The 116,557-nt window shown below is 41.0% G+C and overlaps 1 protein-coding gene and 2 long non-coding RNA genes across 4 annotated transcripts in view; 1 reads left to right on the forward strand and 2 right to left on the reverse strand.

The window, feature by feature from the left end:
- LOC148901453 (uncharacterized) overlaps nucleotides 1–5,013 on the reverse strand; it is a 5,450-nt gene extending 437 nt beyond the window's left edge. The window contains exons 1-4 of one of the 2 annotated variants that reach the window (XR_016113522.1): nucleotides 4,490–5,013; nucleotides 1,799–4,415; nucleotides 1,601–1,722; nucleotides 1–1,428 (exon numbers count right to left, since the gene is read on the reverse strand). The exon at nucleotides 1–1,428 is cut by the window's left edge and continues 158 nt beyond it. This is a non-coding gene — a long non-coding RNA (uncharacterized LOC148901453). The remainder of the gene's footprint in view (nucleotides 1,429–1,600; nucleotides 1,723–1,798; nucleotides 4,416–4,489) is intronic. The other variant, XR_016113524.1, reaches the window with a different exon arrangement.
- Nucleotides 5,014–11,332: 6,319 nt separating this feature from the next.
- Nucleotides 11,333–112,553, reverse strand: diaph1 (diaphanous related formin 1). Its single transcript, XM_089023804.1, has 27 exons — nucleotides 111,813–112,553; nucleotides 101,912–101,938; nucleotides 101,181–101,345; nucleotides 100,717–100,818; nucleotides 95,697–95,827; nucleotides 95,490–95,573; nucleotides 95,353–95,416; nucleotides 94,668–94,807; nucleotides 94,419–94,524; nucleotides 94,191–94,301; nucleotides 93,941–94,059; nucleotides 91,639–91,755; nucleotides 89,616–89,731; nucleotides 86,223–86,287; nucleotides 84,447–84,626; nucleotides 78,356–78,976; nucleotides 75,282–75,396; nucleotides 33,558–33,656; nucleotides 33,327–33,421; nucleotides 32,209–32,310; nucleotides 31,814–32,053; nucleotides 30,747–30,876; nucleotides 30,496–30,621; nucleotides 30,221–30,384; nucleotides 29,656–29,788; nucleotides 25,173–25,262; nucleotides 11,333–13,849 (listed from the first exon to the last, which is right to left on the reverse strand). The coding sequence occupies exons 1-27, from the start codon at nucleotides 111,897–111,899 to the stop codon at nucleotides 13,665–13,667; spliced, it is 3,714 nt and encodes a 1,237-aa protein (XP_088879930.1). The 5' UTR covers nucleotides 111,900–112,553; the 3' UTR covers nucleotides 11,333–13,664.
- LOC148901455 (uncharacterized) lies at nucleotides 13,862–25,150 on the forward strand. The gene is made up of 3 exons (XR_016118667.1): nucleotides 13,862–14,967; nucleotides 15,778–16,984; nucleotides 20,851–25,150. It is a non-coding gene; the product is annotated as an uncharacterized LOC148901455 (long non-coding RNA).
- Nucleotides 112,554–116,557: the final 4,004 nt, after the last annotated feature.

The following is a 116,557-nucleotide window of genomic DNA, read 5'->3' on the forward strand; positions in this document are numbered from 1 at the left end:
TGGGGAATTTGTCTCCTTTACGGAAGTACAGTGTTTGAAATAACGTCTGCCCGGAAGCCCGGGGCGTCCAACTTTTACGTTGGGCGTACAACGTTCAAAACGTTTCGGCCTGGGTGGCCAACAACTTCTTCAAATGTTTGTTTCATTCAATAAAGCAAAAGCTACAAGCAAACCGCTACAAGCCACATGGACCACAAATTTGCATACTCGGCAACCGCAAATTGCCGGCAGCCAATCAGAAGCCTGTTTCGTGCTTCGGACTATACCGTGACTGAAAAGTGTACTTGACAGTTTTGAAAGCTGCTTAGAAAGTCCACGTGGCTTTGAGCAGACAATGCAACGCAAACATTGCATAATGCACCATGACTACAAACAACAACTGGAGCAGAATCTTCAGCAAGGGATATTTACCTTTTACCTTTTAATTAAGCAAGGGAGCATCCTTAATTAAAAAAATCATTTATATTTCACAACAACGTTTTTTTTTTGCGATTAGTAATCTGATTGTGTTTCAAGTTGTGAAAAAAGAGGCAGGCAACTTCATGGCCAGGCAGGCAACTTTTCAGAGTTGTCTGCCCGGGTGGCCGCTAACTTTTTGCCATGAGTTTCAGACACTGGCCTCCATCGTAAAATTTTTGCCAAAACAAATATGCGAAGAAGAATCTCCTTGGACGATGATCTTTGCAAATGGCATTGGGATCAGTAGTGAGACCAGGGAACAGGTGGGGGAGAAACTAGAGAGGTGGAGGTATGCCCTGGAAAGGAGAGGAATGAAGATCAGTCGCAGAAAGACGGCATATATGTTGTGTGAATGAGAAGGACCCAAGTACAAGAGTGATGCTACAGGGAGAAGAGATAAAGAATGTGGAGGATCTTAAGTACTTGGGGTCAACTGTCCAGAGCAATGGAGAGTGTGGAAAAGAGGTGAACAAGTGTGTCCAGGCAGGCTGAACCAGCTGGAGAAAAATGTCAGGTGTGATGTGTGATGGAAGGGTTTCAGCTAGGATGAAAGGAAAGGTGTATAAAATGGTTGTGAAACCTGCCATGATGTTTGGACTGGAGACAGTGCCACTGAAGAAAAGACAGGAGCAGAGCTGGAGGTAGCAGAGGTGAAGATGTTGAGGTTTTCTTCGGGAGTGACCAGGTTGGATAGGATCAGGAATGAAAATATCAGAGGGACAACTCATATTAGAGGCTTTGGAGAGAATGTCAGAGATGGTTTGGACATGTCCAGAGGAGAAAGAGTGACTACATCGGAACAAGGATGCTGAGCCTTGAACTGCCAGGCAGGAGAGAGGAAGACCAAGGAGGAGGTTTATGGATGTTGTCAAAGAAGACATGACGGTCGCTGGTGTGAGAGAAGAGGATGCACAAAACCGGGTTAGATGGAGGACACTGATTCGCTGTGGTGACCCCTGACGGGAAAAGCTGAAAGGAAAAGAAGAAGACGATAGGCTACACTGGTATTGACATAAGAAGTAACTACAAAAAGTCATTGAGTGTGCCTATTTTTTATTATTATTATTATTATTATTATTATTATTATATCTGGGGTTATTAAACCACCCAAAATGATGAGGGTTTACTCTGGATGCTTTACCTGGATGGAGTTTGTTTACTTGCTCAGCAAGCATTTGTAGTGCTTGTATCTACCCCGGTCAAGGCTGACGCTTCGTACTGATGTCACAACGTTTATTGTGAAACACTTGAACACCGTGAAAACTATAAAGAACATTGAAAAACAACATTACAATAAGTTCGACAAAACATTCAGTCAATAAGGAAATTAATAACGTACCGTGTGCACCTTATTAACCGAAAGTAGATAAACGACGTAGACTTGAAACTTTCGTTGCTCTGCTTGTCTCTCTCTCTCGAGACTTTCGTTACTCTGCTTGTCTCCTTCTCGAGACTTTCGTTACTCTGCTTGAGTCTCTCTCTTGAGACTCGTTCTCTATCTAGCGGTCGCTCTCCTTGTGTCTCTCTCTCGAGACTTTCGTTCCTCCTGTCTCGCCGTACTCACTTTTATCTACAACACCTGACACGGAAGCGGAAGTGACAATGACAAACATTATAAATAAAGTATCAAAGACGATTTTTTTTAGAAAAACACACATAACGTTTCACATATAGACATTAAACACTTTTACAGAACAACAAGTATACATAAACCATATTTTTGTTGTCGTGGCAACCAATAACCAGATACCCGCCAGTTACACTCCCACCAAATTACTGTTTAAATAACATTCCTAAACAAAATGACTTGTGCATTTCAAATAATCAACAGTAATTTCACCATAGTGATGTATGGATCTTTAAACGATGGAAGGCTTAAGGTGCCCTCCCTTTCTTCCTAACTTTGATTTTCTTATCTAAACGGTTAGCAAGAAAAACGTGGAATCGTTTTGCTTCATTGTTAATGTTTCCTAGAACCACTCGAGAGTTAGGCCAGAAGTATTCGTCATCTATTTTGACTCCTAACTCCTCCCTTAACATTTTGCTCACGGTTGCTGGGGACACTGCAGAACTTAGCTCTAGTGTTGGTATGGTGAGTATTTTTGTTGGAGACACTTTACCTGATGTAACTACACTGACCATACCCTTGGCTGCAAGCGTCAGAAAAGTGGTGAAGCTCAACTCTCTGTACCTTGCCAAACCCGTTTGGTATAAAACGTGTTGCAATCTCAATTTGATCAAGGTTCTTTAAATCCTCTCTGCACAACTCCCACCTTGACTTCAAGTCCAAAGGTAGTGGATCATCCCATCTTGTACCTCTCTGACACATTTCTTGTTGTTTCTTATTTCCTTCAAGGATGAATGGGGCTAGGAATCCGAGAGGGTCGTATAAAAAGGTTACAATGGAGAAAATCCATCTTCGTGTTGTGGGTCTTTTATCTAGTGACACCGTGAAGGGGAAACTGTCACTTTCAACCTTCCATCTAATCCCAAGCGCTCTTTGCACTGGTAAATCGTTAGGCCCAAAATCGCCATTATTCACGTTCACAGCACATTCTGCTACCTTGATTGAATCTAGCACTTCTCTGTTATGGGAAAGGAATTTGTGGAGGTGCAGGTTTCCTCCTCCATTAGGCAGGTCAGGTGCTGTCACTCGATGGTCATTTCTGTCCTTGTGATCTCTGTTCAACTTCCTAATAAGTTGGTTGGGTCTTGCTAAAGCAGGCACCTTATTAACCGGGAGGTGAGGTCGCGCTTAGGAAGGCAGTGGCATTTCGAGGTGGTCGTACTCGTTTCTTTGGAGGCCTCCTTTTAATATTTGCAGTTCCTTCATTTCTTCTTCCTCAAACACACCTAACTTTGCCTTCACTACTTTGTCAAACTTGTGTAACTTCGCTTTCATTACTTCTTCCTCATAAACACGTAACTTTGCCGTCATCACTTTGATGTCTCTTAGATTTTCAAGTTTTTTCAACTGCTGACGTTGAGCTTCTATAGCCTCTTCCATATCAATCTCAGCTTCCTTTGCAGCCAGTAGAGCCGCCATTTCTGCCCTCTTAACTGAAATGCGAGACATTTTAATATTTCAGAATCCCAAGTTACTTTATGGATTTCTATAAAAAAAATAATTTCAGTTGCAGCCTAATCAAATCAATAACGTTCAATACTGATAAATTGCAATTTTGATCCTAATCAAATATTCAAGAGGAACCTTCACACATTCAAAAACCCACATTCACCATTTTCTCTGTTATTGTGGCGAATTTGTATGTTCTATCCATCCACTTTTTGAGCTACTGGACACGTCCATCAAACCTCGAGCTGCTGCAGGATGAGAAGCAACGTCGCGCGTTGCAACCTTTCTCTCTCTTATGAAGGTTGATCGCGACGATGCACGCTGAGGCCTGTAGCTTGAAGCAACGTCGCGCGTTGCAACCTTTCTCTCTCTTATGAAGGCTGATCGCGACGATGCACGCTGAGCCCTGTAGCTTGAAGCAACGTCGCGCGTTGCAACCTTTCTCTCTCTTATGAAGGCTGATCGCGACGATGCACGCTGAGGCCTGTAGCTTGAAGCAACGTCGCACGTTGCAACCTTACTCTCTCTTATGAAGGCTGACTGCGACAATGCACGCTGAGGCCTGTAGCTTGCTGCGGTTTGAGTGCGACGATGTCCCAAGTAGCTCGTGGCTAGCTCCGATACACGTGGTTGAGTGCGACGACGCTCGATGTAGCTTGTACCTTGCTACGCGAGTCGCGAGTGCGCCGAAGCCGATAACTTGCCTTTGGGGAGGGAAGCACCTGCGCGCCGGAGGCTCCAGGGTGGATGAGGACGTTTCACTTGTGTGAGCACGTTTTCACTGTTGTGAACACGTTTTCACTGTAATTACCCCGGTCAAGGCTGACGCTTCGTACTGATGTCACAACGTTTATTGTGAAACACTTGAACACCGTGAAAACTATAAAGAACATTGAAACAACATTACAATAAGTTCGACAAAACATTCAGTCAATAAGGAAATTAATAACGTACCGTGTGCACCTTATTAACCGAAAGTAGATAAACGACGTAGACTTGAAACTTTCGTTGCTCTGCTTGTCTCTCTCTCTCGACACTTTCGTTACTCTGCTTGAGTCTCTCTCTTGAGACTCGTTCTCTATCTAGCGGTCGCTCTCCTTGTGTGTCTCTCTCTCGAGACTTTCGTTCCGCATGTCTCGCCGTACTCGCTTTTATCTACAACACCTGACACGGAAGCGGAAGTGACAATGACAAACATTATAAATAAAGTATCAAAGACGATTTTTTAGAAAAACACACATAACGTTTCACATATAGACATTAAATACTTTTACAGAACAACAAGTATACATAAACCATATTTTTGTTGTCGTGGCAACCAATAACCAGATACCCGCCAGTTACAGTGCTGTATTAGCGTTAGCTTGCGGTGGGTTGCAAACACCAGTGAATATGAAGTCATGTGGCTAATAGATTGGATTTCAGTTTACAAACAGCCACAAACACAGACATGGTAATTGAACGTGTACTTGGAAATAATGACGATCTTGGTCAGAATGATATGAGCATATTTGTGACCTAAACGGATCATACAGAAAAGGACCCGGTGAAAATATGGTGTGGGGGGTGCGCATTGGACGGAGTGACAGATGTTCTTCTCGCACCAGCGGCACACCTGTTTTGGCCATCAAAATTGGAGACAAGTCGACCGATTGAGAAAACCGACTGCAGAAAAGTTTATCAGCCTATCCATTTCGTAAATTATATCACATCGTTAAAAAACTCAGCCGCTCATTTGAAAAAAAAAAGGCATGTGTGAGTCTGACGATCAATTACAAGAGTTTGAGGAATATCCTGAGAAGTAAAGAAAGGTAAAACAATCAGATGTTTAGCTTTCCATGATAAATTTTTCCCTCCCTGAGGTCTCTGCTCACGACTCCACAATTCTGTACTCACATTCTAATATGCTGAAGTTTTCCCACCCTGATTCTTTCCACCTGAGCTCGTTTCTTGTTGTACAACCCAGATAATAAAGAAAATAAATAAATGGAGGTTTGAAAGTCATTTTTGAGAGTCCTCCTTTGATCATCGTCTTGCCTTTTTCATCAAGTGCTTCACTATGCAGATGCAGGAAAAGGTCTGCCTGCATGTTACGTGTGTCACGGTGTCCGTTTCAGTGAATGGCAAATATTGAAGCGGCTCTTCAAAACCCCATAACAAGAGATGATGTCTCCACCGGGCCACGGCAGACTGCCGGTTTCCATGGAAACCACTGCCACCCGCATACCCTCCCCTCCACGACTCAGTTTGGTGGCAGCAGAACCTCTTGAAGGATGTGCATGAAACACATCAGTATCGGATTGTGAAGCAAGAGGACATATACGTCATAAAATTAAAAAAAACAAAAGAAACTAATAAACGCAGAGCCAATGTGCCATAAATAGTGAACTAATGGAAGCTAAATTCTATAAGCAGACATACCCCTTCCAGTCTGTTTGTCTAAGTACCCCACATAGCCACCATAAGCTGCTTACTCTAATACTGCTGCACACTATCCTCTGCCACACGGGCAAACCCCCATCCACCAGGCATGTTTCAGCACTGTTTCTTTGTACCTTTACATCTGTGACCTGGAAGACGTCACACTTACGTCACTTACTGCAAATACCCCCTTTGTGTCAAAAACACTCACTGGAAACAACATTGGATTAAAAACATCCAAAAGCTTGTGTGACTGTTGTCTTTGTGAAAAATTTGCGTTTGTCTCCTATCACACGTGGTTGTACCTAATGGTGTGTCTTGTTAATAACAAGGAGGCTTCGCTGTACAGCTGTGCCTTTTCTCTCAGCGCAGCCTTTGTTTCGAAAGCCCCACCTATTGTTCTCATCACATTTGCCACTCGGCATGCCAAAGCGTAAACAAATCATGACTGCAAAGAGCATCTGAAAGACGGGCCTTAACGTAACCCAAAAACAAATAGAAGATCTAGAAAAGATGTTGTAAATATTTCATTCTCTCCAGCTGGATGTTGGTGTAACCATGGTAACCATGCAAAGGGATGATGTCACTGCCTCTGTCTTTACACTCAGGATATTCCCTCTCAACAGGAAGAAAATGGCAACTCTCTTGGCACAGATTATGTGTCTGGTGGAGAGATGGGATTTTGATGGGGGGTGTTTTAGACACACAGGGGTGGGGGGTGTTTTACACACAAACAAATGTCACTTCATGATTCTGTCATTGAGAAATTCAGCTACACCAAATAATGTTTACAATTATTATTCCTTAACTTATTCACTTCCATTACCAAATGTATTTAGGATTTGAAAAGCATGACATAGAGCACCATTCCCAAATTTGTTCGGGTTTTGTTTTTTCTTGCATTGCATTGCAAATTTCCCCATTGTGGGACGAATAAAGGTTTTCTGATTCTGATTCTGATTCATTGAGGGCTCAATAAAGCGTTGGCCAGAGCTCTGGCAATATTTTTCCCACCCACAAGGGGGCAGCATTTGCCTTTTGTACAGCCACCCCCAATTTCAATGTGGATAGAATGTGGTACAATGTGGTACAACCAAGTAAACTCAAAATAACCTTTTTTTCAAATGAAAGAAGAATGTCTAATGTTTCTTACGCTGCATTGAATGTGTATGCAGTCCTAATACTCAATATTTTGTGGGTCCTGCAATTTGAATGAAAATGACAAAAACCCTGGCACTGCAGTGGACACATTTTTGCACATCGTACGGCAGTGAATGAGTTAAAACCGTTTTTATACTGTATCTGACAGCGTCGCATTCCTTATTCATCCCAGATTAAATCAATCACAGAACTCCTTGTTGTCATGGAGTGTGCACCATACAACAATTAAACTCAATCTATTCAAGCAGAAGCACTTTATGAGCTTTAAAAGTCTGCTAGGAGCAAATTCAATTTCCAAATGTTACTGTGATGCAGCATCTAGCAGAACTCCCCTTCCCCACATGGGATTGTGAAGACAGGGGGAGAGTGCTCCCAGTGCAAATCAGATTGCCGCAGGCCTATTGTGATATAGGTCAATTGACGGTTTACTGCACCGTGAGGCCATCAGTCTGAGAAAACGGACAGATAAGGGGCAGCAGGGAGGGCCCAGACACACAATCAAACTTCAAAACAAGACCTAAAAATTGAAAAAATAGAAACGATTGTGGTTTTTATTAACGTCAATGTCATGAAGTAAATCAGGGTCTGAGACCCTTGCGATCAGTGCCAGACAGCTATAACTGCCTGAGGAGTGAATGGAGGTACCTCCAAGAAAAAAGCCCAACTCTTTTTTTTTATGTGTGTGTGTGTGTGTGTTCTGGATCTGAAATCAGCAAAGCAACAGTGTGGGGATCCAGAAAACTATACACAGAGTGGCTCCAACAACTCTAAATACAACCCCGAATGAAATTCAAACACTAATGGCAAGGCTAACCCAAAAGTGAGACTGTTCTTTCTCGTCTAAGGATTCAGTTTCAACTTGACGACAAGCCACAAGCTATAATGCTGCTACCATTATGCAACGGTGTAGGTGGTGTTCTTTTGCTGATGATATTTGTGTGATCATCCTGAAAGGGCATTTCTCCATTTGTTGTTACTTCTCAAAGTTTCCTCTTTTTTTCTTGCAAGAATGGGGCGCTCAAAGCCAGATTGGTGTCAAGTGCAGGTTTGTGCCATTACTAATATAGTTGGAGGTGTAAACACGGTTTCGGTTAGCATGGTGATGGCAACATTGCTTAACAGAGTGATGCACGGCCAATCAGTTGACACCTCGGTGGCCTGTGTTAATTGTTTCCTAACAGGGTGTCACACGCAGGTTGTCATACAAGCAGCCGTGTCATTTGATCAAGGGCACAAGATGAAGATATGATGACCAGGGGGCAGGTGTGTGACTGCAGTCACCATCTTGGAAGCAAATGAAGTCGTTTAGTCACATGTTATATCATTAACAAAATGCTGGCAGTATCCAGACCTGTTTTGTCAAGAATTGTGTTCTTCCCTGGGCCGGCTTGAAAGTTGAAAAGTGGCCAATGTGAACAAATGAGGGCAGGCTGGCATCCAAACTTGTCTGAATGAGAAGGCGAGGGAAAGCAGTCCAAGCACATCCATCCAAGTTCCAGTTAAAATGAAGCCTTTTATTTCAGAGCACTGCTGGAAGCCCCAATAAAATAAAGATGTGTACACAAATATTAGTTTAAAACAAACAGAGGGCTAAAACATCCATCTTGTGTGTGGATATAACATTTTCATTTATCTCCAGCTGAGGACGACTCTACTCTTCCACCCTCCCTTCATCCTTTTCTCTTTGCTACCTGGAGACCGACAGCCTAGCCAGGCCAGCCAATCTGAGGCTGAGAAAAACAACATTCTGCCTCTCCATTGGTTGGCATCCTTCACTATCAATTGCCTGTCATTGTGTAGTCGGGGACATAATGCTGCCCTCTTTCTTTGTTCAGGCCTCCCTTCCAGACTACAAGGTCAGACACACACATGCATACAAATTCACAGACACACAAATGCACACACACATTTCCTCACAATACAGCACAATCTATTCACAAATTTTCATGACAATAACAAAATGTAATGACATTATAAAGTACAGTGTGCTTCCAAATGTTTTGGAAATACAATGTCAAGGCTTTTTTTGTATACTGAATACATTTGGGTTTCAGACCAAAGGATGAATGTACAGCAAAAATTATTTTTTCCATTTTTACTTCATTGTATTTACACCATATATGTGTTGCACAAGTTTGGACAGAGCTCTCTTTGCTAGAAGCCACAAGCAATGCGACATGTGACTGATGGGTCATTTTTCAGGTGTTTTCTTTTCCAACATTACATAGTGCTTAGTTTTGCCTGTGGGTTTCATTTGTAAAAACGGTATTTATTGTGAAGCAAACATGAAGACCAGTTAGCTTAATCTGAAAGAAAAACAAGCCATTTTGAAGCTAGGAGTAAAGGCAACAAGAATTTCAGCTATTGGGCAGTGCTAAGACGGGAATGAAGGGTATCAAGGGGTATGAATATAATTTTCAAGCCACTGTATTAACAGCAAAATACTGAGAGATCAGAATCACAAAACCTTTATTCGTCCCACAATGGGGAAATTTGCAGTCCACAGCATTAATTTGAAGGGGAATGTGAAGAATACTTCCTATACTTTTGGAGGGGACTGTATCTCTACCAGGAAAACACAAGTGCCAAAATATAAGCACTATCACCCTCGGTCTGAAAAAAGGGGTATCAGTATTTTTTTAAGCTTGAACAGGGGTCACACAAAATGTCAGCACCTACCTTTTGTCAAATTGGAGAAACTGAACTTTATTTTAAGGTCCAACTGAAACTTAAAAAAAAAAAAAAAAACACGCAAACATACATGGACTAGTTTTCCTATGCAAGTACAGTACAAAGTTAGAGAGGAATTCTTACCTCAATTGATATTGAGGTTAGGAAAAGCCTTTCCTGGCATTTTCGTGCGGTGCTCAATGACACAACATGGAATTTCTGACATATTCCCAGACAGGGAGAAGACTGGCGGGGTCCTTGGAGATGACTGGCTGACTTGTGAGTCATACCACATCTGTACTTTTGACATATCAGGACTAGAATATGGGGGCACCTGGCAACCACAGCAATATCTAAACAATGTAAAAATAAATAGGAGGCAACCACTACGAGTAACATCCATTCATTTTATAACTTGTTACGATCCCAGCTGTCTTCAGGCAGTAGGTGGTTCACCCTGAATTGCTTTGCAGCCAATTGCAGGGTACATATATACGAAGAAACATCCACGCTCACCAAAAACTTGGACAGTTCCATTTTTTGCCAATCGTGTTTTTTTTTTAAAAATGGGATGAAATCAGAGTACCTGGAGAAAACCCACACAGGCACAGGGTGAATGGGCAAACTCCACACAGGAATCGAACCATGTACCTCTTCACTTTCAGGCCACCGTGCCAACCTGTTGGCCACCGGGCCACTCAAGAGTAACATTATATGAAGGGATACGTCTGTGTAAGCTCTCAGACGTACAGGAGTAGTTCATCGATGAAAAGGTTTCTTCAACCATCATCTGTACTTCTTTGAAGGTGTCGGACGTTTCACTTCTTATCCGAGATGCTTCGTCAGCGAACTAAAGTCTTACTGGTAGTTTCGGCCCTATATATATCCCTACTGTCCAGACGTGGCTGTGCCGGACTCTGCTATGATTGCTCCCTGTTCTCAGGTTGGGGGGAGCAGAGGACTACTCCCTGCACCTCCACTGATCACTTCTATTGTCCTGACTGATTACACCTCTTGTCCTGCCTGAGTATGAGGTCTACGACTGGCCTGATTGCTCCATTTGCCTAAGCAGTCTGTTGTACGAGAGCAGGGACCAATCATAGCAGAGTCCGGCACCGCCACGTCTGGGCAGTAGGGATATATACAGGGCCAAAACTACCAGTAAGACTTTAGTTTGCTGACCAAGCATCTTGGATAAGAAGCAAAACGTCCGACACCTTCAAAGAAGTACAGATGACCGTTGAAGAAACCTTTTCGATTATGAAGGGATATGTAAACTATAAGCACAAAAGGCAAGTAAATGGCAAAAAATGAAGGAATCTTAGAATGAAGGGGATAAAATATTCACATATCATGTTACGTGTCACTGAAAGAGTGAGTGAGAATTCATGCTGTGAAAAAAAAAAAAAAACTTTGAATCTTTGGAGCTGCAGCAAGTCCTGGAATGCATCTGTTAAAGTAAGTAGTTTCCACTGTTTATACATTCCTCTGCTGTATTCTGGCTTCACAGAGTCCAATAACCTTCTGCCATTTTTACTCAAAAGTGTTTAAATGGGAGGCCAAGGGGAGATGGAGCAAAATAAAAATGTAAAGAAAATACAACAGAGTAAGTAATTTATTTGGAATAGGCTTTCAGTTCTAATGTCCACAATCGGACATATGTAACGGAGTTGTGCGCTTAGATTATTAAATTATGAAGGAAGTGACGCAACGGCGCACAGTGTGGCACTATGTCCCGCCCATAGTTTCCAGAACAATCTCGAGGAGATTCAGGGTGAGTCGCAATTTTCTGTTGGTCTTGATTAACGCGCATTTTCATGACAATATCTTATTTTGTTTCCCCTTTTTTACTGTCTAGTGTTATCTAATTAGTTCCCTTATTCATTCGAGTCCAGATTACTTTTTGTGTCATTATTTACTTCACGTTTTGTCGAGTGGAACTTAGCTTCATAGTGCTTTTCTATTGCGCAGTTAATCAAGACCAACAGAAAATTGCGACTCACCCTGAATCTCCTCGAGATTGTTCTGGAAACTATGGGCGGGACATAGTGCCACACTGTGCGCCGTTGCGTCACTTCCTTCATAATTTAATAATCTAAGCGCACAACTCCGTTACACATATTCACATCAGCAAAGAATGACAAAAAAAATAAAAAAATACTCAGACATCTTAACTGCTCGGCATCGCAAACAGAAATATTAAACAAGTGCAGTTTTGAATACAATCCCTGGAAAAAGACGAGCAAAGCACATGGTTTTCATAAGATTAAAAAAATACATCAACAGCAAAAATCAACATTGAAAATATCCGATAAAGAAAAAAAAGACATTAACAAAACAAAATATATATTCCAGTGATGCTTTCCTTTTTATTTTGTATCTCCCTCTCAATTATGAAAAAAGCCACATTCCAGTATATATTGTGCACACACCCCCACCCCTCCCTCACACACGTAACAAATTTGGCTGAACAATAGTTACAGCAGGTTTTTATGTTTCAACAAGATTCAGCGTGCGGTTATCATGAAAAGTGTGCAAATAACAAACCCCTGCAGGTGACCGCAAGGATTTCCTCCCCGAACGACACCTTTTTCAGTCCCATTCTGCCAAGTCACTACTTGAAAACAAGGTGTCACTTGTGAGTGATTGATATGTTGAATCAACAAGTTGATCTTACCCTGCTTAGTAAATTTACGTTTTAGCAGACGATGGCCAAAAGACACATTTATTTGTATCCGAAGAGGACAGACATTACATAGTTGCTGATGGCTTAAAGTACTGTAAGTGGGTCGGTGCTGGGTTAGGAGTCCGTCCATCAGTTCCATTTTGACCCGACAAAGTAAGTCAAACCCCACATGTATGAAGGACCCCTTACTTTCAAATGTGCACATACACGTGCACATTTTTGCCCAGCTCTTTTGGGGCGCAACCGCCGAAGGTACCACAAAGTTGCTTATAAAACCTAGAATTTATGAGAGTGGTGGATACCATAATTAGAGAAAACGCACCCACACAGACATGCACATAAGCAGGACCTAAAGATTGATGACTCACATGACACAATCATAAAAGCACACAGGCATATGTAAACTCTTTTTGCAAAGGGTGTTTGCAAACAAATGTCGCTGAGGCAAAGACTTTTGGGGTCTGCTTACTCTGTGAAATAACTTGATATAATGACACAGCGAACAAATTGAAATGAATGCTAGTCATTTTACTCTGCTGGCTTTCTTTGTTTTGGGGTGTTATCCCTTGTAAAAATGAAAAAAAAAAATAATCTCATACCGTTGCATGTACACCACCAACAAAATCATTCACCCAATGTGAGAACTGCTACTGAGACAGTGAGTGAAATGACAGGACCCTGACTCATTGGCACTTTTCCCAGCAACAAAGTACAATCATCAGCATTTACAAACAGCAATGTACAATATATCAAACAAGAATACAGCGCAAAAAAGGGGACAATTTATAGCACATCCAAAACTAACCGTTTGTAGCATGTTCTATGTGCTTGATGTTCTGCGAAAAAAATTGGCAAGAAACAGTGAATCCCTCCTCTGGGGCGATCTTTCATATGATCAAGCAGTCGATTAAGTGATTTAAATCTGTTTTAAAGAAGCAGACATTGTATATGGATAAGTCCAGAATAATTGTGTATCTTATCCCCCCCAAAAAAACAAAAAAGAGTTACAAGTGGCAAAAAGTCGTTGAATGAATTAAGGATATATTTCATCCAAGAAGATTCCAGTCAGTGTGGATCAACTTAACTTAAATTTTAGATCAAAATTGGCTGCAACGATGAGAAACACATCTATCTGCTCAGGCACATCTGACAATTAAACTTAATAACAGCACAAATATTTGACCAAATGGTCTAACTAGCGCGAAAAGGCGCAACTTCCAGTAGCTCCTCTAACGAATCTCCCGCTTCGATCTTGCGCTCATCCTTCTCATCCAACTTGGTCCTTTTTATGGACACAATGCTTGATGTTGCGTCTTCCTGCATCAGTTCTTTGGCTAGGATGTTGGTCACTGCATGACCAGCTCTTCTGTGGTTGGCTGAGAAAGAGCAGCAAACACAAAGTGAACGAATGACATCAACAAATGCGCAGGCCGCGAGAGATATTGTTGAACTCATAAACAAGGAGATGCAGGCAAAAAAGGAAGGGCTTTGGGGGGTTACTGTGAGGGGCCATTTTCATCACTGCAAAGTATTAAAACAGTTTCATTTCACCACACTGACGTTTCAGCTACACACACACGCACATGCTAGTGTGTTGATGCATTCACATGATGACACATTATAAAAAAGTGGCATCAATCTGCTTTCATAAATATAATGTTCAGTTTTGTAATAAGAGTGCTATTTATTTAAATTGTTCAGCAAGAGTGTGTGCAGCGGTGTCAGCCTGTTTGTTTCCTATAGTGCCTTTTTCTTTTCGTATTTTCATTGACATTACAAACATATAACGCATTGAAAACTACAGCCTTGTACACAATGTCCATTTGTACCAATCGGTCACAGTTCGGTTTAAAGAAGGATTTAGCTGTTTTATGAAAATCGCTTCTTTTACTCCCCTTTCAACCCATCTATGTTCTTTCGCTAAGATTTTAACCTCAGTATAGTTTTCGCTTTTTTGAATGTTGCTGTGCCGATGACCATTTTGTGTTTGGGAGCCTTTGACTGAGTGAGTTGCTTGTTCTGTAGCCACAAAGGGACATAAGTCTTCTTGTGCCGGTCCCAAGCCCGGATAAATACAGAGGATTGTGTCAGGAAGGGCATCCGTATTTGGATTCGAGTGCTGTCGTCTCTTCTTCTACCTGCTCTTTCACACACTCTTTGGAGAGCATCAGCCATTTTGAATTATGTAGGTCAGGGGGAGATTGCATTGCAGCGCTTACGTGTCAGTGTTGTGACTGCAAACCACGCATGCACAATGAACCATGGAAGCACAAAAGTCAACCCAAAACACAACTCATGGTTCTTATTAAATGGGGGTTGAATCACAAACATAATTACCGATCATGTCTCCAGAACGAGCTGTGACAAAGATACTATCGAGTCTGGGAAGGAAAGAGGAGGATCGTGAGGTGTTGTTGGACATGTGGTAAAGGACAGAATATAAAGAGATAATCACTTCCTTGATCAAACAGCACTTACAAGCAACTTAAAGAAGGTAGGTGGGATTTATATACAAGAACAAAAGGCCAAGCATATTCAGTACATTAACTGTGCTTGTACAATTTAACATGTGGCACAACAAACAGAAAATGTCCTCAGTATGTCCTTGGAAGAAAATTAGCTGTTACTTTGACTAAATGATGCACAGGCTTGGCATGACGCCTGGTTGCACAGCAAGAGAGAAACGGGATGTCGAGATTCAGATCAAAAGATTAGTTTATGTGTCTGGTATGGCACTATACGGGCTCGTTTGAACATTGAATGTGTTCTTGGGGAGGAGTGGGAGCACCAAAGTCCGAAGGGAAAAGAGCCTCTGTAACACATTATACTACAGCAGACTGCATAGTGAGGAAGAATGTTTGATTGAACAAGATATAGAGAACACACAGCGATGATGTTAAGTGTAAGCCACTGCGAGAATTAGAAAGTAAATACCTACGATTACAGAGGTCTAGTCATGTATCAAACATAATACATCTGGAAGGTTTTTTTTGTATTCGAGCAGCAACTAAGGATAAGCCAGAGTCAGATTTTAGCACAGCATTTCCTGTCCATCTACACGTGAAGTTTAGCAGGGACCTGCAGCACCCTCTTCTGGCTTCACTGTGGAAGAAGCAGTTTCAAAATACATCAAACGATGCTAATTGCCAGTACATACATGCGCTCAAAAGTCCACATAGGCTTGTTCAAATGCTTTTATGATTCTATCCAAATAATTATACAAGGATAAATATTTCCAAACGATTTTGATCATTAACGGTACCTACAACCTCAACAACTCAAAACAATATATTTTCTTTTCCAGAGAGGGAATGTAAAAATAAACAACAGCAGAGTGCAAAAGTCTGCCGTCCCTGTACTAACTGTAGACGGTGCTGTGTAACGATTTAAAGGACCACCTTCAAATTCAAAATAAAGTGGGGTAAGCACACACCCGCCATTTTTTTAAGGACGTCTAGCTTTCCATCAGGAGCCGTCGGTTTTATGCTAAAACCCATTTTTATGTCAAACTGTTCATCATTCCACAACTCACACCACACATCCCGCTTCAAAATTTACATGTACGCTCATACATATCATTTAAAAAATAAAACCAGCCATTAACGCAGAACAGTGTATGGGAGGCACAATGGCACCTAACACCGTAACTTATGTTTTCTTTTAATTCTAAAATTCCTAGCAATTCATTGCCAGTGTCTTGAATTCCTCCTGATTGCTCCTCAATTGAAATCAGTGATTAAAATAAAAAAGCAACCCCTAGAATTCGATCACAGAACATTTAAAGGACATCCGACGTCACTTTTTTGTTTCCTAACTGACATCAGAAAAACGTTTTATAGCATCTAAAATACCCAAAACACGCAGTATGATATTTTTAGTCAAATGCAAAACACCAATAAAAATGACTTAAAGTGTCTAAAAAGTACTTCAATTTGAAACCGGAAGTGTCCAGTTTCGGAAGGTGTCATTTTGAGGCATCAGGGGTGGGAAATGTCGCACCCAAAAAAGGTAGAACATGGCGACAAAGCCGTGTAAGGAATTAATCAGGCCGCCACAGGCTGATTAATTCTTTACATGGAGCTTTGTAGACCTCTTCTGCCTCTTTTTGGTCCTACACAACGTTTTCAGACCAAAGTAACGCAAAATGCATTGACGTGATGGAAGGACTGCTACAATGTGTCCTTTTTTCGGTCAGGGGGTGTTCCTTGTGACGTAACGTACGGACTCGTCACCAACTCAAAAACAAGACTTCTGGAATATTCAGCGCGACTCTTAAAACGTAAAATATAGCTATATGCGGTGGAATCTTTGTAAAATACGCTCAGTAGAAGTCATTTGAAGACATTTTACAAATTATGGACACAACTTGTCCGGAGACGTCGGTTGTCCTTTAAGGTGGAAAAGGTTTTAAAACCACGTCCCCTGGTAGCGTTTTAATGTCATTAAAAAAAAATCAAACGGCTTCATTTGAGTTACTAATTGTCTCAGTGGGTGCTAAAAGTGTACGTAATGTCATATCAGAATCAGAATCAGAATCAGAATACCTTTATTCGTCCCGCAATGGGGAAATTTGCAGTCCACAGCAGCAATTGAAGAGGGATGGGGTTGGGGTGGGAGTGAAAGGATAGAAAACAAGATATTCTAAGCATAACAAAATAAAAATGTCAACTGTATACTGTGCAAATGTAGATGTGCAAAAACCGTTCTATAAACAAGACTGTACATAGTGCAGAATCAAGAGATGCATTTAGATATATTGCAACAACCCATATTTACAAGTGTCCAGTTTTTTTTTTTTTTTGGTTTTTTTTTCACATGTGATCATTGGGAATTGTGAAGCCTGACAGCAGTCGGTAGGAACGAGCGGCGGTACCTCTCCTTCTTGCAGCGCGGGTGTAATAGTCTCTGGCTAAAGGAGCTACCCAGAGCTGTCAGGATGGGCAGGAGGGGGTGGGAGGGGCTGTCCGTCATAGCTTTTAGTTTAGCTAGCGTCCGTCTGTTGCCCACCTCCTCAAGAGAGTCCAGCGAGCAGCCCACGACAGAACTGGCCCGCTTGACAAAGCGCTCCAGTCTTTTTCTGTCCCGGGTGGTGATGCTGCCTGACCAGCAGACAATGCCATAGTGGATGGCTGATGCCACCACAGAGTCATAGAAAGTCTTTAGGAGTGACCCCTGAACTCCAAAAGACCTCAGTTTCCTGAGGAGGAAGAGGCGACTCTGTCCCTTTTTGATTAGGGCATCCGTGTTTGTTGTCCAGTCCAGTTTATTGTTGAGAGTAACACCCAGGTACTTGTAGGAGGTCACCCTCTCAATGTCCGAACCCTGGATGTTCAATGGTGCAGGTGACGATTGTTTCCTGCAGAAATCCACCACCAGCTCCTTGGTTTTGCCAGTGTTGATCTGGAGGTGATTCTGCTGGCACCAGTCCACAAAGTCCTTTGTCAGTCCCCTGTACTCCCTATCGTCTCCCTCTGTAATGAGGCCGACAATAGCTGAGTCGTCAGAGAACTTCTGAAGGTGGCAGGTTGGGGTGTTGTAGTTGAAGTCCGAGGTGTAGAGGGTGAAGAGGAATGGAGCCAGGACTGTTCCCTGCGGCGCTCCGGTGCTGCAGAGAAGCCTGTCCGACTCACAGTTCTTTACCCTCACGTACTGTGGCCTGTTTGTGAGGTAGTCTGTAATCCAGGATGTGAGGTGATGGTCGACTCCGGCATGCTGCAGCTTGTCCCCCAGTAGACTGGGCTGGATGGTGTTGAAGGCACTGGAGAAATCGAAGAATGTGATCCTCACCGTGCTCCCAGCATTCTCCAGGTGCAGCAACGCCGTATGGAGGAGGTAGATGATGGCATCCTCCACACCGATGCTGGGCTGGTAGGCAAACTGCAGCGGGTCCAGCGATGAGCTTGCCAGCGGTCGCAGGTGGGCGAGGACGAGTCTCTCCAGCGTCTTCATCAGGTGAGACGTCAGCGCCACCGGTCTGTAGCTGTTGAGCTCTTTGGGGTTGGCAATCTTGGGCACTGGGACCAGGCATGACGTTTTCCACAGCTGTGGAACTCTGCCCAGCTTCAGGCTCAGGTTGAACAAGTGCTGGACAATGTCACACAGCTGGTCGGAGCAGGTCTTGAGGAGTCGGGAACTGATGTCATCCGGACCTGCTGCCTTCCTCACCTTCATCCTCCTCAGTTGGTTCCTCACCTGCGCAGTTGTGACAGACAGGCAGGAACCAGGAGGCAGAGTGGCGGCTGAGGGTGTGGCAACGGTTGGGAGGGCAGATGTTGGTTGTGGAAAGCTGGTCGTGAGAGGGGGCAGGGAGGGTAAGGCCACAGTGAGAGTTGGTGCAGGTGCAGCTACAGGTGAAGTTGACGGTGGGCCGGGGGCGGCTGGCGTCTTGTCAAACCGATTGAAAAAGCGGTTGAGTTCATCTGCCCAGTCCTTGTCTTTTTCGTTCAATGTCACTGGGCTTTTGTGGCCTGAGATGTTTTTCAGGCCCTTCCAGACACCAGCGACATTGCTGGCTTGCAGCTGCTCCTCCATTTTCATCCTGTAGGCCTTCTTCCCCTCTCTGATCTTCCTCCTCAGTTGGATCTGCACGGCCTTCAGTTCCTCTCTGTTGCCCGACACAAAAGCCCTTTTCTTCTCCTTCAGGAGGACTTTTATGTCGGGATTAATCCATGGTTTGTTGTTGGCAAAACACCGCACAGTCCTGGTGGGTACGGTGTTTTGTTCACAAATCATATCTGCTTCAACAATGAGGTGATCAATGAAGGCCGTCAGAAATGAACTCAATTATTTCCCTTGTGTTTTTGTGCCCGTGTGAACATCTGTGCAAGAATGCGACTTTTCTACAGGGGCGGACGGTGTGCGGAGCGGGCATGTGCCTCCATTGTTGCCATCCACATGTTCTGTGCTCCATTGTTGTGATTGGGGCTTTGTCAACTTTGTCGCAGCACTGACTGGGTGTGGGTCATGACTGAGCAGATGGCTTGGTGGTGAGTGATTCAATGCATTCCTCCAAATACAAAATGCTAATGAATTGAATATCAAGTTGCAGGTCTAGATTGACATGACATGAACCGATAAAGTCACAACCAAATGAAGACGTGAGGGTTTGGGGAAAAAAATGCAACGGTATCTGCTCCGTGCAATATAACTTGCTATTCAAACACCCATGTGTGGCTTTGTGTTGGCATGCAGTCATCTGCTGCATATGTTTTGTCTGCTTGTGTAAGAGAAGGGGGCAGAGGGAGGGAGTCCGACAGCTGGGAGTAACCGAGGCTTCCCAATCATTCTTTCCAAGCAGCACAAAACCCCACAGTGAGTTAGGGTACAGGTTAAAGGTGAAGATGACAGAGTTTGCGGAGCCTCGTGATCATTGGGAATTGTGAAGCCTGACAGCAGTCGGTAGGAACGAGCGGCGGTACCTCTCCTTCTTGCAGCGCGGGTGTAATAGTCTCTGGCTAAAGGAGCTACCCAGAGCTGTCAGGATGGGCAGGAGGGGGTGGGAGGGGCTGTCCGTCATAGCTTTTAGTTTAGCTAGCGTCCGTCTGTTGCCCACCTCCTCAAGAGAGTCCAGCGAGCAGCCCACGACAGAACTGGCCCGCTTGACAAAGCGCTCCAGTCTTTTTCTGTCCCGGGTGGTGATGCTGCCTGACCAGCAGACAATGCCATAGTGGATGGCTGATGCCACCACAGAGTCATAGAAAGTCTTTAGGAGTGACCCCTGAACTCCAAAAGACCTCAGTTTCCTGAGGAGGAAGAGGCGACTCTGTCCCTTTTTGATTAGGGCATCCGTGTTTGTTGTCCAGTCCAGTTTATTGTTGAGAGTAACACCCAGGTACTTGTAGGAGGTCACCCTCTCAATGTCCGAACCCTGGATGTTCAATGGTGCAGGTGACGATTGTTTCCTGCAGAAATCCACCACCAGCTCCTTGGTTTTGCCAGTGTTGATCTGGAGGTGATTCTGCTGGCACCAGTCCACAAAGTCCTTTGTCAGTCCCCTGTACTCCCTATCGTCTCCCTCTGTAATGAGGCCGACAATAGCTGAGTCGTCAGAGAACTTCTGAAGGTGGCAGGTTGGGGTGTTGTAGTTGAAGTCCGAGGTGTAGAGGGTGAAGAGGAATGGAGCCAGGACTGTTCCCTGCGGCGCTCCGGTGCTGCAGAGAAGCCTGTCCGACTCACAGTTCTTTACCCTCACGTACTGTGGCCTGTTTGTGAGGTAGTCTGTAATCCAGGATGTGAGGTGATGGTCGACTCCGGCATGCTGCAGCTTGTCCCCCAGTAGACTGGGCTGGATGGTGTTGAAGGCACTGGAGAAATCGAAGAATGTGATCCTCACCGTGCTCCCAGCATTCTCCAGGTGCAGCAACGCCGTATGGAGGAGGTCATATCTGCTTCAACAATGAGGTGATCAATGAAGGCCGTCAGAAATGAACTCAATTATTTCCCTTGTGTTTTTGTGCCCGTGTGAACATCTGTGCAAGAATGCGACTTTTCTACAGGGGCGGACGGTGTGCGGAGCGGGCATGTGCCTCCATTGTTGCCATCCACATGTTCTGTGCTCCATTGTTGTGATTGGGGCTTTGTCAACTTTGTCGCAGCACTGACTGGGTGTGGGTCATGACTGAGCAGATGGCTTGGTGGTGAGTGATTCAATGCATTCCTCCAAATACAAAATGCTAATGAATTGAATATCAAGTTGCAGGTCTAGATTGACATGACATGAACCGATAAAGTCACAACCAAATGAAGACGTGAGGGTTTGGGGAAAAAAATGCAACGGTATCTGCTCCGTGCAATATAACTTGCTATTCAAACACCCATGTGTGGCTTTGTGTTGGCATGCAGTCATCTGCTGCATATGTTTTGTCTGCTTGTGTAAGAGAAGGGGGCAGAGGGAGGGAGTCCGACAGCTGGGAGTAACCGAGGCTTCCCAATCATTCTTTCCAAGCAGCACAAAACCCCACAGTGAGTTAGGGTACAGGTTAAAGGTGAAGATGACAGAGTTTGCGGAGCCTCGTGGCTTCACATTCAGTCACAATGCAGCGACACAATGAGCTTGGCAACACACTCAATTGGTGCTTGCGTCTGTCCTTTGAACTAACGGCAGTGAGATATGTTGCGGCATGCACAACAATGGAGGAAATACGCATATAAACGTATAGAAATAATAGGGATATGCTCAGGATGGCATAAGACTTTAAAAATAAACAATCGCAGCAGATTTTATTTTCCTAAGATTTGGTCAAATACGATGCCAGGGTTCCAGACTAACTTCTTTTCTTTGGAGTTCAGTCAACTCTGGTAGAAAACCCTGTGGATCAACATCAAGTCACAGTTTCACAAATTCTACAGGCTTCGTATAAACATACACAGAACAGAATAAACTGTTTTTCTCTTACAGTTCTTGTCGTCAAGCATCTCAATATTGTTGTCTGTACTGTCTATGTAGAAAATGCAATGTGTGGACACTATTTTCTTTGTGCACAATAAGGCAAACACCAAAAAGTAATATCCATGCTCATAAGCATCGAACAGAGCTTAATAAGTCTTGTGAAGGACAAAGTCTGTGGGTCCAGTGGTGTGCCTCCTCTGAAAATTTATGCTAACTTAGTTGTTCAGACTCACACACCGCTAAAACCTAAAAGGAAAACCCGTCTTTATGGTGAACAGCCCCTCCCACAAAGTCTGTGAGATGAGGAGGAGTTGTAAAATAGTAGTTACATATTTTGGACTAAGCTGACACACAACTCCGCCCCATTTGAGAATTAAAATTACTGACCAGTGGTTAAAATGACTTCACAGTCAAAGCAAGAAATGGGGTAGGTGTGGCTAGTGCGGGCGGCGGGGTTAGATGTAATGTGATCTTTATTGACATATTTTGTCTCCCTTCTAACTTTATCGACATAGTGTCTCCTTTCTAGCATGTATCTTCTCTCACACATGTTCTATTTTTCTTGTGAATAACACAGCAAAACACTAATCTAGGCGACTGAACCAAGCCATTCTCCTCCATCTGTTTCTCAGCTTTGTTGTTTGTCAGGTTTCTTACAGTCCATTAAGTAGAATAAATCACCTAAATTTTAACTCTACCCGAGAGAGAAACACTTGCAACAGCAACTGTGCAAATGCTGATGCAGATTTTGTTTTGATTTTGCTTTTCATTTTGCAAAAGGCACACAACAAGATGACAGAAAGAATGCAGTCTACCCTCCAACTTTGAGGCACCGCTTCACATCTGGATTCTATTGACGGTGGATTAAGGTTGCACACACTTATATACTCTTGTGTGTGAATGCTTGCAGCGGCACACACATGTACTGGAGCTATTTTCAACAATGGAAACTTACCAGACTCACATATAGTTGTATTAAGTTCATCCTGTCTACTTGATATCTAATTTAAAACAGATTCTTTTCTTACAGAAGTGTATTGTGGGTGTTCAAATACCTGACATGTTTCGGCGTATATAGTTACCAGACTATAGTTACCAGACTCACATTTCAAAGCTTGCCGCAAAATTAAACTCCATTAAATTGGGTTTACAGACTGAACAACAATAGCTAAAGAGACATTACATGGAATATATTGGGCATCCAATATTGGGGAAGAATGCAGCTAAGCATACAGGTTTCCAACGTATAGGACCTGTACACATCACATCAGCAATTCTGATGATGATGATGAATTATTGTTGCGATGAGGTCCAGTTTAAAGAATGAACATTTGACTACACAGGTGCTCCATTGAGGTTGCGAAGAACGGCATGTGTATCTGTGATTATTGACCCAAAAAACTGGATTCACACAGGGACAAGACTAGCTAATGGCCATAGATAGTTTTGGTGATGTTAGTGACTTGTTTGAATGCTGTATCTAATTATGGTTTGGCAGAATTAAATGTAAAACAGTATTTTATATTCCCTTGGGGTGTGTCTGCGAGATGTTGAACTTGATTTGATAATAATAAATAATAATACATTTTATTTCAAGCGCCTTTCAAAACACCCAAGGACACTTTACAATAAAAACAATAAAACAAAGCACATAACAATAAAACCATAAGTAAAATGATACATAATAAAATAGCAGATAGAACTATACATTGAAAGCAATTTTAAACAAGTGGGTTTTGAGGTGAGCCTTGAAAATAGGGAGGGAGTCAATATTGCGGATGTTGGGTGGAAGAGAATTCCAGAGTTTGGGAGCAGAGCGGCTGAAAGCTCTGCAACCCATCGTGGTGAGACGGGCAGAGGGCACATAGAGGTGAAGGGAGGATAAAGATCTGAGGGACCGAGAGGGAACGGAGATTTGAAGCAGGTCAGAAAGATAGGGAGGGGCAAGGTTATGGATGGCTTTGAATGTAAACAGAAGTATTTTGAATTCGATACGATGTTTAACAGGTAGCCAGTGGAGTTGCTGGAGGACAGGGGTGATGTGGTGAAAGGAGGGGGTTCTAGTGATGATCCGGGCTGAAGAATTTTGGACGAGTTGGAGTTTATGGAGAAATTTCTGGTTGATACCGAAGAGAAGTGCGTTGCAATAATCGATGCGGGAGGTGACGAGACTATGGATAAGGATAGCAGTGGTGTGAGGGGTGAGCGAGGGACGGAGACGGTTAATATTACGGAGGTGGAAATAAGCAGACCGAGTTATGTTATTTATATGGGACTGAAAAGATAGTGAGGTATCGAGGATGACACCCAGGCTCTTGACCTGAGGGGAGGGGGACACGGTTGAACGATCAATGGTGAGAGAGAAACTGTTAGTTTTGTGGAGGGTGGATTTGGTACCGACAAGGAGAAGTTCGTTTTTTTCACTGTTAAGCTTGAGAAAGTTATGAACTGAAGTGATGAACTGTTATCTCAGTTTGTGATGAATACGCAAAGAACATTTAAAGGACAATCGACGTCTCCGGACAAGTTGTGTCCATATTTTGTAAAATGGCTTCAAATGACTTCTACTGAGCGTATTTTAATAAGATTTAATAAGAGGGTGTCCAAGCTCCATATAAGGAATTTATCAGCCTGACGAAACGGGAGGTCGCCATTTTGTGCCTATTTTCTGGTGATCGATTTCCCCCCCAATGTTGCCTCAAAATAGCATGGAATAAATTATTTAATCGATCGCAAACATGTATGCTTTCCTCTTCAGAACTATTTGAATCATATTCATAACTGGATGTGTAACAAGAAAGCATATTCTCCGAATCTGAAGCCATTGTTTGGATTCTCCAGCAATGCAAGACGTCTTGGCGTGACGTCACCAACTGGGGGCGGGACTTTCTGAAAATGCCCAATTCGCAGCTCAATTTTTTGCAGATTTTGGACACTTTAAGTCATTTTTATTGGTGTTTTGCATTTGAATAAAAATATACTGCGTGTTATGGGTATTTTAAGATGCTATAAAACGTTTTTCTGATGTCAGTTAAGAAACAAAAAAGTGACGTCGGTTGTCCTTTAAATCAATATACATTTTCACATCACTGTATATGTGAAACCCTAAAAGACAACGCGCTGAAGTAATTGAGGTGCTTGTTTTGTCCCTTTTCCTCAACTTTTCGATCCATACATAAACGTGTAGCACTCATCCTCTGCCTTAATGTCATTGGTAGAGGTAGATTTTTTTCCACTGAAAAAAATAATAATATATAGTATTGACAGTCCATAGTGAGAGAAAAAGCAAAGTTTCGAGTTGTTTAGTGTACCTGCTTGCCGGGGTCCTCTCTTTCGCCTAAAAGCAGCGCCAGACTGCAGCGCCTCCAAGAGTCCATCCATGATGCCAGTTTCATCACCCTCTGAAAGCACATCAATATTGACATGAGCTATGTGTCAAGAAACAATTCATGAGGAAATACATTTTTCTTCATTGCTGTTCACAGTGTCTGAAACTCATGACAAAAAGTTAACGCACACCCGGGCAGACAACTCTGAAAAGTTGCCTGCCCGGCCATAAAGTTGCCTGCCCGGCCATAAAGTTGCTAGCCCCATTTATCTCAACTCGAAACACAATAGGACGACTAATCGCAAAAAAAAAAAGAAAAACATTGTTGCGAAGTATAAAGGATTTTTTTTTTTTTAATTAAGGAAGTACCTACCACAAATGCTCCCTTGCTTAATTTATGGTAAGTAACCCTTGTTGAATATTTTGCTCCTGTTGTCGTTTGTCGTCATGGTGCACTGTTTGCGTTGCCTGCTCAAAGCCACGTGGACACCTCTTTCTAAGCGGCTTTCAAAAGTCCACGTGGCTTGTAGCGGTTTGCTTGTAGCTTTTGCTTTATTGAATAAAACAACGGTTTTGAATAAAAATCTTTTTTTTTTCTTGAAGAAGTTGTTGGCCACCCGGGCCGAGACGTAAAAGTCGTATGGCCCGGGCCTCCAGGCAGACGTTATTTCAAACACTGCTGTTCATAATCAATGCAGCACATTAATAGATCTTAATTTTGAGGATTGTTGCCATATTAACTACCTATCAGTGATTTTCCCAGATCCATCTGGGCTGGAGGGTGTTTGTTTTCCAGCCAAGTTGCCATGTTGGAACATTTGCCACATTAACCCAGATAAGCACTGACCTAGATAAGCTGCTGTGCTATCACTGCAGCTTTATGCTAGATTTTGTAAGGAGAATAAAGCGCACTCGCTCTCTCGGGAAAATGAATTGACTGTTGCTGACAGTTGATGAGGTATTGGCAGGAGAGTAATCATAGGGGTAGTTTGCAATTGTATGGATGATGTTTGAATGAATTTGGAAGTTCTCAATCAGGCTGTATTTAAGTCTGTATCTTTGACAGATCCACAACCATGTAAAACTACATGTTTGTGTGTGTGTGGGGGGAGGGGGGGGGATTTAGTAGTACAGCTTCACAGCCAGGCAGATGGTTTTAATTATTTCTGAATAGGACGAGAGGAGTCTGGAAAAGAAGGGTGTGGGGTTAAAGGTTTATGTTGCCACACGTCAACCCCCTCAGCTCTCAGTTGTACACATGCACGCACGCACACACACACACACACACACACACACACACACACACACACACACACACACACACACACACACACACACACACACACACACACGCACTTACACACCACACACACACTTCTTGTAAGAAAGGAGCTTATATGCACTTCCTTTCAACGGCTCACATACACCGCTCTGTGCTGATAACTGGTCACTACACCGATGCTTTATGTTTTTCTTCATTGACTAAAACACAATCAACACCGAATATGCTTACATTAAGGACATGGTTACTTTAAATTACCAGTGCAAGCACATTGCATGGCAGTGGAATCACCGTTGTTTAGACACTGTCTCCACAAAGGCTTTTATTTGCTTTGTAGAAGGTTAACAACAAGACTATTTATCCAAACAATTTAAGATTAAACCTCTAAAGATGGAGGACACTGATTTGACGACCCTTTGAAGGGAAAACCCGAAATGAAAAGAAGAAGAATTGTATTCTGTATGCCAGCCAGTTAATAGAGTCATCGATGAAAGAGTGAAGTATTCTCAAAAGTCATGCCCAATCTCAATTATAAGCTTGTCACATGTCTACAGGTGCACCGAGTGTTGTTTGCAAGGTCCTGCTTGAGGGCACTAAGAACATAAGACAGATAAATTTATGTAAGAGCATTAGACCACAAGAGCTCTCTAAGATGGCTCTCTGGATCCAATTGATTCACGGCAACATAATCAGCACATACGTATATAATTCAATGTGGGTGAGAATCTTTTGAAGAGCAAGAGCACCCCTGATGGACTTTCATTTGCATTGTCAAAGAACTTGGAAAGTTTGAGACACTGAATAATACAGAGAAATTGTGGAGTGATTAGGATTTCCTTCAGCAGTCTAAAGTCTCCCTCCCGCCCATGCCTTCCTCCTGTACTCTTCTTTTAACCTCTCCTCTTAACCGCTTCATCAAGAGAAACATGTGTGTGTGTGTGACCCCATGTAAAAGACTTAACAGAGCAGCTGCTGCAATGAAGGCACTATCCCCTCCCCCACAGTAGTCACAGAAGCACTTGTGTGGAGCGTGAGCACTCTCAGCGGTGGTTCCCATACCTGCATCCGACTGGGTGTGTAACATCACAGATACAGACGCCCCTTTCTTTCAAAGCCATGCAATGTCTTTTGTGGATTCTACCGACGCCTAGCTGCAGGAATCAAGTACATCCCATCTTTTAGAAGTTGGGATGAGAACTGTCTTTTTTTCCAGAGAATGTGGACAGTTCATTTCTGATCACTTACTCCCTGGCACAAATACAACCGTACATAATTATTTTTTTTGTTAATTTTTTTTAAATTGTATCAGCTGTTGAGTAAATATCTTTTACAGAGGTCTGAAGTTGTTAACAAAAAATGGTGAGGGGTTGTCACAGTGTGACTGCAAACCCAAACTAGCTGTCTGACATTCGAGGGATTAATCAACAACTGAGGCGCTATGCAGACAGCATGCAAACAGAACATTTTGTAATTTTGTGAGAGAAGATGACAAAAGCAGACTATAGGGAAATAAATAAATGAAAGGAAACAAGGAAGAGGTGACCATGCGAATGTGTTATTGCTCAAAGCAACCATTGTGTCATTGACATTCAGTATGAGGGTTATAAACAAATACATCACAAAGAGCAGGTGTGTCTGTGTATTTGCGTGTGGTCAAATTCAAATATAGGGGGGTTGAAGTGACCCAAGGCAATCAAATATGGATTGGATTTGCCTTTATTCGTCTCGCAGTGGAGAAATTTACATTTCACAGCAGCAAAGTTATGAAAGCCACCTGTATGTAAATGACCTCCAACCCCCATACATACACACACATTTGTGTAGTTCTATTCTTTTCCACTCACATACCTCTAGAGGCACAATGCAAGCTAATACTCTTGCTTTCAATATCAAAACCGGAGCTCCCTGTGTTGAACACACAGACGACATATTACATGTAGAGCCTCTCGGGCAGTGGTTCTTACTCTTTTTTGATGTACAGAACCCTCCAGTTTATGTACATTCACCGAACACTTCATGAGTGTAATGCATATATATATATACAGTAAAGTCTCGTTATATCGATATCGGATATATCGATAGTCCCGGTTATATCGATACTATTTCTATGCACGCACGGAGAAAATTACATGCAAACAGGGTCGGATATATCGATAGTCCCGGTTATATCGATATTTTCTCGGACTCCCTTGAATATCGATATAACAAGACTTTACTGTATATATATATATATATATATATAAATTGTTTTAATTGTACAATGTATTATCATGAACTACATTTCATACAGCACGAACAGGACTAGCAATTAATTAGATTTGATAATTTGCAGCCAGTGATGACGAAGTGGGTGTGTCAAAATTAACTAACATATTGACTCAAATGTGTCTTGACCTCCATGGCAGAGGCTTCGTCAAAACCCTGAAACTGATTCACCGAATGCCAAGGGTTTGATCAAATCTAGGTTAAGAGCTGCTCTTGGGTGCGTGTACTTCTAATGCTGTTTTAAATGATCGGGAGACAAAGGCAGAGACCGCCTGATGAAACAATCAAGAGCGAGGAGAAGCAAAATGGAATTTTAGACTACATTTATCACGGACAAAGATGAGTGCACACATACATTAAAAAATGGACTGCAGTGATTCAAGAATTATAGAATCATTTGAGATGTATAAAGAGCCCACAAAGAAGGAATGTGCTGAAAATTGAGAGAAAGGGGTCTGCAAGAATGTTTGCCAAGGAACATTCTTTTGTGTTTTGTGTTGAAAGGAATGACTTGAGAAATATATAACTTGAGTACACTATATTGTTTTGTATCAAGGAAAACATTTGGAGGAAATTTTGTGTGGAACCAACTCTTTATTTGCCAGTGGAGTTACATGTCGGTCAGGTAGTTTCTTGATAATGTATCCTTTCTGTACTAGCATTCTGAACAGATTTTCTAATACTTTTTTAAAGCAAGTCATCTATATCAGATAATTTATTTCTACTGTCTTTAATTTGTGAGGCTCTCTCTCTCAGACACACACGCACACACATAAACACGCGTGCGCGTACACACGCGCACGCACACAGACCACCAAAGTGTGGACTCCGAGTGCCCCCAACTGGCGTAAGTAGGAAATGACAAAATGAATCAGCGTTATTTTCCTCCGACCGTCACATATAAGAGTAAAACACAAACCTGTGTTGATGTCCAGAAGCTGACTCTTTTTGAGTTTCTCCTCCTTTTCCCTCTCAGCCTTTTCCCTGGCCAGCTTGGCCCTTTTGATCTTTTCTTCTGTCTCCTTCCTCTTCTGATTATCTTTCACTGCTTGCTATTGGAAGAAGAATGAAAAACTGACAGGAGATATTAAAATATCTCTTAAAGAAAAACAAAATAAATTTGGAAAGCCACAATATGTCACAATTGTTATATACAGTAAACTACACGGGTCAACCTCTTTCAACTTCATGTCAATATAAACGGGATAATAATAATAATAATAATCATCATCATACATTTTATTTCAAGCGCCTTTCAAAGCTCTCAGGGACACTTTACAGACACAGACAAGCATAGATACAATAATCAAATACAATTATGAATAGAAGACAATAAATAAAATACAATAATAAATAGAAACAAGACATAGAGCTCCACAGAAAACGCAATTTGAAATAGGTGGGTTTTGAGATGGGATTTGAAGGTGGGAAGAGTTCCTTGCTACATTGAATTCAATGAGGATTTTGAATGAACAAAAACTCACCTGAAACATATTCTTAAAGGTGTTGAGATCCCCAAAGAACTCCTCCACTGAAAGTTTTCTGGGGTCAAAGACAAAGTAGTCTCCCAGGTCGGTATATTGCTTCTCCATATTTTTATGCATTAGATCCAACTTCTCATACTGTTCACGAGCACTGCTTACAAAACTGTGAACACATTCAGTTAAGGAACACAGAATACATATCACAATCCCCTTTTTATTACACGCAAACAAATAGATTAACCGCCTGATTCATATGATCTGTATAGATAAGGATATCGACATCTTCTCCACGAATTGGTCCTTGTCATTTTGTGCAGGAGGGAAGGTTTCGATGTCTTTCTCCAAGTTCTTGATCTGGCGACCCATCATTTCGACATTCTTCTGAAGTGTCTCTGCAGAAACTATCAGGAGAAAAAAAGTTGTTTGTGTGTGTGTGTTTGTTTAAGGCTTATGGCTTTACTTTGTTGTTTGTTTCACATGATAAATGAAGTGAGTATAGCTCAGAACACTCTGACATCAAATTTACCTCTGCTGGCCTTCTCAACATGGATGAGCTCATCAGTAAAGCTCATGACTTCCGGATACTGCTCCATGCACACATCAGCAAGAAAGTGGAGCAGTGTCTGCTTCAGGTCAGCTGATTTGGTGTCCCGTAGCTGATTGGAGAAACATTTTGTTCATCGTTCATTAATAAAGTTGATATAAGCGGATATATTAATATTGATATCTATAAACTATTGGACGCCCCAGTTTTCAGTTATTTATTTGTTAAAAAGTTTCAATTATCCAATAAATATTGTTCCACTTCATGATTGTGTCCCACTTGTTGATTCTTGACAAAAAAATTACAATTCACATCTTTATGTTTGAAGCCTGAAATGTGGCGAAAGATTGCAGGATTCAAGGGGGGCGAATACTTTCGCAAGGCACAGTGTGTGTGGGTGTGTATGTGTGTGTGTGGTTGTGTGCGCGTATGCATGTATGTATATATATTCCTAGGGAACTGTATTCTTGCTCTGCATATTTGGGCCGTCAATGACAGCAATGTAGCACCCAGAAAATACAGAATATGGCGACCAAGCTCCGTTGGAAATGGGCTGATTTGTCTGCTGGGAATTTGTGTCAGCGAATATCAAATAGTTGTCTTGCTGCAACAAACAACGATTCACCATCGCGTTATTTATGCGTTTTCCTTCTAATTTCGCCATCACCATGGATCAACACGAAGTTTTCAGACCAAACAAAGTACCGCAAAATGCATTTTGTGTCGCTTTCTCGGTCAGGGGCGTTCCAAACGTGACGTCACGTGGGGATTGTCATCAACTCGAAAACAGGACTTCCTGAATATTCAGTGCGATCTTAAAACTTAAAATATAGCGATATGCGGTGGAATCTTTGTAAAATACGCTCAGTAGAAGTCACTTGAATTGATTTTACAAATTATGGACACAACTTGTCCAGAGGCGTCGGTTTTCCTTTAAATAAACATACAAATAACAGCATAAAAGCCATGGTCCGAGAAGAGGATATATTTTGAAGCAATCTAGTTTTGTGTTGAGCTTTTGTACACACTTATGATTTTTCTGTTCTTACCTTGCATAGGTATGATATGGAAAAACCAAAGGCCTTGCCATTGCGGGACCCTGCGTTCATATAATTGCCAACAAGGAGGATGATCTGCAGCAGCTTAGAGAAGGAGGTGCTTTTCCTGAGCTCCTCACAGGCAGCCGTCACAGACACCACATCCGGTTTAATGTTGTTCAACTGTTCCTCAAACTGTAGCTTAAACAGGATGGCCTGAAGCCGTGGGCCCAACCGCTTCACACTTGAGATCTGGGAAAAGAGATGAATGAACGGTGTGTATGGATTTGCATGAATGAGGGGGGTTTCCACCGTTGAACAAAACAATGTTTGTTTTGTTAGTTGGACTGTCACAGTGACAAAAAAAACATAAGCAATGCTCTGTATATAACTGCATGCCTCCTTACCACCACTCCGAACTGTTCAGCCTCAGCCAGGTCGTCATATTCATCTTTCATCTCTCCAAGGACACTAAGCTGCTCTGGTGCAGGCAGCTGCTTGATGATGTTCTACACACACACACACACACACACACACACACACACACACACACACACACACACACACACGCACGCACGCGCACACACACACACACACACACACACACACACACACACACACACACACACACACACACGCACGCACGCACGCACGCACGCACGCACACACACGCACACACACACACACACACACACACACACACACACACACACACACACACACACACACACACACACACACACACACACACACAATTAAAATAATTTCTTTTGAAAAACTTTAGGTATATGACGGAGAGCAGCTCTATATCAACAATAGGTTTTGTAAAATTGATTACATTCTGTCCAAAGTATTATTCATTCAAATACATCTGTGTAAGCTCTCAGTCGTACAGAAGTAGTCCATCGATGAAAAGGTTTCTTCAGCCGTCATCTGTACTTCTTTGAAGGTGTCGGACATTTCGCTTCTCATCCAAGAAACTTTAGTTTGCTGACGAAGTTTCTTGGATGAGAAGCGAAACGTCCGATACCTTCAAAGAAGTACAGATGACGGCTGAAGAAACCCTTTCATCGATATTCATTCAAATGTTAGAATTGTTGATATAACTCCTCTTAATCAGTTCACATTCAAATATGCATGCCTCATTAAGACTCCAAACAGTACATCTTACTTTCTACGCTAGAAAAGATACAACACATCCAAGTTACAACTTCAATTATTTTTAGATTTTTTTTGTTGTTAAAAAAGTAACATACATTGTTATAATAATAATAATAATAATAATAATAATAATAATAATAATAATAATAATAATAATAATAATAATAACATTATTTCTAAGCGCCTTTCAAAACACCCAAGGACACTTTACAGTCACAAATAACAATGGAACAATAAACACAAGAACAATAAAACTAAATAAAAAAAAACTAAATTAAAAAAAAATTATAAATGATAAATGTTTTGGTAATAATACAGAAATGTAAACACAAAATAAGTTTAGAAATCATAGTGGAATGTGTACCTGAACCATAGATTCTGTGAGGACCTTCTCATTAACTTCCAGGATACAGTTTTTGATTTCTTCATATGGAAGACGGAAGGATCCGAGAAAAATGGCTGCATGTATACACACAAAAAAGTGAAATATATTTATGTAGTGGAAGATTTTCAAGAATGAAACACTGGTATAATGTTGTTATGGAGTGCATGTGCGCACATGCCTCGTTTTAAACAAACCGTTGTTTACACTTACACAGGTTTTGTGAGGTCTTTGAATCAAGAACCTTCAGCTCCTTGACTTTCTTTTTCTGCACCTGCTTCTTTTCATCTGCACCCTCTGGTTCCTTTTTGGCTGGGATGATGACAAAGAAGAAAAATCAGTGATTTAGTCATTTGAAGGACCTTGTTTGAAACACAATGTCCTCCCATGTTAAAAGTTGGAGGCAAAGCAAGTAATAACAGGGAAACGAGCAAGGCGATGATAATAAACTCTGCTCTAGCTCACCTCAAAGGTGTTTTATGCCATTGAAGTAACAGTTGTAAAGCCTGCTCATACCAAAACTCATACAAGGATACCTTATGGACTTTTATTTATATATTTGGAAGTTAATATTTGGATGACAAGGTAGAAAAAAGAAATTGTCAAAGTGTTCCAAGAAGTGGAGGAGCTAACTACAACAGATAAGTTCAACGAGAAACTCAGGGGCCCTGCTTTCCAAATATGTATTTATTTTTTTCCCCACAATGTATATCATTGACATTGCTGTTTAGTCAAAGATTAATGAAAAAACAATATTTCCTGAGGGAACACACATCAACACATTGACTGTGAAAATAACGGGCTTTGATAAAAACAACAGGCTGCTAATATTTAGATATCATAGTCATGTTTTGCTGCTTTACCAATGTATATTGCTGACGACTACAGCCCCTTGAAAGACACAGTTCTAATGGTTCAGTTTGTTCCCTAAAGCTCATACCCTTTTGGTAACAGCATGTCTACCTATGACTAGTGACGGTGAGCGCGGGGTTTGGTGTTGTTACGTCAAAATTCATATTTAAATTCAGTTGAGACGGTGTAGTGTGAAGCAAAAAACAGTTGATATAGGGCCAAATATATTTGGATAGTAGCTTCCCTTAATAAATAAAATCATCTATAATTTTTAATTTATGATGTTGCCTTTGAGAGATTAAAGTTGGTTATGTGATATGAAAAGTCCAAAAGTGAACTACGTATATGAAAAAAGTAAGAAATAAGGATTGGGATTTTTTCATGACAGACACAAATGTTTAACACAACTGTACTTATAGATTAGAGTTTGACTGATGTCACACATACATTCAATACTCATTCCAGATAAACACAACCTGAATTAATCTGAACCATCACCACTGAATTGAGGAAACTGACATTTGTGTGTGAGACCATGCTCTGAGATGAAAATAAGGGATACTAAGTCTCTAAAGCTTGGAAAATGTGTTTGGACGTTTTTAGTTAGGAGGGCTTTTGCAATGGGCTTGCAGATACAGTGCATTTTATGAGACACTCACACTTGACAAATATGTTTGTTTTAATGGGCTTGGACAAGCTCATAATTGTGACAAGGGATGTGTCATTTTGGATCGAGCGGACAAGAATCAGACATGAAAAAAACAAGTACTTTTGATTTGTGCACATTCCAGGTCAAAACTGGACAGAGGCAAGGTCAATTTAATTTAAGGGTCAGGGGCGAACTATGTGTCACTCTATTCTGGTTGACCTATAATCTCAAACAATCCAGTTATTCTGAGAGGATACATTTTCATCATCATGAGGTTAATGTGTGAAAGATGACAAGGAAGCATGTGCGTGTATGCATGTGTTAGTGTGTGCTCCATCAAGTACTGTCTGTCTGTTCACTAGCCAATGACAACAGAGAGAGAGGTGGTGACATCACAACCGATTCATGAAATGGGGGCGAGGAGTAATACAATTTGTAAAATGGCTGCCTTGTGGTTTCCACATGCCCAGTCGGCTTCCATTTGTAAGCCGATAGCACCCCTAGTGGCTGCTATGGAGTGCTACACGACGTTCACTGTAGGGGAGGGGGTAGGCTGATGATAAACATGCTTATTCCAGCGCATAGGCTATCTATTTTTATTTTTTTTTAGAAAATTAGATAATTCATTTTCCACATGGAGCAGAAATACTTGACTGAAAATAAGAATTAAAAGAGAATGTTTAACATGAGTCCCCCCTCCCACATTCTCCTTGAGTTCGCCCAATAGATGCGTGGCATTGAGTGATGGCGAGGAAAATATGGGAGTTTGGGGGTTGTGTGCGCGCAGTTGTGCGCGCGTGTGGGCGCGTGCGTTCGCGGGGTCACGCAAGTATGTGTCACAAAAGACACAAGTTTATTCTTTTTTTTGCCTACTACTTTTGATTAGAACTAAAAATGGAGACAAGAACGGGGAGAGGCCGGGTGGACAAGATCACGAGGAGGCAAGTCATGCAGAGGTTTCTCTCAATGAGAGACAGAGAGAGAGAGACAGAGACAGACAGAGAGAGAGAGAGAGAGAGAGAGAGAGAGAGAGAGAGAGAGAGAGAGAGAGAGAGAGAGAGAGAGAGAGAGAGAGAGAGAGAGAGAGAGAGAGAGAGAGAGAAAATACAAAGCGGAGTCTGTTGGTCAGTCAGCAGCCCAGTCCCCCCCCCCCACCTTCTCTTCTCTTTCTGTATCCTTAAAAGGAAAAAAAGTGCGGTGGAAGATCACCAGGCTTTGTGTGAACAATATGAAAAAAGTTTTTGCGGCTTCTCCCCTTTTTTCTTTCATTCTATATCTATTCATCCTTACATCACTGTTGTCTGGAGTTTATTTTTAACCTGCTAAAAGCTTTCAGATGATACTCTACTGAATGCAACACAACGTTGTTTTGTATGAGCTCCCGGGAGGCAGAATGGGGCGAAAAATACACATACAAATACACAAACACAAACACACACGGGCGCACACTTATATAACTAATTTTTCCATTCCTGAAAACGTTCCAGGCCAGGATTGTCGTAACTGGGACGGGGGAGGGGGTTTTAAGTTTCAATGAGTGTGTGCGTGTCTTGTTGGAAAAATTTGCTCAGGAAAAGAACACGACACAAAGACTTCCCCCCCTTTTCTTTAGGAGAACACGGGGGAAACTTGTGCGTTTGAGTGAAAAACTTTACATCAAGGAAAGGAAAAAAGAGCATAAAGTTCTTTGTATAAAGTAAACAAGAGGCCAGACGTGTGGCAGTCAGGGGAACAGCTGTTGTCTTGGTCCCTTTAAGCTTTAAATGTCCAACATGCTGCCACTCTCCATAGAAATGAGTATACACGTGTTACATTTTAAGTGTGTTTGACAGGGGGAGAATAAGGGGGTTTCCACAGTAACTGTGAGACTCAAAGAGTCTCTTCATCCTGTTTTTCACAGTGAAAGGAAACGGTTATTGTGTGTGCGTGTGTGTGTGGAAGGGCGGGGGGGGGGGGGGGGGGGGGGGGGGGGGGCGCTGGCGCGTGATTGTGTGAAAAGGACCAGATGGCAGGGTGGGGCAGAGCGGAGGGGTTGCGAGGCAGGATGTGGGCGGGCTCGGATGCGGGGGGAAGGTTTATGGGAGGGGCTAAGACCTTGCTCCCTTGCGCTCCCCTGGCGCATGTTAAACGCAACTGCAGTTAAGAGTTTAGGTGCAAGAACTTTGTTTTATTCAAAATAAACGATATCCACCTATCGAAATTAATTAAATTGAATACAAATGGCTTACTGTACACACCTTTAGTTTAATATAGGCGTATTTACCCGTTGATGATTATATTTGGTTTGTTGGAGCTACACAATTGACACACCACATTTTATCAATTTTTCAGATTTTCTTTTACATTTTTTAAAAAAATATTATAATAAAAGTATTTTGCACAACTATCCAGGTTCTGGCAATATACATATACATCGTGTTTCATCGTATGATTGTAATCACGTATTAAGCAGTTTGATGAAATACTAACATTTCCTGTTTTTTTTTTGGTATGAATTGGATTGGATTGGATTGGATATGCCTTTATTAGTCTCACAGTGGAGAAATTTACATTTCACAGCAGCAAAGTGATGAAAGGAATGAAAGTAGAAAAACGAAATACATGAGCTGCTGGAAAGGCAGCCACTCTCGCGGCGCCGTCTTGAAGTCAAAAGAACAAAAAAAAACTAAATAACAAATAATATGACAGCATAGAGACAATATGACAAAACAAAGACACAGAGAGACATTCATTCTTCAGGACTTGCTGTACCCTCTTTGTGATGACATGAAACAAATAAATAAAAAAAATATTTTTTACATTTGTAATTAACGCTTAAAGAAGGAAAGACAAAGTATACATTTGAATTGTATCGTAATTGAATTTGGTTTTATTTCGAAAAAATACAATTTAATTGGCTGAGTAGGAGCATGTTACAAAATTATGTTTTGAATGAGTAATCAGCATTTTTGATTTTCGGGTGTGCTATAAGTACACATTTTACGTCTTTTTTATTTAAGTGTTTAACGTGCATTTCTTTAACACAAAAATAAATAGAGGATGCAAAAAGTGAGCATCAGTGAGCAAGTGGCTGTTTATCAGTGGAGTCACAGTGCCCTCCAGTGGACATATTTGTGTACTCCCAGTAGATGCTGCAACTCTTGTCAGCCCTCTCGCACACGACACTGTTTATTACCCAATTTATTACCCAAATCTTCCATCACTGATGTTGCAAGTGAGCAAAAAGAGAAGGATAAAAGGCTACTGGTGCAGTAAAAAAAGAGGTAGACAAGAGAGGGAAGCATTTAGAACGGATAATTATAGAGAGCACAGAATTGGATACTGTGCGCGTGTTGTTCTCTCAGGGCTGTTGTGACCTCTCTCGGCTCTTCTGGGCATGAAGGTCCTCAGAAATGACACACACAACATAATTACTGATCACACATACACACAAGCACACGCACACACACATACACACGAAATACGCTGTCTGCATTGCTGATAAGGATTTGATGTACCAATGCACCACCTTGAACTCAAAATTCACACTTGCTGAAACCACACCAAAAGCACATAAACCCCAATTCGACGCGCGCACGGACACACACACACACACACACACACACACACACACACACACACACACACACACACACACACACACACACACACACACACACACACACACACACACACACACACACACACACATACACGCGCAAATACACACGCTCACACACACACACACACACGCGTAGGATTGAGGTGAGCTGCAAGGGTGTCCTTTAAATTAAATCAGCCAGTCTCATTGGGAAAGTGGAAAAAAGATTTACTACAGCAATTACACCAGCTAATTACAAGGAGGGAAGACAGAGAGAACAGAGGAAAAGGATGGAGCACTGGTGTGCAAAGAGGGGAAGGAAATCAAATCAGGGAAAAGGAGTAAAATAAAGAAGGGAGGGGGGAGCAGATCCAGAAAACTTAGTGAAAAGGACAAAGATGATGAGGAAGTGACCTTGAGTGATTTACAGCAGCCAGGCCACCAAAGAAGTAAACACAAAAACACACTCACCACACCACATTTCACCTTGTCTGACTTTGACTGTGAGTGGGTGAGTGCCAAACAAAATGGCTCATGAAGAGGGGAAAGATGTCGGGCCACAATAGCAATGTTATTGCACCTGAAATTCTGTGTGGCACTTAGGTTTTCTATTTTTAACAAGTATATATTCCCTTGATTCATGGCCTGTCAGAGCAGGGTGCTCCCTCTAGCGGGATGAGAGTGCATTGCAATAGAAGCTTGGTACCTGTATATGTTAATGATTTATCCCTATGACTATAGTGTGCATCATAATGTGGTTGCCAAATCACACTGTGAGCTCCTTTCGATGTTGATAACTGAATTCTGATAACAATGAGAGGCAATGAGATCTCAGAAGAAGTACCATCTTACACCTATGCATATTCATTTACAAGTGCACCGTGGCGGAACTCATAACCTTCAAACTGAGGAAATTTTTAAATTAAAGTTGACTTGGAAAACATATATACATCATTGGGATAAATTTTCCCTGAACAAAAAAGGATTAGGTGTTCTGCTCCTGTCAGCTGTCAAATTATTATATAACCACAAGGAAAAGAGACCAGAGCATGGAGAGGCATAAAAAATATCCCACTACTCCAATGCAAGGAGTTTTGATTTATGTTAAGCAAATGAGATGAAAGTAAGATGGAGAAAAGTGGACGTCATCAATGTCATGCCATGGAGGACAGTTAAAAACCCGTTGTCGAGCGGAGCGGACATGCTCATCCTCAGCTTATCCCTCACTTTCTGTTCTCTCGTCTCCAGCCATCCATCCTGTTAACCGTCTTTATCTCTGCTTCAGTGATTCGGACAAAGAAAAGCAGTCACTCATTTGCTACCTCGTCTCTCAATCCCTCCACTTATTCTCTCCAGGCAAAAGCTTCCAGGCCTGATTAGTAATTGTGACTTGACCACATAGAGGAAGCATTGGCACTCATGCACAAACACACACTTGAGCATATACACACATAAAAATGTTGGAAGTCAAAGCGTGTGTGTATGTGCCCGTGAAAAAGATGACAACAAGGGCCAGATTTACTTAGTCTAATTAAACCTTGAGCGAGCCCCCAAGAAACCCGTGGGACTGAAGAAGTGGAATTATGCCCTTCATAATGTCAGCTGTAGCTTGCAGGAAAAACACACAGACACTGGGGAAAAAGTTGATGTGTACGCAGGCATACAGATCAGGCTGATTTCCTCTGCCCACTGTGATGTTTTTCTTCCAGGCAACATTGTTAACATGGACATGCCGAGTAAAAAATGAAAAAGAAACACCGGGAGAAAAGAAAGTAATGAGAAGCGTAAGACCAGGGATGGAGATGATGTACTAGACCAGGGGTCGGGAACCTTTTTGACTAAGAGAGCCATAAAAGTAAAATATTTAGAAATGGCTTTCAGTGAGAGCTACAACACGCACGCACGCGCACACACACACACACACACACACACACACACACACACACACACACACACACACACACACACACACACACACACACACACACACACACACACACACACACACACACACACACACATGCACGCACGCACGCACGCACGCACGCACGCACACGGCCACTTTTCAACAAAATGTCAGAATGTATTATTTAAAATAACTTTGTGATAGTACTCACCGTTAACATGAATGGTTTTCCATTGCTCATTATTGGTAAAAATCCAGCCAAACGATCGGAATGAAAGTCAACTTGCGGGCTCCATACGCGAAGTTACTGCTAGCTAGCCTGCACGCGGCTCATTAGCTTCCACACTTGCTATGCAACATACTTCTCACAGAAGTATGTTGATGCTAACGTTAACATGGGGCTTGTTAAAATGTCACTGACATTCGACTGTTTCATCGATGGTATTGTTTCACTGCAAATTAGAATCAGAACTTTTCTCTACACAAAGGCGAATCCTCGGTGTATTCAAGCTGAAGTGTACTTTGTTTTTACTCGTGTGGCTCATTTAAAGGGCCGTTTACCTGTTTCGACTGACGGCCAGTATCATCCAATCAAAATTGGGCTTTCCGCCAACTGCAGTACCAAGAGAAAATGAACAGAAAAAAGCGAGAATGTGTCTGTGTAAGCTCTCAGTCGTACAGGAGTGGTCCATCGATGAGAAGGTTTCTTCAGCCGTCATCTGTACTTCTTTGAATCCAAGAGGCTTCGTCAGCGAACTGTTCGCTGACGAAGCCTCTTGGATAGGAGGCGAAACGTCCGACACCTTCAAAAAAAGTACAGATGACGGCTGAAGAAACCTTCTCATCGAAAGCGAGAATATGTATATAGATTTATCGGCGAGCCATATGCAATCATCAAAACAGCCATATATTGCTCGCGAGCCATAGGTTCCCGACCCCTGTACTAGACAGTTAAGAATTTGTGAGGGAAAGATATTGTGAGAAGATTCAAGAGTAAAAAATGTGCAGAGCCAAGGAAAAAGACAAGGTCAATAAAGCAGGACGAGATAGCTTGTTGTGAATGGGATTTACCCACAGAGGAGAGATGTACTCAATTCGGTATAACAGTTCTTTCCATGAACTACATAACAGTGTCTTTTATGTATTACATTAAATAAAACAATAGAAATGATCTGAATCTTGAATCACGATTACACAGATTTCAATGAATGCCTTATTTCCATTGGTGAAGGGAAACTTCATTGCCACCGGGAAACTTCCGCAGGTGTTTGAACTACATCAATAATGCTGGATCATAGCCAAACTAAGTAGCTAGAGGGGCTGATACACACGATCTGACAACTTCCATCTCGATGCGGTAACCTGGGGAAAAATGTCTCTCATCAAAGTCTATCTGGTGTGCTGCAGGGTTTCCAGGTTGTGAAATCAGTTTCACCTCGCACCCAAGAGGTGTTGGGCGGGGGGAGCACCAAGTCCCAAAATAAATTAAAGAGGATGGAATATTTAAAGAGGGAGACAAAAATGCAAATCCTCTCTGAGAACATCTGTCTGTTGCCCTCTCTCAGGAATCTGCTGTGCTCTGGCCTGACTAAAAAGACAAACGTGCATGCACAAACAAGGCACAAACAAAAGCACATAATACAAGTATAGTGCCACTTAGCAGTTTTTTTGACGACGATACTAGTTCAGCGTGTTCTACCGGAAACAAATTCCTTGTGTGTTCTACATACTTGGCAATAAAGATGATTCTGATTCTACACACCTAGTCCCTCGTGTCCTTTGCGAACCATTGAAGAACATGCTGCAAATGAGACAGCTATGTGAGTCTAGGCAAATGAAAGCAATCAAATAACACACAATATGGCTCGCAGAGTGGCGAGTGCATCTATCTATGTGCTGGCACATGACTGATTCAAATGGGTGCCTGCGCAAGTGCACGCGCAAAAACGCACGCACGCACGCACACGCACACATACACAATGCCAACAAGACTCCGCACAGTCAAATCCAAATCTGGCCATAGTTTGCCCTTTGCCATGAAGAAACTATTAAGGAAAAACAAAAACAAAACAAAACATATATTTCTGCATTCCGCTAAATTCACAGTCCAAATCATTACCATTAAACTGCTTTAAAGTAAATAAACTAAACTAAAAAGTTGATAGTAAGCTACTTAATTTATCCATGGGAGCGAACAAATGTTTTTGGATGAACTGGAACACATTTTTATTAAAAGCACATACATGAATTAATGTATCATTGGAGAATAACATACAGTTACACAATAATTAGTATAATTGAAACAAATTATAGCCATTACATCATAACAAAACAAAAAAACGGACATTAAATCAGCCAAGACTAAGATGTACTTTTCACTCAGTGGATTGCATTTTTTTCCAGAAGTAGGACAAATATAAAACAATATAAAAACTAGTGCTGTCAGGACATTAAAAAATGTGTGCAGGCAACCGTTTCAGGGTCTACTGCCCGAAGAAAGCTAGGATAGGCTCCTATACCCCCCATGACTCAAGTGAGGATAAGGAGGTCCGGACAATGAATAAATTAGTGTTTGTTTTGGTAAATCTCGAAAGAATTACACAATAAAAATAAAACATACCGGTAACATCAGATCCTTTTGAAGCGCTTTGGTTCGCTTATCAAAAACAGTAACAACATTTTTCTGCGCACTGAATATTTAAAAGTCAACACTGAACTTGCTTTAGATAATAAACAATGAATAAACAGACAATTGAACCACAGTGCTGTAAGTTAGTACAGATACAACACTGTTCATCGTGACAAAATAAGAGTGTTGAAATAAACATCAATCATTCCCAGTAGTCGACAGATGGCACAAATATGCCTTGAACTTGGGGTGTTCTCAAGTTTAGTTTGCCGAAGAGCTTTGCTACGGCTAAATTGCTCATGCCTTTGCTGCTAACATTAGCTGTGGATTCACTCGTGACTGGGTGCTTTGCATTCAAGTGGGATGCTAAATTCATGCTGCTTTGGTGGGAAGCAAACCCCTTACAAAATAGGTGCAGCAGTCTCCCTTCATCAATTGGGTTGTCAGGGTGTTTTTGGAATGTAAATATTCCATTCAATGTGCCGAGAACTCTCACATGCTCACCGATGCTTACAAAGCCCGCCCAACTAATGGTAGCCTATCAGATTTGGCAAAACAAGCCCAACATAATGGCAGCTAATCAATGTTCCCTTCAGGTTGTGACTCGAGTTGTTCCCCCACTTTTCAACAACTTCAAGAAAGGAAGCCAACCTGTCAAAAGGGCTATTAGAAAAGGCAACCAACAGACAGAAATAATAAAGGCAGAGATAAAAACACACACCGGTGAGAGTTGTGGCAGGGTAATATGGCCACTTCACCAAGACAACAGGCCTGCCCTAAGCACCCAACAGTTCTGACTCTCTCATACTCAAGGGTGTTAAACATGGTGTCATGTGTTCAAGATGTGGATGACATCAAGATGCTTGTAACGACAGAGCTGTGGAGAAAAAGTGTGTCAGACACCATAGGGAAAACTTAATAGCAGAATTACTTTTAAAAAATATGTCGTTTGTGACACCAGTCCTGGGACTTTCTAAAAAACATTCATTTTATTGTACAGTACGTCTGTGTAAGCTCTCAGTCGTTCAGGAGTGGTCCATCGATGAAAAGGTTTCTTTGAAGGTGTCGGACGTTTCGCTTCTTATCCAAGAAACTTCGTCAGCAAACTAAAGTCTTACCGGTAGTTTAGGCCCTATATATATATATATATATATATATATATATATATATATATATATATATATATATATATATATATATATATATATATATATATCCATATCCCTACTGTCCAGACATGGTGGTGCCAGACTCTGCTATGATAGGTCCCTGCTCTCAGGTTAGGGGGAGCAGAGGACTACTCCCTGCAGCTGCTCCACTGATTGTTCCTGTCGTTCAGACTAACGACTGGCCTGATTGCCCCACTTCGACCGGTATCACCTCATCAGTATTACTAATCCTATGTTGTCTAAGCAGGCTATTGTATGAACGATCCAAATTGAATCTCACCCCACCAAACTGGTTTAATGAAGGACTTAGTTGTTTTATGAAAATCGCTTCTTTTACTCCCCTTTCAAACCATCTATGTTCTTTCGCTAAGATTTTAACCTCATTGACATCAAATGAGTGGTTGCTAGCTTTTAGGTGCATATGTACTGCCGATTGAGGCCCACTAGTATTATCCCTGCGATGTTGATTAAGTCTAAACTACCTAGTCTAAACTAAGTTTTTTGGATAGGAAACGAAACGTCCGACACCTTCAAAGACGTACAGATGATGGCTGAAGAAACCTTTTCATCGATTGTACAGTACGGTACTGTTGATGACGAACAAAATGCCAGTAAAATTAACATTTCACACATCCGAGTCTTATTGTTTTTAATTTATCCCCACAAATTTTCAGCCTTCTACCAGAAGAATAATTTATTTATTACACCTGTTGTGTACACTTCATACTTATGAGCAAGCATGTGAGGGTATGACAAGCTTGGTATCGCTCTGCTGACTGTCTTGTCTTTTCTCATGGCTCACTGAGTACGTCAGCCTGCATTGGCCCTCGGTCAGCAGCTAGTGAGAGATGGCAGAGCCATTAAAATTTAACTCACTCTCTCTCCACTCACTGACGAGAGACTGAACGAGAGACCGCACAAGCAAATGGCAAGCAGCCAAACAAAGATACACTAGCATGTATGACATCACAGATATGCGCACACACACACAAGCAGACAAACCAACTTATTCCCTCTGAGTCAGTCAGATGCGATTGTCAGAGATGGGAAGCGACGGAGCAAAAGCTCCAATACAGATGGAAAGTAAAGAACAAGATGGAACAGATTACCACTCGGAAAGCTGCACACATCTGATGCATGGGCGGCCATGGAAATGAGTGACATCAATTCAGCAGTGGAAATGGAGACTTGTCAGTGGGACTCATCGCACATCACCTTATTCCACCCCCTCCCCTAACCCTACCTCTCACTGCCAGACTATAAAGCCACACTTTCAATAACTAGAAGCCATCAGAGTCGGCTTCTTACGTCTCCATAACCAACCATTTTTTTGCTCCCCTTTCTAAATCCACCCTCCTCTCATTGAATACTTTTTGACACGTCACTTTTTCATTTGTTGGTGCCTTCATGCGATGTCTGTCTGCATCTCTCTCATGCTGTTGCTCTCATGTCCTTGCCCAATGAAGCGGCGGAAAGCAGGCGGCGCGTGGAGGCCGATGGGTTCCTGATTAAGAATCGAGGTGCAACATAGCAACAGTTAACAAGAATGCACGTTTGCATTAGTTAGCATTCGCAAGGTCCTTTGCATTCAAAATACTCCTGCCCACGTCTTCATCATACCGTTCCAGACCGGAGCCTTGCTACTTTAATTATTAATCTAAACCCAATTATAAGATCAAGAAGACTCCTTAAATTTCATCCCCACCCAACATAAATAATCAGCATGCCCAGACACTCTTTTCAGTCCTCTAGGCCAACAATTTGAATTTCACACACGCACACACACCTAATCAGAGGTAGAGGCAGGTTACAGTCATTTAATCATCAAGTGTTTGCACAACTGTGTTTCAGACAAGACTGAGAACCAATCACATACACATGCCCGCGCACACAAATCTTAAGCTATACATACAGGGTCACAAAATAAACCATGCCCATAATATTGCTGAGATTGCTGAGATGAACCCATTACCATCATAACAGTACAAAAATACAGAGAGGTGGAAAGAAGGTAGCTATTTCTTGTGTCTGTGCGTATATTCTCGCAAAGCTGACTTTGTGCTGCCTGGAGTGGTGATTGGGAACCTTTACAAATGTCCTTCTCTTTTTTAGCCCACCGTTCATGTCAAATTGACTTGCCAGCCTCACCACCATGTTTGTACCTCCCCACTCTAGCGCTCCTTTTCCCCTTGGCTAAACTCTGAGCAAGATTATGTTTCTGACATGAGTGAGGGCTAGACCAAAAGGAAGAGGAATGGGAGGACTGAGGATGGGGACACAGCAAATAATTGACTTGAGGAACAAACAACTGGCAACGGGTTTTGTACCATATAGGGTGGCATGAGGCGGGGCGGGGGGCATTAGCCCTTAATCCACATCCAGCATACACAAATGTAATAGATAGATACTGTACGCATATGTTCAAAAAGGAAACTTGGCAAGGTGGAATAAAAGTAAAGTACACCGGTCCCTATCATCTTTTCTGTAGTCGAGCATGCAGACCGTGCACTGGCTGACTCATGTCCTCAGACGAATGGCATTTGCCTCTTTTTTTCATCTTTCTTCTCCCACACTGTTGCTGTGGTGATAAAATTATCATTTCTTTCCTTTTGTCTTTCCTTCAACGGGTGGATAGGAGGTGAGGACCACAGGGACACAAGAAAGGAGTGGGAGCGCATGAAAAGGTATGGCGAAAAGGCATGATGAGGAAAAGGGGGAGAAATGAGGCAACAGACTAAAGACAGAAAATGTGAGCAAGCATTTGACCGACAGGTGAAGAAAGGGAGATAAAAGCAAAATGCAGGGAGTGAAAGAAGGACACACACACGCAGAAAATTTAAATGAAAAAAAAAACTGACCTTTAAAAATACAAACTAAAAGGAAAAAAATGCTGTGAATTGAAAGAGGTGGAGTTGAGATTGTGGGGGGCAGACTGAATTAGATTATGCTGAATCGAATACAGAAAAAAGTAAAAGGAAATGGGAAAGAAGAGTCATTATTGGAAAGGAGTTCTTCATGGGAGAGAGCAAGTGAGGAGGTCAGAAGAGAGTCAGAGAGACAGCCGACCTAAACAGACAGAAAGAATCTTAATCAGACATCTGAAGAAGGGAATAATAAGGCTATCTGACAGCAAATGTCAACTCAGGGAGGGGAAGGAAATGAAGTCAGAGAACAGAGGGAGGGAGGGGTGGGTAAGTGGGCAGAATGGAAATGGAAGGAGACAGGAGACACCATCCACCAGGAGCAAGACAATATTTCAGTTGATCAGATGGAACAAACCGCCTGAAAATATTATTCCCTAGATCCCACCAGCCTCAGGTTACACAGGTGGATCATTATAAAAGAATGCAGACCAATGTGCATGTACACCATAACATTAAAGGACAACAACCAACATCTCCGGACAAGTTGTGTCCATAATTTGTAAAATGGCTTCAAATGACTTCTACTGAGCGTATTTTACAAAGATTCCACCGCATATAGCTATATTTTACGTTTTAAGACTTGCGCTGAATATTCCGGAAGTCTTGTTTTTGTGTTGGTGATGAGTCCTCACACTACATCACTGAAGGAACGCCGCTGACGGAAAAAGGACACATTGTAGCAGTCCTTCCATCACATCAATGCATTTTGCTGTACTTGTTTGGTCTGAAAACTTCGCGTTGCACCAAAAAGAGGTAGAAGAGGGCGACAAAGCTCCGTGTAAGGAATTGATCAGCCTGTGGAAACGGGCTGATTAATTCCTTATACGGAGCTTTGTCGCCATTTTCTGCCTCTTTTTTAGTGCTACATTTCCACCTCCTATTGCCTCAAAATGGCACGGAATAAATTCTTTCATCGATTGCAAACATGTATGCTTTCCTCTTCAGAACTATTTGAATCATATTCATAACTGGATGAGTAACAAGAAAGCATATTCTCGGAATCTGAAGCCATTGTTTTGATTCTTCAGCAAGGCAAGACAAGACGTCTTGGGGTGACGCCACAAACAAGGGGGTGGGACCTTCTGAAACTGGCCACTTCTGGGTTAATTTTTTTTAAAGATTTTGGACACTTTAAGTCATTTTTATTGGTGTTTTGCATTTGACTGCTTTGTCGCCCTCTTCTGCCTCTTTTTGGTGCAACATGAAGTTTTGCAAAAGACATTGACGTGATGGAAGGACTGCTACAATGTGTCCTTTTTTTGGTCAGGGGCGTTCCTTCAGTGACGTAACGTGAGGACTCGTCACCAACTCAAAAACAAGACTTCCGGAATATTCAGGGCAAGTCTTAAAACGTAAAAAAAGCTATATGCGGTGGAATCTATGTAAAATACGCTCAGTAGAAGTCATTTGAAACCATTTTACAAATTATGGACACAACTTGTCTGGAGACGTCGGTTGTCCTTTAAGTGCCTGTCTAAGGAATGTTGCCCTTGAGGTAACCTTGACTGATAATTCCCCCAAGTCCAGCTCTGCTTTTACAGCCAAACCTACACCATCTATTTTTATCACCAAGTTACTTTCAGCGTAGGCCTGCTCCTGTCGAATATTATGAACGTTCTTGGTTGTTGTGTGGTCAGGTAAGGTCAGGTGTGCACTTTCTCAACATGTTATCTGTAAAGCGATTGAAAGTCAGTGTCTTTATTTTTACATCTGCGGGAGTGTTACAGGAGATTGTTATAGTTAGTCCTGGGCTATATATTTTGAAATTAACAAACAATATTGATGCTGCGTTGTTTCAGCGATCACAGCGGTGATCATCACATTAAGTGCAGGACAGAAAACAACACATAGGACTTAACATCCCGCAAAATATTCTGCTTAACCATGTGATGGTCCGACCTTCCAAAAATTGGAGCCATCTTCCAAATTGTGCCTTCTTTTCAGTGTTTGAAATGTAACATTTAGTTTGCCCTTTGAGGGGCAGTTTTAGCCAAGCAATTTGATGTCAACGCTCTATTCTAAAACGTCAATTTTATTTCATAGTGAATGCAAGAGTTTGTGTGTGTGTGTGTGTGTGTGTGTGTGTGTGTGTGTGTGTGTGTGTGTGTGTGTGTGTGTGTGTGTGTGTGTGTGTGTGTGTGTGTGTGTGTGTGTAAGAACAACATGCCCAACCCCAACAGAAGGTTAAAATTTTAAGAGACAAAAGGTAAAGAAACATGTGATTGGCCTTCCTAAATAACGAATGGAAGGTTCTGAGATGCATACTTCCTTTGTTGTATTTGATTTGACATCAAAAACATGTAATTATAAAGAGCATCTATCACCTCTATCGAAACATACCTATCGAGTGCATGAGCAGATGTAATCATCAGAAAGTACAAACACAGATGGGAATCTTGGCAAACATCCCCAAAGATTATAACGGCATTCATTTCAACCACTTATTTGTCAAAAGGTCAAAGAAAGACAGCGGTTACTTAAAATTCTCCACGTGCATTTTCCCATAAACAGTTTTCACAACCACACCTCCACCCTGTTTCTTGCTAAGGACATCTTCCCAATCACTTGTTCTCTCCCTGCACAAGTCTCTCTTTCTTGACACACATGCACATGGCGCACACATGCACACGCGCACAAACGCACACGCGCGCACACGCATGCACACACACACACACACACACACACACACACACACACACACACACACACGCACGCACGCACACACACACACACACACACACACACACACACACACACACACACACACACACACACACACACACACACACACACACACACACACACACACACACACACACACAGGCATGCACACTGAGTAATGGAGGGAGCAAAGGATAGTGGCAGAGAGCAATAAAAGTGTAATTTGCTCCAATTTACTCAGGAAACCAAATGTACTTTTTGTGTTACGTTGTAAGCAGTTAAAATTGAGAAAGCCGGCATTATACACAAGGCAAGCTCACATGCAATCCATGGAAGAGCACCATAGAAGTCAGAGTGTAAAAAAGCATAAGTAAACACCATCTTTTTCAAAAATTCAGAACTGAAATGTTTTTTTCCTCTCTCCTCACAATATTTCTTCCATTTTGTTTCACCTGTTCAACCCTTTCTTCTCCCTCTCTTCAACCCCCCCCCTCTTATTTCCTTTCTACATCTCTTTTGCACTTTCTACTCTTAACATGTTTCCCTCTCACAGTCGCCAGGCCACCCTTAGAGCTGTCTTTTCTTTCCATGTCCCTCTCCATTTCCACCACTCTTTGAGCAGTCTTTTCTTTCCATGCCCCTCTCCATTTCCACCACGGAGTTAATAGCCTGATCCTTTGTTCTTGGTGAACAGCGGGGAACAATGGTGGAGTGGGCTGGTGGAAACTGCACGCAGTGAGAGAGAGTGGCAAGGCAGAGAAGGCTGTGAGGAGGGGGACAAATACGAATGGTGCAAAGAAAGAGTGCAAACGTGGAGGGGAGGCTGGTTGTTTGCAGGGCAGCAGGGGCACACAGGCTAATTACACTCGGTTCTATCCACACCGCAATTAAATCCTGATGAACACAAGCACACATGTATACATCACCCGCCAGAAGTGCATTTACTCGACAACATCAGACACAGTGGAGGTGGTAGAGAGGGAGAAGGGAAGAGGCTTGGAAATTGGGTTGGAGGTAGGGGGCAAACAAACAAATACAAGGCCAAAAATCTTCATGTTTTTTTTGGTTTGAACAAGTACGATACAACTTTGTACAGTAAAGTCTCGTTATATCGATATTCAAGGGAGTCCGAAAAAATATCGATATAACCGGGACTATCGATATATCCGACCCTGTTTGCATGTAATTTTCTCCGTGCGTGCATAGAAATAGTATCGATTTAACCGGGACTATCGATATATCCGATATCGATATAACGAGACTTTACTGTATATAATCAGAATCAGAAAGCCTTAATCATCCCACAATGGGGAAATTTGCTTTTTTTCAGAATCAGAAAAGTGGAGTGGAGGAGTTCAAGATTTGAAAACAAATATCTCAAAATGAACTCTAAAATGTAATGGAAATCAGTGAAGAAAAATTGTAATTGGTTTGAATTCATTCGACTGAGGTTCAATAGAATAGGCTTGAAGAAGTTAGATTTTTTGGGTTGACAAAACACCAGTTAGCCTGGATGTGGGCTAAAAATGTAAAACCCTTTACTTCATTAATATAGAAGTAACTGTTGACCAACTGTACACTATAGTAACCAGCTGGCTACATTTGATTTTATTCTTAGGGTGATTATTCTCACTTAACCTGTGGCTGGCTAGCTTTTGTTGCAATGAAAGACTGTAGTTTATGGATAATTGGCCCGCTTTCTGGGGCTGACCCAACCGCGTGAGGTTGAATTGCCTGCACCCTAACTGGGAAGGCGCCATTACTCTTTCTAGAAACATCGATTCCTGTTTGAGACCTCCATGACAGTCCACATGAGAGAAAGCAAGGGGAGATGCAATCTGCGATCCGGTAAGAACAGGCATGGAGTCTGTAAGCCAAGAACTAACAAGAGGTATTTGTGACAACACACATAGCTTTTTACGTCGATTAGAGTCTTACGTTCTACATACTGATTCATCATCCTAGTTGCATTGCATATTGAAATATTTTTCACTGAACTTCTGCTACACAACAGGGATAAAAACTATTATTTTGTTTTCATCTTATCTATGACACAGTGCTCGTTATCAATAATAGTACACAAGAGGCAACAAATGAATATCTGATTCCTACAATCGTAATCTCCTGCCATGCTGATAATCAAGCTGATAATAATATGGGACCCGAGCAATGCAATCTTATTAATCTTCCGATTAGAAATCCTGTGACGATGAATATATAGTTTATTTCAGCCTATTTTATTGAACCTCAGTCGAATGAATAGCAGATCACTGTCCTCAAAAGCCCTGCAACTGAATGAGTTTATTAGAGACCATAATTCTTTGCGAGAACAGGTTAAAGTGATTTTACTACCAAATGAGGGTCTGCCTCTCAACATTGGACATTTGTTGCATCATCATAAGAAAGGTGTAGGACTAGCCCTTATTGTTGAACCTGCTCTCAAATTTGCGCTCGTTCTAACAACGGCTTAATATGTTCTAGTTATATGATCCACAGCATCATTTTAGCTTGCAGTTATCTCTTGCCATCCTGACTTGTACTATGGCTTATTAAACAATTTTTAAAACATTGCAACTGATTTGGTGACTCATTACAGCAGACTTTAGCATTCATAGAAATCTACTATTGGAACCACATACACCAGAGTTTCAGACAATAATTGAAACTAATTATTGATGTGTTGCATAAAAATAGCAATACTTGAGATTTTGAAAGAATCCAGTGTTTCACAATTTAGGACCTTCCATCTCAAATATTATCGTTACTTTCCCCGGGTACTGTACCAGCAGCTTATTCGAGCCCTACCTAAGCGACCAAACTTTGAACCAGAGTCTCAGTAATTACTGTATTTACAGTAACCTAAAAGGATTAGTTTTTGCAGGGCTGAATGTCTATTGAGACGCATCAGTTATTTTTTAATATAAAAATGACGATTGCAGCAATGACGAAAATGTCTTCTTTTTATTTATCGTTTCTCATCTGCACAAATAATAAGGGGTCTCACTATGATTTATTTCTCTCTAGGTTAAGACTACAATGTACACCAAACAATTCTGAGAAGGCACCAAAAGAGTGTTTCGAGTTGTAATGGTGAAAGACAAAACAACAGAGACATCTATGGGGGTCAAAGCACGCTGGAAGGTATACGTTACTCATCACATACACTTCTTCCCTCTTTTATTTGTCCTTCACCCATGGCTTAACATTATTTTCCATTAACATGCATCCCAGAGTCACACGTGTTGTGTCTGTCTTCTTGTATAATTCATGCAGTTTAATGCTTGGCCAGACTGTGTGCATGTGGGAGTTAAGGGGAGAAACTTTCTGTTAAAGATCAGCAATGTGTGGCAACATGTGCAAAGACCAATGCATTGTACACCACACATATGTACACATAGAATAAACCAAAGGGTGTTGCAAGTATGGCAAATCACTCACTTAGACCAAAACGGAAACATGTAGATTCTCACCACTATGCATGGACTCACATGCACATAGAGGCTGCGATGAGGAGTGAAATGAATCGCGTATTTAACAGTCAAACGTGTCCTGTTTCACTTTCATTGCCTCAGTCCATTTTCATAATGCATTACAACCAAAACTGAAAAGAAAGGGAGACAAGGACCACGGAGGAGAAAGACGAAGATATGTGTTTGCGTGAGTTTGCATGTGTGCGCATGAAGAAATAGTGGGAAATGAAAAAGGAGGGAGCAGAGGAGAAGCATCCTCAAAGTAACATAAAGCTTCTGGGTGTGTGAGGGAGCAAAGAAACAAGATAAGGATGAAGGGAATGAAAGAGTAAGAAAAAGAGGAGTTTGTCTCCAAGGCAAAATATGGCAATAGAAAGTGTTGACAGGAGGCAGAGACAGATTGGAGAGATGGCTAAAGATGGGATGCAATGCTAAGTACGAGAGATGGGGAGAATGATTTAGTAAAAGTTTAATTGTGTCTGTGTTGAATGAATGAAACTTTTTTTTGTGCATGCTTGTGCACTTGCCCCTGGCATTTCAGTGAGTTTGCGTGTGTGTGTTCATTTTTTAATCTTTCCCTGGAAATGCAAACATTTCAAATAAAATTTTGTGCAATCATCATTTTCAACTTTCACCTACATATGATGATGATATACTGATATATGATAATATAAAAGAAAAAACTGGAATGCATCCACTTTGATTTATGATTTTTGTTTCCTGTCAGATGGCACATTAAAAGAATCGTTAGTTGAGTACCACTTCCATTGCAACACTAAATTATACACCTCAGCAAACCACTGTCTAAAACCTACTCCACCACAAAAACGAACCATATTTCCAGTGTATAAGGCGCACCCTCAATGAATGGTGTATTTTCAAACTTTTTTTCCCCATATATACAGTAAAGTCTCGTTATATCGATATCGGATATATCGATAGTCCCGGTTATATCGATACTATTTCTATGCACGCACGGAGAAAATTACATGCAAACAGGGTCGGATATATCGATAGTCCCGGTTATATCGATATTTTTTCGGACTCCCTTGAATATCGACATAACGAGACTTTACTGTATATATATATATATATATATATATATATATATATATATATATATATATATATATATATATATATATATATATATATATATATATATATATAAGGGGCACCCAGAAGTTTTCCAAATATATAAATATATAAAAGTTTTCCAAATGTAAAGCACACCACATTATAAGGTGCTACAGTAGAGGCTGGGGTTATGTACTACTAGCTGCTGACAACAGTTGTGAGACTTGTGGCTCGATATGACTTAATATATAAGGCAAACCTGCATATAAGGCACAGGTAATCTTTTGAAGAAAATCAAGAGTTTTGGGTGTGCCTTATACACCGGAAAAAAATAAAATTAAATAAATAGTTGACATTAAGAATCATACAGTAGGGTGACTAATTGAGACAAGACTACCGGTAGTACCAAAGGAAATAGGGAACTGCAAGGCCAGCCGAGGAAGAAACAAAGAACAAAAAGACATTAGAAGCAGACTATAAAAAAGGAGACCAATAAACTCCCGATTGATGGAAAATATTGTGTCAGTGCGGTTGCTAGGGGAACCAGAAGGAAATTCACTGCCGCACAAATGAATGTTATGTAGCTCATTATGGGAGAAAATAGAGGAGAGAGTTGTGAGTATAGCCTGGTATATTTGCGTGTTTAGAGCCCTGATGACTAAAAGAGAGGCAACACGGTTCTCAACAACTGAGTGCTTCATATGCCAAATACTGAAAATGCAATCAGCCATGAATGGAAACAACACGAAATATTAACATACCTCACTGAGTATGGACAGACTGGTCCAAAAGAAGCACCTCCGTTTATGAACATGAACCCCGTCCCCTTCCTTTAACTACATCTCCATTAAAAAAAAAGTATATATCAGAGTCTGGACACAGTGGAGAATAAATGACCAGCTAAATGAGAGGAGCAGTGGGAGGGGGGCATGTCTTGAAATCTTGACTCAAGCACAAAATGTAGCCATTCAGTTTGTTCTAAAGGCCTTAAAATCCATTTCAAGCAGTTCTCCCAGGAGTCAATATGAAACAAAATTAACCACACAAAGGTGTACCTTGTGCACATTTTCTTGAAATCTGTATTTCATTCATGAAAACCTTCAACGAAAGTTTTCACCTTGACAAGTTATGTATACTTTCTGGCATAATCGCTGAAGCGCAAGCATTTTTTACCTTACGTGCATCAATCAGCATCAAAGTTGAATTTTCAATTATCATCTCAAAACACCACATTCCTTATTCCCGGGTTTTCATGTAAACTAAAGTATCGATGAAAAGGTTTCTTCAGCTGTCATCTGTACTTCTTTCAAACATCTGAAGAAACCTTTTCATTGATGGACCACTCCTGTACGACTGAGAGCTCACAGACGTAAACTAAAGTAGCAAAACAAAATCGAAGTATCTATTCAAGAGAACATTGTGATTCACTTGGCTTTCTATTTGACATTAAGAGCAGTCTAATGTTTGAAAGTTTTGTAATAAAATGCTGCCAGTCTATTTACATGTGATGCTAGTGTACTGATACTGTAGCATGATGATATTTTGTCCAACATGCACAAGGTTCCACGTAAGCATACGCAACCCCACCATGCCACTGCACTCAATGAAATTGGTATGGGGCAACTTCCTCCAATTGCCCAAAACGTAATGAAAACGAAGGGTCCAGTCGTATGGAAGTGAGTCAATAGGAAATATTTATCCACAATAGCTCCACAGCCACAGTTAAAATACTAGAAAACGAAGAATGGGTAATCTGAATTAGAAAGTAATTCGTAATTACAGTAAAGTCTCGTTATATCGCTATCGGTTATATCGATAGTACCGCTTATTACGATATTATTTTCGTTTCCCTTGCACATTTCTAGTCTTTTTATGTATAATTAGTACCGTTTAGTACGATACCCGGTTGTTACGATAATCCGGTTATTACGGTGCTCCTTTTCATCCCCCGCCGGCCATTTTTGTTGTTTACATCGATATATCCGTCGCGCCATTGGTCAACTTGGTCACGTGTCTTGTTACGTGAGCCGCCATCGGTCGCGCCATTGGTCGACTTGGTCACATGAGCCGCCATCGGTCGCGCTATTGGTCGACTTGGCCGTGTGACTTTGTCACGTGACACGCCACCGGTCGCGCCATTGGTCAACTTGGTCACGTGTCTTGGTTACGTGTCACGCCATCTCATCGCGCCATTGGTCGACTTGGTCAGGTGACTTGGTTACGTGCCCAGCACTCGTGTAGCAGAGCCATTTTCATTTTCAGACGCTAGCTCGTGTGTAGCAGACGAGATTGAAGTGTTTGTGTTAAAAGGTAAAAATGGGAAGCAGAAGAAGATTGATGACTTTTTTAAATTGTATACATAATACAGTAAGATGTAAGCATTGCAGTTTCCCTGTTGTGTTATGTACATGCCCACTGTACTGTATATGAATGCAATCGTTTTTTGCAACAATGTTTCTTGTTTTGTCTGCTGAAGCGCGATGATTTTGAAAATAATTAACATTCCATACTGTGTATTAAAGGACAGCCGATGTCACTTTTTATTCAAATGCAAATAAAAATGACTTCACGCCAAGACGTCTTGCATTGCTTGTGAATCCAAACAATGGCTTCAGATTCGGATAATGTGCTTTCTTGTTACACATCCAGTTATGAATATGTTTCAAATACACTGTAGTTCTGAAGATTAAAGCATACATGTTTACAATCATTAAAGAATTATATGTGCCATTTTGAGGCAACATTGGGGGAACAAAAAAGGGAGCTAATGGCCAGCTCCGTTTCTTATATGGCGCTTGGCTGCCCTCTTTTGGCGGCTTTTGTTTAATGCAGTTCGGCGCAGGATCGGGTATATCGATAGTCCCGGTTATATCGATATTTTTTCGGACTCCCTTGAGTATCGATATAACGAGACTTTACTGTAAGTAGTAGTTAGACCAGACATGGGCAAACTACGGCCCGCGGGCCACATACGGCCCGTCAGGCTTTTTAATCCGGCCCGCCGAACTTGCCCAAATGATAGTACAAACAGTGTCTAAAACTCATGACAAAAAGTTAGCGAACAACAGGGCAGATAACTGAAAAGTTTCCTGCCCCATTTTTCACAACTTGAAGCACAATGAGACAACTAATCACATTAAAAAACATTGTCACAAAGTATAAAGTTTTTTTTAAATCAAGAATGCACCTACTACAAATGCTACCTTGCTTAATTTACGGTAAATGTGCATTGCTGTAGATTTTGCTGCAGTAGGTGATTGTCATTGCAACGTTTGCATTGCTTCCTACGAGCCACTAAGCCCCTTTCATAAGTCTCACGTACACTTTACAGTCACGGTTTAAGTAAATTTACGTTTTGTAGCGTCACATATGTTGTTAGCTTCTTTTGAATCTTTCTTCTGGGCTGAGGTTCTGTGCATCTATTTTGGAAAATGACATGCAATTGCACGACTTTGTAACGCTTGCGAAAGTCCGGAAGAAAGAAGCAGACTTCTGATTGGCTGCCGTGCCGAGTATGCAAATTTCAACTGCACGTAGTCTATGTTTGTGTGCTCGGTGACGGTACACGTGTATTGTTTGCACGTGAAGGCAAGGGCGTCAGTGAGGAGTTTGTTGAGCGCGCGGTCAGGACAAACCATCCATGATTTGGCGGAATTTAACAAAAGTAGGTATTATTGAGCTTGAATATTTTGTTGTGTAATAATATGTTTTGAATGTTGAAAGTGATTCCATTTTTCAATAAATGTTGATTTCTTTAACTTTGCCCCTTCGATGGAAACTTGTTAAAAACAGATGCAATCTTGATAAATCACAGTGCATATGTTATTTTAATCTATTTCCATTTCCTCCTCCAAGTATCTGCGAAATAGTATGTAAACGCAATATTCCTTGAGACAAATTTATTAACTGATCAGGGATATTTTTCACATTTGAAAGACAGTTAATAAATTGGGTTGTAGTGTTCTTACTGTGTTACTATGAGGTTTGTACATACTACATTTAAAGGACAACCGGCACCATTTTTTGTTTTTGTTTCCCACTGACATCAGAAAAACATTTTATAGCATCTAAAATACCCAAATCAGGCAGGCTGATATTTTTAGTTAAATGAAAAACACCAATAAAAATGACTTCAAAATGAATCCGGAAATGATCAGTTTCAGAAGCCCCACCCCCCTGTTCGTGACTTCACGCCAAGACGTCTTGCCTTGCTCGAGAATCAAAACAATGGCTTCAGAAGATGTTTTGACTCATCCAGTTATGAATATGATTCAAATAGTTCTGAAGAGGAAAGCATAAATGTTTGCAATTGATTCAAGGAGTCCTCCCATATCAATTCGAACCGTCAATGACAGCAATGTAGCACCCAGAAAATGCAGAAGATGGCGCCCAAGCTCCGTTGGAAATGGGCTGATTTGTCAGCTGGGAATTTGTGTCAGCGAATATCAAATAGTTGTCTTGGTGCAACACACAACGATTCACCATGGCGTTATTTATGTGTTTTCCTTCTAATTTCGCCATCAACACGGATCAACACGAAGTTTTCTGACCAAACAAAGTACCGAAAATGCATTGTATGTTGCTTTCTCGGTCAGGGGCGGTCCAAACGTGACGTCACATGGGGATCGTCATCAACTCAAAAACAAGACTTAATGAATATTCAGCGCAAGTCTTAAAACGTAAACTATAGCTATATGCTGTGGAATTTTTGTGAAATACGCTCAGTCGAAGTCATTTGAAGTGATTTTATAAATTATGGACATAACTTGTTCAGAGTATTTCCGGCCCAAACACTCCCTCCAAATGTCAAATTTTAGAAACCAATGCGGCCCGCGAGTCAAAAAGTTTGCCCACCCCTGAGTTAGACACATCATGGAAATTACTTTTCATGTTTGTGAATAACGTTTTGCCCAAGTACATGTTGTCAAACTCACACCTGTGGAGAAAATTAATCCTCCCAAACTGGATTACGGAATGGAGTATGACAATGCCAGGATTCAGCCTGCGTTCCAGAGTGTTCATTGCGACAACTTAACTCATCTTAACACTCCATTCTTATGCCTTGATCACATGGCAGCCATGTTTCATTTACTCCGCTTGCCTGTATTGCTTATCTTTCTGACCGTGTTTACATAGGCATATTCTATACTGTGTCACCAAACTTTAAAGGACAACCGACGTCTCCGGACAAGTTGTGTCCATAATTTGTAAAATGGCTTAAAATGACTTCTACTAAGCGTATTTTAATAAGATATTAATTTTAATCAGATAATATTTTACGTTTTAAGACACACGCTGAATATTCAGGAAGTCTTGTTTTTGAGTTGGTGACGAGTCCGTACGTGACGTCACGAAAGGAACGCCCCTGGCCGAAAAAAAAAGATGCATTGTAGGTCCTTCCATCATGTCAATGTATTTTGCTGCACTTGTTTGGTCTGGGGACCTCGTGTTGCACCCAAAAGCCGCCAGAAGAGGGCGTCCAAACTCCATATAAGGAATTTATCAGCCTGTGGAAACGGAGGTGGCCACAGGAGGTCACCATTTTGTGCCTATTTTTTGTTGAGACATCTCCCCTAAATGTTGCCTCATAATAGCACGGAATAAGTTCTTTAATCGATTGCAAACATGTATGCTTTCCTCTTCAGAACTATTTGAATCATATTCATAACTGGATGTGTAACAAGAAAGCATATTATCCAAATCTGAAGCCATTGTTTTGATTCTGCAGCAATGCAAGACGTCTTGGCGTGACGTCACGAACTGGGGGCGGGACTTTCTGAAAGTGCCCAATTCGCAGATCAATTTTTTTGCAGATTTTCGACACTTTAACTCATTTTTATTGGTGTTTTGCATTTGAATAAAAATATCATACTGCGTGTTTTGGGTATTTTAGATGCTATAAAACGTTTTTCTGATGTCAGTTAAGAAACAAAAAAAGTGACGTCGGTTGTCCTTTAACAGTGTGTGTTTGTTTCTGTTTGAGCACAGGCCACATATGTTTCTATTTTTTGCCTTTAGTCGAGTAAGGCTCAATTCTCCACACTAACATTATTTTGGAAAATTAAAGCTGGCACATTTGAGAACTCTTACTGTAATAAAACAGTATTACTTATTCAGCAACAAACCTTTGGCCTCACACTAACACCCATGTTTATGTATTTCTTTCTCGAAATCATAGGTTTTGATGACACGGCAGATGTACACATTGTGATTCCATGATTCCAGACTGGGTGAGTCTATGTTCAATAAATTATTAAGACCACTAAATATTTTATCAGACCTTCTAGTAGCAGTAGTAGTACTAAATAAACTCAACTTGAGTTGGTTGGAGTAAGATGATGCAATTTTGGTGAACACAAGGGCCCATGCCAAAGGGGAAGATGGAATGAATTGGAAAAATTAACAGGCTTTTATGCAGGCTACATCTTGCGCACCAAAGGGTTGCTTGATGCCTTTTAGCACCATGAAGTATTAAATAACCAATCTCTAAGGAGTCCCATTTGTTGTGCATATGTGTGCCTGACCACTAACTGAGTACAGTTAAGTACCAAGACCTAAATAACCTGTTTTGAAAGTGGAGGTAAAGAGAAAGAAGTCCTAAACAAGTGCCACGACTTGTTTGGGTTTGCTGGTGGTGGCAATGCTTTCTGTGACAATGTCAAGCTCTGAAGACAAAATATCACAAGCAAACACGAAGACGTCAAAAAGCAAAGCATCTGCCCATCCCGCCTGCAGTTCCCTACAGTCGCTGTCTGTCTGTCTATATACAGCGGAACCTTGGCTTACGCACTTAATTGGTTCCCAGACAGAGTGTGTAAGGCGAAAAGTGTGTATCCCAAAAATTAATCTCCCATAGGAAACCATTAAAAGTTACTATATGGAAAGAGAGTCACCTTCCATAAGGAATGTTGGTAACTCAACCTCCGGTGTGGCTTCTCTTCTTTGCTTCTTGGGAGACTATCATTTTTGCTTACTAAAAACCTCTTAATTGACACCTGTTGCTTTCTGACTTGTAAGGTCTTATGAAACTGAGGCATCATATTATCATTCATCATGTTGATGATTCTCATAGCCACAGTCTTTTTTGAATGGAACTGTTCAATAAAAGCCTGCAGCTCATTCCACTTAGCCAACATTGTCTTGATGCTCTCATTTGATGCTGCAGCCATCTCCTCCATCCGTTGCTAGCTTTAAAATCATCAATAAACAGTGAACTTCCAGGTTGCCGCATGATGATATCAGAGTGAATTTGCCGTGCTTTAGTAGCAATGGTGGACTTAGCCATTACATACTGGTACTGGGCCGTTAAGTCAGACAAACGCATACCTCGTTCGTGTTTCTCAATGATCTCCTTCTTCTCCTCGACTGTAATTTTGTTTTAAATGCAAAATGATCCCCTAATAATCACCGTCGAGGAGAAGAAGGAGATCATTGAGAAACACGAACGAGGTTTGCGTTTGTGGCGTCACATGTGCACACCGCGGCTGTCATGTGAATCTCAGCCTGACACATCTCTCACGCTGTGTGTCACTTCCCTGAGAGTAACTTTCTACGACCATTCGACAAACAAAGAGCCGGGTACCGTCCACCATTGCTACCATCCTTCGCCTAAAAGCTTTACACAAAGGCATTATTTAGTCGATGCTTTCATGTGACTAATGACACCGAAATTGTCACGTGCGAGTTGACAGCTGGGGCGGGGCCGCCGTTCGCGACCTCCGCCAACCGAAGAAGACACTTCAATTTCATTTCATTTCAACGAGTCGCTGTCACCTCACCAGTGACATGATTACGACGCCTTGCTGTGTCTTGTGCTGGCAAGTCCAAGAGTTTGCTTTGCCCGAGGTGATTGTTAGCTGCGATCGCGTAAGTTTGGTGCTTTCCGGGATCGCAAATGTGCTGGACGGATCGCCCCGCCCGCCTTCTTCTGTGGAATCATTGGACTCGCGCCTTTTGTTGGAATAAAATCTCTGCCAGCACCTACGGGACTCGAAGTGGATGGAGATGACATCGAGGAGCTTGTTGCTGACCATAATGGGGTCCTCAACACAGAGGATTTGATTTGCCTTCAAGAGGACAAGCAGAAGCAGGCCATTAAGGAGTTGATGTGCAGGCTTTTATTGAACAGTTCCATCCAGAAAAGGCTATGAGAATCATCACCATGATGAATGATAATTTGATGCCTCAGTTTCGTAAGATCTTACAAGTCAGAAAGCAACAGGTGTCAATTAAGAGCCATCAACGACCATCACAAGTGAAAATAAAGTGACTTTATTGTACAGTGCAGTGTATTTATTTCATTACAATACAATCACACATTTATTATATTATATTATTTATTATACATAGAATAAGGTATGCTGTGTGTAGTTTAAAGGCTTATTTAGTTGAAAATTATATTTTATGGAGACCTGGGAACGGATTATTCTCATTTTAATGGTTTCCCCTGGGAAAAAAAATGGGATACACACTTTTTGCCTTACACACTCTGTCTGGGAACCAATTAAGTTCGTAAGCCAAGGTCTCACTGTATATGTATGCGCACAGTAGTTGCAAAACCTTTTATGGCACAATATTACTTACACATATAAGGTGCGCCGGTGTGTAAGGCGCAGGTTCATCCTTTGAAGAAAATAAAGGATTATGGGTGTGCCTCATACACAAGAAAATATGGTACTCTGTTATCCCACTGAAACACTGACATAACTATTCTTCAAACTACACTGAGCATAAAGAATGCACTATTTTTGAAAAATGCGCTCTGTTAAACCTAAATGCAATTTTCAAGATCAGTGAAGCTTTCTCACCCTGCTGAACTGCTATCTCTCCAAAGTCAACTCCCACACTTCCAAATTTATAACTCCCTTCGCCGGGATGACAAATGGGGGATGTCTGTCTTCCACGAGAGGTCCCCAAAGACCCACTACCACCACCCTGCCTTGACAGTTTCACCCTATATTCAATCTGCTAGGTGTAGTGATGAGCACTCTGGTAAGATAATGATGAAAAAAGGACAGAATGGGTCAGGAGTGGTGGGTGTGTGACTTAGAAATGGCCATGCATTATTGAACATACAGAGTGAAGTTTTACAGGGATACATGGGAAAGCGTGTTTAGGGAAAATCTTTCCCTTCAGCTTCTTCACCTACCTCTTGCTTTCATGACATGAACACACCTCCATTCCTTTCACTTCTCCCATGAGACCAACTACATATCTTATTCAGAAGGGAGGTTAAAAATTTAAAGCTGGGAGGGAGAAGGTGGGGGCGCATAGGGAGAGACTCAACCTAAAACTAGTCAAAATATGAAAAGGTCTGCATTAATCGAGAGAGCCTCCTGCTTTGATTACGCATGCATGTGTGTGGCCAGGACCGGGTGGTGATTACAGAGGGGGATTGCGATTATGACAGGGGCGGCAGATGAAAAGATAGATGGTGTAGAAGTAAGTATCCATACACAGAGCAGTGTTGTGTAACAGCATGGTAAAAAATTAAGGAGCCTTCTGGGCAAAGCAGAACCTACATCTCACCGAACACGACATATGCAGATACTGTGTAATAGAGCAAGGCTCCTGTATCCAAATCCACCCACATACACAACCACTGGCTCAATCCATGAGACAAGAACTCCAATGCTGGCAAACAGCAGATATGGTAAAATGCCAAAGGGAGAATGCTGCAGATGAAAGGCAGAAAATGGAGTGTGGCCTCATATAAATGGCACCGGATTACCTATATTTCCACGGTAGCTAGGAACAACACATTCTTTAAAATGTTCTCATCATCTTTATTGCCAGAACACACAAATAATTTGTCTCTGGTAGAACACGCTGCACTAATATCATCATTAAAAAATTGCAAAGAGACACTATAGCGTTATCCCAGACATACAACTATAATTACAGTAAAAACCAATTCAATTGATATATTTCTCACATAAGTTACATATGTATGCTTTGAATTGAATACATGTTTCTTGTGTCTAACATGTTTACAGTATATACAAAAATCAAAAACAATTTGCAGCTGCATTTTGACTGGAATCTTGCAATGTTTCACACATTTGTTGCTGGCCAGTGATTGCTCAGTTCTTTGTGTGCGTCAAGGGTTAAAGTATTCAACAACAGCCTTGAGATACTGTATGTCTGGTTCCAGTAAAGAGATGTTAAAGGACAACCGACGTCACTTTTTTTGTTTTTAACTGACACCAGAAAAACGTTTTATAAAAAACATTTTATATTAAACACCAATAAAAATGACTTAAAATGTCCAAAATCTGCAAAAAAATGAGCTGCAAATTGGGCATTTTCAGAAAGTCCCGCCCCCCTTTCGTGACGCCACACCAAGACGTCTTGCATTGCTGGTGAATCAAAACAATGGCTTCAGATTCGGAGAATATGCTTTCTTGTTACACATCCAGTTATGAATATGATTCAAATAGTCCTGATGAGCAAAGCATACATGTTTGCAATCGATTAAAGAATTTATTTGGGCCATTTTGAGGCAAACAAAGAGGCAGAAAAATGGCCACCAGCTCTGGTGAGGAATGAAGCAGCTCGTTTCCACAGCTCTGATACATTCTTTCCATGGAGTTTGCCTCCCTCTGCTGGCGGCTTTTGGGTGTAAGACATGGTTTAAAAAAAACAGTACAGCAAAATACAGTGGTACCTTGGTTCTCGACCATAATTCGTTCCAGGACCCTGTTCGAAAAGTGATTTTTTCGAACACCGAAACCATCTCTTTGCTCCTGTCACTTGCGAGTTGACAGCGGGGGGGGGGGCTGCCTCTCCCGGCCGTTCTCCACTCGCTGTCATTCTCTAATCACGGACACGGGGCATGTATACGGTTTGCGATCAAATCGCCAATGCCGGATGATTGACTCAACTCGCCACCGTACCTGGACTCTTCCTTCGATGCGCGAGTGTATCCGGTCCGAGGTATTTTCCCTGCGTCCCGTAAATGTATATCATCTTCCGGGATTGCGTAATTTTGCACCCTCGTGTGCCATTTGCTTTTTGCCGTAGTAAGCGGGTCGGATCACTCACTGCTGTGAATAAACATCCTGCTTGGGTAGTACGTGTCTGCTTTAGGATCCCAAACATTCCACTTAATTCCGACGAGTCAGCTGCCGTCACTCTCGCTCGGAACGTGACAGCTACGGATGACTCGGCTACAGGATGTTCTTTTCTCTTAAAATATCTATCCAATGACACTTGCTCTCACTCTCACAGTCACATCACTAGATTTCACAGCCTCCTTATTCTTTAATATCGTACTGATCGTAGATTTCGCCATGCTGTATTTCCTCGCCAGATCAGACACTCGCACACCTCCTTCATATTTTGCGATTATTTCTTTCTTAAATGCAATAGTTGTACGCACTACTTTTCTTTTGTCACTTTAAGCAGCACTTACTTTCTTTGGAGGCATGATTAGGGGCTAAACCTGTTCGTACACCTGGATGAAACGCGAGAGCAAAACGCAGCACATCCGCTAGCGACAACAGTTGGTCACGAACAGAGCGATACACCCGTGCGCTGCTCAGCTCTCCACCCTCGCGCACGTACTCATGCGTCGTATTGGTGTTCGAACACCGATTGATGTTCGAACGCCGAAGCAAGAAAATCTCGAATATTTTGTTCGAACACAGATTTGTTAGAACTGTGAGGCGTTCGAGAACCGAGGTACCACTGTACATTGACGTGATGGAAAGACGCTACAACGCGTCTTTTTTACGGTGAGGAGGCGGTCCTTTTCTGACGTCACGTACGGACTCGTCACCAACTCAAAAACAAGACTAAATGTTCAGTGCGAGTCTTAAAACGTAAAATATAGCTATATGCGGTGGAATCTTATTAAAATACGCCATGTGAAGCCATTTTACAAATTATGGACACAACTTATCCGGAGACGTTGGTTGTCCTTTAAGACTCTGAAATCTCCTTCCCCTGTGTACGGGTTCTGCCCCATGCATTCAATACCTATGTTGTGCTTTCTAACGCTCACCCCTCAAGGATGGGTGAACTGGTGACAACGGGTATATGGCACTGAAATGGAGTAGCGGAGCTGCTGTTGTGTTACCTGCAATTTTAAATAATCTAAAAAAAAAAACAAGGAAACAGGGTTGTTTGTATTTAAGTGAGATACGGCTCAGGCTTCCATCAAGACGAGCAAGCTTTTTAATCATAGCAATGACTCCGCTTTGAATCATTTTCCTTTGATACACCATGAATGAGTATCAAAATGAAAACACCTCTACCTTGATGAAAAACAAATGCCGCATAGATGCAGCGAAGCACAGAAAAACGTCACCCATAATAAAAGCAGCGGGGGTGGAATAAGAATACATAACTATGACCAAAAGGAGGCCAACGTGAAAGAGGAGTGGGCGTAAAAGGAGTCGAGATACCGTATGTATAGATTTCCCGCTCCAGACTCTTCCATCTTAGAATCAGTTTTCATGACGCTTTTTTTGTTTCCATCATGGCCTAACGATTGAATACACTGAAGAATAAACATGTCACATATTCACTGTCACTGTCACTAACCAAGCATCAGTTTTAATGACTTTTTTCCCATCATGGCCACATGATTGAATATACCGAAGAGCAAACATGTCAGATATTCACTGTGGGGAACAAGATTTTGAGCTCAACACACTGTACATGCAGATTAAAAAAATACACAGACATATACTCTAAAAGGCAGCTAACGTGTCATATTAGTGAATGCATTTAAATGCTAATGGGTGATGTAGATTTGGATATTGGATATTGGATATGCCTTTATTAGTCTCACAGTGGAGAAATTTACATTTCACAGCAGCAAAGTGATGAAAGGAATGAAACGTGTTTTGCTGGCTGGTTCTTGAGAAGAGGAGGGCGAGCAAAATGACGAAGACTATTCCAATTCAAAAACATGATTATGTCAAAGGAGGAGGGAAAAAACAGCAAAGAGATTAGGAACAAACAGTGGTGATGCTGCAGTAGGAGTACACATTATTTATTTGAAGGTAAAACAAGAGTTGAGATGAAAAGAAGGAAGAGAAGGAGTCGGACAAAAGTTTGCATGTGTGGGTCTCCGTGTATGTATCTATATGCACTTACAAATTTTTGCACGTATGCGTGCTTAAACTTGCATATGTGAGCGGGTGCCTGTGTGGGTACACATACAGTAAAGTCTCGTTATATCGATATCCAAGGGAGTCCGAAAAAATATCGATATAACCGGGACTATCGATATATCCGATCCTGCGCCGAACTGCATTAAACAAAAGCCGCCAAAAGAGGGTAGCCAAGCGCCATATAAGAAACGGAGCTGGCCATTAGCTCCCTTTTTTTTGGGGTGAGAGATGTACCCCCAATGTTGCCTCAAAATGGCACATATAATTCTTTAATGATTGTAAACATGTATGCTTTAATCTTCAGAACTACAGTGTATTTGAAACATATTCATAACTGGATGTGTAACAAGAAAGCATATTATCCGAATCTGAAGCCATTGTTTGGATTCACAAGCAATGCAAGACGTCTTGGCGTGAAGTCATTTTTATTTGCATTTGAATAAAAAGTGACATCGGCTGTCCTTTAATACACAGTATGGAATGTTAATAATTTTCAAAATCATCGCGCTTCAGCAGACAAAACAAGAAACATTGTTGCAAAAAACGATTGCATTCATATACAGTACAGTGGGCATGTACATAACACAACAGGGAAACTGCAACGCTTACATCTTACTGTATTATGTATACAATTTAAAAAAGTCATCAATCTTCTTCTGCTTCCCATTTTTACCGTTTAACACAAACACTTCAATCTCGTCTGCTACACACGAGCTAGCGTCTGAAAATGAAAATGGCTCTGCTACACGGGTGCTGGGCACGTAACCAAGTCACCTGACCAAGTCGACCAATGGCGCGACTGATGGCGTGACACGTAACCAAGACACGTGACCAAGTTGACCAATGGCGCGACCGATGGCGTGTCACGTGACAAAGTCACACGGCCAAGTCGACCAATAAATAGCGCGACCGATGGCGGCTCATGTGACCAAGTCGACCAATGGCGCGACCGATGGCGGCTCACGTAACAAGACACGTGACCAAGTTGACCAATGGCGCGACGGATATATCGATGTAAACAACAAAAATGGCCGGCGGGGGATGAAAAGGAGCACCGTAATAACCGGATTATCGTAACAACCGGGTATCGTACTAAACGGTACTAATTATACATAAAAAGACTAGAAATGTGCAAGGGAAACGAAAATAATATCGTAATAAGCGGTACTATCGATATAACCGATAGCGATATAACGAGACTTTACTGTAATTACGAATTACTTTCTAATTCAGATTACCCATTCTTCGTTTTCTAGTATTTTAACTGTGGCTGTGGAGCTATTGTGGATAAATATTTCCTATTGACTCACTTCCATACGACTGGACCCTTCGTTTTCATTACGTTTTGGGCAATTGGAGGAAGTTGCCCCATACCAATTTCATTGAGTGCAGTGGCATGGTGGGGTTGCGTATGCTTACGTGGAACCGGCGGGGGATGAAAAGGAGCACCGTAATAACCGGATTATCGTAACAACCGGGTATCGTACTAAACGGTACTAATTATACATAAAAAGACTAGAAATGTGCAAGGGAAATGAAAATAGTATCGTAATAAGCGGTACTATCGATATAACCGATATCGATATAACGAGACTTTACTGTATGTGTTTCAACCTAATAAGGCCTGATTAATGAGTGTGGTTTTGTGTTTCTTCGACAACTGTAAAGAGATGGTGAACAAGGGAGGGCTTCCAATTGCAATACTGAGAATAAACACGGAGGTTTAGAGATCGAGCAAAGCCAATCTAATTCACCACTACTGATCGCGGGTGCTTCAACAGAATACCTGGGATTTAAACTTGATCAATAGCCCATGCATAAACACCAACATGTATTCACAAACCCATACGGCGCACAATAAACCACAAAGCCTTCATTCCCACCCAAATGCCTCACAAATCCTGTTGTCAGAGATGTCTATAACCATGACTTTTTCAGAAACAGTAAAACAGATTAGCTAACTGAATGCTTGTTGGCAAAGAACCAACATTTACAATTATTGTCCAGGAAATGACTTCATTTAGATGCTACATCTAAAGGCTTGTGTTTAGTTTGCTGTGGATATGTTATTTAATGGTCAGGCCAGTCCTACTGCATGTGTTCTGAAAATGGTGACATTGCAACATAATTATAGCATAACATTCCAAAAAATTAAGATAAGAAGACAATGATGTAGTTAGTACAATATGGGCAACAAGGGAGGACAACCAAAATACCAAGTTTGTTGTTTTGGCATTTAGCTCTCAATAAACATTTTGTTAAAAGGCACATTTGTATTCTTGGCATTCCATTCTCGCTAAGACTATTTGCCAACAAGTTAGACTGATGAAGTTAGTAAAGGCAGAGTGCATATGTTTCTAGAGTACGGCATTTTATGTTTCCATTGTTATGGGGGCGAAAATGTCAAACTGGATTCAGAGCACTTGCTGATATAAATCACAATAATTTTGTTCAGTTCGTTTGTTTAACAAGAAGTCCCAATTAGTTGAGCACTCACTGTGGGATCAAGCACCATGAGCTTGCTGTTCCTGTGGAGGCAAGTTCCAAGACAAACCCCCACTTGGGTGCCATTGTCCTGCACTTCCAAAAACTGTTTCCCAGTTGCACTGACTTATTTCTTGGTCGTGCCTCCATTTCTACAGTCTAAGACTAATTGCCAACAAATTAGACTGATGAAGTTAGTAAAGGCAGAGTGCATATGTTTCTAGAGTACGGCATTTTATGTTTCCATTGTTATGGGGGCGAAAATGTCAAACTGGATTCAGAGCACTTGCTGATATAAATCACAATAATTTTGTTCAGTTCGTTTGTTTAACAAGAAGTCCCAATTAGTTGAGCACTCACTGTGGGATCAAGCACCATGAGCTTGCTGTTCCTGTGGAGGCAAGTTCCAAGACAAACCCCCACTTGGGTGCCATTGTCCTGCACTTCCAAAAACTGTTTCCCAGTTGCACTGACTTATTTCTTGGTCGTGCCTCCATTTCTACAGTCTGTCCGTGCTCTTTGCAACAGCACGAGTGTGACATGTTGTACGTCCACACATACGGACCAAGAAACAGAATGAATGTATTCCAACATATATGGTAACTTGACATTGTGATCGTTGTGCAAAAATATATACCGTAATTTCCGGACTACAGAGCATACCTGATTGTTAGCTTCACCCAATACATTTTAAAGGAAAAACCATTTTGTACAAACATGAACCACACCTGTCTATAAACTGCATGTGCCCAAATTGAAACATGAGAAGTTGTATTAATACACAAACTTTTGTTTCAAAACAATGCCTGTTACGCGGCAGCAACACAAGAATTACAGTAGCAACACAGCCCGACCAGAGCTGGTAAAAAAACATGCTGCTAAAGTCACCAAGAAACACCAGTAACAGCAGCAACATGTTAGCACTCGCTAAAAGGTCTGGTTACAAAAACATAGCAAGTCACTGAGAGCCGTCCTCATTTTCCTCCTGTGTATCGGATTGGAATAGCGTTTTCCTCGCCACACACTCTCATTGACTCTTTCGTTGTCGCTGTGTCACTTTTTTAGTGACTCCAGAGCTTGTGCTGTCCTCTCTGTCACGCAGCAGACCGGCTTTTCGAAACCCATGTTGGTGATGTTTGATTTTTTTTCACACTGCTCCATGCTATCAGGATCCACTGGCAGACGGACAATTTTGGTAAACGATTTCTCGCCGCTGGTTGTCCAAGCCTCCCATTCAACTCGGAGGGACACTTTAAATGCACGATTCCCACGCGAAGTTACATTAAACTTGTGTCTTCCTCGGCACATATGTTCGCATTGTCTCACTCTTACCTTCAGCGCTCGAGCGCCCCATGGCGGCCGTTAGAAAAAAATCATATATTGGCTGCATCGCACAAAACGCAGGGTTGAAAGCTTGTGACAAAAGTCACGGGCCATTGTCCGGAAATTACGGTATGTATATAATATCTGATCTTTGCATGCTGTACTGTGCAGTCAGTCCAAAAATGTTAATTTACATAACAGCAAATATATGTATTTCAATCTCTCTAGGATAGCTTCCACATGGTCCGTAATCTGAAAATCTTCACCATAAACATGAAAATGAGGACAGTTGTAATCTTAACGACGCTACTGTACTACTAATGAATGATATGTGCTTATCGTTCTGGTGCCGTAACGGTATCCTCACTGGTACTTTTTGGGTTAAGAAAAACATCAAAAGAACACTATTTAAAATAATTAAAAATATGGGGATAAAGACATGAAGAAGAGCAAATGGAAAACATTTAGCTTTCAAACTGACAAAAGGAGAAATACTGCGTTGCATTATTTTCCATAACCAACGAGGCGATCCCACCTCGTATATGTTGCTCTTCAAAAGAACATCAAATGGATTGGAGTTTGCTAGATGTCTTTTATTAGCAGGTATTTTATTTGACCAAGAATACCCTTCAGCCCAGTGTTAATTTAAGTAGATGCTGTAATGATCTAATCAACAACATTGTGCTGCAATTGTTCATAGCACCCTGGCCTTTAATTAGCTCCATCTCTCATTCCCTTAACCAACTGGTTGAAGCCCCCCAAGAAGCCAAAGTCAAGCATGTTCACCTGCAATCACACTAGGGCCCTTATTTATCAATTACTGCCTCATTAAGGTGAAAAACGAATTGCATGGACATCTAATAGGAACAAACGTTTGTGTGTGTGTGTGTGTGTGTGTGTGTGTGTGTGTGTGTGTGTGTGTGTGTGTGTGTGTACGCTATAAGGAACAAAACATTGCTGTGTGTGTGCATGTGCGCACATGTAACACAGAGATCAAAAGGCTTGTAATTGTTTTGCAAATGTGGTTTGGCTGAGCTGCCTACGCTGTTTCCAACAATAACAATTGCTTGTGCCCGTAATAAACTCGTTTGTGTTGCAATAGGACAGAATAGATAACACGATTATATATTACACTGTGGAACGCTGTCATTGCATGTGAAACCAGACAGTATAAAACCTTATTTTATATGGATATTCTACCAGTGAAGAAAAATTAGGTCACCTTTTTGCAACAGACCAAAGAAATGTAGTAATTAAGAAAGAGACAAGGAGGAAGAAAAGAGCGTACAGTCTAGAGAATTGGAAAATGAAAATGATCCTCCCATTATGAGGATTAACAATCATATCCGCTCCTGGCCCTTTTTTTCTTTTGTCTTCTGACTCAAATTAATCAGCAAGGTTCCAGCAGCCCAGCCATATTCTTATTCAGTCATTTGCTTTTCCAAAATTTCCTTTATGTTCAGTTGCGAACTTCAGTCTGAGATCCAGGCTTTAAAAGGTACCTACTATTTCACACAGAACAGCAAATAGAAAATGACGCATAGGAATAAAGTGGCATATTATTCTCCTCCAACACTAAAGCTGCCACTCGAAAGGAAACAGAGAAGAAAGGACTGAGTAGAGAGCAGTCAAAACCCCTAAATTGCTTATTCTGAGTAGTATAAGCCTGGCCCCCGCATGTAGTCATGTGAACTGGACTGTTTATTATTTCATACAATCACACCAGGTGTCTGACTACAGAGTAAGAGTTAGAGGAAAACACCCACAAAGCGCACAGGAAACTATTGTTTACCAACGTCATACAAGGCAAGACAAAGTTCCACAAAGAGGCAGCCTGCATGAAGTCGACAAATATGTCAAAGAATGTTCTAGACCACCCGACGAAAAGGAGAGCCGTTTGCGCTCCTTATTTCCCAATCCTCACTCAGTTTAATGAGCGAGAGAGAACAAAACACATATTGCTAATAATGAGCTCGCTCCATCCTTCTTGAATGAGTGCAAAACACCGGGAGCTTATCTGTGGCTGTGTGTGTGCATGTATAAAGTCAACAGCAGCAGCTTAATGAGATCAGGGATATGAATAGAACTTAAATGAAGATTTAAACCAACATAATACAACACATTAGAAAGTGTAATGACAGATTCTCTCTCGATGCTAAGAGAATAATTACACACAAACAGTAGATAATGAATGATTTGTGCCCTGAATGGTTTAAGTGGTGCTTGTCAACATTTTGCTCTTGTCAGGGTGACTCGGGTTGATTATATTCAAAAATAATTTGAATAAATCAGAGCAGAAATCTATATGCTGGCCCTTTTCCAACATACTGCTATTGCAAAATATTTAGCATGTAAATGACTCAGTGCAGGCAGCAGACGTGACTGCCACCATCCCATTATTGCCCTGCCAAAAGGTTCAGAGTCCATAAGCCATAACCCTGCACTGAGAACAGTATTCCCCAGCATGGATGTTGTCTGCGTGGGTGCGTGCGCTGTTTGGCTGTTAATGGAATGGAGGTTGGGTCAGTAAAGGTGAGTGATGGCTTGTTGTAGTGTCTCTCTGCCTTGGCAGCATAATGAGGAAAGGGAGACATAAGTGGGGAGAAAGGGCACTGAAGAAGGAATCAAGAGGAATGAAGCTCGGTTCCCAAAGGTGAGGGATAAGGAGGTCGAGAAGAATGCATCAGACCTTGGGATGTACATTTCAGTAAGATGTGAAGGTGGGGCGAAGGTTCACCCTGCATAACTGGAGTTCTTTGCTTATAGGGCCACACAAACATGTACACAAATGGAATGTGTGGGTAGAATTACATTTGCACTCAAAGCATACAATACATGAAGATGTTTACACAATAGCTCCAATAAAAGACTCGGTCTTTTTCAAAGGCATACTGACCTTGTTCATAGGCCTCCTGTTCACAATAGACTTTTTAATGCCTCTTTCTATCTCAGTAGTATTCAAATGTGGCAGGACTGGTATCAACATTCCCCAAGAAAAAAATACAAATTCAATGTGGCCTGGACCCCACACATATTTTATACGATTCTTGGTTCCAGTTCTGACGGCTTAGCTAGTAGGAGAATGCCAAAGCCGTGCACACATGCACACAAACAGAGAGTTGGGAGCTTATGAAAAGGGTGCAGTCTCTTTACAGTCAGTTATCAGAGAAAGGTTATTAGACATATGGAATAGGTGGCTGTCTTGGCCTATAAAAATGGTACTGGTGGTGTATGAGTCATGGAAATGGGGGGGTATGAAATTAAGGTGTGACATGGGGATGTTACAGTTTGCCAGCGAGGTGAATGTAGTTCTGACAACTGCCAATTGTGACATTTTAAACTAACATCAAGTGCCAGAATCAGCCAGGCGTGCAGGTGTCCATTTTGTTATTCATGCCATGTCCGTGTGTGCATGTGTGTGTATGTGTGTGTGTGTGAGAGAGAGAGACTATATTTGAAAGTCATATGAACTCACACAAAAATACCCTCATGTATACACACTGCACGTGAGCTGATAATGTCCTCATTATGATGTGAATATGGAGGAGCTTGAGCAGAAGGTTAGGTGACACTGGGACAAGGTGATGTGATTGGGCAGGTGTGCTTGTGTGAGTGTCAGCTTTTTGTGCCAGGACAGCAGGTGGCACGTCGAAGCGACCTTCTACTTATCCCGAATTTCACCTTCCGCCCGGAGTCTATCTTTCCCCTAAATCACTAGAGTGCTAATTTATCTGATCAAGGACAAGTCATTGAGAAGAGGATCCCATTCACATGCACGTGTGGGTGACCTTGACACAAAATAATGTGGGATATTGTTTTGACAGGCTGTTCAAGACAAATGCAAATGTGTGTTGTGTCCCTTAGGCAGAAAATAATCGTGAGATGAGTTGGGAAATGAAAACAGAGGCTGGTTCAGACTATTCTTACCTTTCGTAGCTGATGAAAGAAGAGGAGTACGATTCAAATGGGCGAATTGTATTGGGGGGAGAGAAGAGAGAAGACAATGCGGGAGAAGTGAGCAGCAGGGAAAAACATTGCTGTCGGTGACACATAAATGATGACGGTAAGTATGCAAAGCAGTCACACACTCACTCTTTGTCTGCGAGGTAAAGGCCAAGGTGAGTTTGGCAAAGAGCTCATTGTTTTCATATTTCTCCTCTTTGGCAGATACCCAAAAGCTGGTCTCAGAAAGGTCCTCAGGTCCAATCTAAAAGGAAAAAAATATGTTAAGACACTAATATGAGACAGACAGATGGCATGCCACATGGAAATAACAATGTTTCAGAAACTAATCAAACTTAGTTCACAATAGTGTTTACGAGTGCACCTGCCAAGTTGTGAGCTACAAACAGCGAGGCCATAAACAAAGAGATAAGGGCATAGTAGTAAAAGGACTGGAAGCGGGTATGGTGGAAGGTGGGCTGAAAAGAGGAGGAAGAAAGGAAACAAGCAGTCATTTTCTCTAATCTGCACACTGCCTGCACATCAAAGCAGCTTTCGCTGCAGAGCTTCACTTATAAGTCTGAAGAAATAAAGAGGGTTGCACTTTATCTGCACCCCGCACTGTTCTGCACTTTCTATTCTGGTCACAAGTTACAATTAACTTTGCATGTGGTTCCATCACTTTCTGAGTGTTCTCATTAGGAAAAGAAGTGAGTGAAAGCACTGGTGCTAAATTGACAGAAATCAGGCGTTTCATTATGGACGAAGCCTTCGGGAAAGGGGTGTAGGAGGATGGAAAGGGCCGAATGACGGGGAAAGAAAGTAATACGGGGATGAGCAGAAAGATGAGTAAAATTTTCAAAAAAAAACTATGGGGCACACAAAAATCAGGTTGAGGTTTAAAGAAGGTAATTTAAATTACAAAAGAACATGGTCCTCTCGCACCACGATTTAATTATCTTTCAGAAGGCTTATTAAAAAGCAATTTCTGTGACATCCTCGTCAAACACTCGCCAGAATGAGCATGCCAAAGCCAGAAGGAGACAGGGAAGCTAAACATTGATGAAGTCTGCCGAAGCCATTAAACAGTAGCTTGAGGCTAAAGGAAGGCGGAGGGCTATTTAGATGTTTTAACCATCACAGATGAGAGGGAGGCACAGAGCATGAAGGATACTCATGAGATAAAGGTACGCAAGGCTCTGCACATTCGAACCTCACTGTTAATGTTAGGACTCAGTGATGCGTGCAAAACTACAATGGGCTGTTTAAAACCGTCAAACCTAACTCCAGAATATCATTATGAGGATACAAATAAAATAATGGACCAGGTTCAATCACCCAGATAGTAGTTCTAAATGAATTTCCTCAAATGTTGAAACAGAGTTTGAGTTTAAGCTGTCATCATGCATGACAACGAGACATGCCGGCATTAAAATTTGAAAGGATCATGAACTGGAAATCCAATAAATTCCTTGTTGTGAAATGTGGCCAACGATTCATGTTTTGCCCAAGCCTTCATCTGCAGACACACAGCAAGCTGTTCTTTCCCTAATCAATCACCACACGACTGACTGAACCATCCAATCACCAATAACACCCAAGACACCTTCAAGGTCTCATGGGTCAGAAATGTATACTCTTGCAACAATTCATACACTTGCATGAGAAGAACTCACTCAACTAATTCCTTTTGCATGAACTGATTTTCTTTTGTATGAGGGCCGTCCCAATCATCGGGTGATGATGAGGCCTGCACCAATGTTTGCAATGCAACAAAGAAAAAGAAGATCACCTAAATTGTTGCAATTAACCTAATTATTTTAAAACTCCAAAGCAGAAGTGGTTCAAATTCATTCATTCATTCATTCATTCATTCATTCATCTTCTGGACCACTTAATCCTCACGAGGGTTGCGGGGGTTGATATATTCATCAACTCTGGCCAGGTGATCAACACTCCATGATCAAATATCATGCTCTAATCTTCCATCCACATCGTCAAATATCACAGTTCGGTGTGAGGATGCAATGGTACTGTATTTCAAGTTTTATTATACAGCTGTTAATTTGTTATGATATTAATATGGTAGTTCTAAACATTTTTCACAGTCAGAACACGCAACCCTTTCATTTGTTCATTTTCTGGATCACTTTATCCTCACTGCGGTTGTGGAGGGTACTGGAGCCTATCCCAGCCATCTTCGGCCAATAAGCGGGGGACACCCTCAGCTGATTGCCAGCCAATCGATTGGCACACAAAGGCAAACAACCAGTCTCGCTCACACTCACACCTTGACAATTTGGAGTCTTCAATCAGCCTGCCATGCATGTTTTTGGAATGTGGGTGGAAACTGGAGGACCCGGAGAAAACCAACGCAGGCCGGGGGAGAACATGCAAACGCCACACTGGGAGGTCAGAGCTGGAATTAAACCCAGGATCTCTGCACTGTGAAGTCGACGTGCTAATTACTTGACTACCGGGCCGCGCCCTGTGGTTAAAATTTGGTAAGCTAAAATATAATAATCTCAGCTTTTGAAATTAAGAACATTTTTAAAAATCCGTTCTTCTTCATGTCATCCCCCACGACAATTTCTTATCTTGGCGATCCGATCTGGACTATCCTACTTTGTAACTTCAGATCTAAAACCACTGTTGTTATCATGGCTGCAAGGTTATATTTAAATGAAGAAATTACCCGAAAGTGATTGGGTGAATGAGTCTGTGGTTGGGGGCACCATAACAGAGGGTTGGGGAAAGTGAGTGAGCAAACTTGTCTTCCCAGCAAAAATATGCATGCCGAGTTAATTGGAAAAATATCAAGATCATCATCGATACACTTTGACTGAACTATCATCATCTTAGGACTGACTACAACAAATATGGAAGTCAATCAACCCCTATTGCAGAATGCGTTACCAATCAGTTGTCTAATATCAAGTTAAACTTTCATGGTGTAATTTGGATTGCTTGGATGGCCTCAATGTATTACTAAAATGTATGAATTTAATCTAAACTAAAACGCCATCAAACAGTTAACCATTTAGTATGTTTAACTTTGTAAGTTCTATTGCTTTCACTGCCCATTTTGATAACACGCAAAGGGTTGTTGGAACATATGATGGTTTTAATTTTTAGAGAACATAAGATGTATTTTGAGTATTGTCTTCATTAACTATATCTATTGTGGCACAATTCTAATGTATAAATAACAAATTCAATGCAACCTTGCTCCAGTTGGCTCTCTTCAGTTGCACTTCAGGCTTGTAGTCTTTCTTCGGCTGGAGGCCATGCGGCAATTGAACTACGGCAGGGGCTCCCCAGCCTCCCATGCCACACAGTGGAGGTGGAGGCATACCAGGACCACCTGGTGCCGGAGGCGGTGGGGGAGGTCCCATCCCGGGCAAGGGTGGAGGGGGTGGCAGTCCTGGTAGTCTTGGCATGCCAGGCAGGGGTGGAGGTGGTGGAGGGCCCGGCATGCCCGGTAAGGGTGGCGGTGGTGGAGGGCCTGGCATCCCTGGTAAGGGCGGCGGAGGTGGAGGGCCCGGCATCCCCGGTAAGGGTGGCGGAGGTGGGGGGCCCGGCATCCCCGGTAAGGGTGGCGGAGGTGGAGGGCCTGGCATCCCTGGTAAGGGCGGCGGGGGAGGAGGCATGCCGGTTTGAGGAAGTTGTGGTGGTGGCAGGGTTGCATTGCCTGGCAATGGTGGTGCAGGAGGTGGTGAAGGCAAAACCCCAATATGGCCAGGGACAGGGGGGGCAGGTGGTGGAGGTGGCACGCCAGGCGTTGGCACAGGAACTGTAACAACTCTAGTCTTCGCCTCTTCCAGCTCTTTGGACAGCGTTTCAATCTGAATGAAAGGAATTATGCATTATAATGAATGCTATTTTCAAGACATCCCTTATGAAATTATATTTATGCCCTTTCCAAGTGACGTGCATGCCAAAAAGTGATTAGATTAGGCAGAACAAAAGGAGGATACAGAGTGGACATATATAAATGGATTAAAGTCTGGGTAGAACGGTGTGTTGAATGAGATGAAAGGAGAACGGTGGACAGGCATAGAGAACATAGCCCGGGATTATATCCTCAAAAATTGTGTGAGGAGTTTAGGAAAAGAAGCTGATAAACTACTACAAGTTGATCCGATGGCTTCATGGTCCATGTATGCCACACTGCCACTAACGAGTTGAAATAGAGAATGCCGTGGTAAATAGTCACTGGCGGTGGCCGTGCATTAAAACTGTCACAGGACAATACAGAAGCCATGGCTACAAAGTACAAATGTTCAGATGCAAAAAAATATGTAAGTGCAATTTTCTTCACTGCCAGTTACTCATATACTTGGTCAGATTATTAACAGTGTTGCTGGCCAAATAAAGTGAAAAAAATGCAATGTTCACATATGCCCTGCAAAGCCAGTTTTTTTTTCCAAAATACATTATTTTAGTAGTGTTGAAAAAGACTGCCTAACAATTTAATACGGAATTGTTAAGATGTATGACTAAAGTATTTTCACAGGCCCAGTTGTCCAGATTTCTGGAGATGAGGTTGAAATTCAGGTAAGATAACCACATTTAAGATTTTCATTCTTTACATGACAAAGTTCCAACCCATAATCCCAATTGATAATAATCATAACAATAACAAATCTTATTGTACAACTTGATAACTCTCCGAAATAAAACTACAAGCTTATAAGCTGTTTTCAGAACGTTTGATAGTAGTAAAGATTTAATGTGGATGCCATGTAGTTAGGATAAAATGATGGTTAAACAAATGTCAAGTAAGCATTTATGAAAGTTAAGATAGTATGTTTATTCAGCGATTACAGAATGTGTTTATATGCAGCTTGATTGAGTGTTGTTTTATCAGACTTTGAAAATATGACAGTAACAGACTCTGAGGGGCTCAGAGGCAAGCTTCTTAATGAGGCAGCAATGAAGAGTTGGGCGTCGCATCAAACAGGGAGAGGGCCGAATATGAAGAAATCTTCGGTGGGCAGTGTCTCAAACAGAAAGAAAGGAAACCTCTTAGTTTGAAAAGCCTGTTTGATGTTGGTGCTTTGGACAACTCTGTGAGCATGTGCACGCGCGTGTTTGGGCTGTTGAGTGGCAAGAAGACAATCTTGGCTCCCAAAGCTTGAATGAATGTCGTTTTGGAGACTGCGTAGTCAAAATAAAATGGCTTGCAAAGGCATGACACACAGGAAGAACTTTATGTGGTGACACACAAGCACAGCAGCAGATTGCTCCGGGTGATTAGGAATGTTACTGAGTTCGAGTTTGGGTATCACAGTGCGGCAGAGTTCAGCTGGCATCGCAGCAAGATACTGACAGCCAGGAAGAAGGAACAAAAAAAAAAAAAAAAAAAAAAAAAAAAAAACTTTTTTTCACACCGTGAAAACTGCCATTTTTTTAAGTCGACTGAAAAGCTGAAAAGCCATGTCACAAAAATGTGGTAATTAATAATACTATTATGTCTGATTAAATCAGACTAATATCAGTGTTTGAAATAATGTCTGCCCGGAGGCCCGGGGCGTACAACTTTTACGTCGGGCGTACAACTTTCAAAACGTCTCGGCCCGGGTGGCTGACAACTTCTTCAAGAAAAAAACAACAACTTTTTTTCAAATCAAACCTTTGTTTTATTCAATAAAGCAAAATCTGCAAGCAAACCACCACAAGCCACGTGGACTCCTCTTTCTAAGCGCCTTTCAAAACTTTCAAGTACACATTACAGTCCGAAGCACGAAACAGGCTTCTGATTGGCTGCCGTGCCGAGTATGCAAATTGCCAAAGGAACGTTCGTTTGGCAATTTTCAGAGTTGTCTGCCCTGGTGTCCGCTAACTTTTTGTCATGAGTTTCAGACACTGCTAATGCTGTAAGTAGAAGTAATTTTTGGGTGTTGGGTGGGAGTGAGTTCCCAGAGTTTGAGCAGACTATGGTCAGAGCTGAATGTTTCTGGTGACACATTTCCATAAGCGATGGAGAAAAATGTCAACTATCGAGGATGGGTTGACCATAAATGTTTGAAATAAAAATGTAGGCGCTATTTTTGATTACTGAAAAAAAAAACACTGCACCCAGGATCAATGTTTGCTCACTTGAGTGTTTCCACACAGACCTATGCCGCTGGAGGCTATTTCCTGGATCTCTTATTGTATTTTTTTTGTCACCACGTCAACAGCAAGCCATCAAAGCAACTTAAATGGCCGCTCCAGTTACTTGAACGAGAAAGCATGAAAGCAGGTAAGTGCTTATACGAAAATGTAAATGATGCATGCTTATTCATGATTGTGTATGTGTGTATTGTTGAAATAGTGGTTTATTGGCTTTTAGTGTGGTTTAGGCAAGTGTGAATTCTGAGTTCCAAGTGTTGTTGTACTGGTATATCCAATGCAGTTACTCTTATCAGCAATGCAGCGAGTGAAAGGGAAGGGGTGTGGGGCAATTAATTAATTGATGAAATAATCGATAGCATAACATACTCGAAACAGATTGTTGTCACAGCCCTAGATCCCATAATCAATGGACTTCACATAGTCAGGTGTGGTTACGTGCATTCCTCACAGGATGAAGCGCTTCAAGCGAAAATTTGCTCCTTTGCCCATTTCACCGTGATAGGCTTAATGAACTGTTTTTGGTGATATTAAATTGAGAACAAACTATGTTACAGACAGCAACAGCAGCACAAAAAAACAATATCAGGCACACCGACACAAAGGGTTGTCAAATAAAAACAAAGTGGGACAGCATCATTGATGTCTGTAGCTCCAGGAGGCAGACAACACAGCAAGCCTGCCAGCTTTCGATAGCAGTTGGGACCTAGCCAAAATGGAGCAGGCTTGGAGAAACTCGAGCGAGGAAGTGCTATCTGATGAGTGGAATGACTGGTTGACAGCTGGTTAAATATCATCAAAGATAGGTACTTAGCAGCTTAAGTAAAAACGTAAGCACCAGTTACCATATTGACCAGCGATATTCAGGTTTTTATTTTTATTCTGTTGGAGGAGTTGCCACTCCTCTTCTGCACAAAATGCAAATGCAGCATTCATGCCGAATGAACAGAAGCAAGTGAGACACACTGGGCAACACGGTAACTCGTGTTCATTCTAAATCGAGCATAAGGGCTCAGCTTCCGAATGTCACATTACCAAATTCAGAAACCAGATGAGCCGAGATTGGTCGTTGCCTGAACACTGAGGCAATGTGATGCCATTTTGGTATTCCCGTGAGATGGCTAAAAAAGATGGATTCTGCTGTTTTTACTCCACAAATGCAATATTAACCACAATGCTGGGTTTCAATTAGACAGGATGACCATGTTTTTTTAAAGAACGTTTTTGACTTGATTTCCTTTCTTCAATGTAAAGACCTATACAGAGTTCAACAGTGGACCAGGGTTCACTGTGTGATTGTGAAAGCCTATGGTCTAAGTGTACTGATCCAGGCTTAACTGACCGTACCAGTAGAAATTGTATAAGTGCATACAGCAAAGTCAAGAGGTTCTTGCTCTTTTAAGTAATGCATATTCAATTATTAGAATTTTATTCACTTAAAATAATAAACAATTATTGATATTTTTGCCTTGCTGTGTACATTTTTTGGACATAAGGTAAAATTATTTCACCAGTAATTAACATCATAAAAGCCAGAAAATTCGACATGTTAAATACAGTTACATTTCATCCTGCAAAAAGGTAAATACACAGAAGTTATATTGTCAAGATAATGAGCTCACTGAATGTGAAATAATCACTGAAATTTAAAGTTGTAGATCACAAATATACAGGGTCAGTGTTGGCTCTGGCAGGACCACCACTTGGTTCATGGTGGCTGGACAAGGCCACCCCACCCCCATCTCAATTGTATTTATAGAGCACTTTCAAACAGCCAAGGTGGCATACAAAGTGACTATAAAGTGTCCTTGAGAGTTTTGAAAGGCGCTTAGAAATAAAATTTATTACAGTAAAGTCTCGTTATATCGATATCGGTTATATTGATAATACTGCTTATTATGATACTATTTTCATTTCCCGGCCGAATTTCTAGTCTTTTTATATATAATTAGGTCCGTTTAGTACGATTCATGGTTATTGCGATAATCCGGTTATTACGGTGCTCTTTTTCATCTCCCGCCGGCCATTTGGCTATGTTTATATCGATACACGCCATCGGTCCCGCCATCGGTCGCGCCATTGGTCGACTTGGTCACGTGAGTTTGTTACGAGACCAGATCCCGTGTAGCAGAGCCATTTTAATTTTCAGACACTAGCTCGTGTGTAGCAGAGATTGAAGTGTTTGTCTTAAAAGGTAAAAATGGGAAGCAGAAGAAGATTGATGACTTTTTTAAATTGCATACATAATACAGTAAGATGTAAGCGTTGCAGTTTCCCTGTTGTGTTATGTACATGCCCACTGTACTGTATATGAATGCAATCGTTTTTTGCAACAATGTTTCTTGTTTTGTCTGCTGAAGCGTGATGATTTTGAAAATTACTGTACATTCCATACTGTGTATTAAAGGACAACCGATGTCACTTTTTATTCAAATGCAAAACACAAATAAAAATGACTTAACGCCAAGACGTCTTGCATTGCTTGTGAATCCAAACAATGGCTTCAGATTCGGATAATATGCTTTCTTGTTACACATCCAGTTATGAATATGATTCAAATACACTGTAGTTTTGAAGAGGAAAGCATACATGTTTGCAATCGATTAAAGAATTATATGTGCCATTTTGAGGCAACATTGGGGGAACATCTCTCACCCCCATATAAAAAGAGGCACGAAATGGCGAGGTCATGGCCAGCTCCGTTTCTTATATGGCGTTTGGATGCACTCTTTTGGCGGCTTTTGTTAATGCAGCTCGGCGCAGAACGGATATATCGACAGTTCGGTTATATCGACATTTTTTCTAACTCCCAAGAATATCGATATAACGAGACTTTACTGTATTATTATTATTACCTGTATTATTATTATTACATGGAGAAACAACATTAAAGCAAAGTATAAAGTATAAAAATAGGTTTAATGCGGAACCCTGTCAAACCACAATTTTCAGTGTTCTAAGCCAAACTTTAAACATTTTCAGATGAGCAAAATATTCCTGGAATCTGTGTAGAATCTCATTTTGCACATGGGTAATGTTCCACAGCACTCCCTCATAAATGAAATGACAAAGCATGTGTTGTAAAGCTTTATACATACTACCGATACTTTGATCCACTTGGGATCACCACCTTCATGTTCTCGAATAGCCTGTCAGATCTGTGACATTGAAAGTGTGCGGCATGAAAGCATCATGTACCTGCTGTTGCAAAGTGCTTAGTTGTTGCTGCAAACCCTGGTTCTCCTTTTCCCGCTCATGCTTGGAGGAGGCAAGTTGCTCCTTTTCTTGGCTCAGCTCTTGCAACTTCTGTTCATAGTCGCCCTCAAGTTTCTTCATCTCCACCTGCAACTCGTGGCGCGCGGTCAACTCTGAATCCAACTAAGGCACATAAGGAAAATGATTAATAAGGACAGTCATAAAACCATATGTGATTCAGCAGAGAAATGGAAGGGGACAGAATGAGAAAAATATTGTAAATAGTTTTAAAGGACAACCGAAATAGTTTTAAAGGACAACCGACGTCTCCGGACAAGTTGTGTCCATAATTTGTAAAATGGCTTCAAATGACTTCTACTGAGCGTATTTTACAAAGATTTCACCACATATAGCTATATTTTACATTTCAAGGCTCGCGCTGTATATTCAGGAAGTCTTGTTTTTGATTTGGTGACGAGTCCGTACGTGACGTCACTGAAGGAACGCCCCTGACCGAAAAAAAAGACACATAGTAGCAGTCCTCCCATCACGTCAATGTATTTTGCTGTACTTGTTTGGTCTGAAAACCTCGTGTTGCACCAAAAAGCCACCAGAAGAGGGTGACCAAGCTCCATGGAAGGAATTTATCAGCCTGTGGAAACGGGCTGACGAATTCCCTACACGGCTTTGTCGCCATTTTCTGCCTCCCTTGGGTGCGACATGTCCCACCCCTGATGCCTCAAAATGACATGGAATAAGTTATTTAATCGATTGCAAACATGTATGCTTTCTTCTTCAGAACTATTTGAATCATATTCATAACTGGATGTGTAACAAGAAAGCATATTCTCAGAATCTGAAGCTATTGTTTTTATTCTCCAGCAATGCAAGACGTCTTGGCGTGACGTCACGAACTGGGGGCGGGACTTTCTGAAAATGCTCAATTCGCAGCTCAATTTTTTTGCAGATTTTGGACACTTTAAGTCATTTTATTGGTGTTTTGCAATTGAATAAAAATATCATACTGTGTGTTTTGGGTATTTTAGATGCTATAAAACGTTTTTCTGATGTCAGTTAGGAAACAAAAAAAATGACATCGGTTGTCCTGTCAACATTGAAGAAACAGTGTTAATTAAGTTTATTTGATAACTTCTGGGATGCTTTGCATATACACTATCAACAGAAATGCACACATAAATAAGTAGACATAGTTGTTGACTTTGCAGGCAGCAGATCCTTTATGCTGGCTGTCAGCTTCCCGACAGCCTCATTCCTAATTCCTGCCAAACAATGTCTGCAATTACGCCATCACATACAACTAGAGCTTATATGTGTGGGTGGCCAATGACAAAAAAAGCGTGCGATGTGTGTGTGAATTTTTACAGTGTATTGATATGATCCAGTGTGTGACGGTCAGGGCTAGTTTCAGCTCGCTCTGCAATTATCCCGTCAGTGTGATGGAAACAGAATAGCAGCATACCGCAATTAAAGCATTTAGTCCCTTATGTGAGAGAGTGTGTGAAGCTAGTCTTTAGGGATATTTTTGCGTCTCATAGCTGTCAAGCGTGTGTGCACGCACACACACTACCACACTCATTCTTTTCATCATCTTCTGGTCCTCGTCTTTTCCCCCTTCATTTGTCAGCTAATGTCACTGGCCACACAGAACATTATTAAATCCTGCTGCATAATATTGGTAAGGAAGAAATCAATTATTTTCTGGGCCTTTAGGATTATAAAGGCTTGTATGCAAAGCAAATTAATATGTGTGCATCGCACCTTCTTCTCAAGCTCAATCGCCTTGGCCTCACTGGTCTCCACCTTGGTTTGGTCGACCATGTTGTCTATATGCCAACAGAATAAATGCAGAAAAAGGATCAGGGTGGGATTTAGGCAAATTACAGTGGAGATACAATCAGTGCATATTTCCAGGTCAGTTAACATTCATAAAATAGACATGCAATGTCTAAAGAAAAGATTGGTAAGATTACTATGAGGGAAACTGAATTGGCATAATTATCATGGTTAAATCATAATAATAATAGATTAAAAATGTGAAAAGTGGTCTGAGTCACTAGCAGGGTCCTCTAACAGTGTAATGGCACGGTCTACAGGTTGTTCAATGATCAATGATTTATTGAACATGTGCAGTTATAGGGCTAATTAACATGAATATGACTGCCCCAGAGACTGTATCATAGACAGCTGGATGAAAGAGATAGCAATGACAGACACACTTTAAGACCTACAACTAAAGATGGAAATTATATAAATGCACAGAAAGTGAAGCATACAAATGTGGAGTACATAACGTGAAAGGTTTTCTATAATGGCAGAATGGGTGATCGGTAAAAAGTAGCCAATGCGAGTCAATTCGGTGCAAGTAAAATAAAGCAAAATGGGAAATACATTTTGTTAGGATAGCCCCAAAAATATGGGAACCCACAAGCAGCATTTGTACCATCAGTTTGTATATGATTATTGGACATATAACGGAGGAGGGATTTTTCTGTCATGGTGTCAGGGCTAAATGGGACAAAGTTCGAACAGAGAGGAACTAAGAGAGATAGAATGTAGGGAGTTAGGGGGAGGGTCTGTGCTCAGTTTCTGAGTTCAAAGAAAAAACACTAAATCATGTATGCGGGACAGAATTGGTCTGCTTTCCACTGATAATAACTGTGGCAGCCTTTAAGGGGGCCAGAAAGGCTCTCAATTTAGATGTAATTAGGGCCTCCTACGATGAACAACTGAGACATGCTCATAAACTCTGGAGACATTGCCTGCTTCACTGCTCTACTCGTTTTGTTGATTATCGCCCTTTTTGTGACCACACATTAATGGTCGACTGTTTAGACTGAATACTGAAGTTAGATTTTTGTGTCAAATCCAATTATTCAGGGTAATTGTTCACATATTAAACCATTTCCCGGGCTACCACAAAAGAGTGTTTATGGAAGTAAATATGGTTCAGTGTGTAGAACCTTATCTTTCCATCATCTCATATCGACGGTGGAAAGATGCAGGAGGACATAGATATATTTAAAGGACAACCGACGTCTCCGGACAAGTTGTGTCCATTATTTGTAAAATCGCTTCAAATGACTTCTACTGAGCGTATTTTACAAAGATTCCACCGCATATAGCTATATTTTACGTTTTAAGACTCGCGCTGAATATTCCGGAAGTCTTGTTTTTGAGTTGGTGACGAGACCTCACCCTACGTCACTGAAGGAACGCCACTGACTGAGAAAGGACATACCTTGCATCACCCCAATGCATTTTGCGGTACTTTGTTTGGTCTGAAAACTTTGTGTTGATCCGTGTTGATGGCGAAATTAGAAGGTAATCACATAAATAATGCAATGGTGAATCGTTCTATGTGACACTGAGACAACTCTGATATTCGTTGACCAGAATTCCAAGCTGAAAAATGAACCTATTTCCAACGGAGCTCTGCCGCCATCCTCTGCATTTTATATGACACTACACATCAGTCTTGATCCATCAAAATGACCCAGAAGACCATCTTTAATCAATTGCAAACATTTATACTTTCCTCTTCAGAACTATTTGAATCATGTTCATAACTGGATGTGTAACAAGAAAGCATATTCTCCGAATCTGAAGCCATTGTTTTGATTCTTGAGCAAGGCAAGACGTCTTGGCGTGACGTTACGAACTGGGGGCGTGACTTTCAGAAAATGTCCAATTCGCAACTCAATTTTTTGCAGATTTTGGACACTAAGTCATTTTTATTGTCGTTTTGCATTTGACTAAAAATATCAGCCTAGGTCTTTTGGGCTAATTTAGATGCTATAAAACGTATCTCTGATGTCAGTTAGGAAACCAAAAAGTGATGTCGGTTGTCCTTTAAGGAGGAATGAACCAAGGCTTTTCTAAGTCATTTAATAAAGATATGTTGCAAAGATGGCATTTTGTCATTAACCCGAGTAATAAATGAACCGTATTATGTCTGTGTAAGCTCTCAGTCGTACAGGAGTAGTCCATCGATGAATAGGTTTCTTCAGCCGTCATCTGTACTTCTTTGAAGGTGTTGGACGTTTCGCTTCTTATCCAAGAAACTTCGTCAGCAAACTAAAGTCTTACTGGTAGTTTAGGCCCTATATATATCCCTACTGTCCAGACATGGCGGTGCCGGACTCTGCTATGAGAGCAGGGGACCTATCATCTTTCTTCTGGGCTGAGGTTCTGTGCATCTATTTTGGAAAATGATATGCAAATGCACAATTGAAGCACGAAGCAGGCTTCTGATTGGCTGCGGTGCCGAGTATGCAAATTTCAACTGCAGGTAGCCTATGTCTGTGTGCTTGCAACGATACACGTGTACTGTTTGCGCGTGGCGAGGGCGTGTCCGTGGCGAGTTTGTAGAACGTGCAGTCAAGATAATCCATCCATGATTTTGCAGAGTTTAACACAAGTAGATATTATTGAGCTTGAGTATTTTGTTGTGTAATAATGTTTTGAATGTTGAAAGTGATTCCATTTTTCAATAAATGTTGATTTCTTTAACTTTGCACCTTCGATCGAAACTTATTAAAAACAGACGCAATCTTGATAAGTCACAGTGCGTATGTTATTTTAAACTATTTCCATTTCCTCCTCCCAGTATTGAAATAGTATGTAAATGCATTGTGTATGTAAATGAAAAATGTATTCATTGGGACAAATTTATTAACTGATAAGGGCTATTTTTCACATTTGAAAGACAGTTAATTAATTGGGTTATAGTGTTCTTACTGTGCTATGAGGTTTGCACACACTCCATTTAATGTTTTAGGTTTAGTATATCTGGCCAAAAAACTCCCTCCAAATGCTCCTGGACCGGCCCCTCTTTCAAATTTTAGAACCCATTGCGGCCCGCGAGTCAAAAAATTTCATCCGTTACACTGAATGAGTGGCCAGAATTACAATCTGTTGAGTGCAGCCCTGTGGTCGGCCTGAGGTACACGTTTCATTCAGAGGCACGAAGGTTATCTTGAGCAAAACTGCCTTGAATTCAACATTTATGAGGTTGCGGCACATGTTGGTTTCTTTCACATCTGACAATGCAAGTGTTAAATGCTGAAATGTTTTATCACCATCAAAATAATATCACAAATAAATGTAGTTGAGAGAAGCACATGTTTTGTCATGCATATTTTCACAGCTCACCAACTAAGCCTTCGAGGTTGAGCTTGATGTTGCGGCACTTAAAGTCCGGGTCTGCTCCATTCCTGTGAAGCACGATCTGAGCAATACACTCATCTATTAACTTGTAGTACTGAGGCCTGAGGGAAAGAGTGACAAATTGACAAATATATGATTAGGAAAAACAGAAAGAAACTGAAGTGGGAATGGCCTACAAGTGTCTAGAAATGCACTATGAGTTGTGATATATTTTACAACAATTATTGCAATTTACGGTTTTCATAACTCCACTATGTCCTAGTTTACACACAACGTTGGTAGGATCAAGTACAAATGTGTAATGTCTTATTTTTGTTTGATACCGGTATTTGAAGTGTGTGACGGCATGAGTTTCACTTGCTTTTGTTTGTATTATGTCCGACTGTGTGTTTGTTTGTTTGTTTGTTTGTTTGTTTATACAGTCGCATGACACTGCATCTTATAAACTCAGCTCAAAATGTTTGGGAAGGGTCTTATTTCTTGACCACCTAACATGCAGTCTGCCTACCTTGCTTATTTTTCTGTCCATATTTTTGTAATATTCTCCATTCTATCACCGGACGTCAACAGTCTGTGTACGAGTGTGTGTATGAGTGTGTGTGTGCGCGTGTGCGCATATTTTCGGCAAAACATTTTTTTTTGCGTGGAGCGAGAGAGACACCTTGTGTAATTTTAAGAATACTGTAGTTGGAATCAGAATCACACTCCCAATGACACGTCTTTGAATTCCTACCTCACGTACCACCTTGCAGTGTACTTTCACTCCACATGCACTCCGTTTTTATCAATGTAATTAACAAGTTTCTCACAAGATCAAACTCCTGCCTCTCCCATGCCTTAATCCCAATCTTTTGAGAATCATATCTTGGTCTACCTATGTTACATTCCACTGAATCATCTGGATGGAAAGATTTCAATCACAGTATTTCATTGTTCGTGTAGGTAAATAACAATACAAATCCATTACATGAACACAACATTTTCCATCGTGACATTGTTTGAACTCCTTTATTTTCCCGAGTGTTGCAGGTGTGCTAGAGCCTATCCGGGCTGATTTTGGGCATTAGCACGGATACACTCTGTGCTGGTTGTCACCCAATCGCAATTAGAGTGTTCGATCAGGCATATTTCCGGAATGAGAGAAGAAACTGAAGTACCTGGAGAAAACTGACGCAGGCACGGGGAAACTGCAGACAAGAAGCTATGGTGCTTGACTGGTTAATGAGGACGAGAATCGAACCTGAACCTCTGCACTGTTGTGGTGGACACGCTTAATAGTCAACCACCATGCCACCAATAAGTTAGTGTAAATATGTTTAATATGTATGAACGAATGTGGAATGGATGACTGTGAACTGCAAGCCATCAAACTATTGAATCTTTGGACTTTCGTCATTATTAACACACAAAAAAATTTAATAGCTATTTTACTGCATTCAATCGGATGAGCCCATAAAGGGTATGGCGGTGTAAACCAGTTTCAGAAGAAGAATGACATATTGTGAATTTACGGCTAACTGTCACTTTTACCCACATGGGTTACAACTGATTCTTATATGTAAATCAGGTAACATTTAAAAAAATTGTCATGTGTCAAAAATGTGTCATGGACACTTATAAACTAACATAACTCATTGGAAATGTTTACATTTATTTATCAAACGAATTTTAAAAAATGTGGCCTAGTTGGCTTTCTGAATAACAAAAGCAAAGAAAAAAAGACCCAGTCTAAGTAATGGATCAGCACTGTATCACTTAGTATAAAAAATATGGGAAAAATATGTAGCTGCGAGCGGTTGGGAAATGCATCAATTATTATCTGGTGTTTCTTTCTGTTTAATTCATAGCTATCAAACTCAGATAAATACCACTTAAGAGCTCTTCACTCAACATAAAATTGTGCAGCCCAGCCTCTTGCTGAAAGAAGGAAAAACTACCACAAACACAAAATTACAGTTTTTATATGCAGATGTGTCCTCCTCGGAAAAAATGCATTGATGTGCACTACCTGGCCAAATAATCATTGCGGATCAGCAAGAGGTGCTGCATCAGGGAGAGGAAGTTGCTTTCAGCTTTGGAGTCCTTCACTGTGTTGACCAAAATGTCAAACACTTCCCTCACATCGGTAAAACGAATTCTGTTAAGGCAAAATGTCCATATGGTCCTGTGAGACGCTCAATCAACAATTGGATCTATTTGCACCAAAATTGCTCGGAGATATAAACACAAGCCATTGTCCCATCTGTCATCCAAAAACTCTTCATTGCGCTTGTATTTACATATCATATGTGGTTGTCTGTGCATGGCATGCAACATTAAATATGCAGCAGTGTTTAGGCTTATGCCAGTTGAGCTCAGTCCAATAAGTAACAACTAAAATAACATTGAAAAAACTAAAATAAAATGTTGAAAAAAAGCCTAGATTGCAATGCATTGACCATGATGTGGACATTTGAGACACCTGGTGTTGGAAACTGAAACTGCAAGTTGTATGAACCTGCAAGTTGTATAAAATGTCCTTGATAAACAGCTACAGAAATGTTTGAGATGTGTCCAACACCTATTCAACAGACTGAGATAATGGCACCCAGAATATTTTGCGGACAAAGCTGATGTGACACCCACTGCAATCTTTACGGCATTCCTAACATGTTCAAAAATGGATGGACCAACTTAAACTGAAGGTGAAACTGTGGCCTTCTTTTTGTTTTCTGTAAATGTAAAATTCACACTATGCAGAGTAGCACTGATTCTATGAAACTACCCCAAAACACCCAAAGTAATACTTGAAATGCACTGTTCTTCAGAAAACTAAAATAAACACTTATTTTGGTTTTAACGTATTTTTTATTTAGTCAAAATGTTTTCTTTTCCTTCACAACTACCCATCATTTAGGAGTAAACTGATTTACATAATCAAAACGTGCGAAGAACCTGAGATGAAAAAATATGCTTAAGAATGATGAGGATTATTTTTTTTAATGACTACATATTAGACTACTGTAATGAACGTTTTATTGTTATGTGTTGCCGTTGAGGGCCTGTGGCAAATATGTCATGGTCAGAAGGGTTTGATTTCACAGCTCATGAATGCAACACTCAACCGTGTGTGCACATTCTAGTACGATGGCCACCACTGGCATATAAAAACTTACTTTTGGCAGTTGACAAACCTGAGCTCACTGACTACTGCTTCTGTAATCCATAGTAGACACAAATTTAATTTTGGCGTACCAAAAAGGACATTATGTTACATTAATTCAAACACACAGCATAACCTGTGTGTGATAATCCAAGCTAATTTCAAGACAACTGGATAAATGTCAGAACTGAAATATGCTATCAGCCTCAGCATGCTTCCTTTTTAGATGATCGAGGATTACTGACTAATAAATACGCTGTCATTCATAGTAGATGCAACAAATGTTAGCGTGCGACAAGACATCATGTTTTATCAAACACACGTGGTAGGCATGTGTGTGTTCATGTTAGCCTTCAAACGGGACTATCTTTATTTTCAGAAATGAAATCAGGCTATTGAGTTGCTTGTTTATCACTGCCGTGTTGCTATGAAAGGCACATTTGCATTGTTTCAAGTATTTTTTTGGGACGTGCACCCTAACTTTGCGATTCTGCTGCTAACATGGGTCAAGCCGTACAATTGCATTGTCCACAATGCTTCTGTTTACATCAGATGACCCAGATTGCCATAACTGCGCATATGCGCCATAGAAAGGCATCCACCAGTGGGGTAAGCAGGAGACAAGGCAGTTTCACCAGGAAAACAGAGCGTGCCCCAAATAAATACATAAATAACATGTCGACTGATATTTATTGTCTACCATATTGATCGTTGACATTGTCGTGACTAGACGGCTAATCATGGAAGCCTTACTCTGCACCTTTGAGCATGGTGCTTATTTGAAGTAACTCAGAGACAAGTGACCTATTGAGAATAGGTATAGTGATTTTGTACTGTTGTATACTTTCAAACTAAAAAACATGAAGGACAGTATAATTACCACATGCAATATCACAAGTGTCAAAGTCCGGTCCTCCAAGGGCCAGTGTCCTACATGTTTTCCATGTCTTCCGGCTGCAACACACCTTATTCAAATGAAAAAGATCGACACCAGGCTTCTGCAGAGCGTTTCTCATGAGCTAATCATTTGGATCAGGTGTGATACAGCAGGAAAAAAAAAAATGGAAAAACATGCAAGACAGCGGTCCTATAGAACTGGACTTGGACTTCTAGGCTAAAAGATCTTTTGTGAGCAAGGTCTGACACCATTTTGATCAAAAAAGGATATTCCATCTCAATGCGGATGTCGTCGAGGCGTGATTTAAGGTCCTCTGAATCATCTTCGGCCTGCTCATCAAAAACTGTGAGTTGCACCCTGAGCTCTTCATTTTCTATTGTCCTCACCTCCTGTAAGGACAGAAATGAAAGTAACCTGAAACGTTTTATTTTATTTCACCATTTGTTTACCATAACACGTAAACTTTTAACTTGGGCAGAATCAGTCAGGCCAGAGGGTCATGCGAGAGCATTTTCTCTACCTTAAGGCAGTCTCTGAGTCCTAATCTAAGAAGTTCAGAGCGAATATGGATCCTGAAGTCCAACTCTTCTCCTCGACTAATCAGTGCATTGATTAGTTGCATGCATCCACCCTGAAAAGAAAAAAAAACTTGTGAGATAAATTGTTGCGAAGAATTTCAAAACACCAAGTGGAGCACAGCAGGTGTATTATGGTGTCAAGATTTGCTGTTTATCGTTTGCATTTCTACCTTCAGTGTAATGCTGGAACTTTTCATGCCAGCTAGGAGAGGCTGGAATCTTTCAATGTCCCGTTTCTCTGCTTCCTCTGTGATGGCTTCGAGTACACGCTCATGACTGCAGAAATATACGCATTTAGCACTTATTTGTTTTTTTATGATTGGGTGCATTGAGTGAGAAAAGGCTATGTTTTTATGTTGGCAAACAATTTAAGATCCTAAACTGTTGATGCTGAACATCCATCACAAAATTATTCTTACAGATTCTCCGAGTGTTCCAAGATGGAGATGGCAGAGAGCAGCTTGACAGCATCAACCATCATATGAGGCACCCTAGGGTCAATGGCCCTGACCAGCAGAGGAATTCCTTCGTCTGACTCCAGCATGGATTTTAAACCATACTAAAGGGAATGACAGAACACAGTGGAAAGCTGAATAGTTGTGAAGTCAATAAATTTGCATACAAGTTTTCTTTTCTTTGTTTTGAATCCAGTCTGGTAGATATCAGTTGGATTTCGGCACAATACAAAATGCATTTAGTCCTTTCAAACTTTTATTTATTTATGATGACGTTTTATGATAAAAACATTTTCATGCAAGCATTATCTAAGTATCAAACCACCCGCCCCTATTCAGAGCGGTGTAAATGCTCAAATGGTGTAACAATAAATACACAACGTGTTAAAAATAAACTCTGCTTTATTTTTGATGGTCTATCTATCATGATGTTACCACAAGAGTCAAGTATCTTTTTGAGGCGTGAGAACCACAGGACTACAATGTTGAGCCAAACTTTGTTTTTACCTTTTGGAATAATCCCACCTTCTGGTGGAAAAATTGTCAAACAACACCTCGGAGCGGAGAGCCAACATTTATGCTTTTGAAGAGCACTGCGACGACAAGGATTGTGTACTTCATTTTAAAGGGGGTAATAAAAGAGTCTTACCTTGTTGTTCATGAAGGCTTTCAGACAGCGTATGATCTCATGTTGACATTTCACTCCCATCATTCTAGGAGGATGACATATTAATACATACACAATTTGCATAAACAACTGCACTTTCTGTGGTTTGAATTTCTTACGGGTACTCGTCTTTTTCTTCCTGCAGTCTTCTGAGTAGGTTCAACAGAAGAGCCAGGCCTTCATCTCCGAAATTCTGCACCCAACTACAAGACACAAAACCACTTGATTTGGAAAAATGTAGTTTTGTTTTATCTGAATCTTTTGTTTTTATTTTTTACTTTAATGACAATGGCTATTGACACGACAAGTATAGATGGGTGCATCACCTGACAGGGTTGTTATTGAGCGAGACTCGAAGAGATTCTAAACAGCTCAGCAGCTGTGAGTCCCGGTAGTCTGACCTCAACTCCTGTATATATGTCACGGCTGACTTAGAGCTTTCTTTCTGGTCTTGACCCTGATGAACAAACACACAAACAAAACAAGCAGTGAGACCAATGTGTAGAGCCTTGTAATTTTTGACCTATAATATTTATGAATAATTCATAAAAATTGGAATTGAAGCAATAAATGACATGTAAATTCTCTGCAGTGACGTTAAAAAAATGAGATCAGTTCCGGAAGCACTGTTTTGATGTGCACGTTTTTCTGGATCTAAGCTGGGAATATATTGTCAATCTATTATGGATAAATTAATAAATAATCACATTCCATATACACTCAAAATTGTCCGAGATGTGAGTGTGAGGGATAATGGTTGTGCATTCCAATGTGTGATTTTCTGGCAACTGGTTCAGGGTGTCCTCCGCCTCCTGCCCGAAGATAGCAGTGACGATTAAGCAGTCCAAACAACTGAACGAATAATGATTATTATCGACGAAATGTCCAAAAATAGATTTGGCATAATATAAACACAAACATTATTTTGTGCACTTGCTGACCTTCCAAACACTCTACATTGTCATGTAGGTGAATTTGACTTTTAAAGAGTATAGTGGCTGCTATCAGCTTAGGTAGTATACGAACATACTTGTTTAATTTATGAAAGTGCACCAGCGGCTGTGTCTATCCTTGACCACCTTTGGAAGGACTACAATTAATTCCCAGTGCTAGCAGTGGCAGGCTCTATTAAATTAGGTAAGAATATTTAGTTTACTCGAGACGGGCAGTTGTGTAAGTTCTGATTTACAGTAGACACTTTGCTTCTTTTTTATTATCGAAGTGTGGGGTGATTCCACACAATGGACATTCTACCTTTTGTGTGCATGATTGTCCTGCATTGTGCCTATTGCTTGGCGGCTCTGCAGTAATATTAATCCATAAGAAAAACTGATCACCATAAATACTTGCAATATAATGAAAAATCCACATAATGAAATTAGAAATGAGAGACTTAAAAAGCTATACTTTAGTGGGACTGAATGCATTGGGCTAGAAGACTTAACACCAACATGATCAAGTGTCACGAAATCTGTTGATGCAAGATCAGTGATGGACAGTAGAATCATAATTTTCATGACCTTCTCTGGGCACCCTGTCATACGCTTTCTCCAGATCTACAAAGACACAATGCAATTCCTTCTGACCTTCTCTGTATTTCTCTATCAGCATTCTTAAAGCAAACACTGCATCTGTCATACTCTTTTTTGGCATGAAGCCATACTGCTGCTCACAAATGTTCACTTCTGCTCTTAGTCTTGCTTCTACTACTCTTTTCCAGAGTTTGATTGTATGGCTCATCAACTTTATTCCTCTGTAGTTAGTACAACTCTGCACATCTCCATTGTTCTTAAAAATGGGCACCTGTAAACTTTGTCTCCATTCTTCAGGCAACTGTCCACCATCTAAGATCTTGTTAAATAACCCAGTCAGGAACACCACTGCCACCTCTCCAAGACACTTCCATACCTCGATTGGTAAATCATCAGGCCCAAGTGCCTTTCCCCCCTTCATCCTCTTCAGCGCCCTCCTCACTTCATCCTAATGTTTGCTACGTCTTGGTCCACAACAGTCACGTCTTCTACTCTTTGTTCCTTCTCATTTTCCTCATTCATCAACTCTTCAAAGTACTCTTTCCATCTTGCCATCAAACAATTGGCACCTGTTAATACATTGCCATCTCTATCCTTAATCAGCCGAACCTGCTGCAGGTCCTTACCATCTTGGTCTCTCTGTATCGCCAGCCTGTAAAGACCAGTCTCGCCTTGCTTGCTGTCCAGCCGAGCATACAAGTCATCATAGGTCTCTTGTTTGGCCTTTGCCACCTTTACTTTAACCGTGCGCTACATCTCCTTGTACTGCTGTCTACTCTCGTCCGTCCTCTCAGTGTCCCACTTCTTCTTTGCTAACCTCTTTCTCTGTATACACTCCTACACCTCCCCATTCCACCACCAAGCCTCCTTATCTACCTTTCTTCTACCCGATACACCAAGTACTTTCCGACCTGTGTCTCTGATTATGTTCGCTGTAGTTTGCCAGTCATCTGGAAGGACCTCTTGCCCACCCAGTGCTTGTCTTACCTCCTTCCTAAATGCCATGCAACACTCTTCCTTTTTCAACTTCCACCATTTTGTCCTCACTTCAGCCTTTGGGTTCTTCATCTTCCTCAGTGCCAGGGTCATCCTACATTCCACCAACCTATGCTGTCTGGCTACACTCTAACCAACCACTACTTTGCAGTCACTGATTTCCTTTAGATGCCGCCGTTGACACAAAATGTAGTCTACCTGTGTACTTCTGCTTCCACTCTTATAGGTCACCCCATGTTCCCGTCTCTTCTGAAAGAAAGTATTCACAATAGCCATTCCCAATCTCTTAGCAAAGTCAACCACCATCTGTCCTTCACCGTTCCTCATCTGGAGTCCAAGCTTGCCCATCACCTCCTCATCATATTTGTTTCCTGCGCCAACATGTCCATTGAAGTCTCCACCAATTACAACCCTCTCACTTCTCGGGATGTCTGTATGACTTCATCAAAGTCCAAAAAAAATTTCTCCTTCTCCGACAGCTCACATCCTACTTGTGGGGCATACCCACAAACAACATTGAACATCACACCTTCAATTTCTAGCTTCAGACTCATCATTCTGATACTCTTTTTACTTCTAAGACATTCTTAACGAACTCTTCTTTTAAGATAACCTCAACTCCATTTCTCTTTCTGTCTTCACCATGATAGAACAACTAAAACCCTGACCCTAAGCTTCTAGCCTTTCCACCTCGTGTCCTGGACACACAGTATGTCTACCTTCCTTCTCTGCATCATGTCAAACAGCTCTCGACCTTTACTTGTCATTGTTCCTACATTCAAAGTTCCTACTCTTAGTTCCATACTCTTGGCGTTCCATTTCTCTCTTTTCCTCCGGGCACACCTCCCTCCTCTCCTTCTTCTACCCACAGTATTCAATTTTCCACTAGCACCCTGAGGGTCAACAGTATCAATGGCGGCCGTTAACCCGGGCCTCGACCGATCCGGTATGGGATTCAGAGGTTTGATTCGCATATTTGTTTTGGCAACATTTTTTACCTCGGATGCCCTTCCTGACACAACCCTCTGTATTTATCCGGGCTTGGGACCGGCACAATAAGACACTGGCTTGTGCCCTCTTGTGGATCCATCCTAATTCACTCCAGGGCCCCTTCAGTGCTGCCACGGCGTGTGCCTAAGTCTGATAGTTCACTCAATTTTAGACTGTCGAGGGGAAAGGATGTCGGGAGGCAGAAGTCCCCTCTTGACCTCCTGGAACATCAACTCTCAAAGTAATCGCTTTTGTGCGTTTTTTTGGACAGGTAAAAACTCTAAAAAACATGTTATTTTTTGAAAATGAGCGAACAACACGATGTGTGATTTAATTTTAACATCTCTTTAATTCAGAGATGAAAATGGACTTTTTTGAAAATACAAATGCGAGCACCGCAGGTGTAAAGTCCTGCCCTGCTGCCGGGGGGGGGGGCATGTGTGTGTTGATACAGCCGCATGACACTGCAGGCGCGCGCGCGCACACACACACACACACACACACACACACACACTAGTTGCTAAGCATCAGGACCTAAATTAAAACAAACCATCAGGATGTCCCGTCACACCCACTCAGCACTTAACAACTAATGGACAGCCCTGTTTATACATAATTTGGAGAATGTGCTTACTAAGTCACATAATTGCCCGGTAAAAAGTGAACAAATATCAAACGACAAAATAGTAATTGTGGTCTGTTAGCACTGGAGCTGGTAGTAGTGTAAGCTACTTGTTGCATGGACTTGTTTACAGCAACTGAATAAAGTGAAGAGATGCGAGTTAATCACAAACATCATGTCTCAACATTAGATAGAAAATGTTCTGATTCAGTTGCAGTGATACCTCAGTTACAGTGATACCTTGGCTTACGAACTTAATTGGTTCCCAGACAGAGAGTGTCAGGCGAAGTGTATCCCAAAAATTAATTTCCCATCGGAAACCTTTAAAATGAGAATAATCCATTCCCAGAACCCCATAAAACATAATTTTCTACTTTCTAATTTCCTAGGCCTTAAAACTACGCAAAATATACCTCATTTTGCGTATAATAAATGTGCCGTATCATAAAGTCGTTTTATTTACCTTTGTGATGGTCGATGGCTTGATGGAATGGAGTGCCCCGTTTCCTCAGCATTAAACACTTGATGAGGAACATAACCTTTTTCTTTTACCAACTTGAGGAATGATCCCTTGTGGGGGCTTTCTCTGCGATAATTTTATGTAGTTCCTCATCAATTGTGTTCTGTTTAGCTGGGTTGACAGCCTTTTGCATCAAGTGCTTGTGTGGGTTGTTTGTGGAGCCTGATTGATGGGATATTTTAACCGTGCAGTCTACACTCTGACTTTGAACTATCAAAGTTGAAACTCTCACTGTCGTCTGCCTGTCTCTTTAATGTTTAAACCACCTGCCCTCACTGCTGCGTTCTTGACCAATCACGTGGCTTTAACAGAAGACTGGGGGAAGGGAATAGAGGACAAAAAAAAGTCGGCAGCCATTTTCTTTTGGGAGAATGGCTTCACTCCCTCTGTCTGTCAACCCCACACCCCCTCACTTTTGCGTTCTTGACCAATCACGTGGCTTCAACCGAAGACTGGGGGCGGGGAATAGAGGACAAAAACAGTCGGCTGCCATTTTTTGGTTAAAACGGCCTCGTTCGCGAATGACACATCACTCATTGTGGCAGCTTCGTATGTATCCCGAAAAATAGTTTGTATGCCAAGGTAAAATTGTCATAAATTTAACGTGCGTTAACCAAAAAGTTCTTAATCCAAGGGGTTCGTAAACAGAGGTATCACTGTAATAGGTTTGACTTTGTTTTACTGACCGCTTTTGAAGTGTGCAGGTACTGAGAGACCATTTCACGTTTAATGGTGATGTCTTTTTCCCTGAGAGGCTGCTGCTTCTCCTCATTTAGGTTCATATCCACCTGAACCACACAAAAAAGGTTGATGACATTGGTTATCATGATGAATAATCCGTAAACTTGAGCAGGAAATAAATAGGATCTGCTTTTCAACTATTCAGGTGGTTCCGCCGACATTTAAGTTCAGTCAGATTTCAGTCACGTCAGGCATCTTGATCCTTTTCAGAGGCATGTTACATTGAAAGTTTAGATAATAAATACACTGTCGTGTAGGACTTGTTATTTTTTTACATTTGACATCACATGACACTGTAGTGCTTTTTCTACTATGAAAGGTGTTTAAAAATAGAAAGGTCTTTTTTCGATCACATCACGGAAAGAGCAGATTCTGCTAAAGTAGACATACAGTGAAACGGGCTGCTCACCAGCATCTGTTCAAAAAGTTCGAGGACATATTCATCGGAATGGTCGTGCAGTATTGCACTGGCCGTGTTGATTTCATAGTTGGCAGCTGCAGAATGACGCTGACCTGGCACATGGCTGAGCTTCTCCTTGTCCTTCTTAATCCTCATGCTTGTAAAACGTTCCAACTAGATTTGCAGGCAAAATGGCACATGTTAGATTGGGGTGTTGAGAATGACAAGCTACAAAAAGAAAACTGGCAGTGGGAAATCCCTAATCAATTTGTGGTTAGAAAATGACCCAACAAAAAAATCGTTGAGTAAATGTGGTGGTTAGCATTTTTTTTACATCAATGGAAACCTGATTTCAACGAATTCCGAGAATTGATTAGGGATTTATATTTAAAATATTGATCACATCAAACTGCCAAATAAAGTCAACACGTTGACGGAACATGCAGATGCAAAGGAATCGTGAACAATGCAAGTACTAAGTTCCCTTGGGTGCACAAGTGTATGCACTGTTGAATGCCAAATTGGAAATTAGTTGTATAAACTTCACAGTAGTTAAGGTGCATCACCAAAAGCATGCACTCCCAACTAGAGTACACTCAGCAATAAATGTTTTAAGTGTGTTAGGGTGGATTAGATTGTGACAAACAAATAGTGGCAAGGGGAGTTTGTTTATTTACAGAGTGTACAAGGTGAATGAGGCAAGCAGACGAGTGTTGGTGGCAGGAAGTTATAAAACCTACCTCATCTGGAATCAGACGTTTCAGTGTCTATGGATGAAGAATGAGCAAAGGGGAGGAAGGGATTGTCATAAAAACGATCAAATGATGCCAGAAGGAAAACACGACCATAAGGCAGGAATTTTGAATTGGACAATGTGGAAAATTAATAATGCAAGTCATTCACTGATGGACATGTGGGGACATTGTGGTAATGTTAAACTATAGTTGAATTCTAATCAAATCGGTAATGAATATTAATTAAGAAACGTATATCACAGCAAAAAGAGCCAGAGTGGCAATTATGCAGATAAATTGGATTACAATGAGTCTTAACGGTTCAAGTAAGGCTCGATTGTGTTTTGTGAATGTGCGCGTAATATCTGATCATGTCCACCAGATGTCAGGCTACACATACAAATTTTCACCTTTAGTCCTCATTGGCCAGAAAGGCCTCCAAGCGGAAAGACGTGACCTCACATGTCCCCCATTTCACTGACTAATTAAGACAGTTCAATTGTCAATAAAATTGGTTTGGTGAATGTATCAAAAACAAGAAATTTCCACAAAAACGTGTCCAGGTTCATAAAGCAGAGATTGACGCCATCAAACACAAGACACAAGAATTTGTACTTATTTCGCTATTTTACCCGACCGAGTGTGGTATGGACAAAATTCTGAGGCCTGACACAGGAAATTTTAAGTCAATTTTGTTTAACCCAATATAGCATTTTTTTAATAAAATTACATGAAACTAAAGGCATTTATGTGGTATTTCTTCTGTTTATTAAAAAAAATATACAGACTGCAGAAGCCCGGATAAATACAGAGGGTTGTGTCAAGAAGGGCATCTGACGTAAAAGCTTGGCCAAAACAAACATGCGAATAAAACCTCTGAAGATGGAGGACACTGATTCGCTGTGGCTACCCCTTGAAGGGAAGAGCCGAAAGGAAAAGAAGAAGTTATACAGACTGCATAATAAGATATTACCAAAATAAAGTGGAAAAAAAAATCTCGCTGAAAAATACCCTCCGTTTCAACGCACTGCCCTCAAAATTTAGGGCAACCCAAGTTAAAATGGATTGCTTCTCATATATATTTTTAAATCAAAATAATAGTGGACCAAAGTAAAAACTTTTTAAAAAAAGTTTAATAGCAGGAAAAACGCTACATTTGGAAATAACTATTTTACATCAAATCATGTGTGACACAACTATTAGCACACCTGTTGTTAAAACATGGTTTCAAAAAAAAAAAAAAAAAAAAAAAACAACAACAACAAATAAAAGAGTGCCCAATTCGCAAAATTGTGATCATTGGTCATTCCTATTTGCACAATATCTCTCAAAATCGTCAGTCGACCGATGCAGGCCTTCTCTCTCTCCTGTCCTCTGTAAACGTTCTTACAATTTTCGGGATGAGAATATACTTTTGCAATAAAAATTGTTTGATTTTATGTTAACATATTCACAGTGCATGACAATAATTACAGAGTGCATTGTATCTGGTTTGACAATCACTTTTCAAGGAATGAAATCAAGATAAAAAAACATGGTCCTTAAACAATCATTGAATTTTACGCCTGGCATACACCCACGAGGTGTTGCTAATTAAAAAAAAAGTTTTAAGAGGTTGAATACATATGTGAAAAGAAAACGATCATCTTGTTCTGAAGTTTACAGTGCTATAATCCGAGAGGTAATGTGGTTGAGAATAAGATGGTGTTGGTGATTCAGTGGAAAATACAGCAAACACTGAGTTGCTTTTGCTTACCATGTTGCCATAGCAATGCGATAAGCAGAATTGGAAATGGTTTCAGGCAGCCACAACCATACGTAACAGTAGGAATTGACACAGAAAGCAGAAAAAAAGAAAGTAGAAAAAATTGTGACTCAAAAATACTGATTCATCTCTATCCATCTTTTAGGAGACGAAAGGTCACTTTATTTTCATGGCACATTTCATACACACTATGTGCTTTACATGACTAAAAGTAAAACATTTATAAAACAAGAGTTGAAGACATTGAAAAAGTACCACACTGAAATTACTACAAGAACATAAGATTAAAAAAAAACAAAAAAAAAAAAAAACAACAAAAGAGTGAACATTTGTAGACTTTCTTTGGATTTTTCTCCAAACCACATTTTGGAAAGCACTGCTGACATCAGGTAGAAATCACTAAGCTCCCTAGTTTTGTGAAAGATAGTTTGTTTGATTATCTCAGTAACACAAGCTTGAAGACACTCCTGAAACACATTCTGACACAGTCAATCGACATGGCCAACACACTGCAGATATGTCCTTGTTTATAACGATCTTTGTATTTTCTTTTTCCCTGCCATGGGTACAACTAAAAGAAACCACTCATTTATTCATTCAATAAAAAACAAGTCTGGCAACCTTACTAATGGTCAACGCTAAACATTGCATTGTAACACTCAACAACTCTTTGCATTTGGTGAGCCATTTTAGTGGAGAGTTAGGCAATTAATTTTGCAAAGGGGCCACCCAAGAAACCCAAGCACTTCCCGAGGACCTAAGAAAAAAACGTTTTGTCTTTTTTCAATCAATAGCAGTGCATGTAGATGCAGTATAGTGTCCACTGTTCTTCTTCTTTTCCTTTCGGCTTTTCCCTTCAAGGGGTCGCCACAGCGAATCAGTAACCTCCATCTTCAGAGGTATGATACTCATGTTTGTTTTGGCCAAGCTTTTACGTCGGATGCCCTTCCTGACACATCCCTCTGTATTTATCCGGGCTTGGGACTTTAACCAGAATTATGGAAAGCAATTAAAGGTACATCCTTACACTTTAAAAAATTAGAACAATTTTGATCAGCAACCGACAACCCAGTCAACCTTGCCATTCCTAGTCAAGACTCCTAAAATTATTTTACAATCATGCATCAGATTTGAACATCACTATTCTGGACAGTCAAAGACTCTTCACAAGGGAAACATGATTCATGCACTTTCACATTTACGCTCTGGTGGTGGAAGATTATGTACTTTCTGCAGCCCCAGCCACTCCTGGGGCACATTGACGGAAGCACAAGTGCCTCGATGCAGCTATGGCCGTGCCGACCACCACCAAACTTGTCAACCCAGCCATACAACAAGTGACACTGGAGGAAAGGTACGGCTGCTGTAAAGGCATCCACTCTTGCGGCGTCAATAATACTATTTACAGTAATGTATAATGTTACAATGATGATTTGAAATTAGGGACAAACAATTTTGGAAAATAATTAAAATTGCAATTATGTTTTAAATTAAAAAAAGGTCAGTACTATTATGCATGAGATCAATGGTAATAGAATATGGTTACTTCAGAGGATACCTGACATTTTAATTATATTTAAAAAGAAGCATCAATACAAAATAGTGCTTCATCACAAGATTTGCTTCCCTGCCACTAAAAATGGCAAGGATCCTCAGTGATCTAAACACAAGCCCAAGTGTCTCACTAAAACATCGATGGTCAACTGCAGTCTGAAATTATCTCAATGCCACTTTGATTGACTCCTTCTCCGCCCCAATGAATAAAAGGTAATGAACCCCTCCCACACAAGCATCCAAAATTTCCCCAAAAAACGCTAATAGATACATACTACACGCTTGCTAAGGTAAGTGGGGGTTCCATGAAGGAAAAAAATATAGATACCGTAAATTCCAGACTATAAACCGCTACTTTTTTTCCCAAACTTTCAACCCTGCGGCTTATTCAGTGATGCGGCCAATTTATGTAATTTTTCTAACGGCCGCCAGGGGCAACTCGAGTAAAGGTAAGATTAAGACCGGTGGAATATATGCGTCGAGGAAGACTGCAACTTCTTGTCTTGTGCATAAATTAAATTCGCCCGAACATACCCTCATCATGGAAAAGAAGGCATATGACACAGCTTTCAAGCTAAAAGCAATCAAGCTGTCTGATAAAGAAGGAAACAGAGCTGCTGCACGTAAACTCGGCATAAATGAATCGATGGTGAGATGCTAGAAATGGCAGCGGGAAGAACTGGAGCAAAGTAAAAAGATGAAAAAAAGCTTTCAGAAGTAATAAAAGCAGGTGGCCCGAACTGGAAAACATTCTAGACGACTGGGTGAACACACAGAGTGCAGATGGCCGAGATGTTTCGACTGTCCAGATCGGACCGAAAGCAAAAACAATCGCCACAGAAAAGAAAATTCCGGATTGACAGCAAGAGCGAGATGAAAAATATGACAAAAAAAAAAAAGAAATGTAATGAGAACAAAAATGTTGTGCATGCGCATGTATTTTGTCAAAATATAAATGATTATTTTTCCTCATACCTGTGGGCCCGAGAGTACCAATGATAAAATGACACCCCCCCCCCCCCCCCCCAACCACAGCATTAAAGTTACCATCCCTATGTTAAGTTATGACGTAAGGTTAAGTAACGTGTTCCAGAATGTTCCAAACACGTCTGGGTCAAGTCATAAAACTTTACGGACAATTTAACATCATCCAGACCTCTAAAGAATTCTGACCACCAGGTTTTTGAGAGAGGAGTGTGAACATATTTATTAGCTGCCTGCTATTGCCTCCTTCGTAAAAGGAGCAAGTGGTGAGAGATAAGCGTATTCAATAATGGGGAAGAATAACAATATATCCTGTTTGCTGTTTTTGCACAACTTCCTGACAAACCCTCATATCGCATATGCCTGCAGGTCCACATGCACAATGCACACAAGAGTCTTCTACACACTACTAGCATGAACAAGTACTGGATTAATATGACCATAAATCAACATACTCTCAGTTAAGTTTACGTTTATGTATTGGCTTTTCTTGAAAATAAAGGCATGCCTAACTGAAGTAAGACATTCCTATTGTGGAAGGTCTAACTGACAGAACATGCAACTCACAACAACAGCAATAAGGCCAACGAGGCCATGTGACATAATAAAACATGCTGGTAGTGCAATAACAATCAATTCATCTAGTGATGACTTTGTTGATTAAACAATGTTTCGGGGAAAAAACACAAATTTAAATTTAATCCATATTAAAAAATACTTCAAATTGACAGTGGAGAAAATCCTTGGTGCATCAGCTGTTGTTAAAGCGCTACATAAATCAATATGCATTGGATTGTATTTTCTCCACTTTCCTTTATAACACAAAGAAAAAAATGACGCATTTGAATGTGTGTATATGGGTTTCATGACCAATGCAACCACAAGGGTTTGTGACACATGCTCCTGGAATTAACCATTTCCGTTGCAAATTGTGTTGTCAGATTATTTGTTATTTAGTTTTTTTTTATACTTCAACATGGTGCTGCGAGAGTGGTTGCCTTTCCACCAGCTCCTGTATTTTGTTTGTCGACTTCTTTCTTTCCTTTCCTCTTCCTTTCATAACTTTGCTGCTGTGAAATGTAAATTTCTCCACTGTGGGACGAATAAAGGTACATCCAATCCAATCCGTAACCAATAACACAAGGATCATAGACAGTACATTCTGTGTTTATTATAGTTAAGTGGCACAATGATCACTAGCCTAGATTCAGTGTAGGTATTGCCCACCAAAACAATGTTGATCAAATAGGCACTTGAGCTCAGATGAAATTGTCAACTCTCTGGATAATATTGAATTTATGACCAAATAATTGCAGTAATTGAGAGGCCATGTTGTTGAGATCAACTAAGGTTGAAAGATAAAAGTTTAACACCCACATAAAACAGTTCAGTGTGAAAAAAAAAATGCAGAGGTGGCCATGGATGACTATGAATGTTTGTTGGCGATATTTGAAGTGCAGCACATAAGTAGGGTGGTCACGGGGGTTTCGGTTCAATTGTCCAACGCTTTGCTGTAGACTTTCAGCTGAATATTAAAGACAGATGATCCAATATCAATGGAGTGGCACAAATAGTGTGGCGTTTCTTTTCGTGCACGCTAAAACCAGTCTGCGTGTCCCCAGAGGACCATGGGACTAAATTACATTTAGAGAAAAACACGGTAAATGACAGAATATAAAACAGCACCTGACTGATACTCGAGTGGTTAGCACACAGACTTCACAGAGCAGATGTCGTGAGTTCAGATCCGCTCCTGCCTCCCTGAGTGGAGTTTGCATGTTCTCCCTGGGCCTGCGTGGGTTTCCACCATGTCCTTCTGTTCCCGCCCATATTCCAAAAACATGCATGGCAGGCTGATTGAAGACTCCAAATTGACACTCGGTGTGAGTATGAGCAAGAATGGCTGTTCGTTTCTGTGTGCCCTGTGATTGGCTGGCAAACGATTCAGGGTGTTGTCCCCCGCCTACTGCCAGTAGACACCTGGCATATGCTCTAGCACCCCCCGTGACATTTGTGAGGATTAAGAGGATCAGAAAATGAATAAGAGAATGAATAAAAACTGACAGAACTATAACGGTAAACGAGGAAAATTCAAGTACAGGTTGAAATGACCCTTTCTGCTATTTTATTGTCGGGCTGCAGGATAAAAAATTTGAACTTCCTGCTTCTTTAGTATTGGATTGATGAATGTGACATGCCCCACCCTTTATCAGTCGAAAATTGTCTGTCCAATAGATATGAACCAGCCCTTCCTTTGCAGTTTCAATACAATATCTCAAGATATGTTTATATTGAGAAGGTACACAGGATCAACGTAAACCAAAGAGTTCACTATTGTCGAACAATAACGCAGGAACAAGGCAGGCCCAATTAAAACATAAAAGGCTATTCAATATTTATCTACCCTATAAAGAGCACCCTGAGATGCTGCTGCAAGCTTGACAGCCTAATACATCACACTAATGATGATCTATATTATGAATGCTATTCTGCAAGTGGCAAAGTCAGATGAGGGAACAGAAATAGACGCAAAGCATGTTAGAATGTACTTATACTGTTTAGATGCCTGTTCAGGCATTTCCATACTTAAAAATTTTGTATGAAGAGTTACCACTGAATTATAAAAAAATACTCATAATAAAATCAATTATTGAGGCCTCTATATTGGTGCCCTCTTTTCACATCATACATTTAGAACTTTAAATTTAACTTGAATAAACATTTCCAATCAAAAGATTTTGAACACAAAATTTTCAGTCTGAACCGGGATGGAGGGTTATTTAGCGCAATGCTAAATGGATTTTGAAATATTCCTAATAAAATTATGAGATGTAATTTTGAGAACATTTATGATCAGATCTCAAAACTATACATCAAAATAGAAAATCGCATTGTGAAAACAAACGAATAATGATACATAATCTTCAATTTATTACATGAACCCGGTTATTCACTCCTCCTGTACAACATAGGCCGTAATTTAACATAATTCATTTATGGCTTCAGCTGTGTTTATCGGTGTAGTGTATTGTGTTGTTTTCTCTCCAGAGAAAAAAATATACAGTAAAGTCTCGTTATATCGATATCGGATATATCGATAGTCCCGGTTATATCGATACTATTTCTATGCACGCACGGAGAAAATTACATGCAAACAGGGTCGGATATATCGATAGTCCCGGTTATATCGATATTTTTTCGGACTCCCTTGAATATCGATATAACGAGACTTTACTGTATATATATAATTGTCCCTAGGTGTGAGTGTGAGAGTGACTGTTGTACGTCTTTGTGTGCCCTGCGATTGGCTGGCAACCAATTCAGGGTGTCCCCCGCCTCGTGCCCGAAGACAGCTGAGATAGGCTCCAGCAACCCTCGCGACCCTAATGAGGAATAAGCGATACGGAAAATGAGATGATGATATATATATATATATACATATATATATATACATATATACATATATATATATACATATATACATATACATATATACATATATATATACATATATATATATATATATATATATATATATATATATATATATATATATATATATATATATATATATATATATATATATGAGAGAGATGAGAGAGCTCATTAGGACTTGTTGAGTCAGGCTTTTGCTGAGGTTGCTCCACCAGGTAGTGGTTGCACTGCTGTTTGAAGGCACACGCTGGCACAATTTTATGCTTGACAAGAGGCTGCCACTTATTGTGGAGATGAGCTACATGCTCCATGTTACACACAAGACAATACAGCCATGTTGGAAAGTACTTTTCATGTAGAAACATGTTTTTTGGTGGTTAGAACTGTCACAGAGCAAGGTATCTTTGTCAACTCTGGCCAGGTGATACAACACCCCATGGTCAAATATCATGTTCTAATCTTTCATCCATATGATTGTCCCATATCACAGTTAAAAGTATGAGGATGCAATGGTACTGTATTTCAGGAAATATTAGACAGCTGTTAATTTGTTATTGTATCTATGTGGTAGTTATAAACGGTTTTGACATCAGACCATTGCATTATCCTCACCGGGGTCGCGGAGATTGCTGGAGCCTATCCCAGCCTTCTTTGGGGAGTAGGCGGGGCACACACCGAATCTACATCTTGGGTCAATTTGGAGTATTCAATCAGCCTGCCAAGCATGTTTTTGGAATATGGGAGGAAAGCGGAGAACCCAGAGAAAACCCACCCAGGAGAACATGAATACTCCACACAGGGAAGCCGGAGCTTGAATTGAACTCGGTTCCTCTATTGTCTGAAGTCAATGTGCTAACCACTCAACTATTGGGCCATCAACACTGCAAGTGACAGGTTTAATTAGCATTATTTTCTATTCTTTATCTGAACCAATAGAAGAAAGAAAAACACTTTTAGAGTGTTTAAATTTGACGTCAAAAGTTATTCACTGTATGCCCAATATTGTTTCATATAATGACTGAGTCGGACTATTTTAAACACACTTTTTGTCAAAACGTTTCTCCAGTAAAAGATTAAATCTGGTGTGTGTTGCATAGTAAAAGTTGTATAAGAAAAGATTCAAATAGAAAGCTGGTGTGAGGAGGAGATCAGGTCTATGGAGGGCACATATCTCTGTCTATGACTCATGTTTACTCATACTTTTGTCAATAATACAGACAAGTTGCCATTCCTGAAACATTATGTGACGTATGTAGCTTGCTCACCTTTTTATCTAATAGTGGGAATAACACATTTTAAAAAAGGAAATAATGAATTACAAAAACTACACTGGCATAAAAAAACAAAGTGTGGAAGAATACTGGGCAGAGTGACTGGTATTAATAAAACAATTATATACAGTGCACATGCATATGTGGTCCTATATTTACTTAATGACCATGAGTCCCCCATTGCTCCACCATGGTTACTGATTGTCAGTGTGCTCGTGCTATCACTTTTCACCTGTTGCTAGACGTGACTAAGGAGCTGAGTTATGCAACAAGTGAAACTTGGCTGGTGACAGGCACCAATAGGACAATGTAGACACCTCAAGTGAACCACATATTAAACCCACAAGGGACAAATGGGGGGCTGTGGGTGTTAATGGGCTAACAATGTCACGTTAAACTCAGATCCCACAGAACTCAATAAGCAACATCGATTATAGAGTAAATAAAGGCCAAAAACTAAAACACTCAAGTAGAAGCTTTATGCTAAAACACACACAATATATATATATATATATATATATATATATATATATATATATATATATATATATATATATATATATATATATATATATATATATATATAAAATGAATGAGCTTGGTGGAAATGTAATGGGGCAGGAACTTCCTTTTATTTTGACACTTCCTCGTGTTTGATAGTGTTTTATACTTTTGAGAACTACATCGACGTATCAAAGGACAAACCAGGGTGGTTTATACAGTATACATTCATGTAATCAGAGGTTGAACGTCTGATGGCTTTGTACTTTCACTTACATAACTAATTTAAACAAGCGACATGAGCGACATAACTAATTTAAACAAGTGACATGAGCGGAAAAGCCAAGAACCTAAAACAATGTGATTTGCCAGCAAATGACGCTTATGAGATACTCACAAATTTCTTTTTCCCCTCTCCATCTTCATAGCCCTTCTTTGACTTCTTGTCTTTCTTGGGAGCAGGAGCCGAGGTGTGTGGATCCATAGTTGTAAAGTTAATCCCTTTCTTTCAACTCGGAGTCAAAATAGTCTCCGCGTGGAGGTAATCTCGTTGATGCAAAAAATATATTCAAAGCAAATTACTGATCTGACGATCTACCAAGACAGTAGGGGCCTAGTTATAACAGTGATTATAATCTCCTCGAGTCTGGGTCGTGGTACTACGGATGGATAACTAGCCACAACTAGCACAGAGTTGCTAATGATCTGGTCTAGAGCCAAACTCTTCGTAAAGCCGTCTGCCGGTCTTCCAGAAGGAGGGAAATTCAAAGTGCTGTAAATCGTCGTAACCAGAATAGGCATCCCAACGTCCCATTTAAAAATACAAACCGCGATTTAAGATACCTGCATCCGCGTGTAACGTCAACACAAACACAAGTTAATACGAACTGACTTTCGTTTACAAAAGTTTGGAGAAAAGGCAGCTATCGTTAGCTTTAGCTAGGTAAAATCGCAACTGCAAAATCCACTTTCAGAAGATTGGTTCAGACTACAGGGGCTCATCCTCGATGTTGCCCTTGTACTACAGAGGCTTCCACAGAACGTTTCATGCCTACTACTTCTCTCGTCAGTTTTTCAATTCCGGCATGACAGTAGCGAAGACAGATTTCAACACCGAGTCAATTGTCTTCCTGTACTTTCTTCTGACACTCGCCCTGTAGCAGTTTGGGGGCGGAGGCAGCATCGGACTACACCTGAACTGCTTCCTGATGTACTACGTACTTGCACTTGCCACTATTGTGAGCTGTTTCTCCTATCCAAACTCAACGCAATAATTTTAATTACGTTGAAAAAAATGAGTGTCCGTTTTTGAAAACTAAAAAGGCTAGTAACACGCCCCCTGAACTACTTTTTCCCGTTGGATATTGCTTAAAAAGTAAGGCAGCGACCTTGGGCGTTTCGAATTTATGTGACGTGTGTCTTTTTGTTTTGTGTGAAATGAGAACCGACGTAAGAATAGGATGCAAACGCCACACGCATGGCCGGTGACGTGCCAATATTTGAACCCGGATCAATTCCAAACCATAACTTCGTTGTGCTTTCGATGAAAGTGTCATGTCGCAGTTTTTTTATTTCCCACGGGCCGAAGTGCACTCGAACGCCCCATTGAACTGGGTGGTCTGTGATGGAAAGTGTCTGCAGGGGAACCCCAAGGGCCAAGGGTCCAACATCACTGACCGACTTCAATATAAAGTCACTTGTGAAAACAGGGAACGCGAATGCCAAAACACAATTTACAAGACGATTTACTCATATTTATGTGTATCCGTCCACTATTACAAAAGTGGAGTTATTTGGCATAACGTCACAACACAATGTGATCTACAGGAACTGTGTGACGATACACCGTTATCTCCATGCATAGAGTTCTGTGGTGAAAGAATGAAACTCTTTGAAGATAACATATTTATGTAAATAAATACAAATGATAATGAAAACTGTGGTCAAAACCAGTTGGAATGAATCTGATCATCAAACAAACAGAACCAACCATCTCTGTTGTTGACATTTGCCTTGATTGAATGCTTGGAGTTCAGAAACAATTGTCAAACTTTGTCAAATGCAGCATTAATATCAACCACTGCTCCACAACCCATTAATCTGTATTGTGAGATGAGGAAGAAAGTTTTAAACCAACCTTGCACTTAACATTTTTGTCAACATTCACTCTAGAATAAGTGTGCAATTTTCTTTAACTGGTCTGACTAAAATGAAATAAAATCCACCAAAACCATTTTCATTATATAACCGTGTATGGTTTACATGGTTGAAATATACAGTAACATATTTTATTACTTTTTTACAATTATGTGTCAACAGAAATATTGTTTCATCTACACTGTTTTCTTTTATATTTCTAATCAATATGTATTGTATTGTATTGTATTGTCACTCTGTTCCTGACCATTAGATGCACTTTCATATCAACAAACATCCATCTATCCATGCCTATATATATATATATATATATATATATATATTTTTTTTTTAAATCTGCTTATCCTCACAATGGTCGGACGAATGCTGGAGCCTCTCCCAGCTGTCTCTAGGCAGTTGGTGGGGTATTCCCTGAACCAGTTGACAGTCAATCGCAAGGCACACATATCCGCACTACCACTCAAATTTAGGGACAATTTGGAGCGCTAACCTGCTGCCATCCATGTTTTTGGAATGTGGGAGGAAAACGGAATACACAGAGAAGATCCACAGTCATGCTGAGGACATGCAACCTCCACAAAGGGAGGTCAAACCATGCACCTCTCCATTGTGAGGCCGACATACCACCCAGTGGCCCAACGGGTCACCTATCAACATACATAATATTTACAAATATTGTAACATTCAACTTTGATGACCTTGCACTATTTAAAATTATAGTTTCAGTTGCAAATAATACAGACTTACCGCATAATCGTTGAACCCCTATTCTTGCAAAACAATCTAACCAGGAGACAAACAGCTCTCGCCGTAATGCGTTACAGGTATGCATTACTCAGGTATTCATCACTGCACACCATATCCACAACAGTCAATGAAATATGAAATAAAGAGGTCTCAGACAATGTCAAAGAAAGGTGAGTGTCGTTATCTTCATGCTTTTTCTTTGTATACCAAGGGTAAGCCAAATTCTGCAGAAGTTCTTCACTTTATATTGTTATCGCAGTGATTACTTAAGAGGAAAACATATAGGTTAATACAAGACATTACAATTATGACATTGCGTCTAATATGTAAGTGTTGCGCTCTCCACTATAGTAAGGGAGATACGGTGTTGTGGGATCCAGGAAAAAAACCACAAGACAAGCAATGTGATACGTCTTGACTCAACAGTGGTTTACTTCGAATGCCCCGATCTAATGCAAACGTACGCGCACAACAATTTCCGGTCCAACGATCTAAATCGGTCCGACACGAAACATGAACCGAAGCAGGCGTTCCATGTTTAAATAAACATTTTCGATATATATCATTTGTAAACCAAGAGAACTACGCGAATGTAACCAAAATAGGAAATACGATAATTTACAACCTGTCACATACTCCCCCTCAAAATAGATGTTGTCCCCAACATATGTACTAGTAAATACATAAATACGCTGGACGACGTGCCCAAAACAATGACGCACGGTATTATGAACTGCATCCAAATATGAACTATAATAATGAACAGTTTACAGACTGGAACTCTTTTCATACATTCTGTTTACATTATAACAATCAACAATTCACAGACTGGAACTCTTTTCATACATTCCGTTTTACTTATACAGGGCTCATCGGGGTCTTCTTGTTTCCATCTCACTGTTCTATTAAACCGAAGTGTCGATTAACCATTTCTGTAGTATTTCGTGGCATAATAGGGGTGTGCGCCATACATCCAAGGCATTGTCTGTTCACCATGATATGGTACTGTCCCTACATTGTAGCAAGATGGCGAACCAAGGCGATCATACGTGAATACCTTGGGTCTCCTGTGTTCTCGTCGTGGCCGTTGATTTCCCCCAATATCAGGATTACTGGGGGGTGGCTGGGGAAAAGGGGGACACACTGTCACAGGTGGATCATTTTCCGGACCAATGTTGCCCTCCTGAGATTGGTCAACTTCCGCAGCTCCCGGCTCCGTCCCCGGCAGTTCATTCCCCAGTTGATTGTCATCATGGTGGGTTGTCTCCACAAAGCTCACGTCCCGCGGTTCTGGTGAGTCTGGTCGGGTGCTCTGGCGATGCAACACTGGATAATACTCATCCTCCTCATCATCCTCTTCCGGATCCATTTCCGGCATCTTGTTCGGTCGTTGCCGAGTGGACTTTTCCTTGGACTGGGACTGTAGTGAAGTCTCTAATGGCAAATGATCACATGGCAGCAAGAGATTGCGGTGGAGTATCCTAGATCTGCCCTTCCCCCTCTCAGGTTTCAGCTCATAAACTGGAATGTCTTGGCTGACTTGACGAACCACTGTATGAACAACATCCTCCCAGTGGTTTCTCAGTTTGCCTGAACCTCCACGTGGGGTTAAGTTTCGAACCAGAACACGATCACCGGGCAACAGGGTAGAATACTTTAGTTTACTGTCATATAGTCTCTTACTCCTGGCAGCAGCTTTGTTGTTATTTTCTTGCGTGATCGCATACGCTTCCTCCATGCCCTGTTTCCACTTCTTCACATAGTCCTTCTGGTTGGTTTCACCCTGGTTCGAGTCTGGATTCAAACTAAACAACATATCAACTGGCAAACGTGGTGAACGTCCATAAAGTAAGTAAAAAGGTGAGAACCCTGTCACCTCACTTTTGGTACAGTTGTAAGCATAAACGAGTTTGTTTAGTGAGTCTTTCCAGTTACTCTTTTGTTTCTCTGTCAGTGTCTTTAACATCTGGATCAGTGTTCGATTAAATCGTTCAACTTGTCCATTTCCCTGTGGATGGTAGGGGGTTGTCCTTGAACCCGCAACCCCACAATATTCCTTCAGTTGAGCAAAAAGTTGATTTTCAAATTCACCACCCTGATCATGGTGAATTCGAAGGGGGAACCCAAACTTTAAAGCATAGTCATTAAAGATTTTGTCTGCCGCTGTTTTGCCAGCTTTGGACGTTGTAGCATAAACTTGAGCGAAACGTGTAAAATGGTCTACTAGCACAAGCACGT

This window comes from Hippocampus bargibanti, linkage group LG02 (assembly GCF_051943395.1).
Source record: "Hippocampus bargibanti isolate YZ-2025 linkage group LG02, ASM5194339v1, whole genome shotgun sequence".
In the NCBI taxonomy this organism is placed as follows: domain Eukaryota; kingdom Metazoa; phylum Chordata; class Actinopteri; order Syngnathiformes; family Syngnathidae; genus Hippocampus; species Hippocampus bargibanti.

What these genes read in the sequence shown, in the direction of transcription:
- diaph1 (XM_089023804.1), bottom strand. Translation starts at nt 111,899, where the DNA reads ATGGATCCACACACCTCGGCTCCTGCTCCCAAGAAAGACAAGAAGTCA. An exon ending in AACTTTTTGAACAGATGCTG is followed by an intron (nt 100,819 to 101,180) that starts GTGAGCAGCCCG and finishes TGTGTGGTTCAG; the next exon opens with GTGGATATGAACCTAAATGA. An exon ending in TAAGCACTTTGCAACAGCAG is followed by an intron (nt 78,977 to 84,446) that starts GTACATGATGCT and finishes CCTTTCATTCAG; the next exon opens with ATTGAAACGCTGTCCAAAGA.